The sequence below is a fragment of the Bufo gargarizans genome, chromosome 5, assembly GCF_014858855.1.
Source record: "Bufo gargarizans isolate SCDJY-AF-19 chromosome 5, ASM1485885v1, whole genome shotgun sequence".
NCBI classification, from domain to species: domain Eukaryota; kingdom Metazoa; phylum Chordata; class Amphibia; order Anura; family Bufonidae; genus Bufo; species Bufo gargarizans.
This window is the reverse complement of record NC_058084.1, coordinates 118,400,275-118,544,453: the sequence shown is the minus strand read 5'-3', so window position 1 is coordinate 118,544,453 and position 144,179 is coordinate 118,400,275. Positions and strand designations below refer to the sequence as shown.

Genomic DNA, 144,179 nt, shown 5'->3' with positions numbered 1-144,179 from the left:
CCTTTCACTTTACGTACTGGCAGACACCTCTGGTGGCAGCTTATCTGCTGGGAGAACTAAAAAAGAAAATAAAATGTTGAGTTTGGGCAAGAAAACTGTAATGCACAAGTCTTCTGCTTCTGGTTTTGTAAAATTCCACATTATATTGCAGATTTGGGCTGGAAAAGAAGGGCAAGATTGCCCGACGTTCTGGATTATTGGTTGCCAAATTAAATACATTTCACTGTTTTACAGTGCCGTAAGACTTTTTGTGTGTGTTGAATTCAACTATTATTTGGAGGTCATCAATTTTAAGCATGTGAAAGGACAAAATACTCGTTTTCAGACTGGAACAAGAGCAGGATTTGAAGAAAAACCGAGCCATAAAATCTGGTCATCTGAAATGATGATGCAACATAAAGCACGAGATTTTCACTAAAAATAGCCAACAGATATGTGTTGTTCCCTGCTACACACTCGTTAGACAACAGAGAAGACCCAGAAAACAATTTATTTATTATCAGTAGGTCAGTATTCTAGGGCCTCATGGGATCATGCTGAAGGAGAGGACAATCACAGCACTGAGATACTACTTAATGCTATTTGTTCCACTTGATGGTCACAGTGGCATCATGCTGGCCAATTACATGTCAGTCACCAGGATTTGGACACATTGTGCCCCCTCCTATTTTTGCCTTTTCTTTGTACTTTAGCACTTTAGACATATCATGAAGGCCAGGGGCAATTTCAATCAAAGGCATACTGAGAAGTTCCCTGTTTGAGATGTTTAGTGTATTAAAGCTATACTGTGTTCGCATAGGATTTAGACACAGAGTCACACACACATCACATTATCCTACATGAAGACTGAAAATGATACAGGGGTCTACAGACAGTTACAGACAGTTTTTACAAAATAGTAGTTTTAAGGTATTTACCATTAGTACAGTGCTGTCCAAAAATTTTAGGCAACAATGTTTCAAAAATAGAAGTGTTAATTGTTTATTTTTATTGATTAACAAAATTCAAAATCATTCAAGAAAAGAGAACACAAAATCCAATCAATATTTGATGTCACCGCCCTTTTAAACAGCATCAGTTCTTCTAGGAACACTTGCCTACAGTTTTTGATGGAACTCGCTGGGGAGGTTGTTCCAAACATCTTGAAGAGCTAACCACAGATCTTCTGTGGATGTAAGCTTGCTCAGATCCTTCTGTCTCTTCTTGTGATCCTAGACAGGCTCAATGATGTTGAGATCATTGGGCCATATATTCACTTCCAGGACTCCTTGTTCTTCTTTACGCTGAAGACAGTTCATAAAGACACTGGCTGTATGTTTGGGGTCATTGTCCTGCTGTAGAATAAATTTTAATTTTAATTAGTAAGGCCTCTTTCACACTTGCGTTGTCCGGATCCGGCGTGTACTCCACTTGCCGGAATTACACGCCGGATCCGGAAAAACGCAAGTGTACTGAAAGCATTTGAAGACGGATCCGTCTTCAAAATGCTTTCAGTGTTACTATGGCACCCAGGACGCTATTAAAGTCCTGGTTGCCATAGTAGTAGTGGGGAGCGGGGGAGCAGCATACTTACCATCCGTGCGGCTCCCGGGGCGCTCCAGAATGACGTCAGAGCGCCCCATGCGATAATAATTGGCGAAGCCCAAAAAGCGCTGCAGGGCACGGAGACCACTGGGCTGGGGCCACTGTAAGACAGCCGAAACCTTCTCAGGATCCATGGAGAACCCCTCAGCGGAAATGATGTAACCTAAGAAGGTTACCTGGGATCGGTGAAATTCGCATTTCTCAAGCTTACCGAACAGCCTGTTCTCTCGTAACCGTTGCAACACTCATCTGACATCCATAATGTGGGCCTCCATGGATTCAGAATATACCAAGATGTCATCCAAATAGACCACCACTCACTGCTGCAACAGGTCACGGAAAACATCGTTGATGAATTCCTGGAAGACTGCGGGCGCATTGCACAACCCAAAGGGCATAACCAAGGATTCATAATGACCGGTCCTGGTGTTAAACGCGGTCTTCCACTCATCGCCCGCCTTGATCCTTACCAGGTTATATGCCGCCCTCAGGTCGAGTTTGGTAAAGACCGTGGCCCCTTTGAGGCGATCGAACAGCTCGGAAATCAAGGGTATCGGGTAAGCGTTCTTGATCGTGATGCGATTGAGACCCCTGTAATCGATGCAAGGCCTCAACTCACCGCCCTTCTTTTTCACAAAGAAAAATCCAGCCCCTGCCGGGGACGAGGATTTGCGAATGTGTCCGCGTGAAAGCGCCTCCCTCACGTACTCCTCCATGGCCTCATTCTCCGCTACCGACAGTGGATAGACTTTGCCACGAGGAGGAACGGCACCAGATTGTAACTCTATGGCACAATCGTATGGGCGGTGCGGAGGTAGGGCAACCGCGCGCACCTTATCGAATACATCCCGGTACTCTTCGTATTCAGGAGGCAACAGAGAGTCCGAGGAAGTACACAGCAACTTGACAGGCCCATGGATGCAACTAGCCCCACACTGCGGTGACCACGAGAGGATCTCGGCCGATCTCCAATCGAAAGTCGGATTATGCTTCTGGAGCCAGGGGTACCCCAAGACCACCGTGTAGTGTGGAGACGAAATCACCTGGAGACAGACCGACTCTCTGTGAACGGCACCAATGGCTATCCCCACTGGAAGGGTCTCATGAGTCACGTGTGGCGGCAGAAGGGGTCTGCCGTCTATCGCCTCAAGAGCCAGTGGGGAACCTCGAGGCTGCAGAGGAATGGAATTGGCGGCAGCGAACACACTATCAATGAACAAACCACCAGCACCAGAGTCCACCAACGCCTGGGTCGTCACCGAGCCCCCGACCCAGGAGAGGACAACAGTGATCAGTGGTTTGTCAACACAGGAAATCGGGGACGAGGAGACTCCACCCAAGATCTGCCCCCGACAGGATCTCAGGTGCGAGCGTTTCCCGGACGGTTCGGACATGCCAACCAAAAATGCCCACCGAGACCACAGTACATGCATCGGCCCTCGCGTCTCCGGAGTACCCTCTCCCCCTCGGACAGGCGAGCAAACCCCAGCTGCATGGGTTCACCCCCAGATAAGTCATCCCCAGGAGGCGTGGGAGGAGAGGGAGGCACGGGTGGGACAGCAAACGTAGGCGCCAATCTGTTAGAAGGCCTCCGCAGGCTCTCCTTAAAGGAAGGTCTCTCCCTGAGTCTGGTGTCAATCAAAATCAGGAAAGAAATAAGAGACTCGAGCTCCACTGGTAGGTCCTTAGCTGCAACCTCATCCTTCAAGGCATCCGAGAGACCATGAGAGAAAGCAGCGACCAGAGCCTCATTATTCCAGCCCACCTCTGCTGCCAGGGTACGAAACTCAATGGCGTATTCAGCTACGGATCGTGAACCCTGTCTGATGGACATAAGGAGCTTCGCAGCAGAGGCAGCACGAGCCGGCACATCGAATACCTTCCGAAGAGAAGCAACAAAACCGGAAAACTCGGCAACCACCGGATTGTTGTTCTCCCATAAAGGGCTGGCCCAGGCCAAGGCCTTGTCCGAGAGCAGCGAGATCAAGAAGCCCACCTTTGATCTCTCAGTAGGAAAGGCATGTGGCAGCAACTCGAAATAAATGCCCACCTGGTTAAGGAAACCTCGGCACTGAGTTGGCTCTCCCCCAAAGCGATGTGGAAGGGGGGCAGAACCGGTCATACCCCGAGACACCGCAGGCGCAGCAACAGGTGTCGGGGTAGACTCTGGCGCAACAACCGGAGCGGCAGTAGGAGCGGGCCCAGGAGCGACAACCGACCCATCGGCAACGGAAGCGAAATGAGCCGTGCGTTCAAGCAGGGTTTGCAACGCCACAGCGAACCGACCCAACAGGTGATCCTGCTGATCAAGTCTGGCAATCAGCGTAGGTAGCGAGGATAGCCCTGTACCGTCAGAATTCATGGCTTGGTCCTAATGTCATGGAACCATGAACCAGACGTACAACAAGAGATAAGTGGAAATAAGAAGGCTTTATTGAAAATCAAGCTGTAAGCAAAAGTCCAAACGGATGGCTAAACCGAAGCAGGGTCTTGCGTAGCCAGAGGTCAGGAACCAGAAGGGTAGTCAGACGAAGCCTGGATCAGGAACCAGCAGGGTAGTCAGACGAAGCCAGGATCAGGAACCAGCGGGGTAGTCAGACGAGGCCAGGATCAGGAACCAGAAGCAGCAGCAGTCTTAGAAGCATGTGAACACAGGAGGACCAAGCAAGGAACTGAAGCCACAGACCTCCTATATATATGAGCTAGGCATCCAGCTCCTCCCAGTGGGAAGGAGAAGCCGCAGGGTGGGAGGCTACAAGAAACCCAGAAACCAAGATGGCCGCCAGCACATGTCAAACGAAGGAGAACAGCAAGAAGGTAAGACCATGACAGTTCTTTCTGGCTTCATTATTCACACGATAGCATTCTCTGTGTAAGTGTGTATACAGAGATAGCTGTCAGTCACTGATATATGTACACGGGGGAGGTGTTATCAGTGATTGATAGCATTCTCTGTGTAAGTGTGTATACAGAGATAGCTGTCAGTCACTGATAGATGTACACAGGGAGGTGTTATCAGTGATTGATAGCATTCTCTGTGTAAGTGTGTATACAGAGATAGCTGTCAGTCACTGATAGATGTACACGGGTGAGGTGTTATCAGTGATTGATAGCTTTCTCTGTGTAAGTGTGTATACAGAGATAGCTGTCAGTCACTGATAGATGTACACGGGGGAGGTGTTATCAGTGATTGATAGCATTCTCTGTGTAAGTGTGTATACAGAGATAGCTGTCAGTCACTGACAGCTATACACAGGGAGGTGTTATCAGTGATTGATAGCATTCTCTGTGTAAGTGTGTATACAGAGATAGCTGTCAGTCACTGATAGATGTACACGGGTGAGGTGTTATCAGTGATTGATAGCTTTCTCTGTGTAAGTGTGTATACAGAGATAGCTGTCAGTCACTGATAGATGTACACGGGTGAGGTGTTATCAGTGATTGATAGCTTTCTCTGTGTAAGTGTGTATACAGAGATAGCTGTGAGTCACTGATAGATGTGCACGGGGGAGGTGTTATCAGTGACTGATATCATTCTGTGTGTAAGTGTATATACAGAGATAGATGTACACGGGTGAGGTGTTATCAGTGATTGATTGCTTTCTCTGTGTAAGTGTGTATACAGAGATAGTTGTCAGTCACTGATAGTTGTACACGGGGGAGGTGTTTTCAGTAATTAATAGCATTCTTTTTGTAAGTGTGTATACATAGCTAAGGCCCTCATTGATCATACATTTATTGCCCCTTTACGTCAATCGTCAATGAGTATATATATGCATATATTGGACACTTATAGCGTGAGCCTTAACTAGCAGGGATTTTTAAATCTGAACAAATACCTGTATGTTGGCGAGAACACAAAGATTCTTTATGCAATATAATAACAACATACATATACATATATGAACAAAACAGAGTAAAGAAATACCACAAATAGGCCGCACCTCCAAAGATAAAACATGATTTATTGAGACATACTAATTAAAAACATTATTACATGGAGCAAACCCCACTACTGGGTAAAATCATGTGCAAAATTTCATCCAAAGTCACCATATAAACAATCAATGTCTATACAATCAACAAAAGAGGTTACCAGCAAATATCTACAATCTCCTAGACAATATACTTATCAGAGACACAGTGGTGGCACATAGGAGCTGTACACCCAAGAGTGAGGAAAGCAAAGAACCCTCACGCGTATCGCTAGTACATCGGCTAGCTTCCTCAGAGGTCCATGTGGATATACATTGATGTTTCAAGACTGTTATAGTCATCATAATTAATCAGTAATTGGTCAGATCAATAAAATAATGAAGGAAGGAGGAACCAGGGAAAAGCGCATATGGGCGTCATGTTTTATCTTTGGAGGTGCGGCCAATTTGTGGTATTTCTTTACTCTATTTTGTTCATGTTTGCTTTTTGATACCAAGGCCAGCACTCCCCCATTACAATCATAGGTGTGCCCCCGCTGTTGGTGTTATATTATACACATACACACAGTATATATGTAGTCTTGGGTACTCTTACGGGTGAATTCACAGTTTTGTTGCAGACATTTCTTCCAGTGTCCCATTCAATTAAATGTGGCTTGCAGAAATCCAAGTGCTTAGGAATACATTTTCAGTCACAAAAATGTCTGCCACATGAGAATATGCCATTACAGTCATAGTTAGAGATGAGCACATTTTTTTAAAATTTGATTTGCCGGTTCACCAAATTTTAGGAAAAATTTGATTCGATCCGAATAAATTTGCAGCGAATTACGCTAGAAAACGGCTATTTCCTGGCTGCTGAGAGCCTTTATAGTGGTGTAGAACACTGTTCCTTGCAGTAACACACGTAGGGAGTCTGCGGTGGTAGTGAAATAATACTGTGAGTCCATATGACATGCAGGTGACAGGTGTCGCTCTTAGAATCACTGCACACTTCACTTATTTGGGCAGTCACGGGGCCAAAACTGACCAAATAACTCAAGTATGAACTCAGTATACAGGTCGATGTTAGCGCCAAGAAGAAGCGCACTCCTTTTACTCCATCGCCAGCTGATTCCACATCGATGTCAACAGAAGTAGAGCCCCCATGAGATAGTGGAGATGGTGTCAGTAGTAAGTTTGTGTTGAGGTCACTAATTAATTTACCCCTCTTCTGATCCGTCAGGACAATAACCCACAAAAAACGGATCCTGTCTGTGGAGCATACGCCTCACTCAGTCAGCATTTGCTCAATAATCCATCAGTATTGCTAAAGCCAAAAACAAAACAGGAGTAGATGTAAAACAGAGATGACACGTGAATGGAATATTTGCATGTCTTCTGTGTTTTGTACCCACTCTTGCTTTTGGCTACCAAATCATAAGCCAGAGACCAGAGAGTGGCAAGGTGACATAGTAAAGAGGTGGTGGCAGCATCAGAGACCACAGAGTGGCAAGGTGACATAGTGTGGAGATGGCAGCAGCATGAGGACACCACAGAGTGGCAAGGTGACATAGTGTGGAGATGACAGCAGCAGGAAGAGACCACAGAGTGACAAGGTGACATAATGTGGAGATGGCAACAGCATGAGTATACCTCAGAGTGGCAAGGTGACATAGTGTGGATATGGCAGCAGCATTCTGAGACCGCAGAGTGACAAGGTAACATAGTGTGGAGATGGCAGCAGCAGCAGGAGGACACCACAGAGCAGCAAGGTGACATAGTGTGGAGATGGCAGCAGCAGGAGGAGACCACAGAGTGGGAAGGTGACATAATGTGGAGATGGCAGTAGCAGCAGCAGCATCAGGAGGATACCAGAGAGTGGCAAGGTGACAAAGCTGCATCAGGAGACCACAAAGTGACCCGGTAATGGAGTGGGGCGGTGGGTGGCAATACCAGTACCCGCTGATGAAGGTGGGTGAAATAAGGAGCACTTGGCATCAGATGTGTGGCATCAGGCAGGTTGCAGCATCAAAGTAGTAGCTGAGGCAGGTAATAAGAAGAAACCAGTCTCTTGTGTCAAAGTTTTGGTGTGGCACCATGGATGATCTAGTCTGATGCATCAGGAATTGGTGGTTGGAAATCATGGCTGATCCACGCCTGATTAATCTTGACAAAGGTTAGTCTCTCCACATTTTGGGTAGACAGGCGAGTTCTCCTTGAGGTAACTATGACCCCCCGCTCTGAGGCCACACTACTGGCCTTGCAGGACAGTTTTTCCTGGGCAAACTCTGCTAGTTGCAGCCACAAATCCAGTTTGGCTACCCAGTAGTCCAGCTGATCTTCAATTTGTGGTGGCAGGGTGCTGTCCAAGTATGCCACCACCTGCTGGTTTAGGTCCTGCTCCAGGTCTACCTGCTGCTGCTGGTGAGTAGTTTCTTCACTATGCGGGTGAAGAAAGCTACTCATCAGCGACTGTAGACTCAGGCTGCTGCTGATGGAGCTGGTACTGCTCCTGCCACCCCACCCCTCGCCAGCAGACCTGCGAGAGGATGGACGATGGCGCAGATAGGCAGTGGCAAACTAACTACATAGGATGTCTTTGTATTAGTTCAGTTTGTCCTCCCTCTCGGTGGGTGTAAAAAAGGCCCCCATTCTGCACCTGTAGCAAGGGTCCAACAAGGTGGAGAGCCAGAAGTTATCCCTCTGCTGAATGGTGACAATAGTGACAATTCGGCTGTCACTACGCAAGCAAGTGAGCATGCATCATGCCATTTGTGCAAGTGACTCAGAGGGACTCCCTGCCTCCATCTCCACTGCATACTGCCACAGTGTGTCCGGGTCCTCTGTCTCGTCTTCCTCATTGCCCTTTATCTCCTCTGGCTGCTCTTGTTCCTCTTGTCCTGTCAGCTGAGTAGAAAAACCACCCATTTGGCTACACATTGCCTGTGCTCCAATGTCCTCCTCCCCCTCCTCTTCCTCTTCCAGTTCAGCCCCCACAGGGCTCATGTGGCCGTGAGATCGAGGCGCCACGTCTCCTGTCCCCTGACCAGCCATTGTTACCAGCATCTGTTCCAGGACAAATAACATGGCGTCCTCAAATGGCCTGAGCAAACGGCAGGTGTCACGTATGAGCTGCCACTGGCTGACATCGAAGTTACATAGTGGAGTACTCCTATCCGCTTGCATCATCAAGAAATCGTTGATGGCCTTTCTCTGTTCGTATATGGAGGGTGGAATTCCAGCGGGTGGAAACGTCGCATATCAGCCTATGTTGGGGAATGCCGTTCTGCCGTTGCAGCTCAAGGAGGGTGTGCTTTAAGGTATACGAGTGGCTGAAGTGCATGCAAAGTTTCCTGCCCATTTTCAGGATGTCTTGCAGATTTGAGGAAGACTTCAGGAACCGCTTTCCTGTCAGTAGAAGTCAGTCAGTGAGTAGTGTTGGGGGAAAATCAGATTGAATGTCTTAACGCAGAGCTGACACCATGTTCTTCCCGTTGACGGTCAGCATGGTTCCGATTTTGAGTTGTTGCAGAGAAAGCCAGGATTCAATTTCTTGATGCATCACATGGAGCAGTTCCTCCCCTGTGTGACTCCGTTCACCAAGGCAAACCAGGTGCAGATCAGCGTGATACAGCCGAGCGCTGCACATGTGGTATGCTGGAGGGGCACTGTGACTTGTCCCTGCAGTGGAGGCTGAGGACATGGTGGAGGATGAGGAGGCAGAGGCGTAAATTGTAGCAGGACCAACAGCGTGACAACGTGGAAGCAGCGTCACCTGGCCAAGTTGCTGGTGTGGCTGTGTAGGAACCACATTCACCCAGTGGGCTGTAAATGGCATGTATGTTCCCTGAACGTAGTTACAGCTCCACAAGTCGGCGCTGCGTGGCACTTTGGCAGACACTGACAGGCTCAATGATTGGCCCACCTTCTGTTATACATGTGTGTGCAGGGCTGGTACTGCCTTTTTCACAAAGAAATCACAGCTTGGGACTCTCCACCTTGGCTCAGCACAAGCCATCAGTTCTCTGCAAGGTGCAGAGTCCACCACTTGGAAAGGGAGGGACTGAAGCACCAGCAACTTGGACAGGAGCACGTTCAGCTTCTGCGCCGCTGGATGCGTGCATGCATACTGTTGTCTCTTGGCAATCGCTTCGGTGATCGATTGCTGATAGAATGACTGATGAGGAGTAGGAGCAGGAGCATTTGGACCAGCAGACGATGGGATTGACAGACAGATCACTTCGGCTGAGGTGGTGGAGCCTTGACTGGCTGAAACTGGGTGCGTGCCACTAGAGCACCACATCGGAGCCACTGTTCTCCCAGGCTACTTTAAGGTGACGCTGCATATGTTGACGCAGGGCCGTGGTGCCAACATTGGCACTCTCCTAAAGCTTCACCTTCTGCCAACATATTCTATATATGGCCATGTTGACCTCCTCCAGCGGCTTCACAAAAAACTACCACAGCACCGAGTACCTGATTTTCCCCCAACACTACTCACTGACTGACTTCTACTGCCGCTGGTTCCGTGAACCCGTGCACCACTCCTTTCAGGGCAGGTAGGCTGCTGCAAAGCAGGTGGTCTACCCTACGCCCGTTTGGCTCCCGACCGCCCACTGCTGCCACCCTGCTGACTCCCGGCCACGCTAGCGACTTGCTGGCTCAGCCGCTGGCTGACAGGAAAGCTGCCACCCTCTTCTCCTGATGATGATAAAGCCCCTTCTTCAACCGGCTGCCAAGTGCGGTCGGCTTCATCATCATCGAGTAGTGTCTGCACATTACTGATGTCCTCCTCAATGGTCTCTGGGTCAGGAGCCTGACCACTTGCAACACAAGCTCTCCATGCCACTCTCCTCATCACTACTTGCCCACCTAGCGGAGGAAGCGGCTGATGTCTCCTCCACATCTTGGCTGGGCAGTAGCTGCTGACTGTCCTCTAGCAGCTCATCCTTGCTGAAAAGTGAAGCAGAGCCCACTGCATGTAGCAGAAAAGTTACAGCCAGCTCACCTTCTTATCCTGTATGGCGGTGCACGGGGCGGACTCAAGCCAGTCCTCAGAAGTAATGCACAAGGTAGAAAGAAAGCTCCAGCACCAGAACGGACGTAATGAAAATTCACGGTCTTTATTCATCACCAAGATACAGGTGGATACAGCAAACAGTGACACTGGCTCCCACTTAATCCCCAAGATCTACGCGTTTCGAACAATGGTGTTCTTAGTCATGACTAAGAACACCATCGTTCGAAACACATAGATCTTGGGTATTAAGTGGGAGCCAGTGTCACTGTTTGCTGTATCCACCTGTATCTTGGTAATGAATAAAGACCAGGAATTTTCATTACGTCCGTTCTGGTGCTGGAGCTTTTTTTTTACCTTGTGCCCCACTGCATGTAGTACTTCTTGCGGTGATGGAACAGAAAAGGCCAGAGGCAGGTTGAGGACAGGTGAGGGCACAGGGCCTGCTCCCGGGCCATGCCAATTAAGGGTTGTGTCTGATGAACCCACCGACTGTTGGCTGGGGGTGTCTGATGTCACTTGGGATGACGTGGATGACGATTTAACCAATCAATAACCGCAGGGTTGCTGGTCAAGACACGACCGCTAGATGACACTGGGAGCTCAGGCCACTCACTGCGACTACTGCTGCCACGACTGCTTACTCTGCTGCGACCTCTGCTTGCGCCAGAAACATTCAGGCTTCTGCCACTCTTCTGTGCATGGCCTGGCATTTCTCTGCCTGACATACTTGTAGCTGAACTAAACCAATGAAACGAAAATTTAAATACCCCTATTTTACTGCGGAAATGCACTGAGAATATATTTTTCTTGTTGTACTAAAATACGACCCTATCTGCTTTGACCAGAAAAAAAGTAATAGAAATATACTGCATAAGTGACCTGAAAATATATATTTCTTGTTGGACTGAAATAGGCCACTATACGCTTGAACCAGAAAACAATTAAATAGTGAAGTGCGTATTTTTCTGGTAGTACTGAAATACACCCCTATATGCTTTCACCAGAAATAACTGCAACAGTGCAGTGCGTATATACTTGTCTTTTTTTTACTAAAAAATGCCCCAATACTCTTTTAGCAGAAATAACTGTAACAGTGCATTGCGTATATATTTTTCTTTTTTTAATGAAATACGCTCCTATACGCTTTCACCAGAAATAACTGTAACAGTGCAGTGGATATATATTTGTCTTATTTTACTGAAATACGCCCCTATACGCTTTCACCAGAAATAACTGCAACAGTGCAGTGCGTATATATATTTTTCTTGTTGTGCTGTAATACGCCCCTATATGCTTTGACCATAAATAAATGCAGAAGTGAAATGCGTATATATTTTTCTTGTCGTACTGAATAAGATACTAAGATATAAGCCACTAAAGGCTTTCCAACATAACACGTGCAGCCCAATAACAAAAAGCTGGAATGACAGAGCTGTCTAATGACTATTTGGATCCCCAAATAATCGTTCCCTGCACTTGTAAATCACTACATATTTTGTAGAATATTCGTCATACATTCTCGAATTCGCGATTATATTCTTGATTGCGAAAATCGGCAATGTATTATTCGCATAATGCGCGCAAAATATCGGCGTGGGATAGGCAACTTTTCTATTGGTTGTTAGTTATGTTGCTAAGCTGTGACAAAGCCTTCTCATTAGCCCACAAGCTAGAAGAAGGGAGGGATGATCACCTGATGTGTACTGTGTTAAAAACAAAACCCCAAAAATATTCTAAATATTTGCGAATTCTCAAAGTGCCGATATTCGCGTTAAAAATTAGTTTTTTGAATATTCGCGCTCAACTTTATTCAGGGTCTGTGTGCTTTCCGTGGAAAAAAATGGACGTCTGAATATACGTATCATAATCAACGGATGTGAATCATTGCCGACTCGCACATTTCCAGAAGAAGAAAGAAACTATTTGATAAATACATTTATTAAGATGGTAATTTACTTGACAGAAGTGGATGGTTCTGTTAAACACTAAGGCCCTTTGCAGACGAGCGTGTCTGGATTATGTCCGGATGCGTTGCGGATGCGTTAAATGAAGACTACGCGATTTCACAAACAAAGCCATTCAGTTTTGTTTGCGATCGCGTTCAGTTGTTCAGTTTTTATCACGCGGGTGCGAGTTACTGCATTTTGCACGCGCGTAATAAAAAGCTGAATGTTTACAAACATCTCTTAGCAAACATCCGTGAAAATCGCATCGCATCCGCACCTGCTTGCGGATGCGATGCAATTTTCTCGCAGTCCCATTCACTTCTCAGCGTTGTGTGAAAATCGCAGAATATAGAACGTGCTGCGATTTCCACGCAACGCAAAAGTGATGCGTGAAAACCACCGCTCATGTACACAGCCCCATTTAAATGAATGGGTCCAGATTCCGTGCGGGGGCAATGCGTTGCATCATGCATTGCACCCGCGCGGAATTCTCGCTCGTCTGCAAGGGGCCTAAGGGACCCGCAAGCGTGGATCCGCATTCAGCTCTGTCCTTATAAACAGTAATATGTGTGTATAGTGCGGCATTACACATGTACACCTGTGCCAGACACTCCATTCATTAAAAGTGTTAGCTGAGAATTGTGCACAGTAGTGAGACATAGTATACAATGGGCCTAAACATCCCTGAAGGAAATCTAGAACTTGTGTTACGTTCCCTGCAGGTTTGTTTTTTCTACCTCTGTGATTTAATCATGTCGCACCATTTCTTACCTCATTTACATGTCTGCTAAACTCTCCTGCAAACACCTCGCACTGTCGCTAATTGAGTACTTCAGTGTGAGCAAGCATGCTTAGAGATCGGGGCCTCTTTTATTTGCACTTTTAAAGGCTCCTAAACAGAACAAAACTTCTTTCAACTCAAGTCAACACGGCAACAATACCGTACCGGAAAAACACCTTACGGGGGATTTCCATTCTCGATATTGAAGATCTATCCTCAGAATAGGTCATCGATATCAGAAGATACCAGAAACAAAACGGTGGACGAAGCCGGAAGCAGAAATCTCCATTCATGGTGCAGCTCAGCTCCCATCCACTTCTGCTTCTTGCTCCTTCCACTGTTTAAGGGCTCATGCACATGAAAGTATTTTACTTCCGTGTCCGTTCCCTTTTTTTTTTGGCGGACCGCATGCGGAAACATTCATTTCAATGGGTCCGCAAAAAAAACAAAAACACTGAAGTTACTCTGTGTGCATTCCTTTTCCGTATGTCCGTTCCGCAAATAAAAATAGAACATTGCAGACAAGGATAAGACTGTTCTATTAAGGGCCAGCTGTTCCGTTCCGCAAAATACGGAATGCACACCCACATCATCCGCATTTTTTGCGGATCCGTGTTTTGCAGATGCACTCTGTCATTCGGAACTGTATTCAAATCTAGTGCTTTAATTGAATATAAAGAAATATATAGATAGAGTATATTGTTGCAAATATTCCTATTGGTGTTGTCACACTATATTGCCTGCTATTTGTTGTTTTTTGTTTTGCATGTTTTCACTTGTATATGTCCCTATAAGGAAAGCACACCTATGGTTAATTGTATTGACAACTACCGGTGCCGCTAGTTAAAAAGGTGACGCGTAACATATGCGCCGACGCAGGGCCTGAGCAAGCGCTTGATAGCACGAAACGGCCGTCGCTGCGCTCCTTAAGCGTGTCTAGAAATGTCTGCCCCCTGCCTATTGAAATAAAGGACCCGTCTGGTTTACATCACATCGGTGAGTGCCGCTGCATATTCAGAACTGGTAGAGACTGGTTACTATAAGCAATATAAATACAATTGACAAAATATTTCATCGACCCTAATACATATAATATTTACACTATTCCATATATAAAAAAAGACAGTAAAAAATTGTAAAAATATATAAAGAAGAAAAAAAAAATCTAAAGTATGAAAAAAAATCCAAAATCAATTATTGATAATTAGTGTTCTTTTTGTTGCTCCATAATTTAATTCAAATCAAATATCTTCATGATTGAGGCAAAGAGTTCTTATTTAACATGATTGATCAAAAGAATAATATTTATCGAACCCAGTGGTTGTAAAAAAAATATAAGATTGTGAAAATAAAAATAAAAATGAGTTTCAATTAATCAAAGTGATCTGTGATAGCTTCGATTGTTATTTCTTGATTTCTTGAAAATATATCATTTAATATGTTCTATTTCATTAGATCTCCTTTAAAGGCAACCTGTCTCCGGTTTTTAAACATAAGAATCAGCATCCTGAGATAGTCCCCCCAATCCTCCTAGGTTGTTGTTTTGTAAACACCTCCAAGTACTTCTTTTACAGTCCGCTTTCGCTTTTTTCAAGTTATGTAAATTAAATGCTTTCCTCATCACTTCCCATTCTTAACCCCACCTCCTGTTATAAGAGTGACAGAATCTAAAGATCCTACCCTCCTCCCGAACTCACGTCCCAAATCCTGCGCAAGTGCCAAACCAGTCGCCTCACTCACTGATGAAATTAAATCTAGAATATTCGCCATTGCGAAGATATAGCACTCTATTGTAGAGCTTCGCAAATTCTCGAAGTGCCGATATGCGTGATAAAAATTTGTGATTCACACTACGACTGATCATATCATGTATACTGCTCAGCTGCGAGACTTGGAAGAGAAGGGGTGGGGATGAGCAATCGTAGAGGGTGTGTCTTATCCGTTTGTGGGCGTGGCTGCACTCCGAGAGTCAGAGAACGCTGGACTCATCTCTGAAGCATGGAGGAGACAGGACTCATCTAAGGTGCACTTACATATATGGCGGAAACATTTATTTGAGGTTTTTCTCTGAACTGATTTTAATATCATTATTGTCATTTTGTATTAAAAAGTATTGCATTTATAGAAAAGTGAGTGGATAAATAGGCTTAGAAAGTGATGACTGGTTTCCTTTAATATGTTCTATTTGTATATAGCCTCTCTTTGTGTAAAAAGTAAAATAAAAGCGATAATATCCCTCAGATTAGTTCTATAATGCTCCCTATTTCATTCAGAACATAATATCAAATAGATTAGAGCGTTACCGCTGCTGAGCAGCTATATTACTGCCTTGACATCTTCAACAGGAACAGCTCTCTATATACCGAGCGATGTAGCCGCAATGGTGTCCTTTCCAGGTTTGGCGTCCAACGTGTTAGTAACTTTGCCTTTCCTCTGGGTTAACAGACCAACTACTATGTCTGGGACTATTGAAACTTCACCCGGACCGAGTGTTTGTAATATTTTCCTTCCGTTTGTCTTTAGTACATGTCAATCCCCTTTTTTGTTTGGGCTTTGTTCGTGGCTGTAAATCTCGGTATATAATCCTTTAGGCTGGGTTCACACCTGAGCGTTTTACAGCGCGTTCCTACGCGCTGTAAAACGCTCAACAAGGAGAAACCAATGATTCCCTATGGGAATGGTTCACACTTGGGCGTTTTACAGCGCGTACGATCGCGCTGTAAAACGCCCGACGCTCCAAAAAGTACATGAGCGACTTTTGGGGCGTTTGTGGCCATAGGACACTGTAGTGAATCACACAAACGCGCGTCAAACGCGCGTTTACTATTACAAAAACGCGCATAAAAATGCGCGTCAAAAACGCGCGTAAAACGCACGTTTGCGCAACGCTCAAGTGTGAACCCAGCCTTAGGGGTTCTTCCTAGATGGCATTTAATCTGTCACCAAACTCGCTTCGGAGCCTGCACTCTGAAAGAATAAAAAGAAAAGAACAATAACATAAAACAAATATATAAAAACTTTTTTTTCTTTCTCGCAGTTGATGAATAAACGTCCTTCCACAAGATAACGCAAGAAAAACGCATTAGAACCGCAAAAGCGCTTACAGGTCCTTCTAAAAAAATTAGCATATTGTGATAAAGTTCATTATTTTCTGTAATGTACTGATAAACATTAGACTTTCATATATTTTAGATTCATTACACACAACTGAAGTAGTTCAAGCCTTTTATTGTTTTAATATTGATGATTTTGGCATACAGCTCATGAAAACCCAAATTTCCTATCTCAAAAAATTAGCATATTTCATCCGACCAATAAAAGAAAAGTGTTTTTAATACAAAAAAAGTCAACCTTCAAATAATCATGTTCAGTTATGCACTCAATACTTGGTCGGGAATCCTTTTGCAGAAATGACATGTGGCATGGAGGCAATCAGCCTGTGGCACTGCTGAGGTGTTATGGAGGCCCAGGATGCTTCGATAGCGGCCTTAAGCTCATCCAGAGTGTTGGGTCTTGCGTCTCTCAACTTTCTCTTCCCAATATCCCACAGATTCTCTATGGGGTTCAGGTCAGGAGAGTTGGCAGGCCAATTGAGCACAGTAATACCATGGTCAGTAAACCATTTACCAGTGGTTTTGGCGCTGTGAGCAGGTGCCAGGTTGTGCTGAAAAATGAAATCTTCATCTCCATAAAGCTTTTCAGCAGATGGAAGCATGAAGTGCTCCAAAATCTCCTGATAGCTAGCTGCATTGACCCTGCCCTTGATAAAACACAGTGGACCAACACCAGCAGCTGACATGGCACCCCAGACCATCACTGACTGTGGGTACTTGACACTGGACTTCAGGCATTTTGGCATTTCCCTCTCCCCAGTCTTCCTCTAGACTCTGGCACCTTGATTTCCGAATGACATGCAACAGTCCAGTGCTGCTTCTCTGTAGCCCAGGTCAGGCGCTTCTGCCGCTGTTTCTGGTTCAAAAGTGGCTTGACCTGTGGAATGCGGCACCTGTAGCCCATTTCCTGCACACGCCTGTACACGGTGGCTCTGGATGTTTCTACTCCAGACTCAGTCCACTGATTCCGCAGGTCCCCCAAGGTCTGGAATCGGTCCTTCTCCACAATCTTCCTCAGGGTCCGGTCACCTCTTCTCGTTGTGCAGCGTTTTCTGCCACTCTTTTTCCTTCCCACAGACTTCCCACTGAGGCGCCTTGATACAGCACTCTGGGAACAGCCTATTCGTTCAGAAATTTCTTTCTGTGTCTTACCCTCTTGCTTGAGGGTGTCAATGATGGCCTTCTGGACAGCAGTCAGGTCGGCAGTCTTACCCATGATTGCGGTTTTGAGTAATGAACCAGGCTGGGAGTTTTTAAAAGCCTCAGGAATCTTTTGCAGGTGTTTAGAGTTAATTAGTTGATTCAGATGATTAGGTTAATAGCTCGTTTAGAGAACCTTTTCATGAAATGCTAATTTTTTGAGATAGGAATTTTGGGTTTTCATGAGCTGTATGCCAAAATCATCAATATTAAAACAATAAAAGGCTTGAACTACTTCAGTTGGTGTGTAATGAATCTAAAATATATGAAAGTCTAATGTTTATCAGTACATTACAGAAAATAATGAACTTTATCACAATATGCTAATTTTTTTAGAAGGACCTGTATCTTCACCATTATAAAAACAATTATACATATGGTATGGTATAAACATTAAATATATATATATAAAAAAAAAAATTACATTAAAAACAACTCCAAAAAAATAAGAGATATATATCTCATTTGGTTTTGGTGCAAACAAGTATGTTCTGACTACACATTGAAGTTGTGAGGAAAACCTAGATGCGTAAAATATGCGATAGTGGAAAAGAGTCTGCCTTACGACATCTACATCTATCGCCATCTTTACTCCTATTTTTTCTAGTTATTTTAATGTATTCTATATAAGATAGATATTTTGTATATGTGAGGAGAAAATCGTGGATTGATGTGTTTAAATATGGGAGCGGTGATCCATCCCAGATTTTCTAATATACCACTGAGGAAGAAGAGTGCAGGCTCCGAAACGCGTTTGTGACAGAATAAATGCAATCTAGGAAGACCCCCTAAAGGATTATATACCGAGATTTACAGCCACGAACAAAACCCAAACAAAAAAGGGGATTGACATTTACTAAAGACAAACGGAAGGAAAATATTACAAACACTCGGTCTGGATGAAGTTTCAATAGTCTCAGAATTTTTTTACTGTTTTTTATATATATATATATGGAATAGTGAAAATATTATATGTATTAGGGTCGATTAAATATTTTGTCAATTGTATTTATATTGCTTATAGTAACCAGTCTCTACCAGTTCTATCTATATATTTCTTTATATTCAATTAAAGCACTAGATTTTAATACAGTTCTGAATGACAGAGGGCGTGTTAATAGAATTCATTTTTGTCTGTCTATCTATCTATCTATCTACCTCGCTTACATGATAGATGTCTAAACTGACACAGACAGGGGAACTCTGCTTGTAAAGAGGCAGCACAAACCTCAGAGGAGGTTGCACTTAGGTGTAAGGTCAACAGAATCTCCATGTGATACATTTCTTGTCAGTCTGATGGCTTCACAATGTGACTACAAAGAGTCTCTGTGTGATCGTTTATACACATTTATAGCTGCAGGTCCTGGGCTTTCCGGGCTCATGACTGTACTACAGATTCATTATATGGTGTCCTTAGACCAGTGGCGTAGCGTGTGCTGCCAGCACCCGGGGCAAGCCAAGTATTGTGCCCCCCAACCTGTGGCCACGCCTCTTTTTACAGATAATGTAGTAGATGTCACCTGCAGTCCTACATAACACCACAGATAACACTGTGATAACTCTCTGAGTACAGGTAATGTAGTATATGTCACCTGCAGTCCTATGTAACACCACAGATAACACTGTGATAACTCTCTGAGTACAGGTAATGTAGTATATGTCACCTGCAGTCCTATGTAACACCACAGATAACACTGTGATAACTCTCTGAGTACAGGTAATGTAGTATATGTCACCTGCAGTCCTATGTAACACCACAGATAACACTGTGATAACTCTCTGAGTACAGGTAATGTAGTATATGTCACCTGCAGTCCTATGTAACACCACAGATAACACTGTGATAACTCTCTGAGTACAGGTAATGTAGTATATGTCACCTGCAGTCCTATGTAACACCACAGATAACACTGTGATAACTCTCTGAGTACAGGTAATGTAGTAGATGTCACCTGCAGTCCTATGTAACACCACAAATAACACTGTGATAACTCTCTGAGTACAGATAATGTAGTATATGTCACCTGCAGTCCTATGTAACACCACAGACAACACAGTGATAACTCTCTGAGTACAGGTAATGTAGTAGATGTCACCTGCAGTCCTATGTAACATCACAGATAACACAGTGATAACTCTCTGAGTACAGATAATGTAGTAGATGTCACCTGCAGTCCTATGTAACACAACAGAAAACACAGTGATAACTCTCTGAGTACAGATAATGTAGTAGATGTCACCTGCAGTCCTATGTAACATCACAGATAACACGGTGATAACTCTCTGAGTACAGGTAATGTAGTAGATGTCACCTGCAGTCCTATGTAACACAACAGATAACACAGTGATAACTCTCTGAGTACAGATAATGTAGTAGATGTCACCTGCAGTCCTATGTAACATCACAGATAACACGGTGATAACTCTCTGAGTACAGGTAATGTAGTAGATGTCACCTGCAGTCCTATGTAACACCACAGATAACACTGTGATAACTATCTGAGTACAGATAATGTAGTAGATGTCACCTGCAGTCCTATGTAACATCACAGATAACACGGTGATAACTCTCTGAGTACAGATAATGTAGTAGATGTCACCTGCAGTCCTATGTAACACCACATATAACACGGTGATAACTCTCTGAGTACAGATAATGTAGTAGATATCACCCACAGTCCTATGTAACACCACATATAACACGGTGATAACTCTCTGAGTACAGATAATGTAGTAGATGTCACCTGCAGTCCTATGTAACACCACATATAACACGGTGATAACTCTCTGAGTACAGATAATGAAGTAGATGTCACCTGCAGTCCTATGTAACACCACAGATAACACGGTGATAACTCTCTGAGTACAGATAATGTAGTAAATATCACCTGCAGTCCTATGTAACACCATAGACAACACAGTGATAACTCTCTGAGTACAGGTAATGTAGTAGATGTCACCTGCAGTCCTATGTAACATCACAGATAACACAGTGATAACTCTCTGAGTACAGATAATGTAGTAGATGGGTGTGAGCCCCCAGAATTCAGAACATGCACAGTGTGACCTGAAGTCTGGGGCCAGGCTGCTATAGTGTGGGCCATATTCTATATCCACCCTCCCATCACTACAGAACAGACAGGGTAATACAGCGCCACATACCTCTTACATCCAGTGACGTCTCCATTGATGTCGATGTTCTCTTTCCTCATCTTCTGTTTTCAGACCATTTTTCGGCCATTTCTCGTTTCAGCAGTTTGACCAAAAAAATCTTAGTATACTACTTTTCCATCATCCTCCCATTTTCTAGACAAATCATCCTACCATCCCCAATACTCTGCCTGCTGTGCTCCCCGTATATTATACTGCAGTAACAGATAAACCCCCTGATAATAGTAGTACCATGCAGATAGTACGCCCTTCAATAATTATTGGCACACAGTGCTCTGCACACAGCAAATAGTGCCCCTGACACTAATAGTGTAAACATAATGTCCCCCAAAAATAATTGTAGTAAGCTGATACTGTGCCAAGGTGCCCCCACAGTAATAGTGTTCCCAAAGTCCCACCAATAGTAATAATTCTCTGCTAGAGCACACATGGTAATAATAGTGCTCCTACAGTGCCCCCAACATGTCCCCACAAGTAATAATGCTCCCATAGTGCCCATATCTGTGGCTGAGAGACAGAGATTAGTTAAGCTCCACTGTTCCCAGAAACCCAGTGGTGAATTTTTAAAGTAAATTCTGTGTTATGTTTTTCTTGTATTTTACTCTTTAATTTCTAATTACTCTTATTTTGCCCCTGTTGTGAATGTGATTGATGCTGTTATTCAAAAATTTCCCCACTGATGGAAAATAACGGGATTTTCTTATTTTCTTCTTCTTTCTTCATAATAGTATTTATGTTTTCTATAGACCCCCAGTAGTAATAAAGCCCACCATAATGCCCCCCAGTAGTAATAATTCTCCTTATAATGTGACAGTACAAAAAATGCCCCCTTATAATTTGTGCCAGTGCAAAAAATACCCCCTTATAATGCCCCCAGTGGAGCTAATGTCCCCATAGTGCTCCCATAATGTGCCAATATAAAATACCTCTATCTAGTGCCACCCCAGTAGATGCCCTCAGTGTCTCCCATAATTTGCAAGTATAAAATGTGTAGGATGTCCATTGTGGTACTTGTGGTCCGCTGCAGGCATCCTCCATTGTATGCATTTTTGCTAGGGATTGCCATTAGCAGCGGACCACAAGAGCAGGATCTGCCCCCCCGTATAGATGCACCACTGCATATGGGGTTGGGCACTTCTTAGTGCCCCCGTAGATGACCCTATAGTACTCCCCTCCCCCTTCCCCATAGTACCCACCATAATGTGTCCCAGTATAAAATGCCCCTATACAGAGCCCCCCATATAAAATACCCCTTCTTTGTGGCCTCAGTAGATGCCCCCATAGTGCCCCCAATAATGTGCCAGTAAGAAGTGCCCCCATTGATACAACCCATAGTGCCACCCAATAATGTGCCAGTAAGAAGTGCCCCATAGATGCCCCCAATAATGTGCCAGTAAGAAGTGCCTCCATAGATGCCCCCCAATAATGTGGCAGGAAGTGCCCCCATAGATGTCCCCAAACATGTGCCTGTAAGAAGTGCCCACCATAGATGCCCCCCAATCATGTGCCAGTAAGAAGTGCTCCCCATAGATGCCCCCCAATAATCTGGCAGTAAAAAGTGCCCTCCCCCCAATCATGTGCCAGTAACAAGTATTGTACCATATATAAAAATAAAAATAAAACACACTTATACTTACCTCCATCAGGCTGGCAGCAATGCGATGCAAGCCTGTGCCCCTTGCTGTATAACTCAGGCTGTGACGTCATTGCGCCGCCTGCACCTGCCTCTGATAAGCTGCAGGCCTAGTGCCTGCAACCTATCAGAGTAACAGGGAGGGGAGACGCCTCTCCCTCCCCTGCCTCGCAGCATCCATCTTTATTGCTGTCCTGTTTGTTGTTCAGCATGTTTGCTAGACATCCCCCCTGTCTATCTGTTGTTGCCTCTGGAAGGGGCCTCAGGGTTCCCCAGAGGGGGAACCACAAGTCAGTGTGCAGCTCTGCCGGGGTCCGCCATGCATCCTGTCCACATGGGGCTCCGGTTGTCGTTGTTGCTGCGGCAGGTAAGTGCGTATTGTTTCTGGGCTCTTACCTGCCAATTCTGTAGCTGTGCACTGCCTGTCCCTTTCCTAGCAACTAGGCCTTGGAGATAGGATAAGGGAGCAGGTCATCTCCTAATGCTTCCCTAATCCTTGCCCTGACTCCTCACCATATGAGCGGACCTGGATGGTAGGATGGCTCATAGCCAGGAACCTCGGACCCTGAGTTGCCCTGATAATCCGTCAAATAGAGAAAGGACTGAGACGACCTGTTCATCACAGACATGGATGAACAGGAGTCTCAACGGCATAGCTGCAAGGAAAGGGACAGGCAGTGCACAACTACAGAATCGTCAGATAAGAGCCCAGAAACAACATGTGGCAACAACGACACGCGGCCGCGGCAACAACGACAAACAGGGCCTTCCGGAGGCAACAACATATAGACAGGGGGGATGTCTAGCAAACATGCTGGACAACAAACACCAGACATGTAACAACGACTAGACATCAAACACCAACCCATACCAACACCACACATAGAAACAAAATAGAAAGGGGAGGTGACACGAGGAAACATCGGGATGACATCGGAGAGACATCGATGTCCCACTAGGTGGCCCTCAAGGACTAGTAGATAAAACACCCAGGACAGGAGCAAAGCTCCACCACCAACAAAGGCTAGAGTACAACTGATTCCAGCCTGGAAGCCACAGGTGATAAAACCCAAGTAAACAGGGGAGGAACCAGGAGAAGGGGAGCAAAAATAATATAACAATAATACAGACAGGTGCACTCCTAATCTGAATGTGCCTTTATTTCCATCTACAGGCAGCATTCTGGTGCACATGTGAGGCCCGGGCTATATCAGCCAATCTTGGGTGGGGCTCAGAGCTCTCTCCCTCCTCCCATTGAATGCATGGTCACCTGCTGGAGGTTACTGGGAGATTGCTGTGAGTCAGACCTTGTGCTCCTGTAATTCGCCCACTGGCTCCTGGTATTGCCCATACGGCACAGGTAGGTTTAGCGTTAGGTCCCGAGCTACTTGAGAAACCTTGGCGCGGTGCTCAGACATGTCCTCCAAGTAGGATATGTTGGCTAATCTCTCAATTTGACACCAGTATGAGGGTTAGTAAGACCGCAGAGTGCACCTGTCTTTGTTATTGTATTATTGTTACCAGGGCTTTTTTTCTCAGAGAAAAGGTGGTGGAACTCAGCCCCCCTCCCCTAGCCACGCCCCTACATACCCCTAGGACCATCCCCTAAAACCATCCCTTTAGAGAACAGGGATGCAAATAAAATCTCCATCTCACCATGTGCAAGGAGGATAATAACTTAAAATCTTATTATCCTCCCTGAACAGGGCAGGATGGAGATTTCACAAGTAGACAGACTGTGAAATATCCATACCCCTGAGGGCGCATGCGCGGTTGGGTGCACGCGCTGTGTCTCTGCGCGTAGGAGCGTGCGAACTGGAAGTCATGTGGAGGGGGGTAGGAAAATTTTACAGTTCAGTTAAAATTTTACAACACCGGCGCAGCCTGGCCCCATCCTTCCCTCAAGTAGTGTGCCTGCCAGTGACACTAGTTGCCAGTTGTCACACATGGCCAGCACAGCCGGGCCCCATCCTAAGTTCCCCCAACTTGGGGGAACTTAGGATGGGGCCCGGCTGCGCCGGCCATGTGTGGACTAGGGCACTGGCAGGCAGTGGCACACTTCTTGGGGGAAGGATGGGGCCTGGCTGCGCAGGCCATGGGTGGACTAGGTCACTGGCAGGCAAGGCAGGCAGTGGCACAAGGAGGGCCCGCCGCCCCAAGTAGTGTGCCAGTGCCACTGCCTGCCTTGCCTAGTGCCACCATGCCAATGCCAGTGAAGGTCGTGACAGCCAGGCTGCCAGTGCTCGCAGCCGCCGCCACCCTAGTCCACACATGGGCAGCGCAGCCTGGCCTGGCCCCTTCCTTCCCTGTTCCTGTTCCCCTAATTGGCCAATTCAATCTTTTTTAATTTAAAAATGAAATAAATGAAAAATTACCTTTTTCCTTTTCCTGCCTGGTGCCGCTCTGCCTCCTGCTCGTGCCGACACCCCACGACACTAAACTGCCGCCCGCGCCTCCAGCAGCCGCCCTGCCTGCTGGACGGACCTGTCAGTGGAGCCGGAGGCGGGGGGTCCCGGGTCTGGGGCCGCAGAGAGGCTGTAATGGAGTCGGCCTGGGGGCGGGGTTTGGGGCCACTGTAGAATCGGCATCTCCTCGGCTCTCTCACTCTCTCTGCCGCTGTCAGTGGTGGGCGGGAGCTGGAGAGCCGGAGGTGCCGGAGGCTGCAGGGCCAGGGACTAAGAGGCGAGCAATCATGATTGTAAACTAAGTAAGCAGAGGCGCAGCCTAAGCAATGGGACGGCTGGGCCCAGTCACTATAGGGGGGCGGGGCGAGTCAGAGAAAATAGGTGGCGGAACGCCGTTTCGGGGCATTCCACCAGAAATAAAGCCCTGATTGTTACTGTTTATCACATCCACACATTTGCTATTCTGTGTAGGATGTCCATTGTGGTACTTGTGGTCCGCTGCAGGCATCCTCCATTGTATGCATTTTTGCTAGGGATTGCCATTAGCAGCGGACCACAAGAGCAGGATCTGCCCCCCCGTATAGATGCACCACTGCATATGGGGTTGGGCACTTCCTGCTTTTTAATACCATGCCAATTTGTAGTTTGTATATTGAATTTTTTGGAGGTGTAAAAACTCCTAGTCTGAATGTGCCTTTATTTCCATCTACAGGCAACATTCTTGTGCACATGTGAGGCCCGGGCTATATCAGCCAGTTTTGGGTGGGGCTCAGGGCTCTCTCCCTCCTCCCATTGTATGCATGGTCACATGCTGGAGGTTACTGAGAGTTTGCTGTGTGTCAGACCTTACGCTCCTGTAATTCGCCCACTGGCTCCTGGTATTGCCCATACGGCCCAGGTAGGTTTAGCGTTAGCTCCCAAGCTACTTGAGAAACCTTGGCGCGGTGCTCGGGCTCAGACATGTCCTCATGTAGGACATGTTGGCTAATCTCTCAATTTTACACCAGTATGAGGGTTAGTAAGACCGCATAGTGCACCTGTCTTTGTTATTGTGCAGGATTTGCCCCCCCGGTATAGATGCACCACTGCATATGGGGTTGAGCACTTCCTGCTTTTTAATACCACGCCAATCTGTAGTTTGGAAGGGGAGCAAAGCCCATACATTCTGCGACAACCACGCATTGCCCCGGCAACCAGCATGTACGGCTAATGTATCACAGCGCACAACAAAGACCGTGACACAAACACACAATGGAAGTATATGGGAGAAAAACACCAGTCAATGAGGGAATAAACACCAGACTCAGTGCATTCTACTGATTTGAAAGAAACACCACTGACCCACCAAAAAAGCACTAAAAGGGTGAAAAACATTGCAACAAAAAATTTCACAAAATGCAAAAAATAAATAAATATGTGTGGCACCAGCCTTAGAAGGGTTGTTCATCGTTGGGGGCCTTTCAGGCAGACAACCCCAACTTGACTGCTGAGGTATTCATACTTACCTGACCCCCACCGCTATATTCTGGCTCCTTCGCTCCGCTGCCGATCTCAAGTCTCTCCATGTCTTCACATGACCCAGTGAGAGCTGCAGCAGCTCAGGAGGAGTGAAGGAGCTGGAACCCAGTGGCAGGTATGATTTCCTCTGAAGGTACGGCCATGTTGGGGCGAGGTCTGCCGAGAGACTCCTAGGGGTGAGCAACCTCCTTTGAGAAAGTTTTGTAGCTCTGACGTTTCTGACAGCCTTCATAAACGTTATAGTATAGCATAAACCCATGCCGCTGATAAGAGTAAGGCTACTTTCACACTCGCGCTGTCCCTTTCCGCTATTGAGATCCATCATAGGATCTCAATATCGAGGGAAAACGCTTCCGTTTTGTCCCCATTTATTGTCAATGGAGACAAAACTGAACTGAACGAAACGGAGCGCACCGGAACGCATTCAGTTACGTTTGGTTGCGTCCCCATCGCGGACAGAATAACGCTCCAAGCAGAGTTTTTCTGTCTGCCATGTGGTGCGGACCAAGATGGATCCATCCTGACACACAATGTAAGTCGATTGGGATGGATCCGTTTTCTCTGACAGAATAGAAAACTGATCCGTCCACCATTGACTTTCAATGGTGTTCATGACGGATCCATGTTGGCTATTTTAAAGATAATACAACCGGATTCGTTCATAATGGATGCAGGCGGATGTATTATCATGACGGAAGCGTTTTTGCTGATCCATGACGGATCCAGCAAAAAAGCTGGTGTGAAAGTCGCCTAAGACCTCTCCTGATCTGATATTGATGGCCTATCTAGAGGAAATCAGAAAACCCCCTTTAAATGTCATCAGATAGAGGGAAGAGATGATGGGAAGAGTGTATTTCCGCTCAAAACGCGCTATTACGCTGCACGGTGTGCAGGTAATGTAAGTATTATATTGTATTATGTCACCAGCCTCAGATGACAAATGATGGCTGTAAGGATTGTCCCGTCTATTAAAGTTTATAGGAGTCTCTATTAATATATTTCAAATGGGAATCTAAATTTGAACAATTTTGGGGATACAGTAGCTGCCAGCTTTGACTTCCCTGAATGCTTATGTTATTCAAGCACTGCAGGAGCAAGGGCGCTGCCAATAGAGGGGCATAGAGAAGGGTGGGGGATCCTTATCTGCGTTCGCATTGGTTGCAGTCTTCGGCTGGACCCCATGATGTCAGACAGCGCCTTCAAAATCTGCCTACAAATATCTAATGTTGAGGTCCAACCTGTCAAGGTAAATCCAATATCACAAGATCAATCAGTCAACTAAAATCTGGATCCACCCAGTGGGCAAATCTCCACAAGTGAGACAGTACACGTGATTTTGTATACGTTAATATACTTCTCTGTATTATAAGATATTACACCGCACGTGAACATTACTAATATGTGCACCTATACAATGCGCTGTGCAGCAATATAGCGTACCCCCCCTCCCCCCCAACTGTGGTGTAGGTTTACTGACTGTAACTTGTCCGCCCCATGATCACTACTTTATGTTGCGAGTCTCCTCGTCTCATTGAATTTACATTCATGTTTTTTTTCTTCAGATTTGAGCCCCTTTAAGCTGGCAATCAGCTAGGGCGACACGGCTACTTTTAATCATGTGTCACCAAGATCACAAGGTCGCACTGCAACATCGCAAGTAATGTTGGAGAATGTGGTCGCTTTATAGGTCATCGGATAGGTCATCAACAGTGATGGCCAGTTTGCATGGTTCGCCCGTGAACATATGCGGGCTGCTATCTTTTTTCACAAGTCCGGCGAGGCACAGGTAAGCCCTTACCTGTGCGCGAGACGGTCTGAAAACAAGTGCGGTCAGCGGGCGCAGGCAGTTCCGAGAACAGCCACCGAGGGCCTTTATCGGGCTGTTCTCGGAACTGCCTGCTCCCGGTGACCGCATTTGTTTTCAGACCGGCTCGCGCACAGGCACAGGTAAGGGCTTACCTGTGCCTCGCCGGACTTGTGAAAAAAGATGGCAGCCCGCGGGCGAACCATGTGAACTGGCCATCACGGGTCATCAATATTAGATCGGTGAGGGCACAGATCAGCTGTTTTGGGCTGCCGCGCCTCCTTAATCTATATAGTGTGAGCAGACAGCGCCATACACTGTGCAGTGGCCGACCTGGGGTACTGCAGTTAAGCTCCCATTTAAATAAATATGTCGGCTCCAGAAACTACACAGCGTACAGAGCTTTCTGCGTCAGTACTGTAGACGGCTAGTTTCTGATGCTGCGGCAGCCCAAAACATCTGGTCGGTGGGGGTGCTGATACTGATGAGCTATCAGGAGGATCACTCAGCAATATTTGAAGCCCGCAGAACCAGTGTGATACAAATCCTTAATCACACGACTCACACGACCCTAAAACAGTCATGCGACTTCGATGCAACAGCAAGCCACACATTTTTTTGGTTGTGCGACTTGCATGGGACTTGATCTTGTGCAACCAAAGTTGACCTTAAGGTGGCCATACAGATTAGATGAACATCAACCAAGCCCGACCATCTAATGTTCATGGCAGGGTCCAGACTGAGATACCAAGAACAATCGAGTTCTCGTGGGGGATAAGCCTACACCAGAAATGTCGCCACCAGAGGCTTTCCTTAGTTAGTGTACGACTTAGTGTACAACCACAGGGCGCGGTCATGTCGGATTGTTTCCTCTGTATGAATTGTTAATGGCACCCATGAACAATACAGACAGACTAAACAAAGCGGTCTGATTAGTTTAATTAGGGCTCACTGCAGCCATGTTGCAACCACAACTCGACCGCACTGTATGGTCGTATCCTAAGAACACATCCGTGCTTGTCCATGCCGAGCATGCAAGTGCTGAGGGGGAATAGCTGTTTGTCTGACAGCCATCTAAGATTTATGGACACCTGATTACAAGCAATGTCAATGGCTTCTTCCAGCCCCTCCAATATAAAACTAAAACTACAATTTATATATATCCAAAACAATTTCATTTATTAAAAAAGTCTAGAAAAAGATGCATTCTCACTCCTCACAGACGCGCGCCCACTCACTCTACACACATATAAAAATAGAACAATTTACAATATATTCACATATTTTACAAAACTATTATAAAAAAAAGGCACAGAAGGGTTTACGCCGAGAAGGCTGAAAATGGACAGAGCATTTTCTTTGTGCACTTCAGAAGCTAAAGTTTTGCCCTCTGGTAAACCCCCATTTTTGCACTTGCTCCCATAATAAAACTCTTAACCGTCCAGAAAAGTCCAGTCGTAATGAACGCACAAGTCGTAAGGCATGGATTCTGTTTGGCTTCCGCTGAGATTGGCAAGAACATTTGCATGGTGTAAAGTCTTAGGAGAAGGTCCATTGTCCTATCAGTACAACGCAAAGACACACGTACGGCCTAGAAGGCACCTGAGATATTGTGGAAGAAAGTCACCAATACTATCCGGCTGAAATGATTAAGGCAAGAAAGGTCTAGAGATAACTGAAGCCTATGGTCCATCTGGATCTTTTCATCTCTGACTGCTGAAGACGCTTGGAAGACTTGGTTGGGTTGCATTGGTCAGAAGAGGTAAAATACCTTTGGCAAGAACCTGGAATGAGCTTTTGGTAGTCCTGGTAAACATGTGTAGACTGGAAAGGCTCAGTGCGCTATACAGCAGCCTGACTCCTCGTGCTTGTGGAGCAGGGACATTCTGGAGAAGGTTTTGGAACAACTTTTGCACTGATATTTCTTCACATCTGAATGGGTTTGCAAGTGGGCTCTCAGGTTCGACCTGTCCGCAAATGCTCTGTTGCAATGAGGGCATGAGAAAGGTTTTTCTCCTGCAAAGAAAAAAACCAAGATATAAGATACACACATCTATATATACATCTATGTACAGTTTCCTCAATCTGTGCTGATCTGTGACATGGGATCACCCCCTGACCACAACATGTGTATGGAGCATGTTCTCTCCAGGTGTTCCCATAGACATATCAATCTACTCCCCAGAAAATGGAGTGAAGTAGATGAGAGGTCAGAGAAATGGATATAATATGTACCCTGCTACACTATAGATACACTGCGAAATAACCAGCTGTAGAACTACGGGACTCTGCATGTCCAGATATGACATTTTCCATATTCCATGCTGTCCTAGATCTGATAAATAAGCATGACGGAACTTCTCCTGGGGCCTCTAGTACAGTTGGACACCTTGGACATTTGCAGATCTGATATAAACACTACAGTCGTTCTTATCTAATGGGTCCACAAGAGCAAAATTATCATCTATGAGCAGAACATGGAGAAAGTATGGGCAGATGTTGATCAGTTGTAGCAATAATGAGATAATGATCCTCCCTGGTTTCTGCTGACATATTATGGACCAGTTACATGAAATGATTGGAATTGTAATAGGGTAGATTTCCACATACATATACAAATATATAAAATATATTATACGAGTAGTCTATATCTCACCAGTGTGCGTCCTGATATGTCCCTGCAGTAGCCAGGGCCTGGAGAAGGCCTTCCCACAGATCTTGCACACACATGGTAAGGTGTGGGTCCTGATGTGCATCTTGAGGGCTCCCAGGCTGACGTACTCCTTGTCACAGTACTTGCATGAGAAGGACTTCCTTGCCTGGGCATCGCAGTGCAGTTGCTTGTGCTTGGCCAGTCCGGAGAAGGTGGAGTAGCTTTTAGTGCACAGGCTGCACTGGAACTTCTCAGCCTCTATGGAATGGGGGTCGCACAGTTTAGCCTGGAGCCGCTCCTCCTCGTCACTGACGGGACTTTCAGAGCCGCTGTGGTCCTTGGATGATGTGTCGGACTGAGGGGGAGGACTGATCCGTCCCAGCGACGAGGGGTAACCGGAGAGGGGCGACAAGTCACTGGGTAGGGGAGGGGGGAGCAGGCTTGTCCATACTGTGATAGGGCTGTAGGCGACGGAGCTGAGGAGGTCTGCTTGTGGGATGACGGCCACCGGGTACCTCTCATACAGGAAAGGTGAGATCAGAACTGCTGCGTGGAAGGAAAGACACAAGGTATAAGTATTGTACGCAGGTGACAAAGAAAATATACACACATGAGACCTAGCAGAGCTGAATTTGTCATAATGTACTGTAGTAATCTGGAAAACCATTGTGATGACAGGATGAATTGTGCCAAATGACAAACTCAGTGTCTCTATGCAATATGCAGTCCCATGTACATGCACACAGTAATATACACTAAGGTAAGTGTGTTGTCACTTTCTCCTTCCAGCCCCAGGACTTGTCATGTAGCCTGCACTAGTGCTAGTCCTGTATACTGTCCAGTGTGTGTCCGAGGAGCAGCAGTCCCATGTACATGCACACAGTAATATACACTAAGGTAGTGTGTTGTCACTTTCTCCTTCCAGCTCCAGGACTTGTCATGGAGCCTGCACTAGTGCTAGTCCTGTATACTATCCAGTGTGTGTCCGAGGAGTGGTCCCAGCAGCAGTCCCATGTACATGCACACAGTAATATACAGTGAAGCATGCTGCCACTTTGTAGCCTGCACTAGTGCTAGTCTTGTACACTGTCCAGTACATATCCCAGGAGCAGTCCTATGTACATGCACACAGTAATATTCAGTGATGCAGGACTTGTAGCCTGCACTAGTGCTAGTCCTGCATACTGTCCAGAGGAGTGGTCCCAATAGCAGTCCCATGTACATACACATGTAGCCTTCACTAGTGCTAGTCCTGTATTCTGTCCAGTGCATATACCAGCAGCAGTCCCATGCACATAGTAATATACAGTGAAGCATGCTGTCACTTTCTCCGTCCAGCCTCAGTCTGCTCTAGTGCTAGTCCTGTACACTGTTCAGTGTATATATAAGGAGCGGTCCCATGTACATGCACACAGTAATATACAGTGATGCAGGACTTGTAGTCTGCACTACTGCTAGTCCTGCATACTGTCCAGTGTATATCCGAGGAGTGGTCCCAGCAGCGGTCCCATGTACATGCACACAGTAATATACGGTAATACAGGACTTGTAGCCTGCTCTAGTGCTGTATAGTGTCCACTGTATATCTGACGAGTGGTCCCAGCAGCGGTCCCATGTACATGCACACAGTAATATACGGTAATACAGGACTTGTAGCCTGCTCTAGTGCTGTATAGTGTCCACTGTATATCTGACGAGTGGTCCCAGCAGCGGTCCCATGTACATGCACACAGTAATATACGGTAATACAGGACTTGTAGCCTGCTCTAGTGCTGTATAGTGTCCACTGTATATCTGACGAGTGGTCCCAGCAGCGGTCCCATGTACATGCACACAGTAATATACGGTAATACAGGACTTAGTGCCAGTGCTGTATAGTGTCCAGTGAAGATCTGAGGAGTGGTCCCAGCAGCAGTCCCATGTACATGCACACAGTAATATAAGTAATACAGGACTTGTAGCCTGCACTAGTCCTGTATAATATCCAGTGTATATCTGAGGAGTGGTCCCAGCAGCAGTCCCATGTACATGCACACAGTAATATAAGTAATACAGGACTTGTAGCCTGCACTAGTCCTGTATAATATCCAGTGTATATCTGAGGAGTGGTCCCAGCAGCGGTCCCATGTACATGCACACAGTAATATACGGTAATACAGGACTTGTAGCCTGCTCTTGTGCTGTATAGTGTCCAGTGTATATCTGAGGAGTGGTCCCAGCAGCAGTCCCATGTACATGCACACAGTAATATAAGTAATACAGGACTTAGTGCCAGTGCTGTATAGTGTCCAGTGTGTATCCCAGGAGTGGTCCCAGCAGCAGTCCCATGTACCTGTTGCCTGCACTAGTGCCAGTCCTGCATACTGTCAAGTGCCTATCCCAGCAGCAGCCCCATGTACCTGTAGTCCTGCATACTGTCCAGTGCCTATCCCAGCAGCAGTCCCATGTACCTGTAGTCCTGCATACTGTCCAGTGCCTATCCCAGCAGCAGTCCCATGTACCTGTAGTCCTGCATACTGTCCAGTGCCTATCCCAGCAGCAGTCCCATGTACCTGTAGTCCTGCATACTGTCCAGTGCCTATCCCAGCAGCAGTCCCATGTACCTGTAGTCCTGCATACTGTCCAGTGCCTATCCCAGCAGCAGTCCCATGTACCTGTAGTCCTGCATACTGTCCAGTGCCTATCCCAGCAGCAGTCCCATGTAGTCCTGCATACTGTCCAGTGCCCTCACCTGCGTGGCTGTCCAGTTCCCCATAGTTGGGCTTCTTGGAGGAGTTGAAGTGTTTCTTCACCAGGAAGGAGCGCGGCATTTTCAGTGCTGAGGAGAAGTAACGGTCCGTGCTGGCCGCCAGGTCCTACAGCATGGTGTGCGGGCTGCGCTGGATGGAGCGACACTGCCCCGCTGCACACACTGCTGGTAAATAGTCAGGTGCAGGGGGAGGCTCCTCTGCTCCTCCGAGTCCCAGCACTGTCCTGGGAGGGACCCCGGGAAGCGGCCAATCACCAGTCCGGCTCCAAACTACTCGTCTCAAGTTTCACGTCCTCCCATCGGGACAAGGGAAGACTCGGTGTGTCAGAGAGCGGGGTGCCAGTCTGCCAGCCAGTCTGCGGGCCGGGCACTCTCACCCTGCCACCCCGAGAGCTTCTGACTGGAAAAGAAGATCCCTTTACAATAGAAACCAATCACACGTTCGGAAAGATTTTACCTCAAGTCTAATGTTCCCCTCACGGGAGCGCGGCCTGTCAGTGACAGGAGTCCTTCACTGTATGGGAAGCAGCTTTCCCTCTCACAGTCACAATACCCAGCTTTCCAGATGTCAGCACCCAGCTTTCCCTCTCACAGCACCCAGCTTTCCCTCTCACAGCACCCAGCTTTCCAGATGTCAGCACCCGGCTTTCCCTCTCACAGCACCCAGCTTTCCCTCTCACAGCACCCAGCTTTCCCTCTCACAGCACCCAGCTTTCCCTCTCACAGCACCCAGCGTTCCCTCTCACAGCACCCAGCTTTCCCAGTCTCATCACCCAGCTTTCCCTCTCACAGCACCCAGCTTTCCCAGTCTCATCACCCAGCGTTCCCTCTCACAGCACCCAGCTTTCCCAGTCTCATCACCCAGCTTTCCCTCTCACAGCACCCAGCTTTCCCTCTCTCAGCACCCAGCTTTCCCAGTCTCATCACCCAGCGTTCCCTCTCACAGCACCCAGCTTTCCAGATGTCAGCACCCGGCTTTCCCTCTCACAGCACCCAGCTTTCCCTCTCACAGCACCCAGCTTTCCCAGTCTCATCACCCAGCGTTCCCTCTCACAGCACCCAGCTTTCCAGATGTCAGCACCCGGCTTTCCCTCTCACAGCACCCAGCTTTCCCTCTCACAGCACCCAGCTTTCCCAGTCTCATCACCCAGCGTTCCCTCTCACAGCACCCAGTTTTCCCTCTCACAGCACCCAGCTTTCCCTCTCACAGCACCCAGCTTTCCAGATGTCAGCAGTGCAGCACCCAGCTTTCCCTCTCTCAGCACCCAGCTTTCCCTATCCCATCACCCAGCTTTCCTGATATTAGCCATCAGCTTTTCCTATCTCCACATCTAACTTTCCTGATGTCAGCACTCAGCTTTCCCATCTTATCACCTGACTTTCCCTATCTCCACACCCAGCTTTCCCAATCTCTTCACCCAGCTTTCCCTATCTCATCACCCAGCTTTCCCTATCTCATCACTCAGCTTTCCTGTTAGCATACAGCTTTTTCCGATCTCATCACTTAGCTTTACTGATGTCAGCACTTAGCTTTCCCGATCTCATCACCCAGCTTTCCTAATCACAGCACCCTACTTTCCTGATCTCATCACCCAGCTTTCCTAATCACAGCACCCTACTTTCCTGATCTCATCACCCAGCTTTCCTAATCACAGCACCCTACTTTCCCGATCTCATCACCCAGCTTTCCTAATCACAGCACCCTACTTTCCTGATCTCATCACCCAGCTTTCCTAATCACAGCACCCTACTTTCCCGATCTCATCACCCAGCTTTCCTAATCACAGCACCCTACTTTCCTGATCTCATCACTCAGCTTTCCTAATCACAGCACCCTACTTTCCTGATCTCATCACTCAGCTTTCCTAATCACAGCACCCTACTTTCCCGATCTCATCACCCAGCTTTCCTAATCACAGCACCCTACTTTCCCGATCTCATCACCCAGCTTTCCTAATCACAGCACCCTACTTTCCTGATCTCATCACTCAGCTTTCCTAATCACAGCACTCTACTTTCCTGATCTCATCACCCAGTTTTTCCGATCTCAGGATCCAGCTTTCCTGAACTCAACACTCAGCCTCTTCGATCTCAGCACCCAGCTTTTCTGAAATAACAGCCGAAGTGCCTCCTATCCCAATACCCGGTCCTCTCGGCTTCTCCATCCCTGCCTGCAGCCTGTGGTTTTCTTTCCATCATCATGTTCGTATTGAAGGGCATCTGTCAGCAGATTACCTGTTACATGTGCGCGTGGCAGCAGAAGGCATCTGTGTTGGTCCCATGTTCATATGTGTCCGCATTGATGAAAAAATTGATGTTTTACTATATGCAAATGAGCTTCTAGGAGCAACGGGGGCGTTGCCATTACACCTAGAGGCTCAGCTCTCTTTGAAACTGCTGCGCCCTCTGCACTTTGATTGACAGGTTCAGGCACGATGACGGTTACACTGCCTGGCCCTGACAATCAAAGTGGAGAGAGGGCGGCAGCTGCAGAGAGACCTGAGCCCCTAGGTGTAATAGCAACGCCCCCATTGCTCCTAGAGGCTTATTTGCATATATTAAAGCATCATCTGCTGACAGATGCCATTAAAGCGCTGGTTTTACAAGGCTTCCTGCCACCCAGCTTTTCTGAGTTTGGTGCCCAGTTTTCTTAACCCTGCCCACTGTCATGGTGGCACCCATTTCCTGCCTCCGTGTCACAACATCTACAGTCTATGGGCAGTCTCTCCTATTACTATTATGCTGGTCTTGAACGCTCCGTCCTATGCCCCCCCCCCCCCACTCCCGCCCATAGTGCCCTCATACGAAATAATGCCCCCCTTTGTGCTCCCAGTAGTTCTAATGGCTCCAGAGTTGTGCCCCAGCACAGATATTAGCCACCATGCATATATTATGGCCCCCAGATGTGCCCCCCCATAATATTTTATGGCCCTAGTTGTGCCCCGATATATGTATTACAGTGCACTGATGTCATTTCTATTGTGGTGGAAAATCTTCCCCATATACAAAACAAAGTGCGTGCTTTATAAAGTGCGTGCACAAGGTCAAGTGGACGCTCAGACCAAACAAGGACCACAATTCAAGTACCTTGATGAATACTCTACCCATTAATGGAGGACTCCATATAACCAGAGGATGGTGACATAGAGGGTAGAAGGAAGTGAGGGAGGTGGGAATAACCCCCCGACAACTACGTATTGTTACTTGAATTACAACCAGTATGAGACAAATGCAAGGCAGACAGTGAGGACTGTCCTCCCTGAATTGTTGTCTGATGCCATTGGTATCTCTCTAAGGCTTCATTCACATCACCGTTCTCCTGCTCCGTTTAGGGGCAGGAGAACGGAAAGGACGGATAAGCACATAACTGACGCCAAACTGAGTCAAACGGAGCCCTTAGGACCCCATAGACTATAATGGGGTCCGTTATGTTTCCGCTCAGAAGATGATTTTGGAGACAAAAGTCCTGCATGCACTACTTTTGTCTCCGCTCCAAAATCATCTTCTGAGCGGAAAGATAACGGACCCCATTATAGTCTATGGGGTCCTAAGGGCTCTGTTTGACTCAGTTTGGTGTCAGTTATGTGCCTGATCTCATCCTAAACGGAGCAGGAGAACGGAAAGGCTGAACGGTGATGTGAACGAAGCCTAAGGCTTTCACACATAGATTATTTTTTTCTTTTGTATTTCTATTGTGGTGAAAGCGCTATGCATTTTTGCCCTTTTTGTGTATTTTGGGGGCTTATTAAGTTTATTTTATTGTATCATTTTAAACAGGTGTTTTTTATGGCGTTTTTCAATTCCTATAGAGATGCCTAAGCAAAAAATGCAAGGAAAAAATTCTAGATCAAATTCTAGAGCACACTGCGCTATGTAAATGATGAAATGCAATAAATACAGAACACTCTTTCGTGGTATTTGCATTGCATTGTGTGTGTAAATTTTTAAGGTAATATCAGGCCAAATAAAAAAAGCATAAAAAAATAAGGAAAAAATGCAAAACAAAAACTGTGTGTGAAATTGCTTTTAATGCTCATGCACATGAACGTATTTTGTTTCTGTGTTCGTTATGTTTTTTTTTTGCGGACTGTATGCGGAGCCATTTTAATGGGTCTGCAAAAAAAACTGAAGTTACTCCATGTGCATTCTGTTTCCGTATGTCCATTCCGCAAAAGAATAGAACATGTCCTATTATTGTCCACATTACGGACAAGGATAGGGCTGTTCTATTAGGGGCCAGCTGTTACTTTCTGCAAAATACGGAATGCACACGGATGTAATGTTTTTTGTTTTAGTTTTTTTGGGCAGTGTAAGTCCAGCTTCTGTCCTGGAAAACCTATTTACTCTAAGGGCAAGGAGGGCATAAATTAGTAATGCCAGCAGCCCGTAGACCTATGCAAAATGGTTGGTTTTTTATGTCTTACCTATACCATTGTGCATTATTATACATTAAAGCAGATCCGGTGCCCCTAGTGTGCCAGCCACTTTTCACCTCGCCTGTTTGTGGATGGACGTGAGGTCTTGCCTTATCTAACACAGGATGGAGTCTAGTGAACAGAGGTTTGATTGCAGTCACTTGAAGTGGTACAATTATCTGACAATGTGACACTTAAGACTGTATCACACCTGCCAATTCTTCCTATGAACGCTCAGTAGCGATCATCTTGCAGTGTCCCTGATTGCCCGATGAACGAGCTTGGGTATGAGTGATGGCACAATGATCGCTCCTCCTCATGCCGTGGAGATGGTCACTGCAGATAATAGCAGCGGTCTCCTCTGCTAGTTAACAGGCGATTGCCGGGAGGGAACGCTTTCCTCCCGACAATCACTTGCTCAATCGGCCTAATACAGGCTTTAGTACTTTTTCCAATGTCTGGGCCACCTTGAATGGCCCTAGATGTACAGTATTCTGACATGACAGAGACATGAGACACACAACTATGAAGAAAGGGATAAAATAATCAATTCAGTTCTCTCCTGAAAAGAGCCATAATCAGAGGTACCATGGACCCACACATAATTTGAGATTGGTAGAACTCCATGCCCTTGAGGCAACAAAAGCTTGTTCATACGTAGGATTCCTCCTCATTCTCACAGCTAGTTCCTACTCCCCATTACCACAGTGGGAGTGAGATTACCTTCGAGCTCATTTCTAAAGCATCTGTCTGTCAGAAGCACTGCTTACCAGACTGGGAACAATGATATCATGGTGTCCACTCACCACTATTAAACTTGGAGTGAGGTTTTCTTAGGGTATGGCCACATGGGCAGGTTTCCTGATGCAGTTTTGAAAGCCAAAATCAGGAGTGTCTCATAAAGGACGAGAAAGGAAAGATATGACTTTTCCTCCTTTTTGAATTCACTCCTGGTTTTGGCTTCCAAAACTGCATCAAGGAACCTGACCATTTTGCCGTATCCTAAAGCTCTGTGTCATGTTCAAGCATCACTTTGGTAATAGAATTATGAATGTTTCTTAGAACAGTGGAAGCATGAATTCTCTAGTGACAGATTCAAACAGTGGTTCACCACTTGCCCTGTTATCTGTGTGAGAAGGACCTCTGGGTAGGTCATCAGTATCGGATTGGTGGTTGTCTGACACTCAGTGATCCCCACACATAAGCTTTTCGAGAAGGCACTGGCGGTCGCAGTAGCGCCACGATCTTCTCACAGCTTACAAAGCACTTCTATGGGGCTGAACTTCGCCCAGGCCTTGTGGCTGATGAACGTGATGTGACACGGACTAGGAAAACCTAGAAAAACTACTGCAAACGTTGGTGCCTTCTCAAATAGCTGATCGGCAGTGGTCCTGGCTATCATACCCCCACCGATCAGACACTGATGTCCTATCCAGACGATAGGATAGGGTATAAGGGAGCCGGGAGAAATGACTGTTCAGTTGACAACTATTGAAGGTATATGGTCACCTTTTCCTGGTGAATTCTTCTGCTGTCAGTTGTTAACACTGTCCTACCTTCCTTTAGAAATTTCCATCTTTATAGACTCCTACTGGGAATCGTGGTGTAGCCCTTTTTACTGATATTGACATTCCTTAAGTTCAAGTGCAGCTCATCTTAGCTCACTAATAACAAGAATGTGGCGTTGCCCTTCAAGGTCATTTGAAGCCGCTCAGTAGCGAACAATCCACCGCTGAACTGCTGAAAGAAGTGTGAGAGGTAAAGCTGCAGAGACCACCCCGGCCTCCTAGAAGACAGGTGTTGGAATGGAAACATGAAAGGAAACACTCAGGTGCTCTGTTGGAACTTGCTGCGGTATAGTTTACTGTCAGGCTGCATAACTTCTTAATCTGGGAAATACCAAAGCAAGTGCAAAAGAAAAATGTTATCCATTTTCATATGGGAACTCATGCGACACTGCTGGTGCAATTACCGGATCTTTACCAGGTATCCTGGAAGTGATACTCTTAATGCATTGTTTGTGCTTCTTTGATGCCATGTAGCATGGTCGCCTAGGTAGAAAGTGGGGAGAAAGTATGAAAGTGTCTCAGAGTCTGCATTAAAGTTAAACTATACAGAAAAAAAAATTCTTTATAAAGAGGTAGGCGCCCAAAAAGGTCTTTTTCCACACTGCATCTGCAGGGTCCATCCAAAGTGTTCTTCGACACATATACTTAGCAGATGGCGGTTGTACCTTTGTTACAAAAAAAAGCAGTCTGCTGCACTATACCATGCTGTAACAGAAAATGGATCCGGCCAAAATAAAACTCTCTTGACCCCTGTTGGTACAATAGGGCGTAGTGGTCCATTTAACATATACTCCGGGAGCTTTCATGGTGCATACAGTAAATGTACATTCCAGACGCAATGTCAAAAGACCTTTAGACCCTTATGACGAGTGTCTGTTCAAGTAAGGCTTGCATTACGTGACACCATATGGGCAATTTTTAGCTTTTTTACTATACCTCCTCATGGGTACTACAGATGTTGACAAACCCTACCATCAGAAGAAAAATCAATTGTTACTCTTAAAGTGAAGCAAAACCAACAGCAGCTAAAGAAACTATGTAATTGGAACAGAGCACTTTGGAAACGAGCTCCAGAACTGACCCAAATTATCTTCTGACATGTTTCTATGAGGAACCAAAAGATGAGGATCTGTGCATAAAAGTTCACCTGTTCATGTCAAGGTTTCCATACACATACAATCTGTATGCTGTATATATGTGTCTACCAGGCATACAGGGCTCCAGCTTTCAAGGGTCGTGGGGCATTTACTGTAGATGGTTCATGTTTGGCTATTGTCAATCCATGTCCCAGATAACTGGTGCCAGAGGTGATTGCCTTTGTGAGGCCTTTATCAGACAGGTGCACCCCCCCCATGTTTAAAGAGGTTTTCCCACAAATAACATTTATCACCTAGCCACAAGATAGGAGATAAATAGCTGGGGCCTCACCACTTTTGGCCTCACTGATCATTAAATGGAGTGTCCCAAGTTCCTCTTTCTTTTTCTAATTTGCAGTGTGGAGGAGGTTAATTGGAGTGGTGGTTGAGCAAACATGCTGCCGCTCTATAAAATACTAGGAGACTAGGAACCACCGAGTACTGTGAATGCATAGTGACGGTGAATATGCTCAACCAGCACTCCACTCACAACCACAGTGAAGAAGAAATGGGGGTTCCCAGTGATCTTACATTAATTACCTACACTGTAGATAGGGGTGATACATGTTATTTGTGGGAAAACCACTTCCACCAGATTGGTGCTTTCAGTTCCATTCAGCAGAACCAAAAGGAGTTGAGGTGATACATCGAGAACATGCTTTGGTGCACCTGGGTGCAAAGCATGAATAATACGTTTAGCAGAGCTGAACTTTCTTGTTGAGTGGCCGAGGGTGACATCTGAACGTCTTCTGGTGCTTGGCTGACTACTACTTTTCATGAATCCATGCAACTCCGTTGCACTGGAATTCAAGAGGTCTATCACCCATTTTTATTGATTGTGTAATTTCAGTATCTTCCCTGTTTATCCTTCATTATAGATTGCATTTGTGCCACTTCAAAATGAGTGAATACACAAAGTACACTGCACTTACTTATTTGTATATGTAAAGAGGAGACTATCTCCACAGTAGGTCAGACCCCTATCTCTGGAAGGTAACCTGATAACATTCTAGCTTTGAAGGACATTCCTTTAGAAGTTCTTGGAGAGATATGTGTAAGCTTTTTTAACAACCCAGAACTGCCTCAGACACTGAGCTTTATCTTCAGGATCTGAGCATTACACATACTGTTTTTGTACTTACTGTCTGTGCAAATGTATGCATGTATCCTTCAACGTGTATATTTAATGGAGACGCATCGAATGATAGGACATTCTTGTTAGATGCAGTCATGGGATGACTACAAAGACTCTTCAGCAAATCATTCCAGTGTATAATAAATTAAAATGTTATTATTTCATAGGAACCTGTCAGGAGCTTCATACTGCCTCAATCACGGACAGCATCAAATCCTGACAGGTTCCTTAGTTATAAATGGCCATGGTAGGGCCTCGATGACCTGACACATTTTTCAAGGAAAAACTACACCAGGGAAATGCAAAATAACCAACAACCCGGTGATAGGTCCATGCTGCCATCTTCTTATGCCCGGCAGCCTTGACGAGCAGAACTGATGGCCCCCAACCTCAATGTAAGCAGCAAAGCTGGATCTCCTCATATTGACACCTGCTGGCCACATCTCCTATTACTAAGCAGTGGCCCAGACACTCGGGGGAGGTTATAGCTTGTGTACAGTAGAAACAATCTATCCATCTATCTATTAATGCATTTCAGTGTGCTTAGGGCTCTTTCACACTTGCGTTCTTGTCTTCCAGCATAGAGTTCCGTCGTCGGGGCTCTATGCCGGAAGAATCCTGATCAGTTTTATCCTAATGCATTCTGAATGGAGTGAAATCCGTTCAGGATGCATCAGGATGTCTTCAGTTCAGGACCGGAACGTTTTTTGGCTGGAGAAAATACCGCAGCATGCTGCGCTTTTTGCTCCGGCCCAAAAAACTGAAGACTTGCCGCAAGGCCGGATCCGGAATGAATGCCCATTGAAAGGCATTGATCCGGATCCGGCCTTAAGCTAAACGTCGTTTTGGCGCATTGCCGGATACGACGTTTAGCTTTTTTACAATGGTTACCATGGCTGCCGGGACGCTAAAGTCCTGGCAGCCATGGTAAAGTGTAGCGGGGAGCAGGGGAGCAGCATACTTACCATCCGTGCGGCTCCCGGGGCGCTCCAAAGTGACGTCAGGGCGCCCCAGGCGCATGGATGACGTGATCGCATGGCACGTCATCCATGCGCATGGGGCGCTCTGACGTCATTCTGGAGCGCCCCGGGAGCCGCACGGATGGTAAGTATACCGCTCCCCAGCTCCCTGCTCCTACTATGGCAACCAGGACTTTAATAGCGTCCTGGCTGCCATAGTAACACTGAAAGCATTTTGAAGACGGATCCGTCTTCAAATGCTTTCAGTACACTTGCGTTTTTCCGGATCCGGCGTGTAATTCCGGCAAGTGGAGTACACGCCGGATCCGGACAACGCAAGTGTGAAAGAGCCCTAAGAAAAGCACCCAAAAAACATGTGTGAATAAACTGTTTTGCATTTGCAACATTTTCACCGAATTTTTGTTGTTTTCTTTCACAGTATACTTTTGTTTTGATGTGCAGCAAAAAACGCAACAAAAAGGCATATATTACATGTTGTTTTTTGCTGCAGAATTGAGTGTGCAGTGCAGAGTGTGAAATCTGTCCCGGACATTCACAGCATAAACATTTAAGTGAATGGGCTGAGCAGTTGTAATTACACTGCGATGCCTCTACAAGCGAGATGACATGCAGCTAAGTATGCAGTGGAAGCAGTGCTTGCACATGTGCTGCCTTCTCTTCAAACAGCTGATCAACGAGAGTGCTGGGAGCCGGACCCCCGCTGATCGGATATTGATGACCTACCCTAAGGACATGTCATCAATATTTACCCACTGCATAACCCCTTTAATTGGTATCTGCCTTTGCTATAATATACCCATAGTACCCAAACTTCTTGGTTGTGAGGACTCACGTGTAGTGTTAGTGGGAGATAGTCAGTGTAGGTTAGATAGTGATATAGTGTAGCTATATGCAGGATGTTAGGCAGTGTGACAATACTTAGTGCACCAATCAGTAATATGTAGTCAGACCTGCTATGTGACGTTTCACGTATTGCGCACAAATATGTGCATCATTAATTGCCGATTTGCGCTATCGTGAATATATTGGAGCACTCTATCTGCATATAAAGCAATTTTTAATGTTCCGCTGTGCCAACCACTTTCTCCAGTCTCAGGAAACTTCTAGCAGCTTGAAAAATGTAGCAACAGTGACCCACGCCTGTTTTGCGCGCGCAATACGCGCATATATCATTGCTGATTTTTGCAATCAAGAATTTGCCAATATAATTAACGAATATTCGCCCAAATATTCGCGAAATATCGCAAATTCAAATATTGCCCCTGCCGCTCATCACTACTCACGTGGCGGCTCCTTCTGTCTGCACACACTTAACAAAAACTGAATGCATATACATAATGTGCAAGAAGCTGTAATATTCAGCAGAACCGCTCACTAACTTTATTTTAGATGTTCTTAAAGGGAATCTGTCACCCTCTCTTTAAAGGAACATAAACTGGTGACAAATCTTGAAAACCCTGGATCACTTTTTTGAAGTGACCAAGATGTTTTCTTAAAATCTCCACTTAGCAGCCCCAACATGGGCCAAGCTCTGAAGTCCGATCACTAGAGAGCACTCTCCTGGTAGTCCTCCTATTTATGAGCTCCATTCTGTTCTTGCCCCCCCCCCCCCCCCCATGGCTGCCGATTGGTAGATTTCTTGTAATATTGTGTGTAGAAATGACTTTCATATAACTGATGATTTCTTACTGTTTTCTCCGCACCGTGATCTGAAGACGATTACTTTGCAGTGTAATATTTTCTCTGTTTGCTTTACATTGCCTTTTGCACATCTCTCTGACAATCTTAAGTTGCATATTTGGAATCTTCTGCCGTTTCTCAAAGTTTGTGAAACATTTACCAGAAAGGTGTCTCGCTGCAAGAGCCTGGGAGCAGATGTTCTACATTATCACTTGGCAAATTGGAATATGCAACATGTAGCACCTGCTTTATCGAGGAATCGTGATGAGTCCTTCAGGTTTTCTCATAGTGCGCTGAGAGCGGCTCTAGACCTTTTCAATCATCCTGAGTTTTGAGAAATACTTTGTAACACTGATTTAAACAGTACATTAAGTAAAAATAGATTTGAGTGTGACATATTCTAACCTAGGGCATTTGAAGCACGTTCACACGAAAATGATAATGTTGCCTCTGTAACACCCCAGAGTGGTGTTACTACTTCTACACCTTGCTACTGTCTTTATTGGTCTAACCTCATGTCATCTTATGCATTTATTTCAGGTCCTCCACAATGTGCATTCCTAATGTTATGTAGCTGTTCATGTAATGTGCCTGGTTCACCAGCAAGTGGCAGCAAACCCGGCAGAGCTATACTCAGATAGAATGGAACATTCCATTCTAACCTCCCCCTCTGGAGAGAGGTGGGCAAGTCCTACTTCCTGCAGGAAGGGTGGGGCAGAAGTTCTAGTCAGTCTAGTTTACCTCCAGCTAAGGGAAGGGTGTGCAGGGGCATGTCTCTGCTGAACGTGCCCACGCCAGCCAAAGCACCCTCAGCTCTGCTCGCCATGGAGGCCAAAGCTTGAAGCCTCAGGAGCCAGGAGGAAAGTTCCCTGGCATAACCTAGAGTCAGACTACAAAGTGAAGTGCAGCATACAAAAGAAGCTGAGTTAGCCCTCTTTCACATGACGTTTTTTTTTTCAGTTTACGGTCCGTTTTTTGCGTTCCATATATGGTCTGTATACGGAACCATTCATTTCAATGGTTCCGCAAAATAAACGGAATTCACTCCTATGCATTCCGTTTCCGTATTTCTGTTTTTCTGTTCCGTTGAAAGATAGAACATGTTCTATTATTGTCCGCAAATCACGTTCCGTGGCTCCATTCAAGTCAATGGGTCCGCAAGAAAAACGGAACACATACGGAAATGCATCCGTATGTTTTCCTTATCCGTTCTGTTTTTGCGGAACCATCTATTAAAAATGTTATGCCCAGCCCAATTTTTTCTATGTAATTACTGTATACTGTATATGCCATATGGAAAACCAGAACTGAAAAACAGAACAGAAACGGAAACACAACGGAAACAAAAAACAGAACAACAGATCCGTGAAAAACCGACCGCAAAACACTGAAAAAGCCATACGGTCGTGTAAAAGAGGCCTTATACAGCCAGCCTGTCAGTACAGCAGAGTTAGAGAGAAACAGATATAGCAGAGTGGAGTTTGCCTGCCAGTTTTATGCTAAAGCCTGCTGGAAACAAGACAAAGCCTGTACACTGTTTTGGAGAACGTTTATGCAAAGTAAAGCTGCCATTGAACTTCATCTCAAGGTCTGGACTCCAGTTATTCTTTTATCCCTCAATTATTTCCCCTATTTATTGCTTCGGGTAGATCGGGATGTTGGGGCCTGCACATGAGCAATAAACGCTCAGATGCCGATGCCCATAATGGGTAATTTGGATGCACAGCGCAGGCGCTGTATTTCACACTGAAGGGAGGAGATAATCAGAAGAACCTAGGGCGGGCCAAAGTGGTGAAAGGGGAGGGGTTTCAGATAAATAGTGACGAGGGGCCTGGGCATCGGCCACTTGAATGCCGCCCCTGGGCACCTTCAGACCTAATTTTCATATTGAATACAAGTGTTTTTTGAAGAAAATAAGCGACGGCCAGCTAAACAGTAAGTAGCATTCACATATCTGGACTATAATGCTGATAATGGTTTTAGTATTCTATAACAGTCTGTATAGGTGAAAGACTCCCTTTTAAGTATGTTTTTTACCTTTCTTGCTTCTTTTCAAAAACGCAGCATGCTGTAGCTTTTGGTGTTTTCCAATCATTTTGACAACACATTCTTTATAGGAGAAAAATGCCATAAAGAAAACCCTAGTGGTAAGACTGTATGCATAAATCTCCATTCATCATTTTTTTAGGCAGCAGAAAAACTGCTGCTGCCTAAAAAAACACAAGTATTTATTTATTCTGGCCTTTTTTTTCACTAATAAAAAAACACCAAAGCCCAATTCATGTTTTTTAAGAACCCTGAAACTGTCAGGACCAGCACAAGAAGAGAATAAAACACATAACAGGTTTGGAGCGTGCCATCTTCGCCACTTGTTCGTCACAATTTGTGCCACAATTCTGGTGAACTTTCCTGATTGACTGAAAAGGTAGCCACCTATAGGAGGCACTAGAGAGACTATTTTCTTCTCTCGGGAGGATTATGCTTATTGGTATTTGTAGTGGAAAAAAAAGATAAAAATACAGTCATGGCTCTAAAAAACCTGCAAAAATACGAATATTTTGATATTGCTTTATTTATTTTACTCACTTATACAGCGCTGACATATTCCACAGCGCTGTGCAGACATGATCATCACTCACTGTCCCCAATGGGGCTCACAATCTAATTTCCCAGTGTGAGTACCTGGAGGAGACCCAAAGGGGAGAACATACGACCTCCATGCAGATGCTGTCCTCGGTCAGATTCGGGTGCAGGTCCCCAGTTCTGCAAGGCACCTGTACGAAGCACTGAGCCACTGTGGCTTTCTTCATTCTTCTTCTTGCTGTCTTGGCTCAGTCCTACTGTAATCAAACTGTATATAGTATATAGGCATAAGGTGCCATGCACGTATATATCAGTGCTGCTGTAGTAACATGTTTCCTAGAGGCGTCCAGGATCCTTTAATAAAATGGACCTCAACTATCGAATAGATTCCTTGTTAAGCTCACCGTATCATTGGCCACGTAGTAAAGGACTGTCATTACAGGCGGATGTACACGGGCGCTGTGTTTTCCAGGTATGAAGGTGGTAACGTACAGCTAATTACCGCTGGACAGCTTGTAACATGACATGACAGTGTACGGAATGCGGCTCGCATTGCTAGTAATTATGAGACATGGATAAGCACGTTTAATAATATCCTAGCTGTAAAACATTTGTGCCCTGTGTTCCTCTTACAAAAGCTTTAGTTGTTTTACATTAATGGTAATTAAGTCTATCTGTGATTCCAGTTCAGCCTCTTACGTAATATTACCCATATGCACCTTATTGGGTTCTCTTGCACTTTCAAAGACGATCAGCGCCCCCTAGTGGATGTTTCCAAATGTCAGCACCAATCCAGCCACCGCAGAGAAGTCAGACCTGTGCACTGGCAGTTATAAAAGTGATGATGTAAATGGATATCTGGAATTGCTTTTCCTGTTTTCCCTTTATCCTAAGTATTTGCCCCAATTTCCCCTGTGACTGGACTGAGGCCACATCTCCAGTGTTAACAGAATGTAAGACGCGTCGCTCAGCACCGGGTTCAGCCTCCCACCCAGACCTTACAGGGTTAAAAATAAGCGCCATACTTTTGAATTCTAATGACAAAGTGAAGTCTGTGCAAAATGAGATTAGATTTATAAGTTGTCATTTCTAGCATTTTTCGTTCTTTATCGCCAGTCCAGAATGGTATCCAGGCTTTTTACAATAAAACATTTTTAGCGGCAGCGATTGTAACGGAAAATATCAAGCAACAGAGAAGGAACTCGGGCATGACTTTGATCAGCTAGGTAAATGGATGCGTCCACTTTCTATAGCTACATATGTAGGATGTATTCATTCATTACTTAGGCCTCATGCACATGACTGTATCCGTATTGCAGTCCACAAACCATGGATCCACAACATACGGACACCTCCCGTGTGCATTAGGCATTAATCTCACTCCTGTTACTAGAAAATAATATTATTGGCCTCAATACGAACACGTTCTATAATTTGCGGCACGGCCACATGGATGCGAACAGCAAATTTGTGAAATGTCACTCATTGGGGCACATTTACTAAAGTGTTTGCGCCTGCTTTTAGTCTAAAAATTGCTGTATTAGGGCTCGTTCACACAAACGTTTTTTTGCGTTCCGTATACGGGCCGTTTTTTTAGTTCTGTATACGGTCCGTATAAGGAACCAGGGCTTTTTTTCTGGCGGAACACTCCGGAAGGGGGTTCCGCCACCTTTTGACATCGCTAACTGGTGTCACGTGCCTGCCCGGCCGGCCTACATTACGATATAACAGTAGCCCTGTGAGTAGGATATATTGAATGTTATACTACAGAGGGGGCAGCATGAATCATTATTAATTGAATTACACATTTTATAACTGTACTAGAGCGGCAAAGGGAGGGTCTGTGGATGACACTGTTAAGGGGTGGGGGGGGGTCTGTGGATGGCACTGTTATGGGGTGGGGGGGTCTGTGGATGGCACTGTTATGGGGTGGGGGGTCTGTGGATGGCACTGTTAAGGGGGGGTGTCTGTGGATGGCACTGTTATGGGGGGGGGGGTCTGTGGATGGCACTGTTATGGGGTGGGGGGTCTGTGGATGGCACTGTTATAGGATGGGGGATCTGTGGATGCCATCCACAGATCCCCCATAACAGTGCCATCCACAGATCCTCCACCCTATAACAGTGCCATCCCCAGATCCCCCATTAACAGTGCCATCCCCAGATCCCCCATTAACAGTGCCATCCCCATCTGGGGGGTTTCTTTGCTGGGCTGGACTTTTATAGCCCCCCAAATTTTACTTGCATCCCTGTTCTCTAAAGGGGCGGTTTTAGGGGGTGGTCCCAGGGGTGGGTAGGGGCATGGCCAGGGGAGGGGGGGGGGGGTGAGTTCCACCACCTTTTCTCTGAGAAAAAAAGCCCTGTAAGGAACCATTCATTTCTATGGTTCTGCAAAGAAACGGAATGTACTCCGTATGCATTTCGTTTCCGTATTTCTGTTTTTCCGTTCTGTTTTTCTCAATCCGTCCCGGCTGCTGCAATTGCAGTCCCCAATGCACGGAACGGCCGCACAACGGCCGTGTGCATGAGGCCTTAGGCTCAGCTCACTGGCTGCCCCTCTTTTACATTCAGGTCTCCTGTCTCACCAGAAATAGGGTCCCATCAAAAGTGAACCTTTCTATGCACAATTAAATAGCAAGTCAATATAATGCCCCTATATTGTTACAAAATCAAAGTGGCAATATGGGCCAAATCAAACACAGAAAATGTATGATTGAGGCAAAGGAGGCATCTGATCTCTGATCAGACCCCAAAATCAATTCAGACTCCAAAATGAATCCAGACTTTAAAGGTTATGTATTTTTTTTACTATTAAAAATCATTTTTTTCAATTGGTTTCTTAAAAAAAAGGAGTTTCTCTGTACAGAGCTGAGATGCTCCACTAGCAGAATCTGAATTTTTTCTACGCTACAAGTGCTCCTTATCTCTGCTCTCTGACCTTATAACCACTCATCAAAGCTCAATCCTTATCTTACTGATAATAATGTGGCTTAAATAAGTGTTAGAAAAACAGTTAACAATTCGTGACAGAATGGGTCAATACTTTTAATAAAGACCAATTAAAAAAAGTGATTTTTAGCCCACAATAAATAAAATGCAGACAAAAAAAATTGCCCCAAAAGGTGTACATAACCTTTAAGCCAGACCCCTAAATAAATGCTGACCTCAAACCAGAGCAAAAAAATAAAATAAAAATTACATTCCGTCCATAGACCAGGCCAGGGTAATTGCTTACTGCTCCTCTCACCTGTATCCTTTTTACCTCTGGGCATGGTCCTGATAGACCTATTGTACCATATCCCGTCTTCATGTATGTACCACTGTAGAGTTGAGGGAGTAGCCTGTGATCCTTTGTCTGCAACCAAATTTTGTGCAATCTGTAGGCCAGAAATATTAAATGTCTTAAAATTTGTAATTAATGTAGCAGAAAGGCTTAGTTCAGACTCTGTGTTTCTCTATGGTTTTTACTGCTTTTGTAACAAAAACCATGTCTGATAAACAGCTTTACCTTGCATATTTCCTTGTATATACCATTTTTTTTAGGATTTCTTGATTCAGTTATTCCTTTGCATCACAACACAAAACTGAACTTGATCTAATCTCCCATAGTCTGAATAGAATTTCTGGAGCATTTTTATCAGTTCAGGATAAGGGTACTATATAAAGACTGTTATTATTATGACCAATGTATGTGACATAGTCCTGAAACGGTTGCCTCGCTCCTGATGAATGTCTCTATTGCTGTAGACTCTTTTAAAACAGACTCGAGAAAAGATTCTATCTGTAGATATTGATAAATCAGTTCCATAACTTTTACTTGCAAGTCACACCACGTATCATCTTTGCTGCACCCCCATTACAAGATAAAATGTATTTCAAGTTTATTGTTTTCAAGAGTCTTAGAATGGTCGACCCACCTAGAAATCCCTGTCTACAGTTAGGTCCATATATATTTGGACAAAAAAACATTTTTCTGGTTTTTGTTCTGTACATTACCACATTGGATTTTGAACAAAACAATTCAGATACAGTTGAAATTCAGACTTTCAGCTTTAATTCAGTGGGTTGAACAAAATGATTGGATAAAAATGTGAGGAACTAAAGCATTTTTTAAACTCAATCCCTTCATTTCCGGGGCTCAAAAGTATTTGGACAAATTAAATAATTGTAAACAAAATGTTAATTTCTAATGCTTGGTTAAAAAAACCTTCATTGGCAATGACTGCCTGAAGTCTTAAGCTCATGGACATCTCCAGACGCGGTGTTTCCCCCTTTTAAATGCTCTGCCAGGCCTTTACTGCAGCGGTTTTCAGTTGCTGTTTGTTTGTGGCCCTTTCTGCCTGACGTTTAGTCTTTAACAAGTGAAATGCATGCTCTATTGGGTTCAGATCAGGTAACTGACTTTGGCAATTCAAGAATATTCCACATTTTTGCTTTAATAAACTCCTGGGTTGCTTTGGCTTTATGTTTTGGGTCATTGTCCATCTGTCACGGATGGTGTTACAGAAAACTAGAAGACACAAATGAAGATCCGACTGACTTGATCCAAAACTAAGGAACAGGAGGGTAAGCCCTGTAAGAGCCCTAGCTCTCTCCCTTACTGCTCAGCCTATGCAAAAATCTCAATGGTAGAAAATTGCATACCCTCGTTCCTCGACTGTATGCACCTGAACACCCTATAATAGTGAGGGGACACGACCACCAGCTCCCTACACTTAATACGGAGGGAGTCAGGGTCACCTAGGATCAAGCCCACAGGCAAACAGAAATAAAGAAAACAGACTTATCTTGTGGATGCAGTAGTAACAGCTTCTAGCATCAGCACACTCCAGGAAGTTGTATAAACCGCAAAGTGATGCAGTATGGGAGGGGATTTAAAGGGATGCAATCAGTGTAACTAGATGACAGCTGAGAGAGGGAAACAAGATGATAAAACAAAAGCAAAACAAAAGAACCTCAGGCAGGAGGTTCCGAAGAACGTCTGTCAGAGCTTCTCAAATGTCTGGCGGTGACACCATCTGTATTATGAAACGCCGACCAATCAGTTTGGCTGGATATGAGCACACAGTATGTCTCTGAAAACCCCAGAATTCATCTGGCTGCTTCTGTCCTGTGTCACATCATCAATAAACACTAGTGACCCAGTGCCACTGGCAGCCATGCATGCCCAAGCCATCACACGGTCTCCACCGTGTTTTACAGATGATGTGGTTTGGATCATGATCTGTACCATGCCTTCGCCATACTTTTTTCTTTCCATCATTCTGGTAGAGGGTGATCTTGGTTTCATCTGTCCAAATAATGTTCTTCCAGAAGTGTGCTGGTTTTTTAAGATGTTTTTTTTTTTTTTTTTAGCAAAGTCCAATCTAGCCTTCTTGTTCTGGAGGCTTATGAGTGGCTTGCACCGTGCAGTGAACCCTCTGTATTTACTTTCATGCAGTCTTCTCTTTATGGTAGATTTGAATATTTATACGCCTATATCCTGCAGTGTTGTTCACTTGGTTGGCTGTTGTGAAGGGGTTTCTCTTCACCGTGGTAATTATTCTGCGATCATCCACCACTGTTGTCTTCTGTGGGTGCCAAGGTCTTTTTGCATTGTTGAGGTCACTAGTGCTTTCTTTCTTTCTCAGGATGTACACAACTGTAGCTTTTGCCACTCCTAATAGTGTAGCAATTTCTCAGATGTTTTGTTTCTGTTTTCGCAGATTAAGGATGGCTTGTCTCGCCTGCATGGAGAGCTCCTTTGACCGCATGTTTACTTCTCATCAAAATCTTCAAAATGCAAGCACCACATCTCAAATCAACTCCAGGCCTTTTATGTGCTTAATTGAGAATGAAATAATGAAGGAATTGGCCACACCTGCCCATGAAACAGCCTTTGTCCAATTACTTTTGGTCCCTTTAAAAACAGGGTGCCACATGTAAAGGAGGTGAAACTCCTAAACCCTTCATCCAATTTTAATGTGGATACCCTCAAATGAAAGCTAAAAGTCTGGACTGTATGTCCATGTCCATTATATAACTATAACTTGAATATGTTTAGTAAATAAAACTACATTTGTGCCAGTGTCCAAATATATATGGACCTAACTGTATATGAGGATAGATACTAAACTGCTTGGGAGATGGGCAGATTTCTTCTTTGAAGTCTGCAGTGAAAATATGAAACTGCTTTAAGTGACAGGTACCTGAAGTAGACCCACAGATTTTTTACATGAATTTGCCATGGAATCGCAGTTAGCACGGTCCTCCCTAGGATTCTCCAATTGTAATTTAATGGGGCACATTCTTGCATCTTTTTTCGCACAAGATAGGCAGATATAGGTAGATTTTTTTTTCTGCCTCACTATTTGAAATCCATTTTTTTTATGCATATGAACATGCCTGAAATGTAGATTTCGCACAGATTTCAGCACGGAATACATGCAACAATCTCCGTGTAAAAAAATAATAAAAGAAAAAGATACATATTCTAATACAGGCTGGAAGCCAGGATCAGTGCATTTACAAAGGTCCTCTCTTTTCATGTGTATTTATTCATATATTTATCAGTGTATTCATTCATTGTATAAAATATATGCAAGTTAAATGCTGTAAAGTGGCAGTGTTTCTTGTGTATGCCATTTTATATAAACTATGACTACATGGATCTACAATTTAAAGGGAACCTCTCATGTTAAACATGGTGTTTGAACTGCATGCAGCATGTTATAGAGCAGGAGGAGCTAAGCAGATTGATATATACTTTTGTGGGCAAAAAAAGCAGTATAACTTTAGATGCACGCTCATTCTGGGCTTTTGAAAGCAAGGAGGCAGTCCTATCGGTGATTCCCTCTATGACTGTGTATACAGAGATAGCTGTCAATCACTGATAGGTAGTGATGGACGAACATCGGCCGTGACGATTCACGAACGCGAACGAGCTTTGGTGATCAAATATTCGCAAACCGCTCGTTCCCATTGACTTTAATGAAGGCGAACCAAAAAAAACTTTAGGTCATATTTGCAGCCACCAAATACTTACTAGAAGTGCACAAATAGTCCCACAACATGGACAGTGATATACCAGAGGGGGAATCAATGGCAAAATGTTTAATCAGGGACCATTTTTATGCGTCTTAAAGGGAAACTCTCAAAAATGTGCCCTGCTGGAGCCTAGAACATTTTTATTTTAGGCCACTGGAGTACAGGCCCCAAAAATTAGGCATTCACCTGGCAGAAAAGAACAAGTGAATATGTTGCTGGAGGTACATTAGGCGGTCACTGGATAACAATTTTACTGTAGGCCAGTGGAGTACAGGCCCCAAAAATTAAGCATTCACATGACAGAAAAAAACAAGTGATTATGTGGCTAGAAGCAGGGATGGCCAACCTGTGGCTCTCCAGCTGTTGCAAAACTACTACTCCCAGCATGCCCAGACAGCCTACAGCTATCAGCCTACAGCAGGGCATGGTGGGAATTGTAGTTTTACAACAGCTGGAGAGCCGCAGGTTCGCCAGTCCTGGGCTAGAGGTACAATAGGCGGTCACTGAATAACAATTTTACTGTAGGCCAGTGGAGTACAGGCTCCAAAAATTAGGCATTCACCTTCTTCACAGCGTCCCTGATGGTGGGAATGAACTTAGCTGAGGGCTCACTGGTTGCACCTCTAGGATGGTCCAGGTACACTTGACCACTTACCTGCAGAGAAAGATGCTTGTGCAAGTGTAGTGTCCCACTAGGTAAATGTGGGCACTACACAAGGGTCAATTGGGCCACGTTGTCCTCCTACTCCTAAGGGACAGTGGCAGTGTATTTCTCAGTCCATTTGAATGCATTTTAATATGTATTTATGTGTATTCTCCCCTGTTAGCTGTGCAGCAGGCCTATTAGGGTGCAGTTTATCATTCTAGACACTAGAGGGACATAGGGAGCCCCTAGTAAATATATTCAGGACCAGACAGGGAAGTGCAGTGCAGTCCAGGAGGCTAGTAAGTGCAGTCTAGCCTGCCTGAAGTTCCTGAGCCTCAGTTAGCTCAGAAGATTCACCCCAAGAGAAGAGTTTACCTCATGGGAGAAACCAAGTTCCCTAACCAGAGCAGAGCAGAGCCATTGTTCCAGCTAAACAAGTAAGCTGAAGGGCAGAAGGATCATTAACCTAAAGCAAGGGATATATACCTGAGGAGGATTGCTACCAAGGATAAAAGCCAGCATTAGGGCATACGGGCCTTGGGATACAAACAGCCAGGGTATCTGAGGAATAGTGCAGCCTGGTCTGTGAGTGTTGTCTTTACCCTCTGAGTATCTTGCAAAGACATTGTACCTGCTATTAATGTGAAGCCTGCTGATTACTGCTGCATTATCTGGAACTTACAAAGGACTGTATAAAGTTTAACCGTTTCCAGTAAAGAAAAGTTTGGTTCACCACCACCTGTGTTCCTCACTTATTACAACTATAAATCGGTGTGCCACCGTTACAGGCACTGGCGTCACAAATCTTAAAGGGACCTTGCCCTAGGCACATTAAACACCTGCAACATCCAGGGCACCTCATCCACCATCAGGCCTGGTCCCTAAAGACAGAGTGTGCCCCAGAGGTCTCCTGTGCCAGCCTCTCCATCACTGCTGTACGCCTGCCCAGGGTTTCCCTACAAACTGTGAGTAACCCTTGTTTGCCCATTAACCGTGGCCTCACATCGCAATACCCTGCAGGGCGGCGTACTGCACAAGCACCAGCAGTCCAGACAAAGAGTACTGGAACCCAGACACATGAACTGGAACCCAAACAACCACATAGGATATAATTCAGACAAGACAAATAGGAACCATTACACAAGCAGATTCCTGGACCCCATGCGGAACGGATGTATGGCGGTCACAGGCAGAGCTGCCCGGATAGGCAGACAAGCAGATGCCTGGACCCCATGTGGAATTGATGCATGGCAGTCACAGGCAAAGCTGCACAAATAGACTAGATGTCCTCCCTCCAGTGAACTCAGGAGCCCTCTCACCGAAGGCATAGACTAGGACTAGCAGATGCCTGTCCCCCATGCAGAGTTAGTCTATGGGCAAACAGACAGAGCTGCACACAAGACATAGAACTGGACTAGGCAGACAAGCAGATGTCTGGACCCCATGCAGAACAGATGCATGGTGGTCACAGACAGTGCTGCACAGACAGGCAGACAAGCAGATGCCTATACCCCATGCGGAATGGATGCATGGCAGTCACAGGTAGAGCTTTCCAAACAGGCAGACAATCCGACGTCTGGACCCCATGCGGAAAGACACATGGTGGTCGCAGACAGAGCTGCCCAAACAGGCAGACAAGCAGATGTCTGGAACCCATGGGGAACGGATTCATGTCAGTCACAGGCAGCGCTGCCCACACAGGCAGACAAGAGACGGGCAAGCAGTGACCAAGACAAGGTGACATTGATGTCTCACTAGGTGACCACACAGACAGGGCAGATGGAAAACCCCAGGTCAAGTGCCTAGCTCTTGCACCCAGCAAAGCTGGAGACAGACTGACCACCAGGCCCACAGCTAACAAGAATATATAGCACTTAGTAACCACACCCAGACCAAGACATTAACCCCACAAGAACAAGACAACAGTGAGGGGTGCATGGATACACAAAGAACAGTTCACACACAGGCTGCCACAACTACACATCGTTTATGGCAACCAGCCTACACGGCATCCACCATAGCTAGTCCACCACAGCAACCAGTGTGATCAGAAACTGCAACCCATGTCACAGTGAACCACACTGTGACAGGCAAAAATAAAAGCTTTTTTTAGAATATGCAGTGGAAATTTGGACTTCTGAAACCCCATATACAAAGAGTAGGGGAAAAAAAAATCTAGATTTCAGAGCATTATGTGGCAGATGTGTGACTGGGAATGTTTGTGATATATTTAGTGAAAATAGGGGGCATTGAGGCCTACAGTGGTAAAGCATAGCAGCTGGTAGGGGTAGGGGGGTAGGGTACAGTCTGGTTGGCAATATATGGTGGTGGCACATCTTGAGATATGCTCTGACTGGCACAGTATACAGAAAACATGCTGTGCTAAGTGGTGAATGGGGGGGGGCATGCTTGGGTTGGCATTTATATTATTCAATTTGTAGCATTTTATCTGTGAAATTGGGTTTTGCAGCAGCTAATAGGGCAGAGTAAATGTAGACAATACAGTAATACATAAAGATGCAGAAAATGTATCACAGTAGCCCATGCTGGATAATAAATACGGTGCATCTTTTGACCCTTTAATTTTACAACAACTATTGGTTGGCTTATTTCTCAACTAAATTCTGCACCAAAACATTGTTTCTTATAAAGCGTACCTACACTTTCACATAAAATTTTCAAATATACTGCTATGAGGGTATGCATGAGTGACAGCACTATTGCTGACCATTAGATATATTGTATCTGTCATTTATTTAAGCTGTTTTCCCTTTTGTATGCTGCATCTCTGGTGGGTGGAGACTGGCTGTAATGTTGTATGTCCATAGAATACAAATAGAGACCGCAGATCCTGCTTAATAACTCTCTCACTCATATGGGACATTATAGCAAGGCACTGAGCAGTATAGATGTGAACAAAACACTTGGGATGAGATATAACACTTACTATTAGAGGATAAATCATGTCTGTGTTGTGTTCAGGCTTGCACTGGCCCACAGGGGAGCATCTAAATCTGCCGATGGGCCCCTGGGCCAAGTGGGACCCTAGTCTCCCCACCTACTGCTCAACTGACGCATGGCAAATGGCACAGTACACTGACCATAACAGATATTTAGATATACAGATATTCAGTGTACATCATCTCAACCAGCCTATGTTATTATATGCAAAACTGGGTAGATTACTTAACAAACTAAGGTCTCCAGGACAGAAAAATCTGAGACAAAGGCTAGGCCACAGACTACTAGTGAAAACAAATGCGATTTGCTAAACTTTTAGGAATTTGCTGACGGGGGTCAAGTGATATTAGAATGTATCTGTACAGTAGGCCCCCAGAATCAATTTTATTAATGCATCTTAAGCACATAATAAATTTGGTGCAAGGCATGCGAGCCAGTTTTTGGATTCAAACTAAACCAGAATTCTGGCAAATGTGGCTTAGGGCTCGTGCACTTGGCCGTTGCCCGGCTGTTCCCGCATTGCACCCTGCATCACGGATGCAAACCCATTCACTTGTGGGTCCGCAATCTGGAAGGTGCGGTGCAGAATGGAGGCCCAGAACCCCACGGAAGCACTACAGAGTGCTTCTCTGGGGTTTCTCTCCGTGCCTCCGCATGGGGCCGACGGATCGCGGATTTATTTAAGTTGAATGGGTCTGGATCCATCTGCGGAATCCGCATGGATGTTGCCCGTGTATTGGGACTGCAAATTGCCGTGTTCATGAGCCCTTACTAAATCTCTCCCAATTCACTTCCTTTCTTGCACCTCGGTGCTGTTATTTGGTCACAGAACTCCTCTGTTATCAGTAATTTGCATGAGTTAGGTGATCCCATATAGTTTTATGAAATATTTTTATATTAATCATATTTGTTTTGCATGGAGTTGGCTTCAAGCATCTGCACCTCATCCTGGAGCACAACTATCCGAATAACTAAAAAATGCTGAGATTTCATAGCACATAATTGCTGCCGTTTGCCACTTTTCAATTCTTCAGTAGGGTGAGCGACTTTGAATTAGAAAAAGAAACCCATTCAAAATGTCACAATATTGCCTTTAAGAATCCATTTTTTCCCTCTTTCATGCTGGAAGACAACAAGTGAATGATGTAAATGAGGTTTATGTGCAGATTAAAAAAAAAACGTTTCTGACTGACAGCCTATCTGCTATGGGGAGTATTCCCAACTTATTAACATTGAGGCCCTGATAGAACTACAGATGGAATAAAATACTGTTGCGCTGAATTCTTGACATAAAACATTTTCAAGGCTCCACTGATAATCGCCTTCTGCCTCCAGACCTAAATTACCATATTTTTCAGCATGTAAAATATTTTCTAGGAGTGACAGATAATAACTTCACTGGCTGCTGCCTCCGTGTTGCACGCTAGTTCAGATATGTGATGTTGCCAGCTTATTAAAAACCAATGGTGTTATTTTTCAACACATGCCAGTCGTGAAACAACCCAAGGATCTGCAGACTTTGAAGAGCTCGTCCAATATAATTGCTTTTCCAAATGATGTGTCCTTGTCTCTATCAGTGGATTTACCAATGTAATTAGTATTTACTGAACATGCGTCTGAAAATAAAAGAGTTAACATATATTTATTATACGTACATATATCTAACATGCAAAGCTGACACATGACATCTACTGGCCAGAGCCGGAATTGCTCCGATCATATTTGCACATTGCATTGGGTCTCTTCTGCCACCTACTGGAATAGCGTTGAATGTGTGCCCCAGGATCTTTTGAATACTAAAGCTCCTTAACTCTAAAATGACCACTGAAAATGAAGTTCTATAAATCAAGATTTGCTCATTTTTACTCTGCATTTTCATCTATCAGGGTCCGGATAATTCTGGTAATATTTAAGCATATCCTACACAATTGTCCAATGGTGCTGATAACATTCATGTTATTTCATTAACTCTATGTTATACATTACATTGCATTTTCTGCATTTCTACAGTAAGCACATATTTTTTTTTTTTTTTACAGCTATTCACATTGGGCAGCTATAGGGTTATGAACTTTTTATGCACACATAAAGAAACACTAAAGCACAGAGGGGGTTGTTTACTAATCCGAAATACTCCTAAATTAGATGTATTTCAGATATAGATGGTGGCCAAACACCAAGCACCTAATATTGTGGGTGCGGAAGGGGACAGGATGTCAGGCCCGTCTTATTCATCATTTTCTATGCCTGGTTTAGACGTAGAAAAAAGGGTCTAAATCAGGGATCTCAAACTGCGGCCCTCCAGCTGTTGCAAAACTACAACTCCCACAATGCCCGGACAGCCTACAGGTATCAGCCTACAGCAGGGCATTGTGGGAGTTGTCGTTTTGCAACAGCTGGAGGGCCACAGTTTGAGATGCCTGGTCTAAATGTCAGACAGCACTGAAGCGGTCTTACATTTTAGAACTTGCGCTGGAGAGGCCTGCGCCTCTTCATAACTTCGGTGAACCTACCGCCAGCGCAAGGCCTTTATTAAGGCCTAAAACGCCGGTCTTAATAAATGTGCCGCAGAATGTCTACATTATACTTTCAGCTGAATACATACAGAATGTTTGTTTCTTCTTGCAGCCATTTCAGACTGGAGAGATGCTAAGGGAAGTGATCTTCAATGAGATTATTGCATTAAATAGAAAAGAATGGCCTCCCACGCGATCTCTATTGTTTCTGCAGTTCTGACACCCTCAGGAGACAGCTATGTATTTTTTTCCACAGCCATTTATAACCTTTGTACTGTAGGCTTTAGTGTCCTTTAAGTTTAAATTAGATACTAGACAATGCAATTCCATCTTCATCTCCTGCGCTCTCTGTACAGTTATCAGAATTTTCACTTACAGTAAACCATCATAAGAAATGATATACAATTATTGTTACATTATTTCTTTACATTTGTCTACACACAGCAGTTTTTATTGTGCCTAATACTCAATAATTGCGAGCGTAATCATTACTTATGAGACTCTGAAGAAAGCAGTACTAGACCTGTGCAACTCCTTCTCCAATGCACCACCAGGCAGTACAGAAATAATGGTAGATACCGCAAAAGTCATATTCTTATCACTATGTCTAGATCTTCTATACATTAATATCAGATGCTTTAGGTCGTGACACAGTTAATCCCTATAACCTACTCCTCCATGTTACAGATGTTCAAGAAGCTGAGCATGGTCATGTCACAGAAGTATAGGAAGCTGATGTAGGGCCCTCACTCTATAGAAAAGCTTTACCTGTCCCGTTCAATAACTCTGACACTATGGTGCAAAGAGTTCGCTAAGATGTGCCGTCAATATCAGATTGGTGTTGTTTTCACCTCTGGGACCCACTCCTATCTCCAGAATGGGGTTCCCAAAGTGAAGAGAGCATATGCTGCATGCATTCTATTCACTTCTATGGGGGTTCTGATGGGAGTCGAGTGCACTCAATTTTCTGACGTCTCATGCCAATGAATGTAGAGTGACGGGGTTTGGGCATGGGTTAACTTGCTCAAAGTGTCATCTTCTACTAGTGTGTAGCAGTTAAACATGGCAGATAGACAGGGGAAGAGACAGATATGTAATGCAATTACATATAACACAATGCAACACTGCGCGCTTAACCTGCAAATAGGTAGATAGCCAAACTTATCAAACACCTTCCTCCTTATCATGCAAATACACAAGACCGCTTCAACATATATATATGTGTCTCCATCCTACCTTAACATAGATGTGCGTGTTGCTGTAATGTGTCATGCGGCGGTCCTCATTTCTCTTCTGTATATAGTGCAGAACAGGGAGAGCGGATCTAAGGGAGGATGGCTGTAGCATAGGCTGTCTAATGTTATTGAAGTATTGGGAGTTCGCCCCGGCCGGTGGCGGTATGCTCCCGTTACCTTTTACTAACGCTCACGTCTGAGCGGGTGACGTCACTGCAGGTGAGCTACGGATAGCAGTGAGGGTCTAACTGCCTACGCGTTTCGAGTACAAGCGGTACTCTTTGTCAGGGAATGTAATGCAAGCCACTCTTGCACACTTTCATCCTTTTCTACAATTATGTTCATTGTCTCTCTGTCCATATTACTATGTGCTCTTTTCCACCACACTCACTGCCCTGTTACACCTCCATTTCACTCTCTCCACATCAACCCCTCTCTCCTTCACTCCACCAGGTACAGCTCCCATGCTTTATTCACCTTTCTGATTAACCTGAACTGATCATGTCTCGGGGTGCAGCTGTGGGACAATAAACGCTCTTACAAATTACAAAACCATCTGCTCCTTCTCTTCACACTTTTGCTGCTAACTTCAGGTAATATCTCTCCTTACCCTGGTCCACACTTTTCTATTTTCAAAATCTTCCCCATCTCTCATAAAAACCCTGCTCATCTCATAAACATTGGTTGTGTATGCTCTCTTCCTTTTTTTAAATGTGCACTCTGGAATCCATAGTTGGTGTGTAATAAGCTGCCATACATTCACAACTTCTTTCTAACTAATTCTTTTAACCTGTTGGCCATCACTGAAACTTGTATTCAGCATTCTGACATTGCTTCTCCTGCTGCTCTCACTTACAGTGGCCTACATGTTTCACATATGCCCAGACCTGACAACAGACATGGTGGTGGAGTAGGTGTACTTCTTTCCCCAAAATGCACTTTTCAGGTCATTGCTCCAGTACCATTGTGAGATGGGGAAACAGCTCTCCTTCTCTGAACACTGTTTGTGTACATTAAATTAAATGATCTGGACTGAAATTCTGCTGTTCGGCCACAAGATGCCGCTGTTTCCTAAACACAGCTACAGACTGTATACATTTCCATATTCATGAGAGGTGGAGTTACACAGAGCCTGGAGAGGAAGAAAAATGGAGCAGCCATCATAGAGGGAGCTGAGACAGAGGAACTGTGTCAGCAGAGGATCCGATGGCATCCAGGTGTGAGAGCATCCCTCAGTGACCAGAGCGGCAGCTAAGTGAAGCTGATTGTGTCCAAGACCCTGATCCTGACCAGAGAAATGAGGATTGCTTCCAGGAATGCTGATAAGAGCTGAGGAGCAAAGCTACATACATTGCGGGACCTCATGCTTGTAGGAGAGTCATTTGTTCTGTTCAGAGTCACCATCGATGCAGGGTAAGATCGTACACGCACCTCATTACAGTGTTGGCAACTAGAGACTGAGACCAGGCCTGTAGTTAGTTAGTTAGAGTTAGGGTCTCTGTTTATGGAGAGCTGATAAACTTTCCACAAACTCAAGCCAAGCTGACGTTTTGCTCAGAAGGGATACTCAGGCATGTGCTACAACACTAGTTATGGGAGGAGGAATACTGTAGAGCTTTGTAAGATTGTAAGCTGTTGTGCTGCACCACGGGCTAGCACAGGGATGGGCAACCTCGGCCTTCCAACTGTTGTAAAACTCAAAATCCCATCATTCCCATGGGATTTGTAGTTTTAAAACAGCTAAAGGGCCGAGTTTGCCCATCCCTGGGCTAGCCCCTACCACACACCCATACAGTTATTCTAGTTTTTTTAGGGTAATAACAGGTAAGGTGTGTCAGTTTAGCTGTGCCTGCCAGTAGGTAAATTACCATGCTTTCCCCCTGCATCCACCGGACCGGAGGGTGCCGCGCTGTGCAGCACAAGGGTCTCAGCCTTCGGGCTGGGTGTATGTAAATTTATTGTATGTTCAAAGCATTTGTCGTTGTGTTCATTACATTAAAGCTGGTGGTGGAGTTATTATCCTTGTTTGTGACTTTGGCAGGATACCTTCCCCTGACGCCAATGGCACCGGTCCAAGACCCAGCTCAGGGTGCGCCAGTGCAAGGCCAACTTGCCCCAACACACCGCTGATACAGCTTGCCCCCACTATGCCCGCCCCAGTAGGGTACATCCCCATGAGGGCGCTGTTGCGTCATCTGGCACAATTTGACGTTGCAGGACTGGACTGAAAGGGTGCGAAGTGCGGTTAGACTATGTAACCTGACCCCCGAGCTGTGGGCAGAGGTTGCGTTGGGGGCTCAAGAGGGTGAAGTCAGATGGACAGTGATGGTAAGGCCCGAATCCGAGATAGACACCCTAGAGACCTAGAGAAAATATTCTCCCTGCTGGAGAGAGCCCAGGAGGGGGGCACTAAAGTAGTGCAGTTGGGGAGCCACTTCTTCAACCGGCCACAGAGAGAGGGTGAGACCCTGATGCTGTACTCCAATGACCTACAGGAGACGTTAAATGAGATAGCGGCGAGACTCAGAGGCCATGGCAGCCTTCTGGGTGGTGGACCGGCTACTATGAGACCAGTTCATAGTGGAACTCTCCAACAAGTTCTTACAGGACAAATTGCAAAAGATGACCCGGACGACGCCCGACATGACAGTCTACAGCGTCTACCTAGCCGTCGTAGAGAGGGAGAACACATGCCTGTGGCGGCGAGAGTAGTGAGTAGCACCCATGCTACAGGAGGTCGGTCTGCATCTGAAGATTCAGAGTCCTTAAAGGATGTGGTCCAGGCACTGCGGACAGAATTGAGAGAACTTCAGCTGGAAGTGTCCCAGATAAAGGCAGGATCACCACGACCTCCGGAAATGACCCCAGCGCCCCACGCCATTCCACCCAGGATAACTCAAATGTGGGGGCTCGTCAAAAGAGGGTCTCTCTGCTGGGCTTGTCTACAGTACAGCCACATGGCCATGTAGTGCCCAGAACAGATGAAGTTTGAGCCAACGTTAAACTTCAGACCGCAGCAGTAGCTGGGCCCTATGGGTGAGGAACACAACCTGTATGCCAGCAGCCCCATTATGGAAGCCGAGTTGGAAGGCCAGAAGGTATGCTGCCTAGTTTATACACGGTTGGAGTGCACCCTTATGCCTCTTGAGTTCTTCAAAAGACACTTTGGACATACGATGGAGCCAGAAGACGGAGAGTTATCAGGCTGACAACTGCTAATAACAGAGAAATGGACACACGAGGGATAGTCTGCATGCGGGTCCAACTGTTTGGGCAAGACGTCAGCAAGAAGGGGGTCGTGCTGGTGGACCATTCGTCCCAGAGAGGTATGAACGTGCTGAGAGACCTAGACCATCAACTCTATGACAAAGAAGGGCCGAAGTATTGGCATAGATTTGATGGTCTAGGTCTCTCAGCACGTTCATACCTCTCCGGGACGCATTGGCAGTATCTGGCCGACCCGGAAGGTTCTACAGCAGATGGTGAGGAGCTGTAGTCTGCAAAAGAGCAACATGTCTGGTCGGCCCACTGGACACGTGAAGGTGCCGCGGAGGACCCCAGTGAAGATCCCACCTCAACAAGAACAAATATTGATGCTGCCGGTGGGGGCTGGACGACAACTGAATAGCCTGGAGGCCCTGATCTAGCCCACTTACCAAGAGGAAACGCAGACTCGCCCACTGGTAGCCCGGGCCCTCGCTATTGTGGAGGATGGATGTGTGCCTGTACGCTGCCTCAATGTCATGGTCCCTCCTGTGAGAGAGGTGAGAAGATCTGATACACTTGCTGCACGTGAGGCTATCTGACAGGTCTCTCTGTTTTCCTCTATGTATGTTGTTGTTTGTCAGGATCTCACCTCTCCTCAGGTGCCGCTCATTATCAGCAATGAGGCTCTATTTAGATCCGCCACACACTGCTGACCATGTGGTTGATAGTTTCTGCTTGGAGTTGCTAGTGCTGGTTTGTCTTGGATCTCCTGCTTCTCCATACATCGCTAAGCTAAGTACTTGTTGCCTTCGCTGTTTCTTATTATCTGATGTGTGTTGTTTCTACTCCTCAGGGAGACGCAGGTTCCTTCATTCTGGAAGGAACCAGCTGTCTCATTCCCTGCTACCTATCCTAGGGCTCGTCAGTTTTAGCAGGGTTTTAGGTATCCGGTGCACGAGTATTTCCACCATCCAAATCTGCTCATACTGGCAGGAGGTAGGGAAAGGCCTAGGGGTTACTAGGAGGTCACCATCCTTCTTCCTTAGCTTTTGAGGCCTAGATTGTTGTCTATTCGTTGTGGTGTGTATTTGATGTTTTCTCTTCCCCTTAATCTGTGACATTATCAACCGCCTAAACTGTTATCCTTTGTTTGTGACTAACAGTACAGGGTTAACATACACAGTGAGTGACATGACAGTACAGGGTATACTGCAGTGGGCACTGGGCAGGGCGGCAGCACTGAGACATACACACCTTGGGCTTATATTCACTGGTCGGGCACCATTGTCTGTCTGTGGGCGGCTGCCAGACACGGACTGAAGTGAGGGCCCTGGCTCCTTCTTCTTCTCCCCTGCGTGACTGCGTTCTGGGGGCGGGTCTGGCAATGTTCAGAAGACGTGCCTGTGTGCAGGGGCGGACTGAGAACCCTCAGGGCCCCCGGGAAAAATAGATCAAGGGCCCCCTTCCAGGCCCCACCCATGTTCCACCTCCAGCCTTGCCCATTTTCCGCCTCCGGCCACACCCGTACCCCGCCTCCACCCTGTGGTCGCACAGTGATTGTTACGCCTCTGATCCCATCACTACAGAAATACAGCGCCCCATACCTCTTACATCCAGTGATGTCTCCTTTGATGTAGATGTTCTCTGTCCTCGTCTTCTCCTTTCAGACCTTCAGACCAGACCACCATTTTGTCACCATTTTCCATCTCTGCAGTTTGACAACAAAAAAAAATCTTAGTTTACTACTTTTCCATCATCCTCCCATCTTCTGGACCACACAGAGCCCCCCTTATAAAATACCCCTTCTTTGTGGCCTCAGTAGAAGCCCCCATAGTGCCCCATAATAATGTGCCAGTAACAAGTGCCCCCATAGATATCCCCCACTTATATGCCAGTAACAAGTGCCTCTCCTCCCCCCATGTGCCAGTATCAAGTGCCTCTCCTCCCCCCACGTGCCAGTAACAAGTGCCTCTACCCCCATGTGCCAGTAACAAGTGCCCCCCATGTGCCAATAACAAGTGCCTCTCTTCCCTCCCCATGTGCCAGTATCAAGTGCCCCCCATGTGCCAGTATCAAGTGCCCCCCATGTGCCAGTATCAAGTGCCCCCATGTGCTAGTATCAAGTGCCCCCCATGTGCCAGTATCAAGTGCCTCTCTTCTCCCCCCTATATTCAAGTATCAAGTGCCCCTCATGTGCCAGTATCAAGTGCCTTTCTCCTTCTCCATCCACCATGTGCCAGTATCAAGTGCCCCCCATGTGCCAGTATCAAGTGCCACCCTTGTGCCAGTATCAAGTGCCTCTCTCCTTCCCCACCCCCCATGTGACAGTATCAAGTGCCTCTCTCCTTCCCCGGCGCCCATCTGCCAGTATTAAGTGCCTGTCTCCTTCCCCCCATGTGCCAGTATCAAGTGCCTCTCTCCTTCCCCCCCATGTGCCAGTATCAAGTGCCTCTCTCCTTCCTCCCTATGTGCCAGTATCAAGTTCCTCTCTCCTTCCCCCACATGTGCCAGTATCAAGTGCCTCTCTCCTTCCCCCCATGTGCCAATATCAAGTGCCTCTCTCCTTCCCCCCAATATGCCAGTATCAAGTGCCTCTCTCCTCCCCCCCCCCCATGTGCCAGTAACATTTTTACTTACCTCCGCTGCGATGCAGACCTCTTGCAGCCTTTGTCCTGTGCAGTACGGCTCAGGCGGCGCAATGACATCATCGCGCCACATGAACCGGCCTCTGATAGGCTGCCGGCCTTGTGCCGGCAGCCTATCAGAGGAACAGTGGGGATGCCTCTCCCTCCCCTGCCCCACAGCACAACCATCTGTATCGCTGTCCTAAGGACGGCGATACAGATGATTATGGAGATAATCCACATTATATACTCAGCCACACTTTTCCAACTGGACCTCATACCTTCACTGGGACGGCCCCATTGTACATTTTATACTCTATATCTTGTATACAAGTACCATCTATGTATGATTTTGCCTCCAGCCGGACTTACCCATACCATGTCTGGTTACCACATTTCCTCCCTTATATATATTCTGTAATATATTCGATTTGTGAGCGCAGGATGCCACATATACTCCTGTTTATTCCATACTTGTTTATATGTATACTCTATCGACCTATTTGATTATGCACTTGTTTCCCTTTTATTTATTTCATTTTTAATTTGTTAATATATCCAGTGCCTCATAGCATCTATGTTATTTTGCCATAGATAATAGACCGCTGAGAAAGGCCTTGACAGGCCGAAACGTCCGGTCACGTAATCTAATACCTGTAATCAAATTGCGCTTCTGAGAAATAACAGATCATGAATTCCGTGTGATGTGACATGAATAAAATTCCTTGAACTGCAAACTTTGGGTAAAGAGACACTCGAGCTCGTGTCTGGTGATGAGCCAATGCAACTGGGTAAGGTCACACCTGGACCAGGTGATGAAAACTTTAGGGTTAAGAAACGACTTTTCTTTTTCTGTGGTCAAGGAGGACATTTTGTTAACGTATGTCCTTATGTTAAACATCAAGGTGAAAAGGAAAAAAAAGTCCTAATGTGACTAGTCCTCTTCTTACTCTTGGTAGTGTGCATGGGGAAGTTGAGAATGTACTTTTGTCTTTTACCAGTAGTACCCGATTTCTCCTGCTTGGCAAGGTGGTGCTAGATTCCAAAACTGTGGAAAGGGAAGTATTTATTAACAGTGGGGCAGGGGTTAATTTAGTTGATGACCAGTTTGTCCGTATGCATGGTTTGCCAAAAAGCGCATTAGACAAAAATATTTCTGTGTTTGCGACTGATTCTGCCCCTCTCTCTCAAAAGTGTGTCTCAAATGGAGCAGGACATTTGCCTAAAGGTGGGAGGTTTTCATATTTAATCCATTTTATGTTTTGTACTGGAGGGTTTGCTTGCTCCTCTGGTGTTAGGTTTACCTAACACCATCTTTGGTCCTTATGTACCTACAATAGGACAGCACTATTCTGAGTAATCTGCAGAACCACGTGTATCCGGCTTAGGAGCTAAGTATCATACGTATATGTATATAATTTTCAATATCAGTTTTGTGTCTATCTTTGACCATATTGAGATCGCCCCCTGATGAGCCTAGCAAGCTCTAGGCGAAACGCGTAGGGGTCTTGTTTTTTATCTACATGTGTAGAGTCTCAGTGGTACCCAATCCCCGGGATAACCTCTGACACTCCATTCGTAGATCGGAAGGGCCTTAGCGGTACCCTCCTCTTCTGGGACAACCGCTGATACCCTCCACCCAGTTATCCTCCCCTTTTTAGGGTTACCTTGAATAAGGATTAACAGGGACTGGATAGTAATAGGTTCGGGGACAGGGAACCTCCACCATCAGGGGGTCGCCCTGGGCTGAGCAGTCTAGGGGGCAAACTAGGGTGAGACAATCCTGCCCTTGCCAGACCCATAAGACCTTGCTCCTTTTCCCCGTTTTCCTTTTTGTTCTATCCTGTTACTGTGGATTTCTTGCGAGGGGCCAATATTCCCCTTTAGAAAATCCAAGTACTCTCATGTCTCTTTTCACTACAATGGTATATATATAGCGATACCCTTTCTTGATATATTAATAAAGGTATTTTTAAATGTGACCTTTTTTTCAGTTGTTTCTCTCGTTTGATACTTTGGTGACAGTAACATCCTAGTGCCAATCCGAATGATTGTTAATATGTCCTTATGTCAAACATCAAGGTGAAAAGGGAAAAAAAAGTCCTAATGTGACTAGTCCTCTTCTTACTCTTGGTAGTGTGGATGGGGAAGTTGAGAATGTACTTTTGTCTTTTACCAGTAGTACCCGATTTCTCCTGCCTGGCAAGGTGGTGCTAGATTCCAAAACTTTGGAAATGGAAGTATTTATTAACAGTGGGGCAGGGGTTAATTTAGTGGATGGCCAGTTTGTCCGTATGCATGGTTTGCCAAAAAGCGCATTAGACAAAAATATTTCTGTGTTTGCGACTGATTCTGCCCCTCTCTCTCAAAAGTGTCTGTCTCAAATGGAGCAGGACATTTGCCTAAAGGTGGGAGGTTTTCATATTTAATCCATTTTATGTTTTGTACTGGAGGGTTTGCTTGCTCCTCTGGTGTTCGGTTTACCATGGTTAACCAACATAACCCTACTATCGAATGGCAAGCGAGCCAGATTCTCGATTGGAGTAATTTCTCCCTTGACAACTTAGCACGCCGCTTTTTGTTGTAACTACTAAAATGTTACCTCCTATCACCGAGAGTTTGGCTAAAGGTCATATTAGACCATCCAAATCACCAATGACGGCAAGGTTCTTCTTTGTTAAAAAAAAAGGATGTAACTCTTAAGCCACGTTTAGACTTTTGTGAGCTTAATCACATCACTATCCGTGATCCCTATCCCCTTCTTTGATCCCAGATTTATTCAATCAGATTGTCGGCGCCGAGGTGTTCTCTAAGTTGGATTTGAGGGGGGCATATAACCTGATAAGAGTCAAGGAAAGGGACGAATGGAAAACAGCCTTTAATTCTCCTGAGGGTTATTTTGAGAATCTGGTCATGCATTTTGGTATGTCCAATGTTCCTGCGATTTTTCAACACTTCATCAACGATCACGTGAGACAGGTCTTACAAATCCTAAGAGAGAATAAATTGTATGCCAAAATGGAGAAGTGTGTATTTGCGGTCCCTGCAGTGCAATTCCTGGGGTACCTACTCTCATCTTCGGGTTTTCGTATGGATCCGGAAAAAGTCTGTGCTGTGTTGGACTGGGATCGACCCGAAGATCTGAAGGCACTTATGCGATTTTTGGGGTTCACCAACTACTACTGTAAATTTATCTTGAATTACTCAACTGTTGTTAAACCATTAACTGATATGACTAAGAAAGGAGCGGATTTCTCAGTCTGGTCTGAAGAAGAATTGCATGCTTTTTCAGCAATAAAGGAATGTTTTGCTTCTGCTCCTATTCTGGTGCAACCGGATTTGTCACAACCATTTATTGTGGAAGTTGACGCATCAGAGGTAGGGGTGGGAGCAGTCTTGTTGCACGGTTCTTCTCCTAGCAAATGGCGCCCTTGTGCTTTTTTCTCTAAAAAATTATCTTCTGCCGAAAGAAATTATGATGTAGGTAATAGAGAGCAGTAATGGCCAGTTCGCATTGTTTGCCCGCGAACACATGCGAGCTGCCATCTTTTCTCACAATGCAGCAAGGCACAGGTAAGCCCTTACCTGTGCATGTGCGCAAGCCGGTCTAAAAAAAACAAATGCAGTCAGCAGGAGCAGGCAGTTCCGAGAACAGCCGCCGAGGGCCTTCATCGGGGTGTTCTCGGAACTGCCTGCTCCCGCTAACCGCATTTGTTTTTAGACTGGCTCCCGGCACAGGCACAGGTAAGGGCTTACCTGTGCCTCGCCGGACTTGTGAGAAAAGATGGCAGCTCGCACGTGTTCGTGGGCGAACAATGCGAACTGGCCATCACTGCTCTCTTCCTCTGCGTGCCCGTTCACTCCTGGACACCCGGAAGCCAAGGTGGAATTGGAATCAGTCTCTCACAGAACATTCCTTCCGCATATCAGATAAGCTCACACTTCCTGGATTTCTCCAGAAGCAGCCTGCATGAGTCATCATCTGCTTTACATATTCAAATCCCAGAGTGTGCTGGTTGTAGCTACAAAACAGTGGCCTCTAGTGCCCAAAATGCCAAATGACAGTTTCAATACAATTAGGCACAAACATGCAACAGGTCCTAGGATGGCTGCGAGACCATGGGCTCAAGATCAAGCCCAAGAAGTGACAACTGTTTAGACAGCAGATAGAGTATTTAGGAAATTTGGTCACCCAGAAGGGAGTAAATCTGGCCCCCAGCAAGGTGGAGGCTGTCCAGAAGTAGCCCCAGCCGGGTACACTACGAGAGGTGCGGGCATTCGTGGGACTGGCTGGCTACTACAGGAGGTTTATACCCAAATTTGCTGATTTGGTGGGCCCGTTAATCAAGCTATCAAGGGGCCCTGTGGGGGGCCCAAAGAATTGTCCCATCGAGTGGGAACCCTGGCAACAAGATGCCTTTGAAGCAGTGAAGAGGGCGCTGACCAGTGCCCCAATTCTGGCTTATACGCGGTTCGACACCCCGTTCCTGCTGTACACTGAATGAAGTCTACAACGTCTGGGGGTTAGTGATGGACGAACATTGGCCCAGGGAAAGTGTTGAGCAGTTGGAAGCCCCTCCCCCATTAGATGTGACTGATGTCTCCAGTGCTTCTCAGCCTATCATTCTGCGAAGGTCAACCAGGCACAATGCACAGTATTTGGTCGGGCCTAATGCGGCACTTAGATTGGTGAGGCCTGAACAAGTACAGGCGATAGTAGATTGGGTTGCTGACAGTGGATCCAGTTCCTTCACATTGTCTCCCACCCAGTCTCCTGCTGAAAGACCACAGTTGGCACCTGCAGCCGATGTCCATCAGTCTTTCACCTCACCCCTTTGCAAATCAGTCAAGCAGTCTGAGCCCCAAGTCATGCAGCAGTCTCTTCTGCTTTTTGATGACTATGTTAGCAGGGTTTCACAGAGCCATCCGCCTAGCTCTGCCCCATAAGTGGAAGAGATTGAGTGCACCCATGCCCAACCACTTATCTTTCAAGTCCATGGGAGGACCATCGCAGCACGCCTCGGATGATGACGAAACACAGGTGCCAACTGCTAGGGCTTTTGAAAGTGTGCAGACCGACAAGGAAGCCAGGAGTGAAGACTGGGTGTAAGATGATGTGGAGGACGATGAGGTCCTCGACCCCACATGGAATCAAGGTCATGCGAGTGACCTATGTAGTTTGGAAGAAGAGGCGGTGGTCGCACAAAACCACCAGCACAGCAGATAAGGGAGCAGGGTGCAAAAGTGGAGCGTGCGTCCTCTAGACAGTACGCCTGCTACTGCCTACTGCAACAAGGGACCGAGCACACCAAAGCCAGCTGCAAGGAGTTCCCTGGCATGGTAGTTTTTCAGAGAATGTGCTGACGACAAGACACGAGTGGTTTGCACGCTGTGCAATCAGAGCCTGAAGCGAGGCATAAACGTTCTCAACCTGAGCACAACCTGCATGACCAGGCATTTAAGTTCAAAGCACGAGCTGCAGTGGAGTAGACACCTCAAAAACCAAGAAAGGTCTCTGGCTCCTCCTGCTTCCTCTTCTGCTGCAGTCACGGCCTCTTCATCCACCTCTGGAGTGACAGTGCCACCTGCCACACCGCAAGCAGAGAATCTGCCAGAAACACCAACACCTGGGTCACCAAGCATCGCCACAATGTCCCACGGAAGCGTTCAGCTCTCCATCTCCCAAACGCTGGAGAGGATAAGGAAGTACCCCCCTACCCACCCGCGTTTCCTAGCCCTGAATGCCAGCATTTCTAAATTACTGGCTTTTGAAATGCTGTCATTCCGTCTGGTGGAGACGGATAGTTTTAAAGGTCTTATGGCGGTGGCTGTCCCACAGTACGTCGTGCCCAGCCACCACTAGTTTTCAAGGCGAGCCATCCCTTCCCTGCACAACCAAGTAGGGGACAAAATCAGGTGTGCACTGTGCAACGCCATCTGTGGCAAGGTGCACCTGACTACAGATACGTGGACCAGTAAGCACTGTCAGGGCCATTATATCTCCATAACAGCACACTGGGTAAATGCAGTGGCGGCTGGGCCTGAGGCGGATAGCAGTTTGGCGCATGTCCTTCCACCACCGAGGATTGCAGGGCGCTTCAGTTTGCCTCCTGTTGCTTCCTCCTCCTACTCTGCTTCCTCATCCTCTACCAGCTCCTTATCCGGTCAGCGTAACACCTTCACCACCAACTTCAGCACAGCCAGGGGTAAATGACAGCAGGCAGTTTTAAAACTTATCTGTTTGGAGGACAAACCCCACACCGCGCAGGAGCTGTGGACGGGCCTTGAACAACAGACCGATGAGTGGTTTGTGCCAGTCAGCCTCAAGCCCGGCCTGGTGGTGTGCAATAGTGGGCGAAATCTCGTAGCATCCTTTGCCTGGCGCATGTGCTGAATTTGGTGGTGCAGAGATGCCTTAAAAATTACCCCGATATGTCAGAGCTGCTGCATAAAGTTCGGGCCGTTTGTGCGTGCTTTTGGCGTTCTCACCCTGCTGCTGCTCGCCTGTCAGCGCTGCAGCGTAACTTCGGCCTCATATGCGTCGTGCACACAAGATGGAACTCCACCTTGCACATGCTGGCCAGACTGTGCGAGCAGCAGTGGGCGATAGTTGAGTTTCAGCTGCAGCACGCACTAGTGAGTCACTCGGTGGAACAGCAACACTTCACCACCAATGACTGGGCCTCCATGCGAGATCTGTGTTCCTTGTTGTGCTGTTTCGAGTACTCCACCAACATGGCCAGTGCCGATAACGCCATTCTTAGCGTTACTATCCCACTTCTATGCCTCCATGCAGTGGCGTACATACCAGGGTCGCAGGGGTCGCAGTTGCGACCGGGCCCGGCACTCCAGGGGGCCCGGCCGCCTGTGGACCCCCCCCCAGGCCGCTGGCAGGGCTCCCGCTGTACTCACATGTAATGGAGCGCTCTGGTGGGGCCCGGCATGAAGTACAGTGGCAATTTCGGGCCCCATCAGAGCGCTCCATGCCACCATTACATGTATAATATGGGGGGTGGGGGGGCCGGAGGGTCAAGTAAGGGAGGGGGGGGGGGGCACGCACTCACACACACACGGCCGGCAGTTCCGTTTCTATTCTATAGTGAAGCAGGGAAACCTCTCTGCTCCCTGCTTCACTGATCTTCAGAGCTCAGGAGCTCCCCCTGCTGGCCCCAGATCGCGCTGCTGCCTGTCACTGTGGGAGGAGACCTAAAAACCCGGCAAGCTGCCTACTCTCATCAGGGAAGAAGGTAAGTATGTAAGAATTTTTTTTCTAATGCTGCAGACTGGGGGCAGGGGGGCAAAGGGGCAGAGGGGCAGAGGGGGGGGGGATTGATGGGAACAACTAGAGTGAGGGGGCACAAAAGTTGGCATCTCTACTGAGGGGCACCTAATCTGCCATAACTAATTTGAGGGGGCACCTAATGTGGCATAACTACTGTGAGGGGGCACATATAAAGGCATAACTATGAGGGGGCACATATGAAGGCATAACTACTGTGACGGGGCATGTAAGGCTACTTTCACACTAGCGTTCGATCGGATCTGTTCTGAACGGATCCGATCATATTAATGCAGACGGAGGCTCCGTTCAGTACGGATCCGTCTGCATTAATAAGTTAGAAAAAATTCTAAGTGTGAAAGCAGCCTGAGCGGATCCGTTCAGACTTTCAATGTAAAGTCAATGGGGGACGGATCCGCTTGAAGATTGAGCCATATGGGCTCATCTTCAAGCGGATCCGTTCCCATTGACTTACATTGTAAGTCTGAATGGATCCGCCCGCCTCCGCACGGCCAGGCGGACAGCTGAACGCTGCAAGCAGCGTTCAGCTGTCCGCCTGTCCGTGCGGAGGCGAGCGGAGCAGAGGCTGAACGCCGCCAGACTGATGCAGTCTGAGCGGATCCGCTCCATTCAGACTGCATCAGGGCTGGACGGAGGCGTTCGGGTCCGCTCGTGAGCTCCTTCAAACGGAGCTCACGAACGGACCTATGAACGCTAGTGTGAAAGGAGCCTAATCTGGCATAACCAATGTGAGGGGCACATATGTGAGCATATCTAATGTGAGGGGCACATAATCTGGCATAACCACTCTGAGGGGACACATATCTGGGCAAATTTACTTTGAGGGGGCACATAACCGGGCATAAATACTGTGAAGGGGCACATAATCTGGCATTATTACTGTGAGAGGACACGTAATCTGGCATAACCACTCTGAGGGGGCACATATGTGGGCATATTTACTTTGAGGGGGCACATAACTGGGCATAAATACTGTGAGGGGCACATAATCTGGCATTACTACTGTAAGGGGCATATAATCTGGCGTTACTAGGTGAGGGGCACATAGTCTGGCATTAATACTGTGAGGGGGCACATAATCTGGCATTACTACTGTAAGGGGACACATATTTGGCATAACTACTATGAGGGGGCACATATCTGGGCATAATTACTGTGACGGGAACAAAGGTGGGCATAACTACTGTGAGGGGCCACAAGGTGGGCATTAGTACCGTGTGGTTGCACTTAGGGGAAAGGTCCTAGATGACCCTGCTACACATTGGCATGGCTCAGTCTTACAGGCCAGCTGGTGATTTCACAGGGGCAGTCACCATCCCTTCCTTATGTGATTATTCTTTTTTTCTCACCACAGGGACCTTGTTCTGGATCCAGCGGACATCACGCCGACGCCAGCGACACCCTGGATGAGGTAGGACCAGATTTTATTAGGACTGGGTGAGTGTAGCCATGCATTGGGCTTAGGGCTCTTTAACACAAGCGGATCCCGTGCGAGGAATCCGCTGCGTAAATGAGAGCCAAGCCCCGTTCCGGACAGCAGAGACAAAGAGCAGTAACATGACTGATTATGCTCCGTGCCTCTCTGTGATCTCTTTACTACAAAATCACAGAGACATAAAGTTGTCACCGTGATTTTGTAGTAAAAAGATCACAGTCAATCATGTCACTGCTCCGTGTCTCTGCTGTCTATAATGGGGCTTGGCGACGGGGAGGGGGCCCCATAGATCAGTTTCGCACCGGGGCCCCATGGATTGTGTGTACGCCACTGCCTCCATGAAAAAACGCTCCTGGCGATGATGGAAGAGAATGTGGCACAAGAGGAGGAGGAGGAGGAAGAGGGATCATTTCGTAGGGTTTCCGGCCAGTCATTCCCAAGTGGCTCAGAGGGTGGGTTCCTGCACCCACAAACCCAAGGTACACAATTGTCCAGCCAGGGCACACTTCTGGAGGATGAGGAGGTGGAGGATGAGGAGGAGGAGATGGAGGAGGAGAAACCATGTTCACAGCAGAGTGGCACCCAGACCAGCTCATGGCCATCACTGGTGCGTGGATGGGGGGATACAGAGGAAACAGACGATACACCTCCCACAGAGGACAGCTTTTCTTTGCCTCTGGGCAACATGCTCCAGTGTCTCCGCAACGACCGCCAAGTTGCTCACATTCTAACTGGTGCTGATTACTGGGTGGCCACACTGCTGGATCCCCGTTACAAGGACAACTTACCGTCCTTAATTCCCTCACTGGAGCGTGATCGTAAGATGCGCAAGTACAAGCACATGCTGGTAGACGTGCTGCTGTGGCATTCCCACCTGACAGTGGGGGCACAGTGGAAGCACAAGGCGGAGGCAGAGGATGAGGAAGAGGTCGCCAATGCAGCTGGGGCACCGGCAGCACCTCAGAAGGCAGGGTTAGCATGGCTGAAATGTGGAAAAGCTTTGTCAGTACGCCACAACAACCACACCACCAGCTGATATGGAACATCTTAGCAGGAGGCAGCATTTCACCAACATGGTGGAGCAGTATGTGTGCACACGCCTACACATACTAAATGACGGGTCTGCCCCCTTCAACTTCTGGGTCTCCAAATTGGGCACATGGCCTGAGTTTGCCCTTTACGCCTTGGTGGCGCTGGCCTGCCCTGCAGCCATTGTATTATCTGAACGTGTGTTTAGCACGGCAGGGGGCGTCATCACAGACAAGCGCAGCCGCCTGTCCACAGCCAATGTGGACAAGCTCACGTTCATTAAAATGAACCAGGCATGGATCCCTTAGAACCAAAAACCTCTGTTGGCTACCTCGTCCTCCTCCACCGCCGCTTCCACCTACACCGCTACGTCCACCGCCTCCTCAAACTCCTACTCCATATGAAACTCATAAATCAATTTTTTTTTATTTGTACATATTTTATTTTATATCATTGCTATACCTAGTAGGCCGGTAAAATAAAAAAATAAAAATATCTGTTACATTTTCTGGTGAAATTAACAATTCTTTGGGTGTATAGTACCACTGCTATACCTAGTAGACAGGTTAAAAAAAGAAATATATTAATTTACATTATCGGGTGAAATTAACAAATTTTTGGGTGTATAGTACCACTGCTATACCCGGTAGGCCGGTTAAGAAATAATAATTTAATTTACATTTTAGGGTATAATTCACCAATGTTGGTGTGTATAGTACCACTGCTATACCTAGTAGACCAGTAAAAAAATAAAAATAAATTGTCAGTTACATTTTCTGGTGAAATTAACACATTTTTGGGTGTATAGTACCACTGCTATACCTAGTAGACTGGTAAAAAAATATAAATAAATTGTCAGTTACATTTTCTGGTGAAATTAACAAATTTTTTGGATGTATAGTACCACTGCTATACCTAGTAGACAGGTTAAACAAATAAAAAATTGTCAGTTATATATTCTGGTGAAAATGAAAATTTTTTGGGTGTGATATACCACTGCTATACCTAGTAGACAGGTTAAAAAAGTAAATAAATTGTCAGTTACATTTTCTGGTGAAATTCACCAATTTTTGGGTGTGATGTACCACTGCTTTACCTAGTAGACAGGTTTAAAAAAAAAATTATTGTCAGTTACATTTTTGGGCAAAATTCACCAATTTTTGGGTGTAATATACCCCTCCTCTAACTAGTTGACAGCTTAATAAATTTCAATAATTTTTCTGTTACATTCTTGGGTTGACATTATACAATTTTAGACGTGAATAAACACCTGCTATGCATAGGTGACAGGGAATACAATTTAATATATTATTCAGTGATTAATGCGCGCCACATCCATTCATTCAATGCTTAAACTTTGAAAAGTTTTCACACTTTTACGCTTTAATAGTTTCTCCCATATTTCAACTCTATAATTTTAGATTCGAATAAAATGAATCCTCCCTTGGATGTGGTCTCTCTTTCTCATGCTCCCTCTCTGGCCTCGAACCCTGATTCCCCGCCACCCGTGATTACCATGGTAGGCGCATAAAAGAACATCGAAAGTTGATAGAGCAGATATCCTGCCGTGCCTGCCAGTAGTTAAATTACCACGCTTTCCTCCTGCATCCATCGGAGGGCCCCGTAGTGTGCAGCACAAGGGTCTCAGCCTTCGGCTTGGTGTTTGTAAATTTATTGTACGTTCCCAGCATTTGTGGTTGTGTTCATTACCATGTTTAAGTAAAATTCTGTTTTGACAAAAGCTGGTGGTGGAGTTGTTTTCCTTATTTGTGACTTCACTGTATTCTGGGGAGACTACCCCGGTGTCACGACCATGGTCATGGCCGTGACTCCGGTAACCGCATTCAGTTTCCTGAGGTCTGGTCTCGTTGTCAATCACAGGTGAGGGTGGAAGTATGTTGCCTCACCTGTGGTTGCCGCTGGCAACATAATGTATGTGGCAGCATAGCTGGTGCTAGGCAGCTTCCTGTAAAGTGCATGCGGTTGCACCTGGCAACCTGTCTTTGTAGGTGTGCCTTGTGTCTGTTTGGTGTGCACAGGGTTTATGTATGTGTGCACTTTCCCTGTTTGTTGTGCACGAGGTTTATGTCTGTGTGCACTTCCCCTTTAAGTGGCTACCTTACCCTCTCTGGTGTTGCAAGGGTTAACTCCCTTCCCAGTGTGTGTCTGTGTGGGTGTGGCCACTGGCTATTTAGCTTCTGCTGAGATCAGAAGTCTGAGGGGTACTCCAGGCATGTTGCTGGAGTCATCCTCATGATATCCTTATACCATCTGCCAGTAAGGGCCACCCTTGTGGTCATAAATGTTGTTATATGATGTTATTTTCTGTTTATGTTATTATTGCAGCTATGGTTCTGGGTTCCTGTGTGTTTATGTGTGTGTGCTGTGTCCTTTTATGTTTGGGTGTGGACACCAGCTTGTGAGCACGGGACCCAGTCAGTGTGTCTGTGGCAGGTAGGTGTGGAAGTGCTTTTCACCCCCCTGCCATATCCATAGGCTGGTTATGTTTCTCTTCCCTTGCAGCTTGGCCAGTTTAGACTCCTGTTTCTCCGCGTCCAGGAGGAACAGGTTGTCTACCCAGCTCCTAGCTCAGGGATCTACGGAGGGTTAGTAGGGATCCGAGGTTCCTGAGTATGAGCCCTCCTACCATCAAGGTCGGCTCATACAGCTAGGAGTCAGGGTCAGATTAGGGATGCGCTAGGAGGTGACCTGCTCCCTAACTCTGTTGTCCTGGTAAAGCAGCTTCCTTTTACAGTAACATCACACGGATTAGAGTTACCCCCACTCTAATCCGTGACACCCGGTACCTGGCTTACATCATCACTCTCATTACCTCTTCAGGTCCACACCCTCAGACTCTTTCATCCCCTCTACCTTCAGAGTGGTGGTTATTTACCAACCCCCTGGCTCATCTACCCAGTTCCTGTATCACTTTGCTGCCTGGCTTTCATACCTGTCCTTAGAACTACCAACTCAAATTCTGGGTGACTTTAATATCCCAATAGACAGCCATATCTCGCCGTCTGTCTCCCAGCTTCTATTTCTAACCTTCTCTCTTGGACTTTCACAACTTTCAAACTCTCAGATACATAAAGATGTTAACACAATTGATCTGGTATTTTTACGACTCTACTCCATCTCCGACTTCACTAAGATTCCTCTCCTGCTCTCTGACCACAACCTTCTCTCCTTCACTTTCACAAGTCCTCATCCATCCCAGCACACTCCCGCTTATCAAGCATTCAGACGTCTACATGCCATTAATAATAAGAAACTTACCAACTCTCTACAGTCATCACTGTCCACAATCTCTTCCCTCTCTTGTCCAGAACTGGCTGCAAAACACTATAATGACACCCTCAGAAGAGCCCTAGATGAAGTAGCCCCCTTCTCCCTTACACTCAAAGCCTCCACACAGAGATTAAATCAACCCTGGCTTATACCTTAAACTCGCTTTCTCCAAAGATGCTTGAGAAACGTCGAAAGCCTATGGAGAAAAACCTGCACGCCTCAAGTTTTATTCAATTACAAATTTATGTCGACCACTTATAACTCTGCACTACACCTCGCCAAACAGACTTCATGACCCTGATCTCACTATCCAATAATCCCCAAAAACTATTTGGCACAATTCACTTCCTCCTTAGTCCAAAAGTGCAGGCATCTAGTACAAACCTCTGTGTTGAAGATCTGAGCACATTTGACCCTGTCACAGAAGAAGAAGTTTCCAGGCTCTTTGTTTCTTCTTGTCCTACCACATGCACTACTGACCCTATTCCCTCACACCTCCTCCAGTCGACCCCCCCGGCTGTAACTACTTTCCTAACTAAAATATTTAAGCCCGTCTGGCTCAACTAACTACAGGCCTGTATCTAATCTCCCCTTCATCTGGAAACTCCTGGACCTTCTGTTATACTCTGGTCTCATACATTATCTCTCTGCTAACTCTTTCCTTGATCCATTACAATATGGTTTTCACACCCTACATTCTACAGAAACTGCCCTTATCAAAGTAACCAATGACCTCCTCACAGCTAAAAGAAATGGTGTCTATTCTTTACTAATTCTCTTTGATCTGTTTGCTGCATTTGACATTGTAGACCACGATCAAATTCTCATCTTGTTCCAACCTATTGGCCTTAAGGACACCGTTCTCTCTTGTTTTTTTCTTATCTCTCTTTCAGTGTATCATTCTCTGGCTCTACTTCCACTTCTTTTCCTCTTGCTATTGGGGTTCCTCAGAGTTCAGGCCTAAGTCCTTTCCTCTTTTCTCTCTACACAGACACTATTGGACAGACTATTAGTAGATTTGGCTTCCAGTACCATCTCTATGCTGATGACACCCAACTATACACTTCATGCCGTAACATAACCCCTGCCGTACTACAATTCACCCATGACTGTCTGTCTGCTGTCTCTAACATCATGTCCTTTCTCTATCTGAAAGCTAATATTTCCAAAACTGAACTTTTGCTGTTTCCTCCATCTACTAAACTACCAAAACCTGATATCTCCATCTCAGTGTGTGGCACTACCATTACACCTAGGCAGCACACCTGCTGTCTTAGTATTATGTTTGACACTGATCTTTCGTTCTCCCCCTATTCAATCTCTTGCCAACTCATGTCACCTGCAGCTCAAAAACATCTCTAGAATTTGTACCTTCCTTACTGTGGAAACAACAAAAGCTCTCATTGTTCCCTTGATGCATTCCCAACTCTAAAACTATAACTCATTACTAATTGGTCTTCACCAGACTCTCCTCTCTCGAATCTAGCCTGAATGCAGCAGCCAGGCTCATTTATCTGTCTAGCTGCTACTCCGATTCCTCCGCCCTGTGCCAGTCATTGCACTGATTGCCCATATAGTACAGGATTCAATTTAAAGTCCTCATTCTCACCCACAAAGCTCTTCACAGGCTGTACCCCCCAACATCTCTGTCTACCGTTCTACACATGCCCTCCACTCAGCCAGTGACTTACAACTGACATCAACCTCTCACTCAGATCTCCAATACTTCTCCGGAATGCCCTGCTTCACGCAATTAGATAAATTCATAATAGTTTAAGGCGCTCCCTAAAACACATCTTTTTAGGTTAGCCTATCACATCCCCTAATCTTACTCTCCTCCATTCACCACCCCCCACACCGTTCAGAATAATTCTTCTGAACCTGATCTATTGTCACTTCAGATATCCAACACATCCACTCAGAAGCACTACCGATTTCAGCTGGTGACTGGCTCTTGCAGCCTTAGATCTACTCCCCTATTGTGTTTTAAGATGGCTGGACCATTGCACAAAACAAGCATTTCTTTCCATTTCTTCCATTCATTTAAGCCTCAGCATTTCAGTAAAACAAAGTTCTGTGTTTGGGTTAGGACAGCATGAAACTGCCAACAGGTTCCATGCAATAAAGGGAAATAAAGAACAGAAAATAATGTAATTGTATAGAGAGAATTGAAGATCTACTTACCGTAGGGGGAGGGGGAAATGCCCCTGAGTCTTATGGGGCAAATACTAATGAGCGCTTCCATTATGGATGTGCTCATTAGTACCGGAGGACCAAGAAGCGGTGAAGGATCTGTACTGACCGCTTCCTGGTCCTCGGCTGTCAGCTGTAAAGGCTGCGCACAACATGAGTGCTCTCTGTGATCTCACCCTGTGCGCAGCCTTCACAGCGCAGCCGACATCAGGGTGAAGAGGGTTGCAATGTAGGTGAGGAGCGGCGGCATCCAGAAGCAGGAGAGGTAAGTATTTATTTTTATAAAACATGAGGCAATATGGAGATGCTGGGCACTGATACTGGGAGCAACATGGAGATGTTGGGGGGCAATATGGATATGCTGAGGACTGATCTGGTGGCAATATGGAGATACTGAGGGCTATATTGAGATGCTGGGGACTGATCTGGGGGCAATCTGGAGATGCTGTTGGCTGATCTGGGGAAATATTGGCTGATGTGGAGCAATATGGGGCTGCTGGGGGCTAATCTGAGACAATATGGGGCTGCTAGGAGCTGATCTGAGGCAATAGGGGCTAACATGAGAGGCAATGGGGACTGCTGGGGGCTAATATGAGAGGCAATGGGGGCTGCTTAGGGCTGATATGAGGCAAAGGGGGCTGATTAGAGGCATGGGGCACTTATTGGGGTCTGATGTGAGGTTTTGTTGGGGTCCTATTAACATTGGGGGTCTGATTGCTGGTCTGATCTGAGTTCTAATGACATTTTTTTTTATTATTGTTTTTTATTAAAACTTTATGGGGCGAAAAATGCGGTATTTTAGTTTCGCATGCTTTAAAAAAGCTTTATTACAATATGATAAGGGTGGGGTCTGCAAACTGAATCTATTAATATTTCATATGAATAAATGAATAAAACACTTTTCTGATGTAAAAGTATGGTAAACATAGCAAACATGTATACATCACAGATTTCTTAATTTCCTGCACAGACATTAGGCTACCTCCAGTCACCCCTAGTGGGAGCCAAGGTGCTTACTACATATAGTTTCTTCAGTTCAAAGTATACATAGTGTGAAAAAAGCTCTTTGGAGTGGTGGCTACAGGCAGCCATTATTTTACTCAATGGTAACCCATAATGCAGTTAGAAGCATAGAAAATGACCCCTACAAAGATATATTAAGAAATTATAATGAGCGCAAAATTTAGACCTATAAAAAAAGTATGTGATTTTGTTCTGTTCTGCTAAATATGCAACATGCTCTGAACACAGAAAATTGTATAATAAAGGAAGAATGTTTTAGCACTGAGATATGATTAGACAGGTCTGGGCCTCTTTACTGTAATGTGACCTGGATTTCTGTGCAAACTTCCAGTATATGCTGATGTACCCTGTATAGTCTACCAGTTTAAACAATAATACAGATAGGGTTTATTGTTTCATTTATTCAACATTTTTTTATTTTCTGTCTATGACGATATAAGCCTCACATGAAATCTTCATTTGATTTGCTACTGTCATGATGTTCTGACGGCTCCAGAAAAGCTTCAAACTGACTTATATATGTAGGAAGGTTGAGTGGCAGAGGTGAGGCCCAGAGGCATATCAATTTTTGTCTTTTTCATCTTTTCTCTTACCTTTCATTAAAGCTAAAGAAAGATATAAATGGTATACTGAATTTATGAGGAATGGGACTACGCATGTTATGCTTTTGAGTGATGCATGGAGCAGTGCGCAGGAACTGTGAAGAAATTGTACAATACTTATTTAAAGTGAATCTACAACTGCTGCCTATCCCCAAAAAGCTCATCCTTGCTAAAGAGCAGAGCCGGAGGCATGCCTTACTTGGCTAGCAGAAGTAGCAGCAAAAGCAGGAGGCAGGTTCAGGACAAGTCAGGGCACAAAGGCAGTTCGGGGGCCATACCAACTAAACGTGGTATCAGAGGAACCCACTGATTCCTGGCTGTGTGTATCTGTTGTCACTTGAGATGATGTTAAAGAGCGAGTCAACCATTGCAGTACAGCTGGATTGTTGGTCAAAACATGACCGTTGGGTGACAGTGGCAGCTCTGGCATTTTGCTGTGGGTGCTACCACCTCCCCTTCTTCTGATGCAGATGATTAGTTGGGTTCCTATCCAAAGTTTCGAAGATACTGCGATCCTTTAGAAGTCTCAATGCAACACAACAGCCACAGGGGGATAACTTGTGAGGTGACAGTGTACCGAGGAATAATAGCAGTTAGTTCTTTACTCACAGTTTTGACGCTCCCTGGGTTGGGCTGCAGTGAAGGGGAGAACATCACTAGATTCTCCGGGGCACACTCTATTACAGGGGACACCGGCCAGGTGGTGACTGAGGTGCCCTTGATGGTGATTGGATTTCTGGGTGCTTGTGTGGCTGGGCCCCTGAATTAGATAATATTGTGACACCAGCACCATGGTGGTGCAAAATTATGAGAGTGGTTGTAGTATGGAGATGGAAGAATGAGACAGGGTTCGAATCCAACTAAGAACTGTACTGTAAGCAGGGTCTTGACAGCAATTTACATCCAGATATAAACAGTCTCTCATGTATATGGAGCTTTATGTGTGGTCTTGAATCAGGCTCAAGTCTTGTTAGAGTATGAAAGGTATCTTCTCAATGGTACTTAGCTCTTTGCCTTCTAATCTCAGTAACAGTGGTTTAGGTCCTTATCTTCTACACCCAAGTGCTACAACAGATGGCCTGTCTGTCTTTGAAGTAACGGTGAGGCTGCTGGAAGCTAATAAACCATCACCTTGGTACAAAGGCGCCTAAAGCCTAGTATAATGGCTATTGTCCTTCCTTTGTCTTTTTACATAGAAATTATGAAATCATCTGGCACTCCAGAAGAGTAGACCGTAGAAGAAGGTCTACTCTTCTGCCTGTTTCTTGGCTTGACAACTGAGACAACGAATTGGCTCCTCTGGGCCGTAGAGCCCAAGAGAGAGCTGAGAAGAGAGAGTCCTCTCCTTCCGCCTGCTCCTCACTCCAACTACTCCAACCAACCACTAACTAGGCCTGAACTGTGGTATATATCGACTATGGTGCTATCCCCATCTAGTGGTGGAATAAGTGTAGTGCACCTAACAGCCTGTTAACGGGAATCTATCAGCTAGATCACATGACTAGGCTAATGACATAACATGGAACATGACAACTTTGCAGTGACCCATACACACATCAAGTGGGATGCTGCATCAAGGCCATACTAATATAATCATTATGACTACATTAACCTCTGCTTGACAGAAGGCTTCATGTTGATGCCATCCTTTGAGCTTAATTCATCCAGACCTAAATTCTCCAAAGGGATCTTCCATGGATTTTACATTTTTTCCTTATTTATTTTATATCATGACTGACCATCTCAACAAATATTTCAATACTCACAAATTGTTAAAAAGGTATATTATCGCAGATCTTGGTCTCAGTGATAAAAAGGGCATTATTTCCATATGCCATATTACCAGAAAATGAAAAAAGAACACCTGGAAAACTTAATGTGATTGAGCTCAGATTCACAAAGTATTAACTGTTAGTGGTGCTTGTTCAATGATCACATAACCAAGGTGGTGCACCCTTTATTTTGAGTTTTGCAGTAGGTTATATGTTGAGCTAGTGTCACATTATTACTTGATGGCATCTCCCCTAGTTGCAATGCAGGCTGCCACTTTGGCATGGTTAAGGTGCAGACATCATTACTATCAAGGCAGAACCTTCTTTCATCAATGAACATTATTTTCCATTGATGGCTGCATCTGAGGGAGTGCTGGAGAGTGCATAGTGCAGATACAAACAAGACCAACAACAGATGTCATGGTGTGAGGCATCATTACCATGGCGGTTTCCATCTGGTATTCATGGAGGGGACTTTGGCAGCCTTTGGTATGTCCAGGACATTGTGGAACCGGTCCTACTGCCTTTTCAACTCAGAGAGCTCACCCACATGCTGCCTGCACTATACAATGTGCTATTCAGGGTATCCAGCAGCTCCCCTGTCCAGCTGGATGCACAGCAGCCAATAACTACCTTGGCTGGACTATGGGTCCAAGTTGAACGTATGTGGAATGATGGATTGTTACCATGCCAGAGTGGCAGCCTGTATTACAATAAGGGAAAATGTAAAAAACAGGGCACACTACCCTGCTCTCCTAAAGGGGGCACCAGAATGATTCATCCAGCCTCCGGGTGGCTGGCTGAATGCCATAGTTAAACAGGGAGCTGTCAGCTTCCTGCTTCCCTATAAAGCAGCCTGTGCTCTTCAGCAGCAGGCACGATATAGTGACACATCGCGCCTGCTGAGCTCTGTGCAAAGAGCGCATAGGACAGCACTCTGCCTGCTGGCTCTCCAGCTCAGCAAGGCACAATGACATCATTACATCATGCCTGCTGCTGGAGAGAGCGCGTTCTTTTTCAAAGGGGAAAGGATGCTGTGATGTAAGTATTAGTGATGAGCGGCAGGGGTCATATTCGAATTCGCGATATTTTGCGAATATTTTTTAGAATATTCGTCGAATATTGGAAAATTCACGATTTTTTTTACTTTAAAAATTCGGCAAGGTAATGATTGTGTAATATGCGAATTTTCGTAATTCGAATTTTCGGATTCAAATTTTTATTGCGAATTTTTTCAACTTACAACTATTAGACAAAGAAGATTATAGCACTATATTAGCTAAATTGCTCTATATTCGATTTTTTTTCGAATATTCGCTATATTGCTATAACTTAGTTTTTTCGAATATTCGTAATATTCTAAAACAAGAATATATAGCAATATAGCGAATATTCGAAAAAAACGAATATAGAGCAATTTAGTGCTATAATCTTTTTTTTATAGTTGTAATTTTTTTTCCAATCTGAACTTCAGCTAAGAAAAAAATTACAACTATGAGACAAAGAAGATTATAGCACTATATTAGCTAAATTGCTCTATATTAATTTTTTTTAGAATATTCGCTATATTGCTATAACTTTGTTTTTTCAAATATTCGTAATATTCTAAAACAAGAATATATAGCAATATAGTGAATATTCGAAAAAAAACGAATATAGAGCAAAATTTGCAAACACTACTGCTCCTAAAGTCAAGTATATTGCAGTCTTCTTATTGGCCCACAAGCTAGAAGCAGGGAGGGATCATGTGTACTGATTTTAAAAAAAAATCGAATAAAAAAAAAAGGAAAAAAAATATTCGAATATTCAAAATTACGAATATATAACTATATTCGAAATATTCGCGAATTTTCGAAGTACCTATATTCGCAATAAAAATTCGAAATTCGAATATTCGTGATCAACACTAGTAAGTATTAGATTTTTTGGGGGGCACTAAGGGGGCAAAACTGCTAGAGGAGTCACAAAAAAGGGCAAAACTACTGGATGTGGGCACTAAAGAGGGCAAAACTACTGGATGGGGGCACTAAGGATGCAAAACTACTGAATGGGGCACTAAAGGGGGCAAAACTACTGGATGGGGGCAGTAAAGGGGGCAGAACTACTGTATGGGGAACTAAAGGGCAGAATTTACTGGATGGGGAACTAAAGGGCAAAACTACTGGATGGGGGCAGTAAATGGGGCAAAACTACTGGATGGGGCACTAAAAGGGGCAAAACCACTGGATGGGGGCACTAAGGGGGCAGCATTACTGGATGGGGCACTAAGGGAGCAGAATTACTGGATAGAGGCACTAATGGTCAGCATTACTGGATTCCCCTTTCACACAAGCAAGTATTCCTCGCGGGTGCAATGCATGCTGCAAAAGAATTGCGCCCGCACAGAATCCGGACCCATTCATTTCAATGGGGCTGTGTACATGAGCGTTGGTTTTCACGCATCACTTATGCGTGGCGTGAAAATCGCAGCATGTTCTATATTCAGCGATTTTCACGTAACGCTGGCCCCATAGAAGTGAATGGGGCTGCGTGAAAATCGCATCCGCAAGGAAGTGGATGGTTGTTAAGAGATGTTGTTTGTATACGTTCAGTTTTTTAGCACGCGCGTGCAAAACTCATTAAATCGCATTGCACTTGCGCGATAAAAACTGAACAACTGAATGCGATTGCATACAAAACTGAATGACCTTGCTTGCGAAATTGCTCATTTTTCACTTGACGCATCTGCAACACATTCCGACTTAATCCGCTCACGCTCATCTGCAAGGGACCTAAGGAAGCATTTTACTCTTGGGGACACTTAAAGGGCTTAACTGCTGTATGGGGGCACTAATGGGGCATAACCGCTGTTCAGAGACAAAAAGCGGGCATTCTACTCTGAGGGGTCACTTAAAGAGGACCTTTCACCGATTATGACACTGTGAACTAAGTATATAGACATGGAGAGCGGCGCCCGGGGATCTCACTGCACTTACTATTATCCCTGGGCGCCGATCCGTTCTCCTGCTATGCCCTCCGGTATCTCCGGTCACAAAGTTATGGTAGGCGGAGTCTGCCCTTGTTCTTCTGTAGCGCTGGCCAATCGCATTGCAGAGCTCACAGCCTGGGAGATAATAACCTCCCAGGCTGTGAGCTCTGCGCTGCGATTGGCCAGCGCTAGAGGAGAACAAGGGCAGACTCCGCCTACCATAACTTAGTGACTGAAATCTCCGCCTACTATAACTTAGTGGCCGGAGATACTGGAGGGCATAGCAGGAGAACGGAGCAGTGCCCAGGGATAATAGTAAGTGCAGTGAGATCCCCGGGCGCCGCTCTCCATGTCTGTATACTTAGTTCACAGTGTCATAATCGGTGAAAGGTCCTCTTTAAAAGGCATTCTACTGTGTGAGGGAAGTATCATTGCATGACCAACGTATTTTCGAGTCGTTCTCCTCCCAATGTCCCCCCATTTCCACCCAATAAAGACACAACTCCGCAGGTGGATTTAATTGGCCACAGCAGCATTTAGTAAATAACAAACATACAATAAATAACATAAATAACCAATCCCAAGGCCTTCCCACCTGAAGGCCCGTCCAAGAAAAAACATAACAAACGGGGAGGGTCCTTGGAGCCCCTGTAAACCTGACGGGTAACTGCCCCGCCCCTCAATTAAATTAAATTACTTCCAGCCGATAAACGCCAACTCAGAGGCAGAAAATGGTAGCTATGGGCAAAAAACGTGGGAAGATACCAGTCATATCACGCCCCAAATTCAAATACCTGGGGAGTCCACCACGCCAAATCCACCATAACCACCAACTCCAAGGATCCACCACCGCCCACGACACAAGGGGGTGAAACCTCACCTGCTTGCGTCCCGCCACACCCACAAGCCAACTCATTCCCGTCCTGTAAACTTGAACACCACAAGTCAATTCCCACCGCGTTCAGATGTACTCCGTCCCCCCTTTCAAAACGCCTCCTCTCCCGCTTCCAACTCCCTATGACGAACCGCAATACCAATATTCCCCACTAAAGTGGCGCACCCCCAAATCATTTTCCCCTACATGCAACACCAATACCCTCGGGGACATATCCAAACTTGCTTATCTGTTTAACGCTGGAGGAACCCGACTCCACAGCATTCCTCCCCAACCGACGAATCACCGCCACCTCTCTTGAAGAACCCAGCTGTCTTCCATCTGGCTCCCCAGAACACATAAGAGTGCCCCATGATCCACACCACTACCTGTAGGGAACACAAAATACAATACATCAACCAAAACGTGTCCCATCCCCACAATAACACCATTACCCCCTTTATAGTGACGCAGGCCTCACATAGGACTGGAACTGGCTAGACTCCCATTTACCAATGCAACGAAACACAATCTCGCACACCCCAAATGCCGGTCATGGGTATCTAACAGGGATTCATCAGGTTTCTGGCATAAATTATGGCTTTCAAATGAACAAATACTGTATACAGAAGCCTACATTTATACCAGAAATCTGCCAGATCCCTGTCGGATACCAGTATAGTGAATGGGGATGCAGCACTGCCCAGTAATGTTTGGCTATGCTGAATATGGGAACTCTGATAGTCAGCTCCACTGCCGAGGCAGACTGTCAGATTTATTTGCTTGCAGAAGTGAACCTGCCCTAATCTCCTAATAGATCTTTTATGATCACAAACAATTCAGAATTAAAACAAGCAGAAAGTCACAAGCAGTATGCAATGTGTAGCTCACCACTGGGAGGCGCAAAGGTGGTTGGTTAGCAATAGTCCTACATCTTCTACAGGAGAAAGAGGGCCATTTGGAGGAGATAAAGTAACAATAGCAGAACATACAGCACTAAGATCTGAAGTTGTTACCCAGTGCAGACTTATATTGTTGCTACTGGTATGTTTTGACCAAGGGATAAGCAGCATGATATTTTATAACATAGACACCTGTAAAAGACAGCAGCCCCAGGTGAGAATTTACTATTAACATCAGAATGGGATTTTTTTTTTGCAATAGACCATTAATATTGGGTGCATTTGGGGACTAGACTCCACCCCGTGGTGCACTGAAATTTGCATATAGAATAAAAGTTTTTTTTTCTAGGGATCACAGGAACCGATTTCAAAGACAGGAATCATTTTAATCAGAAGGATCACCCCTACCAGGCAGTATGTCAGTGTAGTTCAATAATACTGATCCTTTTGACAGGTGCACTTTAATCCTCTTCATGGTGTCCTGAAATTTACCCAAACATTTTCAATATGTATACTGTACATGTTTTACTTTTTGTTAATTCTGAATGTTGTCTATCATGGCTGCGTTATACATTGCCGATGAATATTATGTATCTTATTTTTTCCTCTGAAGAAACTGGAATACAAACTTCTCCAATGGTTAAACAGAAGTCATTGGGGGAAATCTATCAACACAGGCAAGCCAAATGAATGCTTTTACGGATCGCTCTCCTTTTACATTGTGCTCCATTTAAAAAGAAATACTCCATAAATTAGTTCTGCTGTTTGCATAGTTTTTGTCCAAAAAAGTGGCACATGGGCTTAACAAATATGGTGTTTAACTGGCATAAAAACATTGATAAGTCTGGCCTACTGTTGTATAAATAATGAGATAATCACCATCTATGAGCTTGTTGACCATGTTGGACATCCCATGTTAAGGCCTCATGAAAACTACCATATTTTACATTTTACATATTTTACATTTGTTGTAGATTGCACAACGGAACCTAAATTTCTATGGGTCTGCAAAACAATCTAAACAAAACAAAAAAAGAAAAACGGACAACACATGGATGTCCTCTGTGTGTCTGTTCAGCAAATTATATAACTTGTTCTATTCTTGTGCATACGGTGCATAAGAATAGTCATTTCTAGTGATAGGAGTGAGAAAAATGTGGATCGCACACAGGCGGTATACTTATTTTGTGTATATAGCTTATATATAGTTTGCGGACTGCAATATGGACACAGTTATGGGCACGAGCCCTAATATAGAGTCAGGTCCAATATAGCAGCTACAACAGTCTCCACTCTTCTAGGAAGGCTCTCCATAAGATTTTGTAGTGTGGAATTTGACCCATTCAGCCAAATGTATTTGTGAGGTCACATGTCACTGATGCTGGGGGAGAAGATCTGGCTCTCATTCCATTTCATCCAACCGCTTGAGGTGCTCTATGAGATTGAAGTCGGGGCTCTCTGTATGCCACTCAAATTGCTCCACTCCAAACTCATCACAGCAGTGGCGTAGTGTGCGTTGCCAGCACCCGGGGCAAGCCAAGTATTGCTCCCCCCCAATCTGTGACCACGCCCCTTTTTTTTTCAGATAATGTAGTAGATGTATGTCACCCGCAGTCCTATGTAACACCACAGATAACACAGTCATAACTCTGTGAGTACAGATAATGTAGTAGATGGGTGTGAGCAGGGGCGTACATAGAAATCATTCGGCCCCATAGCAAGAATCTGAATTAGGCCCCCTAATTCCACCCACTACCCATCCCTGGCCCATCCCACCACCTGCCCTTTTGTGGGGGTTTTTTTCGTTAAGGCGCTCACCGTACAGGTTCTTTATATATAATAGTGCAGACCTTTTCGGCCGCGGCAATACATAATATGATTTTTTTTATTGTTTAATATTTTTATATGTAAAATTGGGGTGATTTAAATGTTTAATATATCAGTGTTTGTTTTGTTTTTTCACATTTTTTTTTACTATTAATCTATATTTTTTTTTTTACTATTAATTGATCGTGGGACCTGAGGAGTTAAATTACTAGGGGGTGGTGCACTGTCGGGGTAATAATGAATAATAATGAGCCTTATAGAATAGTGTTCCCCAACCCTGCAGAAACTCTGCTTTCTGCTGCCCTCTTCCCCCCACTAACCATCCCCCCATGACACAGTACTCCAAATAAGCAATTAAACTGCAGCAGAGTTCATTGGGGAGGGGAAGGGGGGGGGGGGGGCTGGGGCAAACTGTCCTCCTGAGTCCTCTATATAATAACCCTTATAGAACAGTGCCCCCTCCCCAAACCTGCAGGAACTCTTCTTGCTGCTGCTGCTGCCCTTTTCCCACAATACCCATCCCTCACCACACCCTATGAACTTTTTTAAACGTAGAGTCTGTCACTCACTGCTGTGAGTGTACAACTTACTTTGTCCTTGGTGGCAGATTGGCAGTGGCACACAACAGGCAAGGGGCATGCCAGCGATGCTGGGGGCTGGTTGAAGTTGGGATGGGACTTGGGTCTCAGTGGAACTTGTGGCAGTATGAGGCAGGTGGTGGCAGTGGCAGCTGCAGCGCGTGACGTGAGCGCGGTAAGCACAAGACTGCCGTCCTGCCCATCCAGCAGCTGCCTGCACAGTTCTGCTCTGATCTGCTGCTGTCTTCTGAGCCTGCGACTCGCACACTGGCCAATCAGCAGCAGGAGCTTTGCACCACTAAATGCTGATTGGCCAGTGCAGTGCGAGTGCCCAGCAAACAGAGGAGATTGAGCGGCATTGCGGTATGTCACTGGATGGGTAAAGGGGGGGGGGGCTGAGCAGAGGGAAAGCAGGGCCCGCCCAAGCTTCAGATAGGGATCGGGACGGAAGACTGTGGCAATGATGAATACAAAACTACAGACATAGGGGCGGAGCCTTCCATGCCCTCCGGGCCCCCCCTTGCCACGGGCCCCATAGCAGCTGCGTGCGCTGCCTATATTGGCGGTACGCCACTGGGTGTGAGGCCCCAGTATTCAGAACACGCACAGTGTGACCTGAAGTCTGGGGCCGGGCTGGCTGCGGCAGTGTGGGCCAAATTCTATATCCATAACCCCCAAACCCTACTGCAAACAGATATGTGGATGGACATTACATACATTGCTACGATATATACAATAGAATACAGCAGCACATACCTCATACATTCAGTGACATCCCCTGTGATGTAAACTTTCCTCAGCGTCTTCATTCGGAGATTAGACCGCCATGACATCTTCTTTCAGCCGCGTCTCTGTAGAGTGTCACAGATTTTTTTTTTAGATTCCTCACTTTACTATCATCCTCCCCCTCCTGGTGCCTCAACATTGTTATCCTGCTGCTACCTCCAATACTGAGCTAGTACCAGACAGATAGTCCTCCCTGTATATAGTCCCCCTGTATTATTATCATGGTCCCCTCTGTATTATTATTATTATAATGGCCCCAGTTGTATTATTATAATGGCCCCCTCTATATTATTATTATTATTATTATAATAATGGCCCCAGTTGTATTATTATAATGGCCCCCTCTGTATTATTATGGACTCCACTGTAGTATTATTATTATGGACCCTCTGTATAATAATTATTACATAAAATGGCTCTTTATTTAATAATTATACAGAGGGTCCATAATAATAATAATAATAAAAATAATAATAATAATAATACTACAGTGGAGGCCATTGTAATACAGAGCGGTCATTATATTTAATAATTATACAGAGGGTCTATAATAGAGTTGAGCGAACACCTGAATGTTCGGGTTCGAGAAGTTCGGCCGAACTTCCCGGAAATGTTCGGGTTCGGGATCCGAACCCGATCCGAACTTCGTCCCGAAGTCAATGGGGACCCGAACTTTCCGGTACTAAAAAGGCTGTAAAACAGCCCAGGAAAGGGCTAGAGGGCTGCAAAAGGCAGCAACATGTAGGTAAATCCCATGCAAACAAATGTGGATAGGGAAATGAATTAAAATAAAAATTAAATAAATAAAAATTAACCAAAATAAATTGGAGAGAGGTCCCATAGCAGAAAATCTGGCTTCACGTCACCCACCACTGGAAAAGTCCATTCTCAGATATTTAGGCCCCGGCACCCAGGCAGAGGAGAGAGGTCCCGTAACAGAGGATCTGGCTTCATGTCAGCAGAGAATCAGTCTGCATGTAATAGCAGAAAATCAGGCTTCACGTCAGCCACCACTGCAACAGTCCATTGGCATATATTTAGGCCAAGCACACAGGCAGAGGAGAGAGGTCCCGTAACAGAGGATCTGGCTTCATGTCAGCAGAGAATCAGTCTGCATGTAATAGCAGAAAATCAGGCTTCACGTCAGCCACCACTGCAACAGTCCATTGGCATATATTTAGGCCCAGCACACAGGCAGAGGAGAGAGGTCCCGTAACAGAGGATCTGGCTTCATGTCAGCAGAGAATCAGTCTGCATGTAATAGCAGAAAATCAGGCTTAACGTCAGCCACCACTGCAACAGTCCATTGTCAGATATTTAGGCCCAGCACCCAGGCAGAGGAGAGAGGTTCCGTAACAGAGGATCTGGCTTCATGTCAGCAGAGAATCAGTCTGCATGTCATAGCAGAAAATCAGGCTTCACGTCAGCCACCACTGCAACAGTCCATTGTCAGATATTTAGGCCCAGCACCCAGGCAGAGGAGAGAGGTCCCGTAACAGACAATCTGGCTTCATGTCAGCAGAGAATTAGTCTGCATGTCATAGCAGAGAATCAGGCTTCACGTCAGCCACCACTGCAACAGTCCATTGTCAGATATTTAGGCCCAGCACCCAGGCAGAGGAGAGAGGTCCCGTAACAGAGAATCTGTCTTCATGTCAGCAGAGAATTAGTCTGCATGTCATAGCAGAGAATCAGGCTTCACGTCACCCAACATTGGAACAGTCCATTGGCATATATTTAGGCCCCGGCACCCAGACAGAGGAGAGGTTCATTCAACTTTGGGTAGCCTCGCAATATAATGGTAAAATGAAATTAAAAATAGGATTGAATGAGGAAGTGCCCTGGAGTACAATAATATATGGTTAAGGGGAGGTAGTTAATGTCTAATCTGGACAAGGGACGGACAGGTCGTGTGGGATCCATGCCTGGTTCATTTTTATGAACGTCAGCTTGTCCACATTGGCTGTAGACAGGCGGCTGCGTTTGTCTGTAATGACGCCCCCTGCCGTGCTGAATACACGTTCAGACAAAACGCTGGCCGCCGGGCAGGCCAGCACCTCCAAGGCATAAAAGGCTAGCTCTGGCCACGTGGACAATTTAGAGACCCAGAAGTTGAATGGGGCCGAACCATCAGTCAGTACGTGGAGGGGTGTGCACAAGTACTGTTCCACCATGTTAGTAAAAATGTTGCCTCCTGCTAACACGTTGCGTATCAGGTGGTGGTGCAGTTAGCTGTGGCGTGTTGACAAAAGTTTTCCACATCTCTGCCATGCTAACCCTGCCCTCAGAGGAGCTGGCCGTGACACAGCTGCCTTGGCGACCTCTTGCTCCTCCTCTGCCTTGGCCTTGGGCTTCCACTTGTTCCCCTGTGACATTTGGGAATGCTCTCAGTAGCGCGTCTACCAACGTGCGCTTGTACTCGCGCATCTTCCTATCACGCTCCAGTGCAGGAAGTAAGGTGGGCACATTGTCTTTGTAGCGTGGATCCAGCAGGGTGGCAACCCAGTAGTCCGCACAGGTTAAAATGTGGGCAACTCTGCTGTCGTTGCGCAGGCACTGCAGCATGTAGTCGCTCATGTGTGCCAGGCTGCCCAGGGGTAAGGACAAGCTGTCCTCTGTGGGAGGCGTATCGTCATCGTCCTGCCTTTCCCCCCAGCCACGCACCAGTGATGGGGCCGAGCTGCGTTGGGTGCCACCCCGCTGTGACCATGCTTCATCCTCATCCTCCTCCACCTCCTCCTCATCCTCGTCCTCCTCGTCCTCCAGTAGTGGGCCCTGGCTGGCCACATTTGTACCTGGCCTCTGCTGTTGCAAAAAACCTCCCTCTGAGTCACTTCGAAGAGACTGGCCTGAAAGTGCTAAAAATGACCCCTCTTCCTCCTCCTTCTCCTGGGCCACCTCCTCTTCCATCATCGCCCTGTTTTCTCAAGGAGACATAGAAGTGGTATTGTAACGCTGATAACGGCGTCATCGCCACTGGCCATGTTGGTGGAGTACTCGAAACAGCGCAACAGGGCACACAGGTCTCGCATGGAGGCCCAGTCATTGGTGGTGAAGTGGTGCTGTTCCGCAGTGCGACTGACCCGTGCGTGCTGCAGCTGAAACTCCACTATGGCCTGCTGCTGCTCGCACAGTCTGTCCAGCATGTGCAAGGTGGAGTTCCACCTGGTGGGCACGTCGCATATGAGGCGGTGAGCGGGAAGGCCGAAGTTACGCTGTAGCGCAGACAGGCGAGTAGCGGCAGGATGTGAACGCCGGAAGCGTGAACAGACGGCCCGCACTTTATGCAGCAGCTCTGACATGTCGGGGTAGTTGTGAATGAACTTCTGCACCACCAAATTCAGCACATGCGCCAGGCAAGGGATGTGCGTCAAACTGGCTAGTCCCAGAGCTGCAACGAGATTTCGCCCATTATCGCACACCACCAGGCCGGGCTTGAGGCTCACCGGCAGCAACCACTCGTCGGTCTGTTGTTCTATACCCCGCCACAACTCCTGTGCGGTGTGGGGCCTGTCCCCCAAACATATGAGTTTCAGAATGGCCTGCTGACGTTTACCCCGGGCTGTGCTGAAGTTGGTGGTGAAGGTGTGTGGCTGACTGGATGAGCAGGTGGAAGAAGAGGAGGAGGAAGCCGAGAAGGAGGAGGTGGCAACAGGAGGCAAAGAATGTTGCCCTGCGATCCTTGGCGGCGGAAGGACGTGCGCCAAACAGCTCTCCGCCTGGGGCCCAGCTGCCACTACATTTACCCAGTGTGCAGTTAGGGAGATATAGCGTCCCTGGCCGTGCTTACTGGTCCACGTATCTGTGGTTAGGTGGACCTTGCTACAGATGGCGTTGCGCAGTGCACACTTGATTTTATCGGATACTTGGTTGTGCAGGGAAGGCACGGCTCTCTTGGAGAAGTAGTGGCGGCTGGGAACAAAATACTGTGGGACAGCAAGCGACATGAGCTGTTTGAAGCTGTCTGTGTCCACCAGCCTAAATGACAGCATTTCATAGGCCAGTAGTTTAGAAATGCTGGCATTCAGGGCCAGGGATCGAGGGTGGCTAGGTGGGAATTTACGCTTTCTCTCAAATGTTTGTGAGATGGAGAGCTGAACGCTGCCGTGTGATATGGTTGAGACGCTTGGTGACGGAGGTGGTGGTGGTGTTGGTGGTACATCCCCTGTTTGCTGGGCGGCAGGTGCCAACGTTCCTCCAGAGGCGGAGGAAGAGGCCGAGGCGGCAGCAGCAGAAGAGGCCGAGGCGGCAGCAGCAGAAGAGGTAGCAGGGGGAGCCTGAGCGACTTCCTTGTTTTTAAGGTGTTTACTCCACTGCAGTTCATGCTTTGCATGCAGGTGCCTGGTCATGCAGGTTGTGCTAAGGTTCAGAACGTTAATGCCTCGCTTCAGGCTCTGATGGCACAGCGTGCAAACCACTCGGGTCTTGTCGTCAGCACATTGTTTGAAGAAGTGCCATGCCAGGGAACTCCTTGAAGCTGCCTTTGGGGTGCTCGGTCCCAGATGGCGGCGGTCAGTAGCAGGCGGAGTCTCTTGGCGGCGGGTGATATGCTTTTGCCCACTGCTCCCTCTTTTGCTACGCTGTTGGCTCGGTCTCACCACTGCCTCTTCCTCCGAACTGTGAAAGTCAGTGGCACGACCTTCATTCCATGTGGGGTCTAGGACCTCATCGTCCCCTGCATCGTCTTCCACCCAGTCTTGATCCCTGACCTCCTGTTCAGTCTGCACACTGCAGAAAGACGCAGCAGTTGGCACCTGTGTTTCGTCATCATCAGAGACATGCTGAGGTGGTATTCCCATGTCCTCATCATCAGGAAACATAAGTGGTTGTGCGTCAGTGCAGTCTATGTCTTCCACCGCTGGGGAAGGGCTAGGTGGATGCCCTTGGGAAACCCTGCCAGCAGAGTCTACAAACAGCATAAGAGACTGCTGCATAACTTGAGGCTCAGACAGTTTCCCTGATATGCATGGGGGTGATGTGACAGACTGATGGGGTTGGTTTTCAGGCGCCATCTGTGCGCTTTCTGCAGAAGACTGGGTGGGAGATAATGTGAACGTGCTGGATCCACTGTCGGCCACCCAATTGACTAATGCCTGTACCTGCTCAGGCCTTACCATCCTTAGAACGGCATTGGGCCCCACCATATATCGCTGTAAATTCTGGCGGCTACTGGGACCTGAGGTAGTTGGTACACTAGGACGTGTGGATGTGGCAGAACGGCCACGTCCTCTCCCAGCACCAGAGGGTCCACTAACACCACCACGACCATGTCCACGTCCGCGTCCCTTAATAGATGTTTTCCTCATTGTTATCGTTCACCACAACAACAAAAATATTATTTGGCCCAATGTATTGTATTCAAATTCAGCTGAATATAAATTTGAGGCCTAGTATTTAGGCGCTGGGTGACCGGTATAGATTTACTGACAGAATTAGACTTGGAAATGCACAGTAGCGTGTGTGTGAAGTTATTCTGAATGACCCTATGTGCACCTTGAATATTATATACCCTTTTAGGGATAGATTTCAAATAGCTCTGATACAGCAGAAACCACTAAATTATGAAATTGCTAAATTGGGAATTGTATTTCAACCCAGAACAAAAAATGTGCTTTGACGGACACTAAATAACTTGCCCAGCCAGAACAGTACAGCGGTAACGACAGATTTAGCGGGATATAAATTTGAGGCCTAGTATTTAGGCGCTGGGTGACCGGTATGGATTTACTGACAGAATTAAACTTGGAAATGCACAGTAGCGTGTGTGTGAAGTTATTCTGAATGACCCTATGTGCACCTTGAATATTATATACCCTTTTAGGGATAGATTTCAAAAAGCTCTGATACAGCAGAAACCACTAAATTATGAAATTGCTAAATTGGGAATTGTATTTCAACCCAGAACAAAAAATGTGCTTTGACGGACACTAAATAACTTGCCCAGCCAGAACAGTACAGCGGTAACGACAGATTTAGCGGGATATAAATTTGAGGCCTAGTATTTAGGCGCTGGGTGACCGGTATGGATTTACTGACAGAATTAAACTTGGAAATGCACAGTAGCGTGTGTGTGAAGTTATTCTGAATGACCCTATGTGCACCTTGAATATTATATACCCTTTTAGGGATAGATTTCAAAAAGCTCTGATACAGCAGAAACCACTAAATTATGAAATTGCTAAATTGGGAATTGTATTTCAACCCAGAACAAAAAATGTGCTTTGACGGACACTAAATAACTTGCCCAGCCAGAACAGTACAGCGGTAACGACAGATTTAGCGGGATATAAATTTGAGGCCTAGTATTTAGGCGCTGGGTGACCGGTATGGATTTACTGACAGAATTAGACTGGGATATGGCCAAAAAATAACCACACTATTGCTGGTTAAATGCACTTGGTGTGACAGCTTGACCAACCACACTACTGAGGGTTAAATGCACTTGGTGACGGGCGCAGCTTGCCCCTGATGTAGTATATGGCCAAAAAATGAACAGACTATTGCTGGATAAATGCACTTGGTGTGACAGCTTGACCAACCACACTACTGAGGGTTAAATGCACTTGGTGACGGGCGCAGCTTGCCCCTGATGTAGTATATGGCCAAAAAATAAACAGACTATTGCTGGTTAAATGCACTTGGTGTGACAGCTTCACCCTGATGTAGGCTTTAGCCAAAAAACAACCACACCATTGAGGGTTAAATGCACTTGGTGACAGGCGCAGCTTGCCCCTGATGTAGTATATGGCCAAAAAATGAACAGACTATTGCTGGCTAAATGCACTTGGTGTGACAGCTTCACACTGATGTAGGCTTTAGCCAAAAAACAACCACACCATTGAGGGTTAAATGCACTTGGTGACAGGCGCAGCTTGCCCCTGATGTAGTATATGGCCAAAAAATGAACAGACTATTGCTGGTTAAATGCACTTGGTGTGACAGCTTGACCAACCACACTACTGAGGGTTAAATGCACTTGGTGACGGGCGCAGCTTGCCCCTGATGTAGTATATGGCGAAAAAATAAACAGACTATTGCTGGTTAAATGCACTTGGTGTGACAGCTTCACCCTGATGTAGGCTTTAGCCAAAAAACAACCACACCATTGAGGGTTAAATGCACTTGGTGACAGGCGCAGCTTGCCTCTGATGTAGTATATGGCCAAAAATGAACAGACTATTGCTGGTTAAATGCACTTGGTGTGACAGCTTGACCAACCACACTACTGAGGGTTAAATGCACTTGGTGACAGGCGTAGCTTGCCCCTGATGTAGTATATGGCCAAAAAATAAACAGACTATTGCTGGTTAAATGCACTTGGTGTGACAGCTTCACCCTGATGTAGGCTTTAGCCAAAAAACAACCACACCATTGAGGGTTAAATGCACTTGGTCGCAGCTTGTGCTGGCGCACCACAAGACACAAAATGGCCGCCGATCACCCCAGAAAAAAGTGACTGACAAACGGTCTGGGCAGCCTAAAAACAGTGAGCAATTGAATTTCAGCAGCTCAATGATGCACAGCTGCAGATCGATCGATTAATCAAGTCCTTTGGAGGAGTTAATCTGCCTAATCTCGCCCTACTGTCGCAGCCGCAACCTCTCCCTACGCTAATCAGAGCAGAGTGACGGGCGGCGCTATGTGACTCCAGCTCAAATAGAGGCTGGGTCACATGGTGCTCTGGCCAATCACAGCCATGCCAATAGTAGGCATGGCTGTGACGGCCTCTTGGGGCAAGTAGTATGACGCTTGTTGATTGGCTGCTTTGCAGCTTTTCAAAAAGCGCCAAGAAAGCGTCACAAAAGCGCCAAGAAAGCGACGAACACCGAACCCAGACTTTTACGAAAATGTCCGGGTTCGGGTCCGTGTCACGGACACCCCAAAATTCGGTACGAACCCGAACTATACAGTTCGAGTTCGCTCATCCCTAGTCTATAACAAATTATAATACTACAGTAGGGGCCATTATAATACAGAGGGGCCATTTTAATAATACAGAATAGCCCCTTTGTATTATTATAATGGCCCCTCTGTATTATAATGGCCCCTACTGTAGTATTATTATCATGGACCCTCTGTATAATTATTTTAATAATGGCCTCATTTTTTTCTATATATACTAGTATGGCCTGCCTTAGGGTACTTAGATAAAATTAAATAAAATACTCACCTCTCTACCGCACTCCATCACCGCTTGTGGCATCCCGGCACAGACGGTCACAAACACATCACCATGCCCTCCTGCGCCTTTAAATCACACATTTTTCTTTCAGTTTTTTTTTCCAATGTAGCATTCAACAAGCAGGAATTTTTTTTATTTTTTTATTTAACCCTTTAATTGTTTGGATATTTTCACATGTGGCAAAACAAAACCTGTGTAACTGCTCAGATGCCGTAGTTGCTATTGACCACATCATATGAGGGGTTAAATGACCGTTGGGTTGCTGGCGTGGCTATATTTCACTATTAGGTCAGCAGGCCCTGTCAGGGGTGCAAGGGGATTAATTAATCCATTGCTAATTCCCATTTTGGCTCCATGCATACCTCAACCTAACCAGCACTACTGAAAGTAATACAATTTACTCAGTGAGGCCTGTCTGGGGCATGGGGCCTAATGAGGACTAACAATGGATTAATACAAATGATTATTACTGTGGGGGCCTAAGTGGAATCTGCTGCACAATAGGCCTATGGGAAAGAATAGTACTAGTACTACTCGCTGTGCATATTCCACCTAGGCCCCCACAATAATAATCCTCCATTATTAATACTGGTCCAGTATGACTCCTCCTGAGGCTGGGCTGAGACGCATTTTCCCCACAAAAATTACCTCTCTGGGCAGCAAGCAATCGTTAAACTGAAGAAATACAACTACTGCTGCCCTCACTCCCTGACTGGAGTGGTGCAGCAGGCCAGGCACTGTTTCGTTTATTAAAATTGCGCCTCAGATCAGGCTGAGCCTCAGAGGGACTTAAACTTGGTCAGTGACTGCAGAGATACTTTTCTAGACCCGAGACTCAGAGGGCAGACCTGGCTGGCTGCAGCCCTGAAGCTCACAGAGACCAAGATCAAAATCCGGTTCCAGAACAGGAGATACAAGACGAAGAGGAAGCTGATAACCAAGCAGCAGGCAGTGAAGTGCCATGCCAAGCAGGTGGTCATGCCAAGCAGTCAGGGTGAAGGATGACCAGAGACAGTACTGCCTCTGGGATGCAAGGCCTACCCTGGTAATGGACAGCAGAGATGGGCAGATGGCATCCCAGAGGCAATACTGTCTGTGTCTTTGGTCATCCTTCACCAGCACCCTGACTGCCACCTGCTTGGCCTGGCTCTCATGGCCCTTCACTGTATCACCCCTTCATTATTCATATACCGCCTGCCCACCCCACACCTAACACTCAGAGAGTAACAGTGTGATACTGTTACTGACTGTCACTCACAGTCAGTGTCGCTCATTCAAGCTCCCTGTGGTGTCTGGAGTTAGTCCTGAAGCGGCAGTGCGGCTGATTGCAGCAGCCATCTTCTTCTTCTTGCAATGTCTTTACTGTCAGGAAGGTGGGCAGAGCTTATCAGTGAAGTGCCGTCCGTCCTGCTGTGCGCGCCCTGGTGATTCATCATGGTGCGCGCTCCTAAACCGCCCCTCACTCTGCGACGCGCTGCGCAGTGCGGAAGAGGCAGAGGGAGAAAAACTGTGATTTTTAAGATTTTTTGCCCCAGCGGCCAGCGTTCCCCCTGCAGTCTGGCGCCTGGGGAAACGCCCCCTCATGCTACGCCACTGCATCACACCATGTCTTGCATTTTGCTCTGGGGCACAGTTATGTAAGAGCAGGAAAGTGCCTTCCCAAAACTATTTCCACAAACTTGGAAGCATACAGTTGTGCAAAATGGCTTTGTATGTTGTATCAACATTACCCATACTTCCCAACTTTTGAAAATCACAAAGAGGGGCAATATGTTATGGTCAAATATATAGGTAGAAACCATAGCGATTTAGTAAATTTATGTATGCATTAATTCCCCAGGTCAAAAAGAGGGACTGTCCCTCCAAAAGAGGGACACTTGGGAGGCATGACATTACCCTTCAATAAAATTAAAAGGTCTAACTTAACCACTTCCCGTCTGCACGTTGACTATAAACGTCCGGGAGGTGGTTCTCTATCTCTGAATAGATGTTTCTGAACATCCATTCAGAGATCGCAGCTGCACGCTAATCGTGCAGCTGCAGATCGGGTTGCCCGCTGTCAGTGACAGCAGAGCAACCCTTAGGGCTGTTTCACACGAGTGGATGCAGTGCGTGACATCCGCTCCGTGAATGACAGACAAGACCCGATGCAGACTGCAGGAGCACGGAGCATTAACATGATTGATAATGCTCCGTGCCTCTCTGTAACCTCTTTACTACGAAATCACAGTGAGATAAAGTTGTCACTGTGATTTCGTAGTAAAGAGGTTACAGAGAGGCACGGAGCATTATCAATCATGTTAATACTCCGTGCTTCTGCAGTCCGCATCGGGTCTTGGCTATCATTCACGGAGCGGATGTCACGCACGGCATCCGCTCGTGTGAAACAGCCCTTAGAGAAGGCAGGGACAGTTCCCAGGTGTTCCTGCCTTCTAGATCGTTGTATACAGAGCAGGAAGTGCTATGCTATGGGTGAGTGCAGGAGCTGTCGGGTCTTTCACAGACCTCGATCAGCCCTGCACTGAGGCTGTACAGCGCAGTATACCGCTGTACAGCCTCTCTGGGGGTGTATTTCCCCTGTAACTGGGGCTACTATGTCAGCCCCAGTTACTGTCACGGATGATGTTTCAGATAGCTGGAACTTATGAATAAACATCCGACTGGCTTTATCACAAACTAAGGCGCATATAGGTGAGCCCTATAAAACCCTAAGAGCTCTCCCTGACTGCTATACCCATGCAAGGGTCTCAATGGTAGATGATTGTATGCCCACGTACCTATGACTGTGTGACACCTGAAAACCCTATAATAGTGAGGGGACACGACCACCGGCTCCCTGCACTTAATACGGACGGAGTCAGGGTCACCTAGAATCAAGCCAGCAAGCAAACACAATACATGAAAAGACTTATCTGAGCAAACAGCAGCAGCAGCAGCAGCAGCCTCCAGCCGTAAACACTTCATCCAGGAAGTAGTATAAACCACAAAGTGAGTCAGTATGGGAGGGAATATAAAGGGAGACGATTAGTCTAAATAGGTGTCACATGGGAGAAGGAAAGGAGATGACAAAGTGAAACCAAAGCAAAGACAGTCAAGCAAGAGGTAGAGAAGGACGTCTGCCAGACCTTCTCACAGAACTGGCGGTGACAGTTACAGGAGAAATCAATAGTGAAAAAAAAAGTGAAGTTTAATGTCCCCCAGAGGTCTTGTATGACCTTATGGGGGCCGAAAAGTGTAAAATATTTTTTTTTTTATAATAATAAAGTGTCAAAAAAAAAAAAAAAAAAAAGGTTTCGCATGTAAAAAAAAAAATTCCCTAAGTAAGGAATTAAAAAAAAAAGTTAGAAAATTAAATAAAATAGACATATTTGGTACTGCTGTGTCCATGACGGTCGGCTCTATAAATATATCACATGATCCACCTAGTCCGATAAACACCATAAAAAATATATATAAAATTGTGTTAAAAAAAGCTATTTTTGTCACCTTACATCACAAAAAGTGCAACACCAAGTGATCAAAAAGGTGTATGTCCCACAAAATGGTACCAATAAAACCGTCACCTCATCCCGCAAAAAATTTGTCCCTACATAAGAAAATTGCTCTCAGAACATAGACACATTAAAACATCATTTTTTTGTTTAAAAAATGCTATTATTGTGTAAAACTTAAATAAATAAGAAAAAGTATACATATTAGGTATCGCCACGTCCGTAATGATCTGCTCTATAAAAATGTCACATGACCTAACCCCTCAGGTGAACACTGTAAAAATAAATAAATAAAAACAACCAATTTTTTGGTCACCTTGCCCCATAAAGTGTTATAATGAATGATCAAAAAATCATATGTACCCACAAATAGTACCAATAAAACTGGTTCCTTATCCCTTAGTTTCCAAAATGGGGTCACTTCTTGGGAGTTTCTACTGTAAGGGAGGCTTCAAATGGGACATGGCATCTAAAAACCAGTTTAGCAAAATCTGCCTTCCAAAAACAATGTGGCCCTGCCGTGTGCCCATAAAGCAGTTTATGACCACATGTGGGGTGTTTCTGTAAACCGCAGAATCAGGGTAATAAATATTGAGTTAACCCTCGATGTGTTAAAGAAAAAAATGGATTCAAATGGAAAATCTGCCAAAAAAGTTACATTTTTAAATTTGATCTCCATTTTCCTTTAATTCTTGTGGAACACCTAAAGGGTTAAGAAAAGTTTGTAAAATCAGTTTTAGAAACATAGAAACATAGAATGTGTCGGCAGATAAGAACCATTTGGCCCATCTAGTCTGCCCAATATATCTGAATCCTATGAATAGTCCCTGGCCCTATCTTATATGAAGGATAGCCTTATGCCTATCCCATGCATGCTTAAACTCCTTCACTGTATTTGCCGCTACCACTTCTGCAGGAAGGCTATTCCTCCCTCCCCAGTATTAAAATCATTGGTGGCCAGTTCAGCCCCCCACCCCCCTATTAAAATCATTGGTGGTTAGTGCGCCCCCCCCCCTATTAAAATCATTGGTGTCCAGTGCGGCCTCCCGTCTCCCCCCCACCCCTAATTAAAATCATTGGTGGCCGTGGCCACAGGTTAACAACCCCCCTATCATTGGTGGCAGCGGAGCGGCAGTTCTGATCGGAGTCCTAGTTTAATCGCTGGCTCTCCGATCAGTTACCATGGCAGCCAGGACGCTACCAGGTGCTCCTCCTACTGGTAAGTGACAGGTCTGTGCTATAAGCAATGCGCCGCACAGATCTTTCACTTACCAGTAGAAGGAGCGCCGGCCAGCCACAGACAACGCATGTAAGTATAATGCTGCTAAAAGTGCTAAGTAACCATGGCAGCCAGGACTGCAGTAGCATCCTGGCTGCCATGGTAACCGATCGGAGCCCCAGCGATTAAACTAGGACTCAGATCGGAACTGCCGCTCCGCTGCCACCAATGATGGAGGAGGGAGGGGGGTTGTTAACCAATGATTTTAATTGGGGGGGAGAGGGGAGGCCGCACTGGACACCAATGATTTTAATAGGGGGTGCGTGGGGGTGGGGGTGGGGGCGCCGCACTAGCCACCACTGATTTTAATAGGGAGGGGGGTGCCACACTGACAACCAATGATTTTAATACTGCGGGGGGCCGCACTGGCCACCAATAATTTTAATACTGAGAAGGGAGGGGGGTCTGGCCCCTGCTGCCTGGCAGCACCTGATCTCTTACAGTGGGCTGTGATCCGCACAATTAACCCCTCAGGTGCTCATGATCCTAAGCATACCACCTCATCAGTGAAGCATGGTGGTGGTAGTGTCATGGTGTGGGCATGTATGGCTGCCAATGGAACTGGTTCTCTTGTATTTATTGATGATGTGACTGCTGACAAAAGCAGCAGGATGAATTCTGAAGTGTTTCGGGCAATATTATCTGCTCATATGCAGCCAAATGCTTCAGAACATGTATCCACTGATCCAGAGTCTTGCGGAGATGTGTTTTACATCATTCCGGCTGATGCTTGGCATTATTTATGGTGATCTTAGGCTTTTGTGCAGTTGATATCTCTCAATAATTTCTGATAAAAGATGGTTTATATTGAATTTACTCTTTAAATAATAAAGTTAAAAAAAAACTTTGCATCTACTGAATCAAGAATCTCATCCAACAGAAAAGTAGAGAAGTTGCATGTACGGAGCTGACAGAGTGAAACAGAAGATCTAGAACAATAGCAGTAAGACAGTTTTATGGCATGCAGCTACAGCTCTACAAAGTCTGTGGTACGGAAGAGAATGAGATACAGTAATAAAACTTTACATGCTAAGAATGATGGGCGCAATGATGGCAATGAACCACTGCAAGGCCAATCACTTCTGCTCCCAACTGGCTAATCAGTGCAGCAGATGCAAATCAACAGAATAGATTTGTGGAGCCCAAAGGTGAGCGGGCATGCATCAGTATACTTATGAGCTGCTGATTAAATCTCCCACAAAGGTTACTGGCCTAGAAAGCCTCGGGAAGCCAGCATCCTTGTTTTCAATCCCAGAGGAGCAATACAAGCAGCTGCACAAATAACATATCCATTTGACAGGAGTAAAAACAGCGGTTTGCATTTTCATGTGTAAAAGATGAGTGAGGAGATCTCCTATGAGGTCCTCAAGAGAAACACTGATGACCACTACTGTCTGTATAACGCAAAGGTATTTTTTATTTATCTGTTTACTGGTTTTTCTACTGGCGCATACATAACTCTTGGTCACATAAAAATGAACAGCAAAAAACATACAATAAAAAAAAAAATCACAGTCATTGCCCCAGAAACTGCAAGTTCTTAGAGATTAGCGTTTGCATATTTATAATTGTTCCTATGAACATATGTTTTCTTTCAGAATAATAGAAAATAATTAAACAAAAATAAAAGTGCCCGTTTTAACCATAAGGCAGTCTTACAAGGAAGCTCTCCTCCCCTCTCATAGATGCCCCTGCGGTGTAGATGGTGCAGTACCATGCCTCCAACTTCACAGTTCAGTACAGGAATACAGTGGTTCAGTTTGCCACTTTTGGAGGATTTGTGATAGGAGTTAGGGGGGATATGGGGGATTTTTCTCTAGTCTGATAGTATACTGTAATATGGGACCACCGTGGACCAGACTTGTTTCTTCCAGCGCATCCTACAGATGATCAATCCGATAGCTGGTGGATTTGCAGGCCAAGTCAACTTCTTGAACTCAAGTCATGTTGCTCAAACCATTCCTGAACAGTACTTTCTAGTGTGCACAACACATTATCATGCTGAAAGAGGCCACTGTCATTAGGGAATGCTATTCTCATCAAGGGATGTACTTATTGTGCAGTAATGTTTAGTTGATGCCTACAATTAACATCAATATGAATGTCAGAACCCAAGGTATGCAAGCAAAGCACTGTCTCTGATAGCTTGCTCTCTTCCCTTACTATATACTGGTACCCTCTTTTTCCCAGGTAAGCGATGAGCACACAGCTAATCCACACAATGTGAAAGAAAATGTGATTCATCAGACCCATTTCATTGCTCCATGGTCAAGTTCTGATACTTACATGTCTATTTTAGTCAGTTTTGGTGGTGCACAGGGGTCAGCATGGACACTCTGACAAGTCTGTGGTTATGTGGCAGTATACACAGCAATTAGAGCTACAGGAGCCCTTTTGTAGGAGATGACCAGCCAGTGCTCCCTACGCTCATGACTGAGACTTGGTCATCCATGACCATGTCACATATTGATGGGTGATCAGTGGCGTCACCAAGGGGGGGCCAGAGGGGGCCACGGCCCCCCTACATCACGCTGTGCCCCCCATGTGCCCCCCAACTAAAATGTGCCCCCATTCATTTTGGTGTGCTGCAGGCAGGGCTGGACTGGACCGCTCGTCACAGGAGTGTACTGTGTACTGTACATTTCTTCTAAACTCCAATTCCGTATCCTCTCCCCATCCCCAATAGTCTGACCAGTGCATAAATCAGCGTTTGCTGTCGCTCGGTATGATAACAAGTCAACTACAGGCAGTGCGGGTGCCGCGCCTGCTCCTCCCACTAGGCGGCGCAGGCCCGCACACTGCCTGTAGGCTGTATGTAGCCTAAGCCTGGCCCTACCGAAGCTAGCTGAGAGTCAGCCTGACTGAGTGGTGTAGGTTAATATTTAAGGTACTAACTAGAGAGATCTGAGAGCGGCCACTGAATCTTCCTTCCTGATTTCAAAGTTAAAGTTACCGTCTGCAGGATATGGATTACAGTGTTTACTGTTTAGAAATGTTCAAATGTCAAATGTGAGGGCGGGGAGGGGGACCTGTGGTCTGTGTATGACACTGTTATGGTGGGGGGATCTGTGGATAACACTGTTATGGTGGGGGGAAGGATCTGTTCCACTTTGTGGATGACACTGTTATAGGGAGGGGGATCCCAGGATGACACTGTCATGAGTTGGATCTATGAATGAGACATATAGCATAAGATGCTATATACGGTATGTGTCATGCATAGATCCCCCCCCATAACAGTGTCATCCACAGATCCCCCATAACAGTGTCATCCACAGATCCCCCCCATAACAGTGTCATCCACAGATGCCCCCAAATAAGTGTCATCCACAGATCCCCCATTAAGTGTCATCCACAGATCCCCCCCATAAGTGTCATCCACCGATCATCCTCCATAACAGTGTCATCCACAGATCCCCATAGCAGTGTCATCCACAGATCCCCTCCATAACAGTGTCATCCACAGATCCCCCTCCATAACAGTGTGTCATCCACAGATCCCCCTCTATAACAGTGTGTCATCCACAGATCCCCCCATAACAGTGTCATCCACAGATCCCCCTCCATAACAGTGTGTCATCCACAGATCCCCCTCCATAACAGTGTCATCCACAGAGCCCCCCCCATAACAGTGTGTCATCTACAGATCCCCCATAACAGTGCCATCCACAGATTGCCCCCCATAAGTGTCATCCACAGATCCCCCCCATAACAGTGCCATCCACAGATCATAATGATCTGATGCTCTCAGCATTACTTAAGGCTAGGAGCTTCAGGTACTTATGCATTTGGCCAGCAGCTGCGGGCTCTTTCTTGAATTCAGCCGTATCACTGCCCTCAGTAAACTAAAACTACCGTTGGCTGTCCAGGCATGCTGGGAGTTGTAGTTTTGCCATATATGGAGCTCCACAGTTTGACCACTCTATAAGCTAAAGCAGCAGATGGGGGTCTAACCACTGGGGCCCCTACCAATCCTTAGAATGGGACATAATTGTGCCTGGAGTGAATGGTGAGGACTGCACCTGCGTGTCCACCACTCCATCCATTCTCTATGCATGTCTACATTCTCAGGTTTGGCAGGGGTTCCAGCAGTCAGACTCCCACCTATCTGCTTGTTATCCCCTATACTGTGGATAAATATAACTTAATGAGATGGGAAAAACCCTTTAACCCCTTCCCGCTTCAGGACGTATGCATATGTCCTTGCAGCTGCAATGTTCACACAACTGGACGTATGCATACGTCCTGCATTCTCACTGCACCTCAACATGGATGGCAGAACCTGTCTGGTTGCCATGGCAACAAGAAGCCAGTGGATCTCACAGGCGAACTGTCATAATATACTGACAGTTATACTATGCTGCAGTACAGATGGCCATAGGCCCAGCTAGAGTCGGCACACCTTTTGCACTTAGAATAACATAAAAGTGCAAAAACTCCTATCATTTTGACAGGAGCCCCTGCTCTTATACTGTAAACAGGGATACGCTTTTCAAATGTATATATTTTTTTTGATTAACTTTTTTTTTTTTTTATCATTGCTGAAGGTCCAAAGCACACAAGATAAAACCCTGTGACACAAACTCTTGTATTGTGAAAGGGCAGTGGGTGAGGCTCAGCTTCAGTGTGGCGAGCCCATAAGACCTTGATGCCCCCCTGCAGAAAAGAGGGGAAGTGTCACGAGGGTGTCAAGAGCCACGCCTGAGTCCGTTGTACCCGGGGTCAGGAGGTCGCAGCGGTTGGCTGCACGCTCTATGTAAGATAGGGATGTTTCCTTATTGTAGCTTTCTGGGTTTGCTTTGCAAACCGTTTTGGCTCACTCAGGGATCCGTAGCTCCTTCTCTCAGCTGTTCCTTGTCCAGCACTCCCAATCCTCCTTATATTCCCCTCTCACACTTCTCTGGTTGCCAGATATAGAGCTTCCTGCCTGGACATCTATTCTGACCCACTGGAGCTGTGTTGCTGCGTTCTCTGATTGTTGCATTAGAACGCTACCCTCCGGATCCCTGTTGGACCTTTGTGGACAGTTCTTGTCGTCCACCTGGGTGTTTGTGTTTGTCTGTGTTTGTCTGTCCTCTCCCTGGTGTTTCCCTCTTAGTGCAGTGGTGAGGACTAGCGATCCCACCGGCCCGTTCATTATCTAGGGTTCATTTCAGGGAAAGCCAGGGTTTAGGCACGTGATCGCCGCACGGGTGAGGAACCCGTCTAGGGACGTCAGGGCAGTCAGGTGCCAGCCGCAAGGAGAGTTAGGGGTCACCACCTTTCCCTCTCCCTTGGGCAGGACTTTCCCTTTTTTCTCCCTGTGCGTGTTGCCGGTCATTACAGGAAGACTTCAAAGGTATGTATAAAACTGAAGATATTCCTTACACAGTACGTATTTAGGAGTAATATTTGCACACAATTTCCCACCATTTCCTTTGTGCCTCTCTTCTTGTTACAGATATTGTCTTTGTACAAGTACTTCAGGTGCTCGCCGATAGCGATACTATCGGGTCATGTCAAAGAGAAGGGGACTTACCTCTGACTTAGCCGGTAGATGCTCGAATAGGAGTAATTCAAGCATGCCCAGGCAGCTAGGACATGTTGAAATCTGAGTGATTGTTTTTTTTTTTTTAAACAGACAGCAGGACTTTTCTTCCCTGTTGCGGTTTTAGGTATTGGGTAAAGTATCGCAGCATTTCTAAGCATACTTGCTTAAATGTATCATTGTTATAGCTGCCTCCCCCTACTTTTGTCCTGGCCCCCAGTGTGCCCCCCCAAAATTTGAAAGCTAGAGACACCACTATGGGTGATCCTTCCTCAGACTACGTTTGTTAGGTAATAACCACTGCATACTGGGAAACTCCATAAGATCTGTCATTTTGGAGATGTCCTGACCCAGTCATCCAGTCAAAACAATATAGCCCTTGTCCAGGTTGCTCACATTTCTATTCTTGCCCATTTTTCTAGTTTCCAACACATCAATTTCAAGAACTGACTGACTAAGGCTAGCGTTTCACGTAGTGGATTGGTGGTGGTAGTGGCAAAACCAGGGAGTTTTACCATAAATTGCAGCAATGTCCTCACAAGTGCAGATAAACCAGATAAAAAAAAATCATGTGCGAGAAAACCAAGGCTAATGTATGACATCGCTTGAGAGGTAGACTTGTCACAAAATAGTGAATGTTATTCAGTTCACCCTATGTGGAATTAATGTTATGGCTGGTCAGTGTTTAATTGCCCTTCTCATTAACTACCCCGGATAATGAGCGTGTGCTAAGTTGTATTCAGCAAACTAAACATGGCATGCTGAGAGATGTAACTTACTTTTCATTTTGAAAAAAAGACCCTTATCCCAGTGTTGATTGATACATTGTTGGTTGCAGATGCAGCGGGCAGGATCCCATGCCAGGGGTCTCTTCTACAGGTGTTATGTGAGTTTTTAAAGTTTTTGTCATGATGCCAGTTGCATTTCAGCAACGAGGGACAGAGTCTCCCTATGTATAAGGTAATGGTGGAACCCAGGTGTAGGAATGCCAGAGTGGTGTAATGGTTGCCTATAGTGTCCCATTAGGTGCGGCTTTGCACTTGTCACGGTGCTCTTACCTGGATATCCGGAACCCCAAGCGCGGGCGTCTGCAGCAGTGATAATAGGATTAACAGTTGAGGGATTTGCAGAGTAAATTGAGTCCAGACTGGTATTGAAGAAGTTAACAGCTTTACTTGAATAAACTTCCATCAAGAAACAATCTTCCAACTTTATCTTGGTCATCAGCAGGTTTTGGCACTAATTTCTGGCAGGCAAACACAATAAGCTCTTTCAGCTCTACTATGCTGGCTGGATTAAATAGGGATTTTCCTTTTCTGCTATAGACTTCAATTTAGCTTACTGTAGTCTGACTCTGTCTTTCACCTGATCTGTATCTTCCTCTTTATCTTTGTCTTTATTCAGGGAATCTTTCTTCCTGACTTTAGAGGCACTAGGCTTAGGCCTCTGGGCCCAACAGAGCAGGCAGGCTCTGCTGGCTAGTACACAGCCTTCCCCTTTGCAGGGGGTGCTCTGAGAGTACCTTCTGCAGGCTCGTCCAGCAGGGACGAGGGCCTGCTGCTTACCCATCCAGGGGCTCCTCGGAACTGCCCCTCACTAACTAAAACTCCTCCCTCTCTAGAGAGGGCTAGAATGAATAGGAAGTTTAATTCCAGAAAAACTAGCTATGCCATTGGTGCTGCCATCGGCTGGTAAACCAGGTACATTACACTTTAACATAACATTACAGGGAAATATGAATATACATTGTGCAAGACATGGAAGTAACTATGTAAGATGACACAAGATGACATCAGCTCAACCATAAGAGATAATAATGGGGCAAAAGGGTGGTAATGCGCCCTAGCGGGGCGTTACACAGATAGTTCTGGTTTGAAGGTAATGATGAGCAAGTTTTAAAAAAATTAGATTTGCCGATTCGCTGAATTTTTGGGAAAAATTTGATATGATCTGAATAAATTCGCAGCACATTGCATAAAAATGGATATTTCCTGGCTGCAGAGAGCCTTTATAGTGGTGTAGAACACTGTGTCTTGGAGTAACATGCATAGGGAGTCTGCTTTGGTAGTGAAATACTGTGAGAATACCGTATGACATGCAGATGACAGGCGTTGCTCTTAGAATCACTGCACCCTTTAGTTATTTTAGCAGTCACGGGGCCAAAACTGACCAAATAACTCACGTAACTCAATGTTAGTGACAAGAAGAAGCGCACTCCTTTTTCACTGTCCGCAGCTGATTCCACATAGATATCTACAGAACCTGTTCTATTAAACGCTTATACAAGTAGAGCCCCCCAACAGAGTGGAGAGGGTGTCAGCAGTAAGTTTATGTCGACGACACTGATTATTTTGCCCTTCCTCTGATCCGTCCGAACACTAACCCACAGAAAATGGATCCTGTCTGTGGAGCCTCCGCCTTCACTCGGTCAGCATTTGATCAGTAATCCATTAGTATTGCTAATTCCAAAAAAACAGGAGTGGATCCAATACAGAGATGACACGTGAACGGAATATTTGCATGTCTTCTGTGTTTTGCACCCACTCCTGCTTTTGGTTACCTAATCATAAGCCAATTCTGATGGGACCATAAAGGCTTTACAGCTGCTACACAGACAAGAACCATTGTGCATCTCATTTTTCTTTCCTTCTGACAGATCAGAAGACATGTAAAATAAATGATGTCAGGCAAGCCAAAAAGGCTAAATAGTGGCCCAGTCATCAAGTGTGGAGGGTGGAAACGGCATGAGAAGTCCACAGAGTGGCCCTATGATATAGTGGTGAGGTGGAAGCAGCATGAGGAGACCACAGACTGACCCAATGACAGAGTCTGGAGGTGGCGGCAGCAGCACGAGGAGGCCACAGAGTGGCACAATGACAGTGTGGAGGTGGCGGCAGCATAAGGAGGCCACAGAGTGGCACAATGACAGATTGTGAAGGTGGCGGCAGCAGCAGCATCAGGAGGAGGCCACAGAGTGGCACAATGACAGTGTGGAGGTGGCAGCAGCAGCATCAGGAGGCCACAGAGTGGCACAATGACAGAGTGTGGAGGTGGCGGCAGCATGAGAAGACCACAAAGTGGCCCAATGACAGAGTCTGAAGGTGGCGGCAGCATCAGGCGGCGACAGAGTGGCACAACGACAGAGTGTGGAAGTGGAGATCTCTTTTGTCAAAGTGTTGGTGTTGCATCATGGATGATATAATCTGATGCATCAGGCATTGGTGGGTGGAAATCCTGGCTGATCCACGCCTGATTCATCTTCACAAAGGTCAGTCTCTCCACAATTTTGGGTGGACAGTCGAATTCTTCTTGGGGTAACTATGACCCCTGCTGCACTAATCACCCGCTCGGATGCCTCACTGCTGGCCAGGCATGACAGCTTTTCCAGGGCAAACTCTGCTAGTTGCGGCCACAAATCCAGTTTGGCTACCCACTAGTCCAGCGGATCTTCAATGTGGGGTGGCAGGGTGATGTCCAAGTATGCCACCACCTGCTGGTTCAGGTCCTGCTCTATGTCTAGCTGCTGGCGTGTAGTTTCTTCACTATGCGGGTGAAGGAAGCTGCTCATTAGCGACTCTAGACTCCGGCTGCTGCTGTTGGAACTGGTACTGCTCCTGCCACCCCTCCCTAGCAGCCATGGCAGTGGAATGGGAGTGCAGAGGGCCCCCCGGTCAGACTTGCGAGAGGATGGACGATGGCGCAGATAGGCAGTGGCCAACTGACTACATAGGATGTCTCTATAGTAGTTCAGTTTGTCCTCCCTCTCACGGTTGTAAAAAAAGGCCCCCATTCTGGACCGGTAGCAGGGGTCCAAAAGGTGGAGAGCCAGAAGTCATCCATCTGCCAAATGGTGACAATTAGGCTGTCACTACCCAAGCAAGTGAGCATGCAGCAGACCATTTGCGCAAATGACTCGGAGGGACTTCCTGCCTCCATCTTCACTGCATACTGCCACGGTGTGCCTGGGTCATCTGCATCATCTCCCTCTTGCTTCTCCGGCTGCTCCTGCTCCTCCACTCCTGTCACCTGTATAAAAAAAACACCCATTTCACTACACACTGTTTGTGCTCCAATGTCCTGCTCCTCCCCTTCCTCCAGTTCAGCCCCCACAGGGCTGATGTGGCCATGAGATCTAGGCGCCACGTCTCCAGTCCTCTGACCAGCCAGATTTAGCAGTATCTGTTCCAGGACATGTAGCAGTGGAATGACGTTGTTCATCCTGTAGTCCTGGCGACTGACAAATAACGTAGCATCCTCAAAGGGCCTGAGCAAACAGCAGGTGTCACGCATGAGCTGCCACTGGCTGACATCGAAGTTACACAGGGGAGTACTTCTGTGCACTTTGATCATCAGAAAATTTTATGGCCTTGTTCGTACAGTTGGTCCAACATATGGAGGGTGGAATTTTAACGGGTGGAAATGTCGCACATCAGCCTTTGTTAGGGGAAGCCGTTCTAGAGGGTGTGGTTCGAGGTGTACGAGTGGCTAAAATGCATGCAAAGTTTCCTGGCCATTTTTATGATGTCTTGCAGATGTGTGGAAGACTTCAGGAACTGCTTGACAACCAGATTAAGCACGTGTGCCATACAGGGCGCATGGCTCAGCCCTCATTGACGCAGTGCCGACACAATGTTCTTCCCAATGTCGGTCACCGTGCCCTGCACATATGGTATGCTGGAGGGGCACTGTAAATTGTCCCTGCAGTGGAGGCTGACGACACTGCCGAGGATGAGGAGGCAGAGGCGGACATTGTTGCTGGCCAAACGGCGTGGCAACGTGGAGGCGGAAGCGGTGTCACCTGGCCAAGTTGCTGGTGTGGCTGTGCAGGAACCACATTCACCCAGTGGGCCATAAAGCACATGTATTGTCCCTGACCGTAGTTACAGCTCCACATGTCGGTGCTGCCGTGCACTTTGGTAGACACCAACAGGCTCAAGGACTGGCCCACCTTCTGTTCTACATATGTTTGTAGGGGTGGTACTGCCTTTTTGGCAAATAAATGATGGCCTAGGACTCTGCACCTTTCAGAGAACTGATGGCTTGTGCTGAGCCTAGGTGGAGAGTCTACCACTTGGAAAGGGAGGGACTGCAGCACCAGCAACTTGAACAGGAGCACATTCAGCTTCTGTGCCGTTGGATGAGTGCACGCATATTGTTTTCTCTTGGCAATCGCTTCGTGGATTGATTTCTGACGGAATGAGTGATGAGGAGGAGCAGGAGCATCGGAACCAGCAGATGATGGGAAGGACAGACAGCTCCCTTCGGCTGAGGTGGTGGAGCCTTGACTGCCTGAAACCGGGTAAGTGCTACTGGGTGATGCAGCTGTTGCTGCGGCAGACTGGACCACCACATCAAAGCCACAGTTCTTCCAGGCCACTGTATGACGACGCTGCATATGTTGACGCAGGGCCGTAGTGCCAACATTGGCACCCTGGCCCAGTTTAACCTTCTGCCCACAGATTCTACATATGGCCACATTCACCTCCTCCGGCGGCTTAAGAAAAAACTGCCACACCACCAAATAGGTGATTTTACCACCAACACTATGCACTGACTGGATTCTACCGCCGCTGCCTCTGTGAGCTCCAGCACCGCAATTTCTCGGGCAAGTAGGCTCCCACGAAACGGGTGGTCTACCCCGGGCACGTTTGGCTCCCGACCTCCGACCTCTCACTGCTGCCACCCTGTTGACTCCCGGCCATGCTAGCGACTTGCTGGCTCCACCGCTGGCTCACGAGCAAGCTGCCACCCTCTTCTCCCGAGGATGATAAAGCCCCTTCGTCACCCGGCTCCCAAGTGCGATCAGCTACATAATCATCATTGAGTACTGTCTGCATGTCACTGATGTCCTCCTCAACCGTCTTTGGGTCAGAAGTCTGACTGCTCACAATATGAGCTCCCACGCCACTCTCCTCATCACTACTTGCCCCCCTAGTGGAGGAAGTGGCGGATGTCTCCGCCAGATACAGACTGGCCAGTAGCTGCTGACTGTCCTCTAGTACCTCGTCCTCACTGAATAGTGGAGCTGAGCCCACAGCATACAATACTTCTGCAGCTCTGGGAACAGAAAAGGACAGAGGCAGGTTGAGGAAAGGTGAGGGCACAGGGCCTGCTCCCGGGCCATGCCAACTAAGGGTTGTGTCTGACGAACCCACTGACTGTTGGCTAGGGGTGTCTGATGTCACTTGCAACGAAGTCGAAGATCGAGTCAACCACTCAAGAACCACTGGGTTGCTGGTAACGACATAGCCGCTAGCTGAGACTGGGAGCTCAGGCCTCTCGAAGTGACCCCTGCTTCCATGGCCACTTACTCTGCTGCAACCTTTGCCTGCGCCAGAAACATTTAGGCCTCTGCCAGTCCCCTGTGCAGGGCCTGGCACTTCTCTGTCTGACATACTGTGAGATCGAATTAATAAAAAGGTAACTGCACTGCAGAGCAGCAAATATATTTTTTATTTTTGCGCTAGCACACGTCACAAAATGCTTTAAAAGAAATAACTCCACCCCTGAGCCGCAAATATATTTTTTATTTTTATGTTAATACACGTCACAAAAGGCTTAACAAGAAATAACTGCACCGCAGGTCGGGAGCCGGTTGTATTATTTTAACGGAAGTGTTTTGCTCTGCTCTCCATGCCGGATCTCAAAACCGGACAGCAAAAATGCAGATGTGAAAGTAGCCTAACTAACAAATCAGACTTCTAGTATGATGATGTCAGAGCAGTGGAATACTATTTTATCATGAAGATAAACCATATTGCTTTGTCTACTGCGCAGTTTCCCTTCAAAGGCTAATCTATCCAGAATTATGACGACTAAGGCCACTTTCACACTAGCGGCAGCCTTCTCCGGCAGGCTGTTCTGGTGGGTGAGCAGCCTGGTGGATCCGTGCTGCCGCTAGTGCACTCTCGCTGCCGGGGGTCCGCTCCGGCCCCATTGACTATAATGGGGACGGGCCAAAGTTCCGGCGGCAGCACGGCAAACATGCAGAGAGGCAGCAGGAATGAAACTACTACATGTCTGTGGTATGAAAGAGAATGAGATACAGTAATAATACTTTACATACTAAGAATGATGGGCGCAATGATGGCAATGAACCACTGCAAGGCCAATCACTTCTGCCTCCCAACTGGCTAATCAGTGCAGCAGATACAAATCAACAGAATAGATTTGTGGAGCGGCAGAGCCCAAAAGTAAGCGGGCATGCATCAGTATACTTATGAGCTGCTGATTAAATCTCCCACAAAGGTTACTGGCCTAGAAAGCCTCGGGAAGCCAGCATCCTTGTTTTCAATCCCAGAGGAGCAATACAAGCAGCTGCACAAATAACATATCCATTTGACAGGAGTAAAAACAGTGGTTTGCATTTTCATGTGTAAAAGATGAGTGAGGAGATCTCCTATGAGGTCCTCAAGAGAAACACTGATGACCACTACTGTCTGTATAACGCAAAGGTATTTTTTATTTATCTGTTTACAGTTTTTTCTACTGGCGCATACATAACTCTTGGTCACATAAAAATTAACAGCAAAAAACATACAGTAAAAAAAAAAAAATCACAGTAATTGCTCCAGAAACTGCAAGTTCTTAGAGATTAGTGTTTGCATATTTATAATTGTTCCTATGAACATATGTTTTCTCCCAGAATAATAGAAAATAATTAAACAAAAATAAAAGCGTCCGTTTTAACCATAAGGCAGTCTTACAAGGAAGCTCTCCTCCCCTCTCATAGATGCTCAGCCCCTGCTGTGTAGATAGTGCAGTACCATGCCTCCAACTTCACAGTTCAGTACAGGAATACAGTGGTTCAGTTTGCCACTTTTGGAGGATTTGTGATAGGAATTAGGGGGGGATATGGGGGATTTTTCTCTAGTCTAATAGTATACTGTAATATGGGACCATCGTGGACCAGACTTGTTTCTTCCAGCACATCCTACAGATGCGCAATCTGATAGCTTGTGGATTTGCAGGCCAAGTCAACTTCTTGAACTGGTTATGTCACAACACCTGAATGAAGCGGTGTCCCGCTAAAGAAGGGGTGAATGCAAGTACCCCGAAACGCGTCTGGTGCCACATCCCCTGCTTTTTGTGTCCAGAAACATTTACCTACTATCGACTGCTACTGACCAGAAAAGTGGGATCTAATACTGTTGAAAGTTACCTATGCAATTTGACAACAAACAAACAGAGGGCTCGATATACCATTGGCCCACATGTCGAATAAGAGTCCGTCAGCATGGTCTTCATCTATAAGAAACTCCCGATACCAGAGTGCTACAACATCGCAGGCACAATACAGGGAGAGAAAATATCCCAAGGTCTGGCAAAGTCTGTTGTTAAAGAAGTCGAATTAGAGGTAACTAATAATCGCTTGCAAGTTATTCAGTAGCGGGACGCCGCTACCTATCCTCTTTCAGCGGGACGCCGCTTCACTCAGGTGTGGTGACATAACGATATGAACTTTAATTAATGCTCGAGGACAGATTGGTTTTGATAGAATTAAGTAAAGAACTTTGGAGTTATTTCATCGATTAAAAGTAGTGGACACTTCGCTACCTCCGTATATTTTGGGTCGATTATTTTTCAGGTCGAAGTTTTATAGGTCGAATTTTGGCAACCTATTTGGTCTCTATTATCGAGTCATTACCATTGGGTTTGTCCTTATTCGACTACTCACTTATTCGATCGATATTTGCTGCTATTTCTACTGCTTGTATTCACTGCCCTATCCTGCTGCTATTTAATCACTGCTAACGTAGTAGGTGTTTTTAGAAGTGGTACATTGCAAATTATATGTAGTATGTGATTGCTGATCATTTTCTTTAGCACAAATAAACATAAATATATTTCCTGTATCTGTGCATGGTCCCAGATTTCTTAGAATGCCCTATCCACATTTATACGCATTTTTCCCATTTTATCGAGTGAGTGTTCTCGTTAGGACAGAAGCACATTGATTGGTGTTCTGGTTTCTTAGTGTGACATCTTAACTTTTAAACTTCCACTTCAATTTGCAGTTTTGCCAAACAGCCACCACTCAGCAGCTGCGAGAAAACCAAGGCTAATATATCACATAGACTTGTCACAAAATAGTGAATGTTATTTAGTACACCCTTCTTGGAATTAATGTTATGGCTGGTCAGTGAATAATTGACCTTCTCATTAACTACCCCGGATAATGAACGAGTGCTTAGCTGTATTCAGCAACCTCAACATGGCATGCTGGGAGATGTAACTTACTTTTTATTTTGAAAATAAGACCCTTAGCCCAGTGTTGATTGATACTTTGTTGGTTGCAGATAGTTCTGGTTTGAAGGTGATGATGCTTATAACTGCAATATCCCTTTCAACCACCTTTGCTCTACAAAGCAGTTATTGGCTTCCACTGCTGTCAGTAAGATCAAGACTGAATGATGTCTGGATATGTAGTTAAGTTTAGCAGCAGTCATAAGTAGGACAGAGGTCATCTTTTCTTGTGCACTGAGAGGGACAGGGACACATTCACAAACAGCTGACTTACCCAAGAGCCTTAGTTATCATGTCTAGGTGCATAATATTCAAGTATCTTCTTTCACAGATTAGATGACTTAAAGGGTAACTATCATTTTGGTTTAAATAATCTTTTATCAAAGCTGTAACTGTATGTTACTAAGAAGAGTCTGTCCTCAGTCTTCAGCATTTTGCTGAGCGCTGAAGATGCCCATGTGTAATACGTCAGATAGGCAGGGTGATGGACAATGATAGTTGGAGAACATGTCCATAATCAGGGACTGAGCTAATGCTGCAGAACGGATCTGGCAGGCTGTTCACCCGCAGAACAGCCTGCTGGAGAAGGCTGCTGCTAGTGTGAAAGTAGCCTTACACCTTTACATTGTATCGTCAGTCAATTATATACCATTTTATCCACGTCTATGTTTAGTAAAAAGCATAAAAATGTAATGCTGTCTATCCACAAGCTTTATTCTCTGGGAAGGTAAGAATAATGCTATACCATGCATGACATGATAAAGTCAAAGGGATATATAATCATTTTATACATGGGCCAAAATATTCTGCCATGACTTAAAGTGCCATAAAGTGCCAATACAATAACTGTCTTTTAAGAGGGTATTTCCGTTTCAGCAAATAAAGGTTGCTCATTGCTTGCTATAAAGTAAAATCATTTTCATTTAGTCTTAATATAAAATAAGAATATACTGGACTGCAATGTATACTATACAACATACTATAATAATATAATATCACAGCTGTGAGGTCCTGTTTGGTCATTGCATCAACAAGACATATTTTTATCCATTGAAAAAAAAATGAAAGTCCCTGTTAAATGACTGCAAGCAGAGTTCCTGATAACTACAGGGAATTCATTCAGAAAGCATGTTGGAAATGTCTATGGTAGGAAATGTGTCACAGACCAGCATTTTAGGACGGTCATGAGATCCTCTGCACTGCTGGAAGAAACACCTATATTATGATGAGGAGCACACATCTCCCTGTGCCTAAACTAAAATCTATACCATCCCTATGTCTCCCCACTCAAAGAGGTTGTGTAAGCCGTGTTACCCGGGTGGGCTCCCCAGGATACAGCGAAGTCACAAACAAGGAAAACAACTCCAACACCAGCTTTTGCCAACACAGAATTTAACTTAAATGTGGTAATAAACACAACGACAAATGCTGGGAACATACAATACATTTACATACACCCAGTCCGAAGGCTGAGACCCTTGTGCTGTACAGCACGGCACCTTCCGATGGATGCAGGAGGAAAGCATGGTAATTTACCTACTGGTGGGCTCAACTAAACTGCCACACCTTACCTGTTATTACCCTAAAAAAACAAGACTAACTGTATAGGTGTGCGGTAGGAGCTAGGCCGCGGTGCAGCACAACAGCATAACTGGTCTTGTAGCATGTGCCTGAGTATTCCTTCTGAGCAAAACACCAGCCTGGCTTGAGTTTGTGGGAACTTTATCAGCTCTCCAGTGGGAAATGTCCCTTTAAATTATGGAGTCCTTGCAATGAACAATAGCAACACTTGTGTCCTGACACAGAGACCCAACTAACTAACTACAGGCCTGGTCTCAGTCTCTAGGCGCCAACACTGTAATGAGGTGAGTGCACGATCTTACCGACCCGGGTCTGCTCTGCATCTGCTGGTGACTCTGAACAGAACAAATGCCTCTCCAACAAGCATGCGGTACCGCAGTGTATGTAGCTTCTCAGCTCTCCTCAGTGTTCCTGGAAGCAATCCTCATTCCTCAGGTCAGGATCAGGGTCTTGGACACGATCAGCTTCACTTAACTGCCGCTCTGGTCACTGAGAGATTCTCTCACACCTGGATGCCGTCGGATCCTCTGCTGACACAGTTCCTCAGTCTCAGCTCCCTCTAAGATGGCTGCTCCCTTTCTCTTAATCTCCAGGCTCTGTGTAACTCCACCTCTCATAAATAATATACAGTCTGTAGCTGACGCTAGTATGGCCATACTAGTGTCGGTGACCGCTATGCCAGCAGTAGTTAGAATACCATCTGATTAGATAGGCAGTGATGCTCCTGATGATCCTTATTTGGTGAAACGCGTCAAGTCTAGTTGCTCTGCTAGTGAATAAATCAGCTGACCTGATATAGCAGTGTGGAGGCACGACACAGCAGAGTGGAGTTTGCATCCTGGCTTAAACTCAGGCCAGGTGTTTGCGTCTTTTCTCCAGCTCTCCTGGATTCTTTTTGAGGTTTTGTTTTGCGTTCCCTGCAAACAGATTACCTCAAATCTGTGCCCCCCTCTGTTTTCTTTTTCCTTGGGTCTTTGCGGCAGAATAATAGTTCTGGTGTGTGTAGGAGCACATGAATGCACACCAGTGCCGCCTTAGGGAAATTTATAGTGCCCGCTGATATTAAAACTGCTCACTGTGGTGTTTGATTTAACCATAATATGTCACCCAGTGTAGCAACTAAATATATAAGGGGCACTATAGGTCTCACTATCCCCTATGACAGTAATAGGTGGATACATGACTTAATATCACTCTCCACCCCTTATTAATCAAGTCCTCTGAGAATAGGTGTGAATCTGTCCATAGGGTTCTTTTAGGGGTGTTTGTTTGTTTCTCTCCCTTTTCCCCTTTTTTTTACTTTCTAGTATACCAATAAAAGCTATATTTTATCATCTTTATCCTACCGTGATTTGAATGTCAGAATAGCACTGGCATTAAAATACGTTGCACTTCAGTAATAGTGCAATGTATTTTAGAAACAATTAAAATATTGCTTCTAATAGTCCCCTTGTTGGACTATTAAATGGTAAAAAAAATAATTGAAAAACAAAATTATTAAATAAAAAAATCCCAAGTAAAAACTACACCTTTTATTCAATAGAAAATGGAAAATATGGCAAAAATAAAATTTCCCCCACATATTTGATATTGCTGCATCTGTAATGACCTGCACTAAGCAATTATTATGTAATTTATCCTGTACGGTGAACACTTCACAAAAATCCTAGAATTGCTGCATTTTACTTATTCACCACAAAAAAGGAAGAAAAAGTGATCAAAAAGTGTTATGTACCCCAAAATGATACTATTAAAAAGTACAAGTCCTGCAAAATTCAAGCCCCCACACAACTCGGTAGAAATAAAAATAAAAAGGTTATAGGTCTTGGGATGCCGCAATGCAAAAATATTTTCTTATTTTTAAGAAAAGGGTATTTATTGTGCAAAAGTATTATAATGTAAAAAAAAAAAATATATGGGGCACAATTATTAATAAAGCCGATCCACCGCCGCTTCTACATGTACGACAGCTCCCTGGCTGTCTTATATTTAGAGCAATTTCTAGGCTTAAAACAAGCGTAGAAAATGGTAAATGAGACCGGCCTGCTTTTGCCCAAAGGGGCGTGAGCGGGGAAAAGTGACAGGGAAAAGTCTCAGATTGCGATGCAAAGAATCTTATATAGGCGTATTTCTGTTTCATAAATGACCCCCTATATATATTTGGGATCGCTGTAATTGTTGGACCCAGAGGATAAAGTTATGCTATTTATACTGAAAAATGAATGCTGCATAATTTATAACATATAAACTCAGTGGCAGTATTGCTGTTTTTTCCATCTCCTTCTGAGATACAAGCAGAAGAAGTGGATCAGCACTTGCCCATTGATGAAGGGAAAGCTAATTCCCAAAACGCGTCTGGGCCGGATCAGTTACCTGTAAACAGCACCTCCGCAGACATAAGCGTGTCCACGCTCTGAAAATTTAATCGAAAGGACAGTCGAAATAGTATCGGCACTAAAGATTCAAGGACCGAAAAGATCCCTCCCTCTGTATCAAGCCGGAAGAGCAACAAGCACGGACTAAGCATATACTGCAAGTCTTGTCTGAACTCCTGCGATATCTCGGGTAAGCCGGCTAGAGAGGCAAGGAGTGAGACGCCAGCAAACTCCTGCGTCGCCTGATCCTCGTTAGATACGTCGAGGAAGGTAAGAGCGTCTTAGCTGAAGTCATAAGCCACAAATACATGGGGCCTTAATTATAAAAATCACCAATGACTATTGGAGCACTCAAATTAAGAGACGGATTTCCCAAACTACTTCTGGAATATTTGAGTTCCTGAATATCTGCACAGCAACCATTTGGGATACACACCCATATTCATATATATATATGGACGTATCCCCAAGGGATCGTAACTAAAACTATCCACAATTGGAGTACAATAGAGTTGAGCACTGTGCGAATTAGGAACTATTTCAACAGCAACTTTAACATCTTGTGGACTTTGCTGGACTCTACTGTTAACTTTATGAAGTATATACCCTACAGATGGTCTTTTATTAGATTTTATTAGATTTTTAAGCATTTTACCATTGTTTTATTTTCCTATGTTATACACGTGTACTACTATTGTGTGATTTAATAAAATTTTATTCACATTGCCAAATGAAGTGTGCTCGCCTATCACTATAGTTTACATTTCTTTGTTTCTAGAGGGTGGGTGTCCCTCTAATTAGGCTAGTAGCACCTGTTCCTATATTTCGTTTGGTGTGAGCCACCACCTTTGATTCTTACACTTGCCCATTGATGTTCACTTTTTTCCCCATAAACAGAGTACAGTAAAACGTGCCGCATTAAAAGGCTGTTTACCCGAAACGCATCACATTTGCCTATATTCTGTTTATGGCAATAAAGTGAAGATATATTAGCATCAAAGGGAGAGTGCTGATCCACTTCTTCTACTTGGATGTATGGGCCTGCAACCCAGGATACGAGCACCACCACCTTCTTCCAGAGTGCCGACTGATTATTGCTACAAATTGTTTGCTTCTGAGAAACAGTTAATAAAAGTAAATCAATAAGATATGTGTACCCCCCCCCAAAAAAAAAAACTTAAAAAAAGACAACATACGACCACATAGATGGAAAAATAAAAAAAGTCATACCTCTTGGAAAGTAATCAAAGAAATGAAGATAAAAAAAAAATTTGGTTGGTTATTAAGGCCAAAAATGGGCTGATCACTCTGGTAGTTAGCCCCCATCCTCCCAACAGTTTATACATTGCCTGTGACATAATAAAGAGTGTGCTTCATATCATACCCCGTTGCATTACTGTCCTGCCCCAAGGCACATGCTCCATGGAAATACTCGAAGAGTAAATCAATATTAATGAATCTCCCGAAGAGATTTCTAACTGATGCACCTAAAATAAGGCAAGTAGCAAGCATGTGTCCCATTTAAGCTGTTTTAATGTACAATACTTGCTGCAAGCTGGACTGTGCAAAGTACTGACATATTAAATTTTTGCAATATTTGTAACATCAAGACACGTGTGCATGAGCAGAATTTCAATCTGTATAAATCCCTTATCTTTCCTCAACAAGTAAAACATTTATGAATATTCAGCTATGAAATGAAATATTGAAGCATATTAAAAAGCAAAATGATCATGTCCCAAAAGTTATCGTAATATCATGAAATTTGTAGACCTTTCACAAAATAGAATCATAAAATGACCTTTTTAAAGGAAATTAATACTAGATCTCTGGTTTATTTCTGCAAAATTCCATCAGAAATGTGCAGTCTAAACTCTAGTGACATTTGTTCATGCAAAAAGGTAACTGGAATTATACTGCTCTGGAGCAACTGTAACCTTGTGTGTGAATAATGCATATAATTAGTATTTTTCTATGGCCTTAGATGAATAAGCATAGATAGAAGAGCATAGAGAAGCCTCCTGTGGTGGAGGATAGCTAGACAGATGTCTTCTACTTGACCTTTGGTGGGATATGTCATTACATCATTCTCATATAAGTTCATGTTTATCTTATTTTTGGGTGGTTCCACGCATATCATTTTGAAAAAGATGACAATAGTTTTTGATGCAGTTTATTTAGCCGAATCCAGAATTGTATTTAGTAGAGAAGGGATAGAGAAGTAGATGTCCTTCGTTTAGATTTCTACTTCCTTTTGAATCAATGGTGCGACGTATAGCAACGGCCATGGGTCCCTTAAAGCAAATGTTTTTCGTGACGCCAGTTGCAGTGAAGCAACAAGGACACAGGGCCCCTTTTAGTGATGAAGTAGGTGTAGGAATGCCAGAGTGGTGAAGGGTGGCCTAAATGTCGCTTAATGTTGATGCACGTGTCACGGTGCTCCTACTTGGATACGTTGTAACCCAGGCGTTGTTGTCCGAAGCAGAGCAAATAGGGGGAATAATCGAGGGATTTGAAGAAATAAATTGAGTCCAGACCTTGTGATAGTAACATAGTAACATAGTACATAAGGCCGAAAAAAGACATTTGTCCATCCAGTTCGGCCTGTCATCCTGCAAGTTGATCCAGAGGAAGGCAAAAAAAAAAACTGTGAGGTAGAAGCCAATTTTCCTCACTTTAGGGGAATAAAAATTCCTTCCCGACTCTAGTAGCTATAGCCTGTAATATTATTACGCTACAGAAATACATCCAGGCCCCTCTTGAATTCCTTTATTATACTCACCATCACCACCTCCTCAGGCAGAGAGTTCCATAGTCTCACTGCTCTTACCGTAAAGAATCCTCTTCTATGTTTGTGTACAAACCTTCTTTCCTCCAGACGCAGAGGATGTCCCCTCGTCACAGTCACCGTCCTGGGAATGAATAGATGATGGGATAGATCTCTGTACTGACCCCTGATATATTTATACATATTAATTAGATCTCCTCTCAGTCGTCTTTTTTCTTAAGTGATAAAGTTCAATAACAGCTTTAGGCCTCATGCACACGACCGTTGTGTGCATCCGTGGCCGTTGTGCCGTTTTCCGTTTTTTTTCACGGACCCATTGACTTTCAATGGGTCAGTGGAAAAATCGGAAAATGCACCGTTTGGCAGCCGCATCCGTGATCCGTGTTTCCTGGCCGTGAAAAAAATATGACCTGTCCTATTTTTTTCACGGCCAACGGTTCACGGACCCATTCAAGTCAATGGGTCCGTGAAAAATCACGGATGCACACAAGATTGTCATCCGTGTCCGTGATCCGTGTCCGTGATCCGTGTATGTTTTTTCCTATAATTTCAATGGCAAACTTGACTTAGATTTTTCTTTCATTTTTCATGTCCGTGGATCCTCCAAAAAACAAGGAAGACCCACGGACGAAAAAACGGTCACGGATCACGGACCTACGGACCCAGTTTTTGCGGACCTTAAAAAAAACGGTCGTGTGCATGAGGCCTTACTTGAATAAACGTTTTCCAAACTCAACTCTGCTACATCTGTTGCTTTACGGCTCTGCTGTGCTGACACGCTTACTGTAACACTTTGCTTCTTTCTTAATGCTGGAACTTCTCTTTTTAGTCTCTAGATTAATACCAAGGAATCTACACCTCCTGGCTTCAGAGGCTTCGGGCTTTGGCCTCTGTGTCTCTAGTTGGCTCTAGGCAGGGCACGTCCAGTGGACCTGCTTCCTTCCCCAAGCAGGCGGTACTCTCCACTGACCTCTAACTAACTAAACTGCTCCTTAGAGACAAAGAAGAGAATGGAAAGAAGGTTCCATCCTCTGCAAATGTAGCTCTGCCATGTTTGATGCCACCTTCTGGTGAACCAGGTACATTACATGAACAATAATGTTTGCATAGAAAAAGCAATGCACATTGTAGTAAACGGAAATAAATGCATAAGATGACACTGTGTTAGCCCATAAGAGACAGTAGCGGGGTGTGGAGTGGTAATGGCACTCTGGGTCATTACAACTGAATGAAAAACTTCCACAAAAACTGTTACTTTAAAAAATAAAAATGATATGTGTGAAACAACCCTAACGATAAAAGACATCTGCAAATATCTCTAAGGAAAAGCTCTTACATCTCATCATACTGAGGTGATTTATGGAGTAGCTTCCCAAAAATGGCACCATTTGGAAAAAACTACTTTAAAGGGCATCTGTCAGCAGATTTGTACCTATGAAACTGGCTGACCTGTTACATGTGCACTTGGCAGCTGAAGGCATCTGTGTTGGTCCCATATTTATATGTGCCCGCATTGCTGAGAAAAAGGAAATTGTACTATATGCAAATGAGCCTAGAGGCTCTGCTCTTTTTGCAACTGCCAAGCCCTGTCCCCTTTGATTGACAAGGCCAGGCATGATAATCTTTGTATTGTCTGGCCCTGTCCATCACAGTGGAGAGGGTGGGGCAGTTGCAGAGAGTGAAGCTTTTAAAGGCTCATCTGCATATAATAAAACATCATTTTTCTCAGCAATGTGGACACATATGAGCATGGGACCAACACAGATGCATTCAGCGGCCAAGCACGCGTGTAACAGGTCAGCCAGTTTCATGGGTACAAATCTGCTGACAGATGCCCTTTAAATGAAACAAGTCTTAAATTAATATTGTCAGTACTGACTAAGCGTTGATTCATTTATTCCTAACATATAATAAGTGAAGTGCTTTGATGTTTTTAAACATTCCTCAGCTAAATGGCTTGCTGTCGACAGTGCTGGCTCTTTACAGGGTTTTCAGGTATGTCTGGTGCAGAAAACATCTGACCTTGTGCAGAGGAGGACAACTATAATACAAAAAGCGAAAAATGTACAATATAATCAGTGTTTTTGATCAGATTGATGTTTATACAAGTTCATAAAGGTTTGCTGTTACTTTATGCAAGGTAAAGCGTGAAATGTTATCGTTCTTATAAACCAAATGTAGCAGAGGAGGATTTATTGTGCCTTGGTCCAAGAGAGGGCCTATTTTTTCTCTCTCCAAGAACATAAACCTATAATGAGGCATGGGTTAAGAGCAAAGAGTGCATCCAATGGTCAGCGACCAGTTTGAGAAAGCTTAGCACATAAAACGATCTGGCTTTTTTTTTACTCCACATAAAGCTTTAATAAAGCTGGTGGATGTTCTGAGATTGGAATCAAAAGAACACCAGGGGGCGCCATAAAAAGTTTTAAAAAAAAGTATTGGAAATGAAAAATGATGTGTTGTGTGATGTAACAAAGTAATGTAGGATATAACTTTGTACACATTTGTTGATCACCGTTGATCAGTCTATAAAAAGTGTATTATATACAATGGAATTCATCAAAATCCACTGGGATTCAACAAAATGAAGCATGAAAAGTTGCAAGAGGGTGAGCAAATGTTTTACAAATGCTTTAAGAAATTTTTAGCATTAAAATTATATTTTTTCCCCATAAATAATAGCATTATTTTGCAGCTGTCGGAGACTCGCTGCCCTTCATGGTCCAGCGGGTTTCAGATGCATTTGTCATTTTCAATGTTTTGCTTTGTTGCCAAAATGAAGTGGCACCTCAACTGATTTGTTAGCTGTGCTAAACTAGATTACTTGACTTGAAAATCTTACATGAAAGCCAAAAGTAAGGTAATTAATTTGCTGCAGGTACTTAATTAAGCTTGCCCAATGTGATTAATATACATGCTGAATATTTTTAGAGCATGCCAAGCATAATTTGCATTAAAACCTGATAAACATTTGATTTACTAGTGCTGTTAAAGAAACATAGTAGAAGGCTTGCTCAGAATTTTTAGATGCTACTATAGTGATTTGATTTAAACACATAGGCCATAACAATGTTGAATTTCTTATTAACATCTGCTTTTGTTGAAGACTATGGCAGAACATTAGACATGCCTCAGCATTGCATTTTGTTCTTTGACTGTGTCTATATGTCTTCCTTTAGATATAAATCCAGCTGATCAAATCAAATAATTACTGGATTTGTGCCCTGATCCCTATTGAGCTGTGTATTATCTGATCTTCAGATTTTTTTTTTGTATGCCTAGTCTATTGCCTCTGGTATCCTGAAATATCCTATTGCAATTTCTATTGCCCGTTACTTTGGTGAACCAAACAGTCCTTGATTATCATAACCTGATATTGAGTCTCTTGTCTCTAGTGCTACATAATCCCCAGTAATCATATTATATTGCTTCAGTCTCAAATGTCCTATTAGGTTTTATACAGTTATCTGCAGCTGATGTTCAGACTCCGATGTCAAAAAAGTTGGTTTATTCGGTCTTTGCTTTATGCCTTTTCTTTTGCAGTTATACTGTGCAATGACAAAGTGCTAATCAGGGGATAAAATTAAGCCCATACATTTTTTTCACATGGGAATCCACAGGGAAAAACTGGTCGTAATCTGCATTGTGTGCAGATACCCTAAGGATTTTTTAACACAGGCACATGTCGATTAGCGCTCATCTAATGACATTCACGTGGCCAGATAATTGTCTCCGAACCAAAGGACACACAAAAGATTGTTCACAACTTATGATGGCCTTGCTGTTCGCTCGGCGGTCGTTTTGCAGCAAACTTTGCTTGTTCAAAATTCGCCGAACATGCGAACATATAGCGATATTCGCAAGTGCCATATTTTTTGGGCATAGCACCGAACTTTGACCTATAACACATCCATCAGGCGGGACAGGACAGCCAATTGAGACATTTCAGCACATGGACATACCCCCTACCCTATAAATAAACCCGATCTAACAGCCATTTTACATTCAGTTTTTTGCCAGTCTAAGGAGAGGTTGCTCTGGGGAGCAGGGACAGACTGTTAAGGACACCAAACGCTAACTAATAGGGCTAAAAAAGTCCTTTTAAGGACTGGTATAGGTTTGCTATCGATAGGTGGGTGTAATATACCTATAATATACATTCTAACATAGAAAGTAAATTATAGTGAATTTCTATTTGTGCAGCAGTTATGTGCAGTTCTGCTGAGATACCGCAGCTAGATAGAGGGACAAACACTATTGGAACAAGTAATTGCAAGAGGTGTGATATACCTGTTGCCCCCCCCAAAAAAAACTGATAGAGGGGTGTGATATACCTATAATATACCTTCTAACATAGAAAGTATATTATAGTGCATTTGTATTGTGCAGCAGTTATGTGCGGTTCTGCTGAGATACCGCAGCTAGATAGAGGGACAGATGCTATTGGAATAACTTATTACAACTGGTGTTATATACCTGTTTGCCCCCCCCCCCCCCCAAAAAAAAAATCTGATTGAGGGGTGTGATGTACCAATAATATACCTTCTAACATAGAAAGTATATTTATTATAGTGCAGCAGTTGTGTGTGGTTCTGCTGAGATACAGCAGCTATCAAGAGGGACAAATGCTATGCGAATAACTAATTACAACTGGTGTGATATACCTGTTGCCCCCCAAAAAACGGATTAAGAGGTGCTATATACCTGCTTCCACAAAATACTGATTGTGGGGTGTGATACACAGGCTTCCACAAAATATAGATTGAGGAGTTTGATATACCAGCTTCCAGCAAATACTCATTTTTGGGTTCTCTATACCTGTTTCCACAAAATACTGATACAGGGTATTGATATACTGGCTTCCACCAAATATTTATTGAGGGGTATGATACACCACCTTCCACCAAATATTGATTAAGGGGTTTGATATACCAGCTTCCAGAAAATACTCATTATTGGGTTCTATATACCTGTTTCCACAAAATACTGATACAGGGTATTGATATACCGGCTTCCACCAAATATTGAACGAGGCCTTGCGATACAACAGCTTCCACCAAATATTAATAAAGGGGTTTGATTTACCGGCTTCCAGCAAATACTTATTATTGGGTTCTATATACCTGTTTACACAAAATACTGAGAGAGGATTTATATACCGGCTTCCACAAAATATTGATTGAGGCCTGCTTCCACAAATACTGCTCTTCTATAGGCACTTTTTCACAGGGTCATTTTAAAAATGACAGGCAGAGGAAGAGGCAGGTCATTCCGCAGGGGTGGTAGGGGTCGGGCAGGTGCACCAGGCCGGAGCCTAAGTGGAAAGTTGGAGAAGGTGTGTGCGATTACGTCAAAGGATGCTCCAGAGTTGGTTGAGTGGCTCACTCAGCCTTCCGATTCTGCACCCTCCTCATCCTCTGTATCAGAAGCCTCCTCTCTCTCTGCTGTGTGCACCACCATAGACACCACCACCATAGCCCCTGCACTCGAGTCAGAGGAATTATTTTCCCATCCATTCCCAGACTTTACTGATGCGCAGCCATTATTGGCATTGGAGAGGAGGTAGCAACGGCCGCCACCCAGCGGTCTGACGACAGTACCCAGATCAGCCCACAGGAGGGTGGTCCCCACTGTTGCTGCCTACTCTGAGATCTCTAATGTTTGTGGTGGTGAAGGTGACGATGATGAAGTGTCGATGGACGTCAAGTGGTTGCCCACAAGAGAGGAAAAGGAGGGCAGTTACGAGGGAGAGACGGAGTAGCAGATAGGGAGGAGAAGGAGGAGAAGCAGGCAGAGCTCGCAGTGCACAGGAGGCAAAAAGCAGACTGCAAATGTATCTGGAGTGAGCCATTCACCATTCACGGTCACATCTGGCGTTCCCAGGACGACGGCACATGGCTCCGCAGTGTGAGCTTTTTTTAACGTGTCAGCTGCTGACAATAGTGTTGTCATCTGCAACCTGTGCTGTCAACGCATACGTCGTGGAAAGCCCAACACTCACCTAGGCACGACCACCTTAAGAAGGCACCTGGCCTTCCATCATGAGCCCAGTAGGAGCAACACCGTCAGAACCCACAAAGCCACACTCCCGGCGCTCCACGTCCTGCCTCTTCTCCTTCTCCTCTCTCCTCCCATTTGTCCTCCACTGAAGGACGGCTTCCATGGCCCAAATGTTCGAATGTAAAAAGTTGATGACGCAATGATAAATCTCTTGCCCAACGACTGACCGCCGGCTTGTCAAAACTGCTAGCCCACCAACTACTGTCATATAAACTGGTGGACTCGGAGGCCTTTAGAGAATTTATGGCCATTGGCACACCACAATGGAAGGTCCCCGGAAGGAAATATTTATCCCAGAAGGGCATCCCAGAGCTATATGGCCATGTTCAGCGGCAAGTAAATGTATCTCTGGCAAACAGCGTCGGTGCCAAGATACATCTGTCCACAGACACGTGGTCTAGCAAACACGGGCAGGAAATGTACATAACTTTTACTGCCCACTGGGTGAACCTTCTGACGGCTGTCAAGCATGCAACCCGTGGCACCTGCGTCTTTTCCTACTCCTACTCCATCCTCCATCTCCTCCTCGGATGACTCCTCTTTTTCCACTGCTACCTCCTCTTCCGCTGCACCCCCATGATCCCCAGAACCTACTGTATTTGATGTGCCAAGTGAGATGTTACCATGCTGTGCTGTGGCTGTTGTGCCTGGAAGCCAAGAGCCACACTGGTCCTGCACTCCTTTCAGCTCTGCGGTCACAGGCCGATCAACGGCTAACCCCGCTCAATTTGACAGTTGGAAAAGTGGTGTGCGACACTGGTGCCAATCTGCTAAGTGCGCTGAAACAGGGCAGAATGACACATGTGCCGTGCATGGCACACGTCTTGAAATTAGTTGTGCAGTGTTTCGTTGCCAAATACCCCAGGGTCCAGGACGTCTTGCGGCAGGCTAGGAAAATCTTTGGCCATTTTAGAAGATCTCATATCCGAAGTGACCAACACATCTTCAAACCGCCTTCTTGTTCCATGCACTGTTAGATTGGTACCCGCAACTGTTTCTCTGTGAGTGGAAATTACTCTGCCAGCACCCGCAAAAGCAGAATACAGCATTTCTCGAAGCAAGGCCTGGAAGTGCTGCATTCTGACAGCCCTCTGTGATGGTGGTAATATTTCCGGGGGTCTAAGTTTGGTGCCACCCATTACTGGTCCTTGCCCTTTATGCTTTTTATACAGGGGTCCCTCTTCAAACACTGGAGCATAAAGGCCCCCATTTGCACTAAACTGTAAGCGGTGGAGTGGCCTGGCTCCTGCTCATCATCCAGAATAATGTCGTCCTCGTTCTCCTCCCCCCATTCACGGACAGCACCAGGGATCCCAGAAACATTTAAAGCATGCTCTTCTTGCTCCTCCTCCTCCCCGGCACGATCCTCCTCTGACTCCTTTTCAAACTCCTGTTGTTGACTTGTCTCAGATGGAGTAGCCCCCATCCAGCATTGCGACTTTCTCATCTTCCTGCTCCTCGACGGCTTGATCAATGACACAACACAATGCACGCTCCAGAAAGAAGGCATAAGGTACAATGTCACTGATGGCGCCCTGGCTGTGACTGACCAGTTTGGTGATCTCATTAATTGACTGCAGAAGTCTGCAAGCGTCGTGCATGAGCAGCCAGCAGCCACTGGCGTGGTGCAAAAAAAAACAAGCTCCACAGAACCTGTCCTGCCACAGAGCTGGTACAGGTAGTCATTAACTGCACGTTTCTGCTGGAGCAGCCTATCAAGCATATACAAGGTGGAGTTCCATCGCGTTGGGCAGTCACAAATCAGACGTCTGACGGGCAGGTGGTGTCGCTGCTGAATGTCAGCAAGGCGAGCCATGGCCGTGTAAGATCTTCTAAAATGGCCAGAGATTTTCCTGGCCTACCGCAAGACGTCCTGGACCCCGGGGTATTTTGCAAAAAATTGCTGCACGACTAAGTTCAGGACATGTGCAATGCATGGCACGTGTGTCATTTTGCCCTGTTTCAGCGCACTCAGCAGATTGTCCGTTGTTGCACACCATTTTACCAACTGTCAAATTGAGCGGGGATAGCCACTGATCTGCCTGTGACCGCAAAGCTGAAAGGAGTGCAGGACTGGTGTGGCTCTTGGCTTTCAGCACAACAGATGCAGCACAGCAAGGCAACGTCTCACCTGGCACGTTGAATAGGTTCTGGGGATCTTGGGGGGGCGCAGCGGATAAGAGGGTAACAGCTGAAAAGGAGGAGTCAGTTAAGGAGGAGAGGGAGGATGGAGTAGGAGAAGGAGGAGAAGAGGCAGACCTGCATGCAATCTGTGGCGGTAACACCAAATCTACACGGGTGCCACGGGTTGCATGCTTGACGGCCGTCAGAAGGTTCACCCAGTGGGCAGTAAAAGTTATGTACCTTACCTGCTAGTGTTTGCTAGACCATGTGTCTGTGTCAGATGTATCGTGGCACCGTCACTTGTGGCTATATACAGTAGCTCTAGGATGCCCTTCTGGAAGAAATATTTCCTTCCGGGGACCTTCCATTGCGGGAACCTTCCAATGGCCATAAATTCTCTAAAGGCCCCCGAGTCCACCAGTTTATATGGCAGTAGTTGGTGTGCTAGCAGTACTGACAAGCCAGCGGTCAGCCGTTGGGCAAGAGGGTTATACGGCTTCATCATCTTTTTTCGCTTGAACAATTGGGGCAAGGAAGCCTGCCTTTTGCCAGATGAACGCGATGACAGTGCGGTGGAAGGTGGAGTGGAGGATAACTGGAGGAGAGAGGAGAAGGAGAATAGGCAGAACGGTGAGCGCTTTGAGTGTGGCTTTGTAGGTTCTGACGGTGCTGCTACCACTGGGCTCGGTGATGGGAGGCCAGGTGCCTTCTTAAGGCGGTCGTCCCTAGGTGAGTGTTGGGCTTGTCACGACTTATGCGTTGACAGCACAGGCTGCAGATAGCAACACTATTGTCAGCAGTGGACACATAAAAAAAAATCCCACACTGCGGAGCCATGCGCCGGCGTCCTGGGAGCGCCAGATGTGACCTTGCATGGTGGATGTTTCGTTCCAGATACATTAGCAGTCTGCTTTTTGCCTCCTGTGCACTGTAAGTTCTGCCTGCTTCTCCTCCCTATCTGCTGCTCCGTCTCTCCCTCTGAACTCCCCTCCTCTTCCTCTCTTGTGGGCACCCACGTGACATCCATCGGATTCGTCACCTTCACCACCACTGACATTAGAGATCTCGGAGTAGGCAGCAACAGCGTGGACTACCCTCCTTGGGCTGAGCTGGGTACTGTCGTCAGACTGCTGGGTGGTGATCGTTGATACCTCCTCTTCCTGATCTGATGCCAAGAATGGCTGCGCATCGGTAAGGTCTTGGAATGTATGGGAAAATAATTCCTCTGACTCGAGTGGAGGGGATATAGTGGTGGTGGTGTCTTTGGGGGTGGACACAACAGAGAGTGAAGAGGGTGCAGATAGAGAGGATAACGAAGGTGCAGAAGTGGAAGGCTGAATGAGCCACTCAACCAAGTCTGGTGCGTCCTTTGACGTAATCACACACACCGTCTGCAACTTCCCACTTAGGCACCGGCCTGGTGCACCTGCTCAACCCCTACCACCCCTGTGGAATGGCCTGCCTCTTCCTCTGCCTGTCATTTTCAAAATGACCCTGTGACAAAAGTCCCTATAAAAGAGCAGTATTTGTGGAAGAAGGTATATCACACCCCTGCCTCAATCATTTTTTTTGGGGGCAACTGGTAAATCACACCAGTAGAAATTATTTCTTCAAATAGTGTTTGTCACTCGTTGTAGATGTGGTAAAATGCAGCAAAACCGCAGAAAAATGCTACACTACCTAAATTTACTATATAGAACTAGGGATGAGCGAACTCGAACTGTATAGTTCGGGTTCGTACCGAATTTTGGGGTGTCCGTGACACTGGACCCGAACCCGGACATTTTCGTAAAAGTCCGGGTTCGGGTTCGGTGTTCGTCGCTTTCTTGGCGCTTTTGTGACGCTTTCTAGGCGCTTTTTGAAAGGCTGCAAAGCAGCCAATCAACAAGCGTCATACTACTTGCCCCAAGAGGCCATCACAGCCATGCCTACTATTGGCATGGCTGTGATTGGCCAGAGCACCATGTGACCCAGCCTCTATTTAAGCTGGAGTCACATAGCGCCGCCCGTCACTCTGCTCTGATTAGCGTAGGGAGAGGTTGCGGCTGCGACAGTAGGGCGAGATTAGGCAGATTAACTTCTCCAAAGTACTTGATTATTGATCGATCTGCAGCTGAGCATCATTGAGCTGCTGATACTCAATTGCTCACTGTTTTTAGGCTGCCCAGACCGTTTGTCAGTCACTTTTTTCTGGGGTGATCGGCGGCCATTTTGTGTCTTGTGGTGCGCCAGCACAAGCTGCGACCAAGTGCATTTAACCCTCAATGGTGTGGTTGTTTTTTGGCTAAAGCCTACATCAGGGTGAAGCTGTCACACCAAGTGCATTTAACCAGCAATAGTCTGTTTATTTTTTGGCCATATACTACATCAGGGGCAAGCTGCGCCTGTCACCAAGTGCATTTAACCCTCAATGGTGTGGTTGTTTTTTGGCTAAAGCCTACATCAGGGTGAAGCTGTCACACCAAGTGCATTTAACCAGCAATAGTCTGTTTATTTTTTGGCCATATACTACATCAGGGGCAAGCTGCGCCCGTCATCAAGTGCATTTAACCAGCAATAGTCTGTTCATTTTTTGGCCATATACTAAATCAGGGGCAAGCTGCGCCCGTCACCAAGTGCATTTAACCAGCAATAGTCTGTTTATTTTTTGGCCATATACTACATCAGGGGCAAGCTGCGCCCGTCACCAAGTGCATTTAACCCTCAGTAGTGTGGTTGGTCAAGCTGTGACACCAAGTGCATTTAACCAGCAATAGTCTGTTCATTTCTTGGCCATATACTACATCAGGGGCAAGCTGCGCCCGTCACCAAGTGCATTTAACCCTCAGTAGTGTGGTTGGTCAAGCTATCACACCAAGTGCATTTAACCAGCAATAGTCTGTTCATTTTTTGGCCATATACTAAATCAGGGGCAAGCTGCGCCTGTCACCAAGTGCATTTAACCAGCAATAGTCTGTTCATTTTTTGGCCATATACTAAATCAGGGGCAAGCTGCGCCCGTCACCAAGTGCATTTAACCCTCAGTAGTGTGGTTGGTCAAGCTATCACACCAAGTGCATTTAACCAGCAATAGTCTGTTCATTTTTTGGCCATATACTAAATCAGGGGCAAGGTGCGCCCGTCACCAAGTGCATTTAACCAGCAATAGTCTGTTCATTTTTTGGCCATATACTACATCAGGGGCAAGCTGCGCCTGTCACCAAGTGCATTTAACCAGCAATAGTCTGTTCATTTTTTGGCCATATACTACATCAGGGGCAAGCTGCGCCCGTCACCAAGTGCATTTAACCCTCAGTAGTGTGGTTGGTCAAGCTATCACACCAAGTGCATTTAACCAGCAATAGTCTGTTCATTTTTTGGCCATATACTACATCAGGGGCAAGCTGCGCCCGTCACCAAGTGCATTTAACCCTCAGTAGTGTGGTTGGTCAAGCTGTCACACCAAGTGCATTTAACCAGCAATAGTCTGTTCATTTTTTGGCCATATACTACATCAGGGGCAAGCTGCGCCCGTCACCAAGTGCATTTAACCAGCAATAGTGTGGTTATTTTTTGACATATCCCAGTCTAATTCTGTCACTAAATCCATACCGGTCACCCAGCGCCTAAATACTAGGCCTCAAATTTATATCCCGCTAAATCTGTCGTTACCGCTGTACTGTTGTGGCTGGGCAAGTTATTTAGTGTCCGTCAAAGCACATTTTTTGTTCAGGGTTGAAATACAATTCCCAATTTAGCAATTTCATAATTTAGTGGTTTCTGCTATATCAGAGCTATTTGAAATCTATCCCTAAAAGGGTATATAATATTCAAGGTGCACATAGGGTCATTCAGAATAACTTCACACACACGCTACTGTGCATTTCCAAGTCCAATTCTGTCAGTAAATCCATACCGGTCACCCAGCGCCTAAATACTAGGCCTCAAATTTATATCCCGCTAAATCTCTCGTTACCGCTGTCCTGTTGTGGCTGGGAAAGTTATTTAGTGTCCGTCAAAGCACATTTTTTGTTCTGGGTTGAAATACAATTCCCAATTTAGCAATTTCATAATTTAGTGGTTCCTGCTATATCAGAGCTATTGGAAATCTATCCCTAAAAGGGTATATAATATTCAAGGTGCACATAGGGTCATTCAGAATAACTTCACACACACGCTACTGTGCATTTCCAAGTCCAATTCTGTTAGTAAATCCATACCGGTCACCCAGCGCCTAAATACTTGGCCTCAAATTTATATCCCGCTGAATTTGAATACAATACATTGGGCCAAATAATATTTTTGTTGTTGTGGTGAACCATAACAATGAGGAAAACATCTAGTAAGGGACGCGGACGTGGACATGGACGTGGTGATGTTAGTGGACCCTCTGGTGCTGGGAGAGGACGTGGCCGTTCTGCCACATCCACACGTCCTAGTGTACCAACTACCTCAGGTCCCAGTAGCCGCCAGAATTTACTGCGATATATGGTGGGGCCCAATGCCGTTCTAAGGATGGTAAGGCCTGAGCAGGTACAGGCATTAGTCAATTGGGTGGCCGACAGTGGATCCAGCACGTTCACATTATCTCCCACCCAGTCTTCTGCAGAAAGCGCACAGATGGCGCCTGAAAACCAACCCCATCAGTCTGTCACATCACCCCCATGCATACCAGGGAAACTGTCTCAGCCTCAAGTTATGCAGCAGTCTCTTATGCTGTTTGAAGACTCCGCTGGCAGGGTTTCCCAAGGGCATCCACCTAGCCCTTCCCCAGCGGTGAAAGACATAGAATGCACTGACGCACAACCACTTATGTTTCCTGATGATGAGGACATGGGAATACCACCTCAGCATGTCTCTGATGATGACGAAACACAGGTGCCAACTGCTGCGCCTTTCTGCAGTGTGCAGACTGAACAGGAGGTCAGGGATCAAGACTGGGTGGAAGACGATGCAGGGGACGATGAGGTCCTAGACCCCACATGGAATGAAGGTCGTGCCACTGACTTTCACAGTTCGGAGGAAGAGGCAGTGGTGAGACCGAGCCAACAGCGTAGCAAAAGAGGGAGCAGTGGGCAAAAGCAGAACACCCGCCGCCAAGAGACTCCGCCTGCTACTGACTGCCGCCATCTGGGACCGAGCACCCCAAAGGCAGCTTCAAGGAGTTCCCTGGCATGGCACTTCTTCAAACAATGTGCTGACGACAAGACCCGAGTGGTTTGCACGCTGTGCCATCAGAGCCTGAAGCGAGGCATTAACGTTCTGAACCTGAGCACAACCTGCATGACCAGGCACCTGCATGCAAAGCATGAACTGCAGTGGAGTAAACACCAAGGAAGTCACTCAGGCTCCCCCTGCTACCTCTTCTGCTGCTGCCGCCTCGGCCTCTTCTGCTGCTGCCGCCTCGGCCTCTTCCTCCGCCTCTGGAGGAACGTTGGCACCTGCCGCCCAGCAAACAGGGGATGTACCACCAACACCACCTCCGTCACCAAGCGTCTCAACCATGTCACACGGCAGCGTTCAGCTCTCCATCTCACAAACATTTGAGAGAAAGCGTAAATTCCCACCTAGCCACCCTCGATCCCTGGCCCTGAATGCCAGCATTTCTAAACTACTGGCCTATGAAATGCTGTCATTTAGGCTGGTGGACACAGACAGCTTCAAACAGCTCATGTCGCTTGCTGTCCCACAGTATGTTGTTCCCAGCCGCCACTACTTCTCCAAGAGAGCCGTGCCTTCCCTGCACAACCAAGTATCCGATAAAATCAAGTGTGCACTGCGCAACGCCATCTGTAGCAAGGTCCACCTAACCACAGATACGTGGACCAGTAAGCACGGCCAGGGACGCTATATCTCCCTAACTGCACACTGGGTAAATGTAGTGGCAGCTGGGCCCCAGGCGGAGAGCTGTTTGGCGCACGTCCTTCCGCCGCCAAGGATCGCAGGGCAACATTCTTTGCCTCCTGTTGCCACCTCCTCCTTCTCGGCTTCCTCCTCCTCTTCTTCCACCTGCTCATCCAGTCAGCCACACACCTTCACCACCAACTTCAGCACAGCCCGGGGTAAACGTCAGCAGGCCATTCTGAAACTCATATGTTTGGGGGACAGGCCCCACACCACACAGGAGTTGTGGCGGGGTATAGAACAACAGACCGACGAGTGGTTGCTGCCGGTGAGCCTCAAGCCCAGCCTGGTGGTGTGTGATAATGGGCGAAATCTCGTTGCAGCTCTGGGACTAGCCAATTTGACGCACATCCCTTGCTTGGCGCATGTGCTGAATTTGGTGGTGCAGAAGTTCATACACAACTACCCCGACATGTCAGAGCTGCTGCATAAAGTGCGGGCCGTCTGTTCGCGCTTCCGGCGTTCACATCCTGCTGCTGCTCGCCTGTCTGCGCTACAGTGTAACTTCGGCCTTCCCGCTCACCGCCTCATATGCGACGTGCCCACCAGGTGGAACTCCACCTTGCACATGCTGGACAGACTGTGCGAGCAGCAGCAGGCCATAGTGGAGTTTCAGCTGCAGCACGCACGGGTCAGTCGCACTACAGAACAGCACCACTTCACCACCAATGACTGGGCCTCCATGCGAGACCTGTGTGCCCTGTTGCGCTGTTTCGAGTACTCCACCAACATGGCCAGTGGCGATGACGCCGTTATCAGCGTTACAATACCACTTCTATGTCTCCTTGAGAAAACACTTAAGGCGATGATGGAAGAGGAGGTGGCCCAGGAGGATGAGGATGAAGCATGGTCACAGCGGGGTGGCACCCAACGCAGCTCGGGTCCATCACTGGTGCGTGGCTGGGGGGAAAGGCAGGACGATGACGATACGCCTCCCACAGAGGACAGCTTGTCCTTACCCCTGGGCAGCCTGGCACACATGAGCGACTACATGCTGCAGTGCCTGCGCAACGACAGCAGAGTTGCCCACATTTTAACCTGTGCGGACTACTGGGTTGCCACCCTGCTGGATCCACGCTACAAAGACAATGTGCCCACCTTACTTCCTGCACTGGAGCGTGATAGGAAGATGCGCGAGTACAAGCGCACGTTGGTAGACGCGCTACTGAGAGCATTCCCAAATGTCACAGGGGAACAAGTGGAAGCCCAAGGCCAAGGCAGAGGAGGAGCAAGAGGTCGCCAAGGCAGCTGTGTCAATGCCAGCTCCTTTGAGGGCAGGGTTAGCATGGCAGAGATGTGGAAAACTTTTGTCAACACGCCACAGCTAACTGCACCACCACCTGATACGCAACGTGTTAGCAGGAGGCAACATTTCACTAACATGGTGGAACAGTACATGTGCACACCCCTCCACGTACTGACTGATGGTTCGGCCCCATTCAACTTCTGGGTCTCTAAATTGTCCACGTGGCCAGAGCTAGCCTTTTATGCCTTGGAGGTGCTGGCCTGCCCGGCGGCCAGCGTTTTGTCTGAACGTGTATTCAGCACGGCAGGGGGCGTCATTACAGACAAACGCAGCCGCCTGTCTACAGCCAATGTGGACAAGCTGACGTTCATAAAAATGAACCAGGCATGGATCCCACAGGATCTGTCCGTCCCTTGTCCAGATTAGACATTAACTACCTCCACTTAACCATATATTATTGGACTCCAGGGCACTTCCTCATTCAATCCTATTTTTATTTTCATTTTACCATTATATTGCGAGGCTACCCAAAGTTGAATGAACCTCTCCTCTGTCTGGGTGCCGGGGCCTAAATATATGCCAATGGACTGTTCTAATGTTGGGTGACGTGAA

At 45.9% G+C, this 144,179-nt stretch overlaps 1 protein-coding gene and 1 long non-coding RNA gene across 3 annotated transcripts; both read right to left on the bottom strand.

Moving 5' to 3' along the window:
- Positions 1-29,509: 29,509 nt before the first annotated feature.
- SNAI2 (snail family transcriptional repressor 2) lies at positions 29,510-33,694 on the bottom strand. Of its 2 annotated transcripts, none has more exons than XM_044295085.1 (3): positions 33,477-33,694; positions 30,749-31,291; positions 29,510-30,108 (listed from the first exon to the last, which is right to left on the bottom strand). In XM_044295085.1, exons 1-3 carry the CDS (start codon positions 33,553-33,555, stop codon positions 29,927-29,929), a joined length of 804 nt encoding a protein of 267 aa, XP_044151020.1. In that variant the 5' UTR covers positions 33,556-33,694; the 3' UTR covers positions 29,510-29,926. The 2 variants fall into 2 exon arrangements, with proteins under 2 accessions (XP_044151020.1, XP_044151021.1); XM_044295086.1 differs by having other exon boundaries at positions 30,749-31,288.
- A 4,042-nt stretch (positions 33,695-37,736) lies between these two features.
- LOC122937700 lies at positions 37,737-103,360 on the bottom strand. Its single transcript, XR_006389899.1, has 4 exons — positions 103,226-103,360; positions 93,756-93,850; positions 50,238-50,367; positions 37,737-39,960 (listed from the first exon to the last, which is right to left on the bottom strand). It is a non-coding gene; the product is annotated as an uncharacterized LOC122937700 (long non-coding RNA).
- Positions 103,361-144,179: the final 40,819 nt, after the last annotated feature.

What these genes read in the sequence shown, in the direction of transcription:
- SNAI2 (XM_044295085.1), bottom strand. Translation starts at nt 33,555, where the DNA reads ATGCCGCGCTCCTTCCTGGTGAAGAAACACTTCAACTCCTCCAAGAAG. An exon ending in GGAACTGGACAGCCACGCAG is followed by an intron (nt 31,292 to 33,476) that starts GTGAGGGCACTG and finishes CCTTCCACGCAG; the next exon opens with CAGTTCTGATCTCACCTTTC. An exon ending in ACATATCAGGACGCACACTG is followed by an intron (nt 30,109 to 30,748) that starts GTGAGATATAGA and finishes TTTTCTTTGCAG; the next exon opens with GAGAAAAACCTTTCTCATGC.